The sequence below is a fragment of the Malania oleifera genome, chromosome 2 (genome assembly GCF_029873635.1).
Source record: "Malania oleifera isolate guangnan ecotype guangnan chromosome 2, ASM2987363v1, whole genome shotgun sequence".
Lineage (NCBI taxonomy): Eukaryota > Viridiplantae > Streptophyta > Magnoliopsida > Santalales > Ximeniaceae > Malania > Malania oleifera.
The window spans coordinates 18443993-18588171 of NC_080418.1; the positions used below are offsets into that span (position 1 = coordinate 18443993).

Here is a 144179-nt window from a genome sequence, read left to right on the forward strand (position 1 = left end):
CTCCAAATTGGATGTTCTTAGTATGAATAGAAAACTAAGAGAAAATATCACAACTTTCATGTTGAATAGTTTTTAAGATGATTATGGATTGATCAAGAAAATCGCTCATTTCTACTGTATGATCGACTAGGGCCTTTGAAATAATATAGTTTTGCCTTCATTTAAGTTCAAAAACCCCTTAAAAAACTTTTGGTAAGTTTGGCATTTTAAATAAAAGATTTTTAATATTTCTTGGAGGTCCCTAAGGTCAATCTATGGTCATTTTGAGCTTCAATTTTATTCATATGATATGGATGCACATACAACCCTAAATTACTATTACAACCCAAAAATAAATGAAGTCTTCAAGCTTGCTCTCCTGATTTCCCATGGAATACACCGATTAGTGTGAGCTTTAAGTCCTTTTACGACTTCCATTATGCATTCATCACTCGTCTTTCAGAAACATAAACCTGTTCACACTCTATGCACAAATGAGATGTTGTAATTTGTCATTATCAAAATAGGGATCAGATTCAAAAAGTCAACACTTCCATCTGGGTAGTGTTGGGGTTAGTAGCTCATTATGATATGCATTTGGGAAAAATGGATGTGAAGATGGCATTTCTCCATGGTGACTTGGAGGAACATATTCATATGGTACAGTTGGAGGGATTCAGTGAACCAGGGCAAGAACACTTAGTTTGCAAGTTAAGAAGTCTCTTTACGAGGTGAAACAGTCTCCAAGGCAATGGTACAAAAGATTTTATTTCTATATGATCAGAATAGGCTATAGAATATAAGAGTATGAGTGTTGTGTTTATGTTAAGAAGCTTGATGATGGTTCTTTTATTTTCTTATTATTGTATGTCGATGACATGTTACTAGTTGCGAAGGATTTAACTAAGGTAAATCAGTTAAAGGATTTGTTACATAAAGAGTTTGACATGAAAGATCTTGGTCCAGCCAAGAAGATACTTGGGATGGAGATTCACCGGGATAAAACTGCAGGGAAGTTGTGGTTATCTTAGGACGGTTATGAGGAGAAGGTGTTGGAAAGGTTCAATATGGCTGGTGCTAAACCGGTATGTACACCTCTAGCAAGTCACTTTAAATTGACTACTGCTGAATGCCTATATACGGCACCTAGTGCATTGCACGGATGATGGATCCCCTTGAGGACCTTACCGTTCGGTATTCTAGCGATAACCCGAACCATAGTTCTTCTTCTCCCACTTTCCCTATCGAGGCCTAGTCTGAGAACTAGAAGATACTGGCCTCTTCCTCTGTTCTTGTACCACCTCATCCCCCTGGAGGTCAGCCTTAACTATGGTGGCTTTATCCACTAGAACAAAGAACTCTCGAATCTGCAGCATTCCCACAAGCCTGCGAATGTCCTTCCTCAGACCCTTCTCGAACCTCCGAGTCTTCTTATACTCATTTGAGATCAAACACGTGCGCGAAATGAGATAGCTCAATATATTTAGCAACATATATCTACACTGTCAGGGTTCCCTGAGTCAAGCTAGAGAACTCATCGGCCTTCGCATCACGAGTGAAAGCCGGGAAGTATCTCTCCAGAAATACCTCCTTGAATCGGCTCCAAGTCACACCAGATGGACCAGATCTTTGCTTCTCAAGCAGACTCATAGCAGTCCACCATCTTTCAGCTTCTCCTGCCAGATGAAAGATCAGTGCAGTGCAGAACTTCTAATATCTTCTCAGTCTTCTGCACCTAGTTCTTTGCTACTATCGGATTGGGTCCTCCAGTAAACATCGGAGGGTGCATGCGAGTGAACCTCTCTATGGTACAACCCGTAGCAGTAGGAGAATGCTCCATCTCCTAACACTTCGCCCGATCTCCCGCATGATCCACCTTGTCAAACCCTGAGGCACAAAAGGAAACCCATCACTCACAGTCCCCTCGGAACCACTATCTAAGTTGTTATCCTTGGGCTCCATTTTAAAAGTAAGATAGGAATCGGTTAGAATTCCTATATCATACACAGTTAACACAATCATTGAAAGCTAATCATGTTAACTACAACTCTCACGGGTCCAGGTCTGTTCTACCACACCAACACAAAACCATCAATGGTTTGTCGTGGTTTTACTGAAATCGTCATTCTAAGAAAAACACAAAATATCATTAACTAATCCCTGTCTAGCTACAAGACAATCCTCGACCAACTTTACCCATTCACTACATTCCTATACTCTGGTATGTACACATATTCCCACCTAACCAAGTCTACAAAACCTAACAACCTGGTTTGCTCTGATACCATGTTGTCACGCCCCGAACCCGTAGATGGGCACCAGGGTGTGATTTAGTAACCTAACCTGAATATGTATCATTTAAAACATACATGATACCATACTGAATGAGGGTTCGTCCCCACGGGGTACACATACCCTATACACATTCACATACACATACATACACATCACATACGCAACAGAAATGTTCTTTCTAATACATACAACATACCATACCAGAGTCTATACATAACTAGAGTCCACGCTCCAAAATACAATACATACCCCTGGGTGTCTACAAAACTCAACAATGACAACCTGGTTACAAAATCTGTACTTACACAAGTACTATACACAGCTAATCGACAACCACGCTACGCTAGGATGCTAGTTTTGGCTACTCGAAGGACCTGAAACACATTTTTATATTTGGGGGTGAGACACCTCTCAGTAAGGAAGAAACAAATTATATTATTGTGTGGCATACAAGTATTATTTAGACATAAAACATAACACGATACAGTTCAAGTATTTTCACAATCCAGTTCTAGTACATACAATATAAAAATATACGGTCAGTGTCGTCACACTCTTCATCCAAAACCGGACACATTACATGGAGCACCCGATAACCTGGCATTAGCGGAAGCCCCACAGTGATATTGTTGCTAATACGAGCACTCGATAACCGGGCATTAGCCAAAACCCCACAACGATATCATTGCTATTATGGTGTTAACCCACACCCATCGGTGACCAACCAGAAAGAACATGTGATATTTCATACCCTCATATATAGAGTCGGACACTCTTACCCACGGTATTTAACCGAGACATGGCGTTTCAAAAAACTTGGAACAATTTGGAACTCATGTTCCTATACCTCTTAGCTTACGGTAATTAGTCGTCACAATTGTTTTCATAAAACCTAGAACATTTACATACAACAGTTCATTCCACACTTATTTGGTATACAACAAATCATATTGTTTTCAATTCGAGAATATAGTTTAATACAAATATAGGTACAGTCATCTCAATATCACGGTTTCACACAACATACAATTTTCCAACAAAAATAGAGATGATACCTAAAACCCTCAAATTTTTCCAAAACTGTAACCTGAAATTTCGGAGTTTCACCCGATAGATTTCCCCAAATAAGTAGACAAAACATACGTACAATCGTAAACTACAGGTTTACTGATCCCGATTTCAAAAATAATTGATATAAATAGAATCCCCTTACCTTTCCCTGAATACCAAAACACGAACCCTACAGCTCCAAAACTATGAACCGAGTTCCCAAAACCTAAACAACGAAGAACAATACTTCCTTACAATACTATTCTCTATAGGTTTACCGAAACAAAAAGGAAATCGAGCCCTTACCTCGATTTTTGGTTAAAGCCTGAAAATCCTAAAAACGAAGATTCAATCTGCTATCCTCAAAGAGATTCTTCTCCTGATCCATGTAGCAACTTCGGATCGTTGATTATGGCAACAGACGCCCCGAAATCCTAGAGAGATAAAGAGAGAGAGAGAGAGAGAGAGTGTTCGAGTTATAGAGAGAGAGAGAGAGAGAATTTTGGTTTCTTCTCAACTAAGCAAGCCAAAAGATATTTATTACCAGGTTGACCCGGCCAAACTCATCGACGAGATGGCGTCCTCATCGATGAGCCGCAGAAGGAAGTTCGTCGACGTCAAGGCAGACTCGTCGACGAGCTTGAGATTTCAGGATTTCCCAAAATCTCTTGGTATCTCCTCGTCGACGAACCACTGAAACTCTTCACCGATCTATACAAGAGACTTCGTCGACGAGAAAAGAAGCCTCATCGACGAGCCCTGCTGAATTTTACCTTTTCAATTTTCCTTCTCTTTTCTTATTTATTTAATACACCTATCTCGAGTCGGGTACTTACAATTTTCAAATTTTTCTAGGAGGTTTTTGGAATGATTTTGGGATAAAAGGGTGTAAAAATAAATTTTAGACCCCAAAGCATTTTTGGGATTTTTCTATGGCTTTTTTAGAATTTTTTTTGTGATTTTTTTAATGCAAAAACAATTTTCTTGGCGTCAAAAACATGTCTTGAATTTTTTTTTTTGTGATTGCTATATTTTTTTTTTTTCAGAATTTCAAATAACAAAAAGACAATTAAGGAAAATAACGAAAGTCAAGTCAAAAATATTTTTTTAGAATTTTTCCCTGAATTTTTGTGATCTTCCTAATGCAAAAACAATCCTCTTGGCCTCAAAAACATTTCTTGGATTTTTTGTAATTTTTTTGTGATCTTTATATTTTCCCGAATTTGAAATTAAAGAAAATAACAAGGAAAATGAGGAGGAACAAGCCAAAATATTTTATAATTTTCAAAAGATTTTTCTAGATTTGTTTTGTAATTTTTCCATATTTTCCAAGTTTTAGGATAATTAAATAACATGGTGCAAAAACTAATTTTAAGGAAAATAGAAAATTGGGTCAAAAACATTTTTTTGGAATTTTTATATTTTTTTTCTAAATTTTTGCTAATTTTTCCGGAATTTTTTAATGATTTTTCTGAATTTGTTGAATTATTAAATATTTAAATAACATAATATGTAAATAAAAAGGAAAATCGGTTTGAAACTAGTTCAGGGGGAAAACCGATCAAAGGTCAACCGGTCAAGGGTGGGGTAACAAGTTTAAGGCCGGGTCAGGGCCACGTGTCGCCTCTTGGATGGATGAAGCAAATGAATGGGATCAATGACATGGCTTCATCGCGTCCGTCCTCGGGAAGCAACGATCGGGTAGCTGTCTGGATGTTGCGTGGCACTTGGCATGTGGATGAGATCGGTATCATGACTTCGTCATAGCCGTCCTCGGGATGCGACGATCGAACGGATGGGAGGAAACCACATAGCCATCTGAACGATTGAACAAAAGCATGCCATGTGCTGGCCAACGGATGGAGGGATATACACGGACGAGGAACGATGATGTGGTGAGATCCCTATCGTCTCAAAGAAACACAAGGTAAATGGTTAGGATGTAGCCGCATATGGCTTTGAGTGGATGAAGGTGTTGGTTCCACGTGTCAATATCCTACGATTTTTGAGCTCGGGCATATATAAACCAAAATTTCTTGTTTTGCTCATTTTTGCCCTCCCCCATCTCTCGAAGCTCTCTCTCTCTTCTTCTCCTCTCGTCTTCCTTCTCTATGCAACCCTAAACAGACAAAACCCTAGGGTTTGCTAAAACTTCCCCTATCGTCCATCTTTCTTTCAAGCTCTCTCTTCTCTGTGTAGCTTCGAACCTCACCTACAACTCTCTTTTCTTTCTCCCTTCCTTTGAGCGGTGCCCTTCCACCTCCCTGAAACCTTCACTCCTTCTTATTTCTTTTCTCTAGTTTCTGAAACCCTAGGGTTTCAGATTGGAGCTCCTTTTTTCTCACTCTCTTTTTTTTCCTCAGGTTTCAGTCTCCTTCACTGCTATAGTGTTGCAAACTTGAGATCCGTGAGGTGGTTTTGCGATTCCTGAAACCTTAGGGTTTCAACTTGAAGTTCTATCCCAAGACCTCAGAGAGGTCTGATCGAGTTCGAAGGCAAAGGAATAAAGATAAATGTTTTTCCCCTCCCTGTTTTATTATTTTTCTTTTTAAATTTTGTGGGTGTGAAGACTGCATATTGTGATTCTGGGTTGTGATGATCTAAACGTCGTTGTCCTAGTTTTGTGATGATCAGATGGTTGAAGTCAAGGTCTTGGTCTTGGGCTTAGGGTTTCTAGGTCCTTTGGTTTGGGGTAGAAGATGGAAGACAAGTTGACTCATCTTCACCTGGTGAGTGGCACTAGGGTTGACTCGCACGAGTCTATCTGGTGAGTTGTTTATCCTCAAGCGAGCCCAAGTGGGCTAGGGATGTGTGTTTTTTTTTAATTGGTCCTAGGTTAATATTTTAGAAGCTAGGCTTGGGTTGATTTAAGAAATGGGCTCAAATTAGTTTAAAAATAGGCTTAGGGGTAAAAAAATTTTAAAACGGGCTTTGAGTTGTTTTCAAAACGGGCTAGGGTATTTTTTTTTTTTTTTTGAAAATGAACTTCAGGTTGATTTTCTTAAAATGGGCCCAAGGTCGGGGGTTTTAGGAAAAATGGGCCTTTGGTTAGTATTTTAAAAATGGGCCTCGGGTTTTTAAAAAAATAATGTGCTTTGAAATTTTTTTTAAAAACAAATGGCCTTTGGGGTTTTTAAAAACAAATGGACTTCAGGTTCGGGGAATTGGGTTAAAGGAGCTAAGCTTGGTTCAATGGGTATCGAGTTTGGGGGTTCTGGCTTAGGTCAAAAGGATCCGAATCCGAGTTCGGGTTTGGGGATGTTCTGAGTTCAGGTTCAAATATGAACCTGAATCTTGAGAGGAGGTACGTGCATTCAGAATTAAATGAAATTATGCATGAATCGTACAAATGATGAAAGGAGAGGATTATTAGTTTTTACCTTGGGTCTTTTCTCCTCCGATCTTCCTCATGTATCTGTCTGGTTGTATGATTGAGAGTTCCTGAATTGGTATCCAGTTCTGGTCAGTTCTGCTTCTAGGATCAGGGCAAGAGAACACCACAGGGTGTGTTTTCAATTTCTGCCTGTCAATGCTTATGATCGTTTGGATTTCTCTAGATTGCTCCGATTGCTTTCCTCACCTCTCTAATTGCTCTCACCTTTTCTCAATTTTCCAGACCTCTTTTCTATGCCCTCTAATTTTATTTTATTTTTGTAGAGTTTTTCTTTTTCCAATTCCTCTCCTCTCTATTTTCATAGAGTTCCTCTAATGCTCTCTAATTGCCTCTTTTTCTACGGTGCAAGCCTCCCTATTTATAAGGAGGCTAGGGGTCTGATTTGGCGCCCATTTCTCCCCTCCTAATAGAATTCCCCTCTTTATTCCCTAATGTTGACCGGAAATACTTTTTAACCAATTACATTCTGCGCATATGGGATTTCCTTTTTACATTTTATTTTTGAATTTCTGTTAACAAACTAATGTTGTGGCTCTTTTTGTGCACAGGTGACTTGGGAGTACCAAGCTAGCAATCGAGGATTGGCTGCTTCTCCTTTTCCCTGTATTTTATATTTATTTATTTTTTGCAATTTTTGTGAATGTATTCTATATGTATTGATGTACCCCTATCCCTTTTTATTGCAACTTTTCTTTGTAACATCTCCCTTTTTCCTTGTATTTTATTTTTTATCTCCCTGAACCTGTACTTTTCTTTTCTTTGCCACATCCCTTTGTACCTCACAAATTTTGGGCATGTGCCCCTCTTTTAATAAAATGTATGACCTCATGCATGTCTTAATTTTGACCAAAAATTCTGCATCAAAGTTGACCAATCTCACCCTAGGAATAACGGGTAAAACATGAACTTAGGGGTTACAAAATACCCAAAAATTAAAAATGCTCAATATAAAAACTCAATTGAAAGACTCAATTTTTAAAAATTCACAGATTCAAATTAAAGAATTGAAGAGTTCAACTTTCAACTTAACAGAACAACATGACTAAATTTGAAATTTAAGGAACTCAACTAGAACTTAGTTTTAAAATTGAAATCAAAAGGACCCGATTTTTTAAGACATGGGACTTAATCGACAATTAATTTTGAAATCAAGGGACATTTGACTAAAGTTAGAGAAATTCAATCTAAACTTAAAATTAACAATCGATGCTCAAAATACAATGGGACTTTATACAAACATATGCACATACCTGTGACTCAGATTAAAAATGCCGGAAAGCAAAAAGACTCAATTGAAACAAAAGGACTCTAGGGCTTAGTTAATTTTCTTTTTTTCAATTTCTAGGGTTTGAGATCAACTTTTATTACGTCAGGTTCTCTCAGGGCGATTTGATTAAAATCAGGGTGTTTATGATTAATTTTTAATTTTTAAAAATTAGGAATAATTTTTAAAAAAATCAAAAAATTATTTTAAAACTAGGGAAAAAAATAAATAAATATTATTTGAGTTATTTTGACTCAAATAAAAAAAATATTAAAATAAAAATAGAAAAAATGAAGGAAAAAGTATTTAAAAATCCCAAAAAATTGCAAAAAAAATGTTAGAAATTTTCATAAAATTCTAAAAAAAATTGATCAAATTTGAAATTATTTTAAAGACTATTTTTTATAAAATTTGATTAATTTATTATTTGTATATATATATATATATATATATATATTTTTTTTGTGCGCCCTAATGATTAAACAAAGGGTAAAAAGATATTTCAGACCTCATCTATATTAGTTTTGAGAGTGGTTTATCTAATAAGATCCCCTCGTTTGTAGGTCTTATTAAAAATTCCTAAATCGCACCATATTTTAACTTATATTAAAACTTTTAAAAGCTAAAAGTTAGTTTTTTTTTTTCAAAAAAATATTTTATTCCATGGGCATATTTACTTTGGGTGTAGGAGCTTGAATTTTAGAATTTATATTTGGATTTGAATTTAAAAACATAGTACAAAATTATCTTAATTTTTTTTTAAAAAAAAAAACACAAGCCCAAATCTAATGTCAAAATTCATGCTCTCAAGTACTACCTTAGTCTTTTTTGAGTATTACAAATTTGTCTATCCATTTTAGAAAATACATATCATTCATTTTAAACATTATCAAACACATTATAGGTTTTTTTTTTTTACTTTCAAGCACTCACCTCATAATTGGGAGCTTTGAGCCAAATCAAATGTATCTAAAATTGAAATCAATCTCATCTAACTTTGCACAAATTCGATGAAATTAAATACAACATTTTACTCAGTTTCACCTAAATTTGAATGAAAGTACCCATTTAGTTTGTGGAAAATGGTTTTCATTTTTCATTTGAATTTTTAAGAAATTATAAAAAAAAAGGATGATTTTTAATTTTAAAATTTTTATAGAAAAGAATAATAAAGAAAAGTTTTGCCATATTTGTTTTTGGAAATAATTTTATTTTTTATTTTATTTTTTCAAATAATTATAAAATGCCATCTTATTTTTTTTAATTTCTGTAAATTTAAGTAGAAACTTTAAAAATATTTTTTTTATTTTCTAGATTTCTAATTTCTTGCTCTGGGTCTAGGAGCACAGAGTTCAAATCTCAGGTTTCAATTTACATGGATTATGACAAAATATGGTATAAACTTATATTAAAATTCACATAAATTCAAATTGAAATCCTAAAATTTGTGATCTCAAATACTAATTTATATAATTTTTTTTTAAAAAATTTGTAATTATTTTGAAATTTATAGATAAAAAAAATTAAAAAGAAACCATTTTGGAACTTTAAACTAATTTTTTTCTACCTTTTTACTTCGAATTTTAAAATTTTAGAAATAAATTAAAAATTTTATAATTTTTTAGAAAATTAAGAATGCAAAATTAAAAGAAATGTATACAACTAAACGAACTGTAAATAATTTTTTAAAGGTTTAAATTCCTTTTTTTTCTTTTTCTTTTTTTATCATTTCATGTTTAAAGTTTCCTTGCAAAACCTACAGCCAAACAAATCCTAAATGAAGCATATCATACAGGATTACGAGTGAGGAAGCTAAAGTAACACAATTAGGAGCTCATCAAAGCGCGTGGCAAACACTTCCTAATTTTCACATGCATCATCCCAAGAAAACAAAAATAGTATAATTGAATAAATACAATCAATTGAAACGAACCCCACTCCTTGGGATTCACCAAGCGGCTGCCGCTCGGACTGGTGGAGGAGCAACACACGCGCCACCACGCGCGTGGTCCTGTTATTTCCGCCAATTGCATTATTGATCGCCTCTAATTTAGCCTCTGTTTTGCTGTTCTGAAATGTCCGTTGTGTTTTTTGCGTTATTGTTTTTACGTATTCCGACTTTCGATTCTCACATTCGCAGCTATTGTTGTCGTCATCCTCTTTACAAAAGGTTTTCTTTCTTTTATTGGGAGATTGGCTCTGTATGAGCTCTGCGTTGGATTCAGATTCATATAAAGTGCCCTTTGGTTGAGCGCATGTGCCCCTCCCCCCTCGCCTTCCCTTTCACGCCTCTACACCGCTAGATATATTTTCCCTCGCTTATTTTTCTGCTCCAAAAGGAAACGCAACCATAAAGTTTGATTTTTTCTTTTCTTTTCTTCTTTACATTTTCGAGAATCCATTGCGAGTGGTTCTGTGGAACCCATGATTCTGTAGTGGGTTCATCTCCGTCGCACGGGAGAGGGAATGGGGAGCTCTGTTCTTCTTACCCAGGTGAATTTCTCTTTTTGCTTTTCACTTTTTGATTCGTTACAAGCGTAATCTTCTTTGGAATCATGAAAATGAAAATAACTCCGTAAACCCATATTGATTATATGGTTTGTGTTGTGTATTCTTATGCGTCATTTCATGTTGGGAACCAGAGCTGTGTTTGTTGATTGTAATGGTGGAGGGTGGGTTTGTGGGAAGAACAATTTGGGCATTTGTTAAATGTTTGTATTCGGATTGTTGTTTCAACAGGCTATTGTTTTGGGATTCAGGGAATGCCCAGACCAAGCAGAATGAATAACAGTAACAGTCTCCAAAGTTTCATGCTCCTTGATGATCAGAATGATTCCTATTAATTTTCACAGGCTTCTTGGAGTCAATATGATTTCTGTGAATAAAAAATGCAATCATTGATCTGGATTTTTGAGGGGAAGAAGAAAAAACTATGTATGTTGATTAGAGTTAGCTGAAAGGGAGGGATTTTCTTCGATCAAGTCCGATGGAGGGACCGGTTTTGCCACCAAGCGTTCCCCGGAAGAAGATGACAAAACAGTTAACTGGCAAACGTGATGATAATCCACTGCATTCTGCGGCGAGAGCCGGAAATCTTGGTGTGGTGACAGAAATCCTCTCAGGAGCTGGGGATGCAGAATTGACGGAGTTAATGTCAAAGCAAAATCAATCTGGTGAAACTGCCCTTTATGTTGCAGCTGAATATGGATATGTTGATGTGGTAAAGGAGATGGTTAAGTACTATGATCTTGTCACAGCAAGCATCAAAGCAAGAAATGGATTTGATGCATTCCACATCGCTGCCAAACAAGGGGATTTGGGTATGTCCACTATTGAAATTCTCTATTTCTTCTCTCTAATATCAGTTTCTCTATTGAAGGCAGATTTGAGTTTTGATTGCTTGTGTTGTAGAGGTATTGATAGTCCTTATGGAGGCTCATCCGGATCTTTCAATGACTGCTGATGCTTCGAACACAACGGCTTTGCACACGGCTGCGACGCAAGGACATATTGAGATCGTGAATCTTTTGTTGGATGCCGGAAGCAGCCTGGCTGCTATTGCAAGAAGTAATGGGAAAACAGCCTTGCATTCTGCAGCAAGAAATGGCCATTTGGAGGTTGTGAGAACACTTCTAGGCAAGGAGCCTGGGATTGCAACACGAACTGACAAGAAGGGGCAGACGGCACTTCACATGGCTGTGAAGGGACAAAATCTTGAGGTAGTAGAAGAGCTAATTAAAGCAGCTCCTTTGTCAGTAAACATGGTTGATACCAAGGAAAATACGGCATTGCATATAGCAACACGAAAAGGCAGAGCTCAGGTAAATTGCTCTTTGCATTTCTTGGCTGAAGTAAAATTTTATTCATAGACTACCTCAAACGTATATAATGGTTGGCTTCTTTATCAATTAACCCAGGACCTTCATTGAATTAATCTTCGTGTTGATTGTGTTAATTGATTTGCAATGAGGAGAAGTCTTAACTCTTTGGTTTTTAATTGGTGAAAAAAAATTTATTTTAAGGGAGATATCAGTTAATCCACTGTTTGGGGTGGGATAAATAAATGAAATATATATATGATTTGAACTTGTAGCTATTGGGGAAACAGTTTGATGCAGCTAGTAACTTTCTGGGATGTATGCTGCCATACAGCCGCTGCTGTCTCATTTCATGCATGCTTTTTGTAGAAATGGCATCACAAAGTTGGGAGAGAGTTTGTTGAAAAGTTAGCATTATGTCCAAAAAACTAAAGCTGGTTCTGGAGGCCTTCAGTTAGTAGTAGTAGTACTGCTAATAATAATATTATTATTATTTTTAGAAAATTTTTAAGAAATTTCCCTAGTTTGTACTTGGCAGAGAGTTTAGAACTAAATCTCAATATTCTGCAACAATGTTTAATTAAGCTCAGTCTACTTCTAATTCTTTCACATGACAGTTTTTTTCATAAAGCTGTGAACTGGATTTCTGATTTTTTGTTCAAATTGCATATCAATGCTTTTGGGTTGCCTTTTTCTGTTATCAATCGTGATATTTGGGTCAGTATCAACATCTATCTAGAATGAGTACCCATCTTCATTGGAACTCTTAGCCTTCAGCTTTTTAGTTTATAACTCTTCATCAATGCTTCTGAATTTTGGTTCGAAGAACTATTGCTTGAAATCTATTCCAAACCTTGAAATGTCTGCTATCTTGCTCAGTATTGATTAAACTGCTGGATAATACAGTTCTGAAAAAGGTCAAATTTTAGAAATCTAAACTAATGAAAATCTTAAAATGGCTGAAGGTTGAAATTGAATCTTGAAATTTTCAAAAATGAGTCTCAGGATCAATAGAGTAAAATATTGTAAATTGAGGACATATTTGCTATCAAACAAGGCATGTACTCATGCTGTTATTATGATTTTGATATCAGTTTGAAGGGTGGATGCAATGTGGGGCTGCTGGGGGGCTATGACTCCCCCAGTAGCTTTTATGTTAGCTAGTAGCTTTCCCCCCTCCCCAGCCGAACCCAAAAAAAAAAAAGCGCCATATTCCAAGGACATGCATTATCTGAACTGAGTGAGATGCCAATTTCTGAAGCGACCCTGAGATAAAATAGAAAAAAAAGTTAATTCCTTCACCCCCAGAGATTAATTTAGTTTGCGTTTACTTTTCTTGTGCTAAGGTGGATGGTGTGATATGTACAAAAATTGGTGGATAGTGCTGAACTTTCTAAAATCTGTTTTGTTTGTGCAGATTGTTTTGATGCTACTTGGACACAGTGAAACTGACACAAAAGCTGTCAACAGAGCGGGCGAAACTGCACTTGACACTGCTGAGAAAACTGGGAACACCCAAGTCGCAGCCATCCTCCTGGAACATGGGGTTCAGAGTGCAAAGGCCCTCAAACCACAAGCAACAAGCACAGCCCGAGAGCTGAAACAAACTGTGAGTGACATCAAACATGAAGTCCACTACCAGCTGGAACACACCCGCCAAACTAGAAGACGTGTACAGGGCATTGCAAAACGCCTCCACAAAATGCACGCAGAAGGCCTTAATAATGCAATCAATTCCACCACAGTTGTTGCTGTTCTCATTGCCACTGTTGCCTTTGCAGCCATTTTCACTGTCCCAGGGCAATACGTTGACGACCCAACCGACATTCCTCCCGGGCTCTCTCTCGGAGAAGCTAATATTGCTCCAAAAGCCCCATTTCTGATTTTCTTCATCTTTGATTCCATTGCCCTCTTCATTTCTCTGGCTGTTGTGGTGGTGCAAACCTCTGTTGTGGTAATAGAGAGCAAGGCAAAGAAGCAAATGATGGCAATCATTAACAAGCTAATGTGGCTAGCGTGTGTGCTTGTTTCGGTGGCCTTCCTGGCACTATCTTTCATTGTGGTGGGTGAACGTGAGAAATGGCTGGCAATTGGAGTGACAATTATTGGAACAACAATAATGGCTACTACTTTGGGTACAATGTGCTATTGGGTAATTAGGCATCGGATTGAGGCCTCAAACATGAGGAGCATTCGGCGATCGTCATTGGGCAGCAGGTCGCGGTCCTGGTCAATGTCAGTAATGTCTGATTCCGAGATTCTAAACAAAATGTATGCTATTTAAAAACCCTCTACCCCAGATTACTTTTGTCTGCATTTGTCATACCAGATCTCTAATGCCCTTTAAATTGCCTCCCATATGTATATCACTTTCTCCGTTTTCATTTTCTATTAAAGATTTGGTCAGCACCAAACAGTTTAGTTCATGTTTATGATCACACGTAGAGGGAAACAGTGTAGTTCATGTTTATGATCATACATAGAGGGAAACCATTTCATGTATCCCTTTCCGAGTGCTTCATCCTCCTGTTTATAATTTTAATTTTTACTGTAAACCTTCGGTGCATTGCGTGCAAGGGATTGATTAGTGTTGATTAAGCTAGTACAGTTTACACCCATGTGAAAATGATGCAAATATTTAGAAAAATTGGGTGCTTCGTACTCTGTTGATGGATGGAGACAATTAGCAGATGAGTTTGGAGAACCCATCCTAAGCAGAAACGACAAGTAGGAAGTCTTGGTGTGTATGCATTATTGGCTGCTTCAGTTGACAATCAAGAAAAGGTGGATAACCATAACAAATGGAAAAGGTAAGGTGGAGTATCAATCTAGAGCTTGATGGTTATGTTTTGTGGAGAAGTGCAGAGCATCCTTTGGCCATGGATGGACTTTTGCAGCTTTGCTGGCAGCTGGGTGTAAAAAGGCAGTAGCAGCCCCATCCCCATGTTGGATGTGGGTTTTTTTCAAGCAGGGTTTCATTGTTTGCTGCCTCTTCATCCTCAAACAAATCCCAAACAAATTGAGAATGACAAAATTTGCTCTTTGACTTTTTACTTTCCCTCTCGAAAGTTGTTAATTAAGCTTTTGATTGATAAATGTCACTTCAATAACTTACGAAAATGACTACTAGTGTGACTTTTGACTTATATTTTCATAAAGCAAAGTTTGTTATAATTTGTAAAAACTTGACAAAAGTCACGAAAGTTTTTCTTCGTAATCAGTGTTTAGTATCTCATATAAAAATAAATTATGCCAAAGTCGTAATTTTTGACTTATTGGATTCAAGTAAAAATGGTACCTTACACACTTGTGGACTGTTCAACCAAATTATTTACTCTTTCTCTTGGGAGTTTGGAATTCGAAACTTAAATTTGTATTTATATTGATTTACATAAAGTAAAAATAAAAATATGATAAGTTTCCCTAGATTTACTCTACTCAAATTCATACACTCCAATAAAATTTTATTTATTTGTTTATTATTATTTTTTGGATACATAAATAGTCTCAAACTCCATACCCAAAATTTAAGTTCTATTACAGTCTTGGCATAATAAGACCATCCTTGATGATTTCAATTTATGATTTCAATGAAACTAGTTGGTCGGTAAAAGAAGAAAATCTCTAGATGGTTTAATTTTCCTCCCATTCTCTTTATGACAGAAAAAGGATGGCATGGTACAAGGTTGTTGTCCATGTGCCTATCCTGCAAGTGTAGAAAAGACTTTGCTGCCGTAGAAAATATGTTTAGCTGAATCATTTCGTTTTTAATGTTTTAAACATGTTAGTTATTCGGATTTATCTACAAAAAGAAAAAGGTCAATTCCATTTTTTATCCTTTTTGTCTTACTTGGTGCCAACGGGAATGCCTTTCTTACCCTTCATATATGACGTAAAACATTTGCCAAAGAAAGTTATGGTACACAAAGTGCTCATTTTAGTGATAGGAGCAAAGGTCTCGTCATAGTCAACCCTATACTCAGGACAACCAAACAAGCCTTATAGCGGTCCACAGACCTTTCATGCCGAAGTTTCACAAAAAAAATCCATTTGCACCCAATTAGCTTGATATGAGAAGGACAAGGGACCATGTCCTACTTGTTGGGTTTTTTCCTTCCATGTGGAGGAAAGCCCAAGTAGATTTTATTAAAAGCCCAAAATCCAGTCTTTTAGTGTAAAAATCTAAAGAAAGTTATAAAAAAAAAAAAAAAAGAGGGGAGAAGGGAGGGACCGGCACTTCTAAAAAGAAAGAGAGAAAATCGTGATTTTTCTCATGCTGCCCAGATTTCATCAAGACTCCGATCTCGCTTCGTCTGTGGTCCGATCGAGCTGAAATTTGGAGGAGAGGTTCACAACTCAATGAGCTACAATCTGAACGGTGGAAATTGAATTTTGAGCTCAGGAGTTGGGATTTTTGCTTGTGAACAGTAACCGAGAATTTGGTATATTCTCTCCATTCTCTTTGTATTTGCCAATATTGTAGATATCTTGATGAGATATATTTGTAACCTCTAATTGAAATTAGAGAAGACTTGGTGTACCCATTATTTGGTTAATAGTGGAGGTTTCAATTGAATTAGGTCTCGTGATTTTTCTTCCTCACACTGGGAAAATTTTCCATGTAAAAAATTGTTTGTGTTCTTGTGGTTTGGTGTGATTGATTATTTTTCTTACTATTTTTAGCATGCATACACTATATTTGCTTGCATATAGGGGGAAGAATTATTCCGCTGTGGTTGTTTGTTGATATCTCTCCTAACAAAGTGGTATCAAAGCCCGGTTGACAGATTGTCAGGTTGATAGTTTGAGTTATGGAAGCAAATACTAGTAGAATGATTAATCTCAATGGTTCAAATTATCACATATGGAAAGGAAAAATGGAAGATCTACTTTATGTGAAAGATTATTACCTACCGGTGTTTAGTGTTGAAAAATCAGAAAAAAAAAAAAAAAAAAGTCTAATGTGGAATGGATTTTGTTACATCGATAGGTGTGTGGGTATATCAGGCAGTGGGTAGATGATAATGTTTTGAACCATATTAGTGGAGAGACAAATGCACGTTTTATATGGAGTAAGCTTGAAGAGTTATATGCTAGAAAGACTGGAAATAATAAGTTGTTTCTAATTAAATAAATGATGGCTTTGAGGTATCAGGACGGGACTCATTTATCTGATTACCTGAATACATTCCAAAGAATTATTAATCAGTTGGATGTAATGGGTATTAAGTTTGATGATAAGATACAAGGGTTATGGTTGCTTGTTCATTACTGGACTCGTGGGAGACGCTCAGAACTTTATTGTCTAAACTCTGCTCTAGAATGTGCAATCATAATGGATATGGCCAAGAGTTATTTGCTAAATGAAGAGGCGAGAAAAAAAAACACAAGGATCCTCTTCACAGTCAGAGTACTTGGTTACAGAAAATAGGGGGAGAAGTAAGAGCAGAGGTCCGAAGAACAGAGATAATAGCAGAAGCAAGTCCAACAAGTTTGCAAATGTTGAGTGTCATCATTGCGGGAAAAAAGGGACACATCAAAAAATATTGCAGGCAATTGAAGAAAGAAAACAAGAATGAGAAAGGGAAGGGAACGAAGAATGAAGATGACAAAGATGGTGATGATAGAATTGCTACCACCACTCCTGCAGAATTCCTCATTGTTTATGATGATGAGATGATAAATGTTGCATACCATGAGACCAACTGGGTGATTGACAGTGGTGCCTCCATTCATGCTATATCTCACAAGGATTTCTTTACATCCTATAGATCTGGTGACTTTAGAACAGTAAAGATGGGAAATGATGGCTTGGTTAAAGTCATTAAAATTGGGGATGTGTATCTGAAGACAAATAATGGCATGAGTTTAGTTCTTAGAGATGTGAAGCATATTCATGACATTCATTTGAATTTGATTTCTGCAAGTAAACTTGATGACGAAGGGTACTACAACACTTTCAGTGATGGCTAGTGGAAGCTCACCAGGGGGGCTATGGTTGTGGCTCGAGGCATGAAGCACTCTGCATTGTACGTTCTGCAAGCAAAGATCTCCAACGATATAGTTAATGCAATGGAAGATAATGGTACAACAGAGTTATGGCACAAGAGACTGGCTCATATGAGTGAGAAAGGATTAACTCTGCTGGGGAAGACAAGTCTACTATGTGGACTAAAATATACACTTCTGAAAATGTGTCCTCATTGTTTGTCAAGGAAGCAGAACAGAGTTTCCTTCAAGAATTCCCCTCATTCGAGAAAGTCAGAGATACTGGATTTGGTACATTCGGATGTGTGTGGTCCTATGAAGATGATAACACTTGGTGGCTCTAGATACTTTGTGACCTTCATAGATGATCATTCAAGGAAGTTATGGGTGTATACCTTGAAGTCAAAAAACCAAGTGTTGGCTGAGTTCAAGCAATTTCAAGCCCTAGTTGAGAGACAGATTGGGAAGAAACTAAGGTGCATCCGGACTGATAATGGTGGAGAGTATTCTGGTCCATTTGATGATTATTGTAGACAACAAGGTAATCGGCATCAAAAGACTCCTCCGAAAACTCCTCAATTGAATGGCATAGTAGAAAGGACGAACTTAACACTGGTTGAGAGAGTGAGATGTTTGCTTTCACAAGCCCGGTTGCCAAAATCCTTTTGGGGGGAGGCTTTGAGCACTGTTGTTCATGTGTTAAATCTTACACCCTGTGTTCCTCTACAGTTTTAATGTGCCAGACCGACTTTGGACAGGTAAGGATGTTTCCTATAATCACTTGCGTGTTTTTGGGTGCAAAACATTTGTGCATATTCCAAAAGATGAAAGGTCCAAACTTGATAAGAAAACGCGATAGTGTATATTCCTTGGCTACGGTCAAGATGAGTTTGGATACAAGCTATATGATCTACTTGAGAAGAAAATTGTGAGAAGCAGAGATGTCATATTTGTAGAAGATCAAACAATTCAGGATATTGAGAAGGTACAGAAATCTGTGTCTCAGCAAGGTGATAGTTTGACTGATGTGGATCCAGCTCCTCTAAAGAATTTTCCATATCAGGTTGAGAATGATGTTCAGGATGACCACCAGGATAGAGGTGATGTGGATGTTCCCTTACAGGCTCCGAGACATGTTGAGACTAATGAGCAGTTGACAGTGCCTGAGATTTCACCAGAGATTCCATCTAGGAGGTCAGCCAAAGACCGACATCCTTCCACTCGGTATTCAGCAGAACAATATGTGTTATTGACTGACGGGGGAGAGCCCTAGTGTTTTGCAGAAGCCATGGAAGATGAACACAAGACAGAGTGGGTTGAGGCCATGCAAGATGAGATGCAATCATTGCATGATAACCACACCTTTGAGTTAGTGAAGTCACTTAAAGGAAAAAAAGTTATGGAGAACAAGTGGATTTACAAGAAGAAGTCAAATGAGTTCTCTTCACGACCACTGTACAAAGTTAGATTGGTTGTAAAAGGGTTTGGTCAGAGAAAAGGTTTTGACTTTGATGAAACCTTCTCTCCAATTGTAAAGATGTCATCGATCCGTATAGTACTTGGCTTAGCAGCTAGTCTTGACTTGGAAGTTGAGCAGATGAATGTGAAAACTACCTTCCTTTATGGTGATTTGGAGGAAGAGATTTATATGAAGCAGCCAGAAGGTTTCAGAGTGAAAGGGAAAGAGGATTATGTGTGCAAGCTAAAGAAAAGCCTATATGGTTTGAAACAAGCACCGAGACAGTGGTATAAGAAGTTTGAGTCTGTTATGGGGGAGCAAGGCTACAATAAGACAACTTCTGATTACTGTGTATTTGTTCAAAAATTCTCTGATGATGATTTTATTTTCTTACTACTTTATGTGGATGACATGTTGATTGTTGGGAGGAATGCTTCAAGGATTGACAAGTTGAAGAAGCAATTGAGTAAGTCATTTGCTATGAAGGATTTGGGGCTAGCAAAGAAAATTCTTGGCATAAGAATCAGTCATGACAGGAGTGCCAAGAAGTTATATTTGTCACAGGAGGAGTACATTGAGAAAGTGTTTCAGAGGTTCAATATGGACAAAGCTAAAGTGGTTAGCTCTCCTATTGCTACCCACTTCAGACTAAGTACAAAGAAATTTCCTTCTATAAATAAGGAAAAAGAAGACATGGAAAGATTTCCTTATGCCTCAGCAGTAGGAAGTTTGATGTATGCAATGGTTTGCACAAGACCAGATATAGCCTATGCAGTTTGTGTAGTTAGCCGATTCTTGTCAAATCAAGGAAGAGAGCACTGGAATGCAGTGAAGTGGACCATGAGGTATCTTCGAGGCACTTCCAGTTTGAGACTTGATTTGGGAAACGAACAACCATTGTTAGTTGGTTACACAGATGCAGATATGGCTGGGGATGTGGATACTCGTAAGTTTACTTCGGGCTATTTGATAACTTTTACAGGTGGAGCTATAGCTTGACAATCGAGACTTCTAAAGTGTATTGCTCTTTCTATGACAGAGGCATAGTTCATTGTAGCAACGAAAGCGACTAAAGAGTTGGTATGGGCAAAGAAGTTCTTGAGAGAACTTGGTTTCAAGCAGCAGAGGTATGTGTTGTTTTGTGATAATCAGAGTGCTATTCATCTTGCTAAGAATTTCAGTTTCCATGCAAGATCAAAACACATTTATATGCGATACCATTGGATTAGAGATGCGTTGAACGATAAGTTACTTGAACTTGAGAAGGTTCACACTGATGATAATGGTTCTGATATGTTAACAAAGAAACTACTAAGGGAGAAGCTTGAAGTTTGTTGTTCGATCGCCGGGATGATGATTCCCTTCACATAGTCAGAAAGGGGGAGATTTGTTGGGTTATTTCCTTCCATGTGGAGGAAAGCCCAAGTGGGCTTTATTAAAAGTCCAAAGTCCAGCCTTTTAGTGTGAAAACCTAAAGGAAGTTATAAAAAAGAGAGGGGAGAAGGGAGGAGCCGTCACTTCTAAAAAGAAAGAGAGAAAAATGTGATTTTTCTTATGCTGCTCAGATTTCATCAAGACTCCAATCCCACTTCTTCTGTGGTCCGATCGAGCTGAAATTTGGAGGAGAGGTTCATGACTCAAGGAGCTACAATCTGAACGGTGAAGATCGGATTTTGAGCTCAAGAGTTGGGATTTTTTCCCATGAATAGTAACCACAAATTTGGTATATTCTCTCCAATTATCTTTGTATTTGCCAAGATTGTTGATATATTGATAAGATATATTTGTAGCCTCTAATTGAGATTAAAGAAGACATGGTGTACCTATTATTTGGTTGATAGTGGAAGTTTCAACTGGACTAGGTCTTATGGTTTTTCTTCCTCACACTAGGGAAGTTTTCCACGTAAAAAATTGTTTGTATTCTTGTGATTTGGTGTATTTGATTATTTTTCTTACTATTTTCAGCATGCATAAAAGTAGAAATACATTATATTTGCTTGCATATAAGAAGAATTATTCCGCTGTGGTTGTTTGTTGATATCTCTCCCAACTAGGACTGTATACGGTTTGGTGCGATTCAATTTTGGCTAGAACCCAAAATCGAACCAAAATTTTTGGTTTTGGGATTTCCGAACCGAAACCGAAACCGAACCAAAATTATGCTTTAATTGAAAACCAAAAATGTGGCGGTTTGGTTGCGGTTTTTTCAAAAAAGATAACCTTTATTTTTCATAAAATTGTTGAAAATTTATTGAGAATTTTAATTTTTTATAGGAATTCATAATTTTAACAAAATAAAATATATTGGGCACTTTTAACAAAAATAACCTTTATTTTTCATAAAGTTCTTAAAAATTTATTGAGAATTTTTATTTTCTATAGTGGCTATATGGCTATATTGCATGCTATATTTTTACTAGCCATATTATATATATATATATAGGTTTTTTGGTTTTTTTCGGTTCGGTCTCAACATAAAACCGAAACCAAAACCAAAACCAAAACCAAACTTTTTTATTTTTGAAAACCGCAACCGAAACCAAAAACCGAAAAACCGAACCGTTTATGGTTTTGGTTCGGTTTCGGTTCGGTTTTTGGTTTTTACTCCCAACACCACTTACATTTTAAAGGTTCGTTTGGTTCAACGAAATAATTATTTTTTAAAATAAGACAAAATATAGTTTAAATTTTAAAAATCAAGGGAATATATAATCCTTGTATATATTCTTAATTACTCCACTCAACGTGGAATAAAAAAGAAATAAATATTCTCAACATAAAAATTAGGAATAACTATTCCTCATCTATTGCTTATTATGAACTTATAAAATATTTCGTATTTGTTTATTTTATAGTAATGCAACAATAACAAAATCAAACCTTAGTCCCATTAAGTGAGGTCGATTATATGAATCATTTTTCCCTAATTTATGCTTACTTTATAATAATAGTATAATTTTTTTTATATAAATAACTGTAACTAGTCTAGTAAAATTAATTTATTTATGAGAATAGGCATTCGACAAACCGAATGTAACCATACATTTTGCATTTTCCAAAACATTACTACAAAATGCTAAAAAAAATTGGCATATGCCACAGAAACTTTTCTGACTCCCATAAATATTCTTTCACAATATTTTGCAAAACACATTACTATTCTTCTCTAAATTTCAGTAATATTATATATTATTGAGCCCATCATGTTGGGCTCGATGATGTTGTAGCATCGCCCAAACAGCGGGTGAGTGGGCTAAGGTGATGAAGAAGGCTCAATTTACATGGGCCGAAACCCGAATGACTGAAAATCTAACATCCGACTACTGATTCGGGTCGAAACTTCGAACTATGAAGTTCGAAAAATCAACTGAAAAACCTTGTTCCTCTCTCTCTCGCTCGCTCTCTCTCGGGAGACTGAAATTTGATCATGGATGAAGAATTGCTGGAATTGCAGAGACAATTCGAATCCGCGCAGCAAGCGAAGTCGAGCGTCAGATTATCTGAAAGGAACGTCGTCGAATTGGTGCAAAAGCTTCAAGAGCTTCAAATCATCGACTTCGATCTTCTTCACACCGTTTCCGGCAAGGAATACATCACTCCTGTACTATTCTCTCTCTCTCGCTCTCTCTACCCTTCTCTCTGTTGCCACTCTTCCCATCTGCTCTGTTTGGTTGTTGAGAAATTGCAGTGAAAGAAAATGAACCAAAATTTCAATTCTTAGATTTTTCGCTGTATTCGAGTCTCAGCCGATTACGAACAATTGGAAAAGCTGAGTTGGGGACGAGAATGACCTGAATTCGAGATTCACCATTTCATATTTTTTCCATGTCTTCTTAGCATCCAAACGTGGTTTGGATTTTAATTTTACTTGGGGCACTTTTCGTCATTTATAAATGCATCCATCTAATTTTATCGTCGCTAGTTGTTCTTTTAATGCGATTATGTATGGGCAACAGGACCAACTGAGGCATGAAATGGTAATGGAGATTAAGAGAGTAGGGCGTGCTTCCTTGATTGACCTTGCGGACATAACTGGGGTTGATTTGTATCATGTTGAGAAGCAAGCCGGACGTGTAGTTTCTGACGATTCAGGACTTATGTTAGTTCAGGGAGAAATAATTTCCAATTCATATTGGGATACTGTAGCTGAAGAAATTAATGAAAGGCTTCAGGAATGCAGTCAGATTGCTTTAGCTGAACTTGCTGCACAGCTTCATGTGGGATCCGAGTTGGTTGCATCCATGCTGGAGCCACGCCTAGGGACTATGGTATTGTGTTTTCCTACTTCTTTGCGATTTTAAACATTGGTATAACTTTTTATATTGGTGGTGACAATGCTAGTTAGTACTGGTTAGATTCAAGTGGTTTTGATTGTCCCTAATTTTTTCACTTTATGTTTGCGAGGGGTTTTGAATTTGGATTTGTAAAGATTTGAAAAAGATGTAATACAAAATTGTATTGAATTTTTTTCAAATCCATCCAAAACCAAATCCAAGGCTCGAAATCTATGCTACCAAACACAGCATCAATATGCTTTGTTTGGATTTCTCTGAAATTTACAATTTGTCTATAATTAAAGCCATGGGCAAGAGCACGACTAATCTGGTTTATTTACAAATTCAGGTGAAAGGTAGACTTGAAGGAGGGCAGTTGTATACTCCTGCGTATGTTGCTCGGGTTAGTGCCATGGTTCGTGGTGCTGCAAGAGGTATCACAGTTCCAACAAATTTGTCATTGTTGTGGAGCTCCTTACAGCAACTGCTGCAAGAAATGGAGGGGGCAGGTGGTGTGGCTGTTGAGGGTGTTTTTTTTCAATCCATGTTTAATGGGATGATGAAGGAAGGCAGGATCTGTGGATCGCTTCGTGCAGGAGTTCATTGGACTCCAGCTGTATGAAACATAATCTGTGAAACTTCACATTTTGTTTAGTGTTTATTCTGTTATTCGCCTATTGCATTTAATATATTTTTTATTATTACTGTGGGTGGCATGTATGATGATATTTTTTTATTTTTTTTAGGTGCAAGTCCTAATGCAATAGTGAATTTTTTAAATTTCATTTCTTAAACTCCCCAGGTTGGGATAGGAACCTTTTCTTTTTTCTTTTTTATTTTTTCTTTTTTACACTTAACAGAGTTAAGACTGAGAGGGAGATGGTGAGTTGTTAAATGAGGGTTTGATTTTTTTTTTCTTTTTGTTTGTTTGTTTTTTTTTTTTTTTGGGGGGGGGGGGGGGGGATGATGTGCCAGAAATTACAATGATGCTGAGAGAAAACAGTGGGGGATATGTGAGGGAGTGATATTTGTATGGGAAGTTTTGAAAGGCAACTATTCACCCTATTTTTCCCCTCAAACTCTATTCCTGCCAAGCATGAAAATCAATAACATTTGTGGAACTGTTTACTTGTATTTTTATTTTTGGTGGTTGAAATGTCTGCCCTAGCTTTGATAAGGGTTATATTTTATTGTTGTTATACTTATTTTCACAGGGTATAAATATTTTTGCAGGTCTTTGCTGTTGCTCAGAAGGAATGTATAGATTCTTTCCTCTCTCAGGTTTGGAGTCCTAGTTTCTCAATTGTGTGAAATATTACGAACATCAGACCCCCACACACATGTACATTTTTATGTCTGTGAATAAATTCCATTTATTTATTTATTTTTGATTGCAAAAGAAGAGATCTCATTGGAAAAAGAAGAATTTACAAAGAGGAGAATAAGACATCTCCCAAAAAAAATTATGGAAAAATTTCTTCAATCTTGCTCAATTTCCAAAAAGCTCACTCCCTTAAAGCAACTAGAGGCAACGCACCATAAAGAAGCCAAATAATGAATCTTCTCTGAGTCAGCTCAATTTATCTCTGAAAAAATCTGTGTGCTTTGCTTCAACCATAAACCCCACAACACTGTGAAAATTCCACGTTTCCACAGAGCAGTCCTATCCTCTTCCGAAGCCCTCAAATGAGATAGCCAACATTCCATCCACCGTCGCTGGACAAACGCAGGTTTTTCCCAACATGCCAAATAAATTATCCCAGATGCTCAAGCAAAATCACAATGTGAGAACAAATGAGGAGCCGACTTAGAATCAAATAACAAAGGTCTTCTAATTTGCAACAGATTATTAGTATTGATTCTATTAAGCACAGTCAACCAAATGAAAGCCTTAATCTGTTGGGAAGCTTTTTAGCACTCCAAATATGTGAAAATAGGGGAAAACAAGAGTTGGAACAGGTACATAAACTCCGTTTATAACTACTTGATGCTGTGTGCTAGGGTGATATTTGTACTAGGTTGTGTGCTAACTCAATTTTCTGCAATATCTCATGATTTTTTTGCGCATGTCTGTACTGCTACCTTTGAGATTGGGATTGTAAACATTATGGAAACTAAACTGTAAGCGATATGTTGAGCTTTGTATCACTTTTATTTGATTTGAGATTGAAATACTTCATCAAGTGCAAACTGGAGGAAAAAGATTTATGTAGCCAACCCCACCTAGTGGGATTTAAGGCTTGGTTCTTGTTGTTTTGTTGTTGTAGACTGAAATAATTTTTTATAGCAAAAGAAATTTCATTACTAGGGAAAGAATTTACAAGGGGGGAGGAGAAGACATCTCCCAAAAAAATCTGGAACAAACCAGAAAAAACTAAAACGACAAAAAAAGTCAATCCAGCCAGTTTTTTCAATCCCTATTTAAATCCTGAAAGCTAGCTTCACAGAAAATTCCAAACCTGACACACCATAAAGAAGTGTAAACTGACTATTTTCCCACACCAAAAACGAATTCAACTTCTTCCTAGAAAAAAATCTGTGCATTATGTTCCAACCATTGACCCCATAAAATTGCATACTTGCTACACTTCCATAGAGCTGCCCTATCCTTCTTCCAAAGCCTGCAAAAGAAGCGATTAACAAATCTTCCACTGAATAAGGGCAAACCCAACTCTTTTCCATAAAATTGAGCAATTTTTTTCAAATCCTCCATGCAAAATCACAATGCAAAAAGCGATTAGAGGCTGTTTTGGACTTCCTATAATAGAGCATGCAAACATTCGGTGAGAGCGCCTTCAAAGGTCTCCTAATCTGCTGCAAGTTATCAGTATTAACTTTGCTAAGCACAACTAACCAAGTAAAGACTTTGATATTTGTGGGAATTTTAACCCTCCAAATAGCAGGATAAAGAGGTAAGGGAGAGTTTGAATAGGTCAAAACTCAAAGAATGATTTATAAGAAAACACCCTCGAATGACCCAAACACCAAGAACGAACATCCCTGCCCAAGGATAATTTGCAGTTGTTCAATGCGGCCAACAAGGAAGACAACCTCACCATCTCCCTATCATTTAGAGGTCTCTTGAAATGAAGACTCCAAGAGATCAGAAAGCCACTCCCATTATTCACAAAGAAAGAGATAACTTCATTTGGTTTGGAGCACAATCTAAGAAGATGAGGAAAAGTTGTAAAAAAAGAATCGTTCCTGATCCATGTGTCTTTCCAGAAATGAATCCAGGAACCTCCCGATACAAATTTTGTGTGAGAGGTGAAAATAGAGTAAATTTGGGAAATAGACCCCCATAAACTCCTCAAAGAACATCTCAAGCTAGCATTGGTATCCCCTCATTCTCATCCAACCCAAACTTACTACAAATAACTCTATGCCATAGGGAATTATCTTCTTAGGGAAGAGCCACAATCATTTAGCAAAAAGAGCGGTGTATTTTTTAGACACCAAGTTACTAAGACCCAACCCCCTTTCCTTTTTAGACTTACAAACCTCCGCCCAACTTACTAAATGGTCCCTATGACCCCCAGACCAGACCAGACCACAAAATCTCTCATAGTTCTCTTAAGCTTGCTAGCAACTTCAAAAATACAATGAAATGCTAGAGAGACAAGATTGGATAAGCGTAATTCTACCCCCAGAAGAGAAAATGGCACCCTTCCAACCGTCTAATCTCTTTGTATTCCTTTCCACTATTGGGGTCCAAAATTCCACCCTAGTGAAACCCCTAAATAAGTTAGGGACCAATTCAATAAACCACACTTCACATTTGCTGCCCAATCTCTAGTTCTCTCATCGGGTACATGTAGGGCTGTTAAATGACTTTTCCCATATTAATCTTAAGCCCAGAAACTCTCTCAAAACATTAAGTATACCCAAAATTCTTCTAAACAAAAGGTTATGATCATGAAGAAATAAAATAGTACCATTATAAAATTGAAGATAAGAAACCACCACCCCCTCATTCCCCATACCTAATCCTTTAACCAACCCTCTATCAACCGCCCTATCTATCATCCTACTTAAAACATCAGCTACAATTACACACAAAAAAGGCGGATAACGGGTCTCCTTGTCTAATGCCTCTCAAAGTAGTAAACCAAGATTTAGGTTCACCAACAATAATTGAAAACCACACATTAGACCAACAACCCCTCATTCACCTACACCAATGCTCTCCAAAACCCTTTTTCTCAGACCTTATCCAGGAAACTCCAGCTCACTCTGTTATAAGCTTTCTTGAAATCTACTTTGAAGTTTGAAAATGAACCCCCTCTTCTTATTCCTACAGATGCCCTCCACCACCTCATTAGCCCCCCAACACCCCCCCCGCCCCCACCCAAAAAAAAAAAAAAAAAACAAAAGCACTCTGGGCTCTAGAAATAATATCATTGAGCACTGCACTCAACCTATTAGTATTAGCTAAGACTTTAGTGATAATCTTATACACACTAGAGACAATATTAATAGATCTAATGTCCTCAACCTTGGGCATCTAGCTTTCTTAGGGGCCATTTGGTATCATCGTAAAAAATTTTAAAAACAAAAATTAGAAACGAAAACAAAAAATCATATACCGATACTAAAAACCAGAAATTAGCAACCTATTTTTAGTTAATATTTGTAAAGCAAAAATGAATTAAAATTTTAATTAAAAAATGCTCATTTTCGTATTTAAATAAGATAATATTTTTAAAATATGTGATTCAAATGATAAAAGTGCAAAATAATGCAAATTAAAAATACTATAATAAAAATAAATTATTATAATTATTTTACTTAATTGTTATATTTTCAAAATTCAATTTGCTATAAAAATCTTATTGTACATGACAGCTGAAAAGTTTTAAAAATATTTGTAATTGAATTTTATTATTTTTTGAAATTTATGGTTATATATATTATAATTTTATTTAAATTCATATGATCATTTTATTTTAAGTTTAATTAAAAAGTGTATATAAAATAAATGATTTAATTCAAAAAACCTATTTCAAGAAGTTAAAATTTTTTTGGTAATAGGTTGCCAAACAATTGAAAACCATAGAATCTGGTTTTCAAATTTTTTTACAAATAGTTGAGATCCAACAACAGAAATAGAGAATTGTCAAAATAAGCAGACGCATTTTTATAATATGTTTCTATATAGTGCAGAAATAGAAATAGAAATAGAAGTAGATACCAAACTGGCCCAAGACTATAAAGTTGGAGTTGATACTCTTGCTCAAAATCCCATCCCCAAAAAATCAGTGAAAAATTTCATCAAATTAGCCTTAACTATCTCCCAACAATCTTGAAAGAAAGCCATGTTAAATCCATCTGGACCTAGTGCCCTATCTCTATCCATCCCAAATACCACAGCCTTGCTTCCTCCTCATCAGATGGTCTCTTTAAGCAGTGTGGTTGATCAGCAGAGATAAGATCCCAATCTAAACCCTTGATCATAGGTCTATTATGACTATCCTCTGGATACAAATTGCGAAGGAAGCTAGTAATAATAGATGATATCAGTTGCTGATCATTAGGACTCTTCCCATCCCCCAAATCTAGCTCCCTAATCAAAATCTTCCTCTTGTTTCCATTGGCTAATCTATTGAAAAAAGAGGAACTATAATCGCCGCATTTCACCCACTTAAATTTAGTCTTTTGCCTCCAACGCCTTATTTTATAAAAAATCACCTCTTCCAACTCATTTTTAATAGAGAGTCTTCTAGCCTTCTAATTGTCCGACAACATTACCTCCACCTCCTTTCTATCCGAACCTGCCAACTCGCCTAAAAGACTAGATTTTATGAGTCTTAACATCACCAAACTCCCCCCGTATTCAAAAGTTTCAAATTTTCCTTCAGCCTTTTTTAATTTCTTCATGAATCTAAGACCATCCCAACCTCTCTCCACTTCCTCTTGCCATGAATCCCGAACCAAAGTCTTAAAAGTTGCATGGTTGTTGTATGAAATAATTCAATGGTTTATATAAATGATTGCAAGAGTCATGTATTATAAATCTCATATATTTAAAATCCTATGAACTTCTAAAATTGTTTTCACATTAGAATAACTGACATGTTAACTTAGGTCAAAGTTTGAAACGTAGCATTCTGATACTTGCTTGTTTGTTGTTTAAACTAGTGGGAATACATGCCATGCATTGTATACAATTATTGTCATAGTTGCATGCGCCGTCCATTTTAGCGCTGGCGATAAATGAGGCCTTTAAACATTGCCATAGAAAAGGGTTAGGAGGGCAGTTTTTTGGTAATTTTTTGTATCTTTTCTTTTGTTTCTTTGAAGGACAACTGTACGTGGTTCTTTTGTTTAAAAGATAAAATTCCATTGAAAAGTAGTACGCAAGAACAAAGTCAAATATGTTTACTCAAAATAAATTAAAAGTAAAATTTAAGCCAACTTAGAACCTAAGAAAGTAATCATTAGAGATATATAGTACTGCTCATTACCTGTCCTTTAATGGCCGTAGACATAGCATGTAAAATAAGAAAGTGGAGATCCCAATCCATGTGTGCCTTGTGTAGGTGCATGTTAGGGTTCAGGTTTGAGAGGAGAGGATTATGAATGAGAAGAATAACATCTGACCATAACTAGACCAATAGGTACCCTTTTCTTTTATCAGAAAAAATGTTAGATTATCACTTTTCCTAAAAGTTTAGGCTGTTATGTTATGGGCTAAAAGTGTATATCAAGCTTTAACACTCCCCCACATGTGCAGCTCGATAGCACATGGAGAGATAAATACATGATAACTAACACCCCCGATAGGGAATACAATCATTTTTTAAACACCACACAATAAACGCAGGAAACAAGACTAGAACCCAGGACCTCCAGGTAACTAGCTTTGGTACCATGTTAGATTACCACTTTACCTAAAAGCTTGAGCTATTAGGTTGTGGGCCAACAATGTATATCAAGCTTTACCGAATACCTTTATGCATCTGCCCCTGAATGGGTCAACACAACTTTGTCATTGAATGATTTTTAATCTGTTTAATGGGTTATACCTTTTAATTCTCATCGTAACTTGTCTAACCTTGGGGGTAATCATGGTTACCCATTCATGAAGCAACTCCAATTAGCAGAATCCAAACTCACCAGTTTAATGTTGATTTTTAGTTGTTTTCATAATAAATGCCTGTAAACTTAATGTTATGCTGAATCAAGAGGATGAGTCATAAAAATTACAAGAAATAACTTTGTTCACACAGATGGGTTTATGGCCATGGATGATTGTGACTATAGTGTAGAGAAACAGTACCCAAAAAAAAAGGGTAAAAGAAAATATTGGGATATTAAACAATACAATACTGGGATATAACATTTTACCCCAACACTATATTTGGCATTTCAAAATCCAAATGCTTGATAACTATTAACCAAGGCCTCCTCCTACAGTTAATCTAATCTACTTAGTCTATCTCGAAGTGTCAAAAGGTTTAACGGTTACCCAGAAACTCCCCCTTAACTCTACCATAACTTTAGAGTGGCCTCTTATCATCCTTGGTAATGGCTTAGCCTCATATTTATGGAGTATTTAGAATTAATGTGTAAGCGTATTTCTTGTGGAACAAGGGGAGAACACTTAATAGTTAACTTTCTCAGACACAATTCTGTTGTTTCCTTGTGGCTTATTGCCCCAGAAATTCCTAAAAAATGCAGTTTCAAAAACAACTCTATGACCATGATAAAACTTTATTAGGAATTTGAAACATGTCATAGCACTTGACATCTCCTTTTTATAAGAAAAGAAAATTTTATTGAAGAGAGAATAGACAAAGCATAGGACCAGAAGTCCATGGTCCATGCATCAAAGAAAAAACAAAATTGTAAGTGCACAACAAAAGTCATAACATAATCAATGCAACGAAGATTGCAAATCACTAAATGGAAAATTGAACTCTTGGACAAGAACCCACCCATCATGCCCATAGAAAGGTATAGGAAAACCACCCTCTCCCAATGAAAACACCCCAGTAGAATTTGACCCTGGAAAATTCTTGAATTCCTCTCTAACCAAATGCATGACACCATGGCCATTAAAGCACAACTCCACAAAATTCTAGCATCCTTTCTCCTGTCAAAACCTTGAAATCCAATATGAAACATCTCTTCCGAAGTGCTTAGCACTTGATATGTTAATCTTCTTACTGAATTTAACCCAATATTAATTCCAGCTATGTGATCTGGCTAATTGCATTTGCTAATTATATATATTTTTGTGGTAAATTAGGAGGCTTACTAGGCCTGAATTACACAATGGGTTAGTCTCTCATCCCAACCCCCCTTATTATCCCTTCCCTTTGTTTGAACCTGAGACATTTAACATAGATTCCCCATGCTCAAACCATTTGGTTGACCTTTGGGGCCCAGGTTTGCTTATTTATTGAACAGGGAACAAGTTGAATAACCACCGTGATGATATTTTCTGTTCATCTTAATCATGTTGTCTTGATTATAACCTGAACCAAGATTAAAGCAATACAAACCTGCCAATTACACATTGAGTTTTGAGTCATGTTGGTGGGCTATCGTGAGAGTTCCCACCCTAAATTGGACATACCGGTTTGGTGAACTCAACTCTGGAAATCACAATAAGGCATTACTGGGTCTGAGATGGGATGTTTGTATCTTGACCCATCCTGTTGAGAAATTCTACTCCAGAACCTGCTAGAACTCGAAGCATTAGGTCGCTTTTGGGTGGAGTGGGGCATCTTTGTAGAAAAATAAGAGCAGCAGCAGAAGAAAGGTCAAACGTATGGACAAAATTCTGGAAATTAAGTCCTGGGGATGGGATATGGGTTAGCTGTTATTGTATTAAGTTTTAAAACCCCTTTCATCCCCTCCCAAATTATATTGAAAATAGGAAGAAATAATGGGTTGTGTGTGTGCATTTGGAAGAGGGGGGGGGGGGGGGGGACTAAAAAACAATTTGAGTTAACTTGCGATCTATGAATGATGTGGTGCACAGGAAGAGGGCCAGCCTCTTTCAGAGAAGAAAAGATGTAGTCCTAGCAATATCCTATAGCTATTTATACACGAGGACACCAATGACAAAATCTATACTGACTGGCATATATGATATTTAATATATGCATATATAATCAAGGCTTGGTGCTCTTTAACCTTATGGACCCTAACTCAGATAGGGTTTTATGCATTCATCCCAGACCTCCCCCCCATGCCTATGCATCTCTTGCACACCCACTTTATTGGGTTCAGGACTGGCAATTTTACCTGAGTAACTGGTCCATTTTTATCCCTATTCAATCCCATTCAGTGCAAATTTTTTTCCAATGGCTTAAGGTTGGGCATATTGGCTTTGCTTTGAATTACCATGAATTTTTTATATTATTCTAATTCGAAAGAATTAACTTCAGAATCTGAGTTATCTTGCTTTTTAACTTGTTTGTTGGCCCTACTTGCCCTGCAGAATTCTTTTATCAACTATGAAGTACTGCACAAACTTGGAATTCCCCAGCCTGTCCAGCACTTGCAGGTATCTTATGGATTTTTGTTTTGTTGTTTTTCTGGGTTATTTAGGTCATGGAGTTCTATGAAGTGAATACATCTGTTAAGGATTGTTCTGTATTTGTTATCTAATCAAAATTGTGGTCATGCACTCCATTCTAGTCCAGGTATCCTGAGGGCATCCCTCTTGTTACTATATTTGTTCACCCTTCAATGATTGAGATGTTGGATTCTGCAGCAGAGGATGCTATTGAGCACAGTAGCTGGTAAGGGCCATAGTCTAATGTTTCTTTTTAGTTTTGCTGTCTAGGCATCTCTCACTGGTTTTGAAGTCTCTAGCTAAGAACTTTATTCTAGAACCTTGGAATGATCACAGCATCACTGCTCTTTCTGGGGGTCGTAAGCATAAAATACAATATTAAATTATGCTGTTATGCTCTTTGCTTCCATGAGAAGTAGGGCCAATTTTCCAAAAAACATCTTTTTGAGTCCTACTCTTCCCATTTTTAACAATTTTTGAGTGGGCTCGAACAATAGCTTTTCTTATATTCATAAGTTCTGTAATTAGGCGGAGAGCTTTGAGGCCTAGTTGGCGCAGTTGGCTTATGATTTTTAAAAGTCATCCCTTCTCCCAAAACTTGACTCTCTGGAATCCAGTTACATGTTGCTCACTGGATCTGTCAAAATTAACTTTAACAACGGCTCCTTTGAATTTCACAAATTCCCATTTTAGGGATCAATCTGAAAAACTTGACAATAATGATTTTTCTTTTTATTTAATCCACCTGATATTTTGTTCTTCCATATTAGCTTCAGCATTGTAATATACGATATTCAGGAAATGCTGTGCAGATTAGTTTAGATGGAAAAGCAGCTTTGACATGATATTGTTTTGTCTGGTCATTGTTGGGAAACTTGGGACTGCTTTAATAATTCAACGAGGTCCTTCTGTGGACTAGTTTTTGTTAAAGCTTGATATACATTGTTGGCCCACAACCTAATAGCTTAATCTTTTAGGTAAAGTAGTAATCTAACATGGTATTAAAGCTGTTTACCAAGACGTCTTGGATTCTAGTCTTATTGCCCGCGTTTATCATGTGGTGTTTAAAAATATTACTGTGTTCCCTATCATGGGTGTTATTTATTGTGTGTTTATCTCTCCTCGTTTTGTTGGCCTGCACATGCGGGGGAGTGTTCAAGCTTGATATGCATTGCTGGCCCCCAACCTAATAATAGCTTAAGCTTTTAGGTAAAATGTTAATATAACAATTCTGATGTAAATGTAGCTTTAACATCAAATATTATTATGTGAAGTGATTGTTGGGATAGCTTTATATTTTTGTTTTGGATGGGTAACTGCAGGATTGATTCTCTTTCTGTTTTACCTGCATCCTTTGGATCACAAGATGCATCTAAGGTTTTGTCACTTTGTCCTTCTGTTCAGTCGGCCCTCAAGGTGACATTCTGCTCTCTTATTGATGTGTGCCTTTGGTTTATCTGTTGACTAACTTGTTTGTTTATTGTTTTTCCCCCCAGTCAAATAGAGCACTTATTCTGGGGGAGTCCTATGTGTTTAGCAGTGGCTTTATAAAGGTAATAACGCCCTTGCATTGATAAGACAACAAAATCTACAAGGTTGTTGGTCAACTTAGTCTTAGCTCCTATTCCTCTTGTCCCCTCTGGTGATATTGTAAATCTCTTTTGTGGGATTATATATGAATATGTATCTACCCACCATCCTATTTAATAAATGGAAGATTAAATATCAAAATCAATTATGTTTGATGGATTCATTAGTTCTGCAAACCTGTTCTTGTCTAATCTATACACGTGGCAGTTGGAAAAAAGTTTAGGCTACATCAGCCCTATTGTCACAGGATCCAAGTTCGCTCAGCTTGACTTTGTGATGGCACCAAGTATCACTTGGTTAAGATAATGATACACAATTCAAATTCATCGGTTAATCCTGCAAGTGTGTAAAGAAAGTATGAAATACACAAGGCGACAGTATTACATGAGCAACACCTTCCAACCTTATTCTTATTCAAAGAGAAGGATTACACGTTCAAGACGTGTATGAACACCATGGATGAATTTCCTCTGATGTCCTATGCCACCCACATGTCATATCTATACATACAGTTGACTCCCCCAATTGTCTTGGGTCAGCAGTTGACTATCCCAACTGCCTAGGTTGTGCTGGACACAGCCAGCATTTTTCCAGTAAAGCATATAATCGACTATGTCTACAAAATATGTGGCTAGAAACATTGCCATATTTCAACCCATGAGTTACCTCTTCAAACAAGCATGCATCAGCCCTCAAAAGAAAACTGTCAAGTAACCACCTTATATGCTCAACATGTCAATATTGCAGTCTTTGTCATTGACACCGCACACAGCCTGCGGGTCAGCACCTTGTGTCAAGCACAATTTCTCTTTAACCATGACTAATCCCACATAAAAGCAAACACCATATGTCAATGAGGCACTTGACATATACCTGAGAAAACCATTTGACCATGCGAACCAAAACCAACCATTGTAGAAACTTTGTCAAAGATCATGACCCCAACCATGTCCATCTCTAACCACGTTGAGTAAGCAACTCAGCACCTATTTGCTCCCTCCTTAGCAGCATAGAGTGTCAATTCATTGAATGCCACAAGATAACCCATGACAGGCTATCTCCTGCTATTGCCTTGGCACATGTTGGCAACACCACGTGCCTTGGCAATGTCAAGGTAATCAAGGGTCTGACGCCTATCCTTAAGGCCGTTTTAGCCAAAGGGCTATAACATAAAGGAAATATGTTTCTTGCTTCCGTTAATATTTCCTGAATTTTGACATCCATGTGGACACTTGGGAGGGTTCTTTAGATGGATGTGAATACTTGTAGCCTTTGAGGCATCTTTCGTAGATCTTGTATCACCTTCTTTCCCCCTTCTCCCTCCCCAAGAAAAAGGAAGACCCAAGATTCTGATGCTCATCCCTTATTCTTTAACCTGTAAATGATTACCTGGGTGTGTTGCATGTATGTATATGCAGTCTAAAGTGTGAACTTGGTGCAAGAATTATAGAGTAGTGACTTTGGCCTTTGTGAATATGGAATTCTCCAGTGATATATGATCATTTTGGCTTTGGGAGGGTAAGCCTGGACCCAACTGTAAGGGTTTTACAGTCAATTGGTCAAGTCATGGAACATTCTTCCAGAAGTGGAGGTAAGTTCCCCAGACACCTGTTATGGTGTGGGTGCTTTGTGTACTAGGTGTTGTGTTTAAACAATGAAGTTCTTGAAGCCAGACAATTTTATTATTATTATTATTATTATTTTTTATTATTTTTTAAAGCTCTGATACTTGGCATTTTTTCGGTCACCTCATTGACTAGGATGTTTTTGATCGTGTGGAGAGAGAGATGGAAACACTTAATATTTCTGGATCTCCTGATAATTTACTGTATGATGATATGCACTTGACCATGGAAGCTAAAGTTGGACATGCTGCAAGTAAGTTTGCAGAATCAAATGAAACTGGTAATCAGAGTGGTGGTAATAAACAGGCATCAGAGAAAGGGTCAAAGAGGAAAAAGGGGAAAGCTGTGGGGAACACAAAAGCAGGCATTGCTGAAAGTGATCTTGATAACCAGGAACCTGTTCATAATAAATCTAAGAAAAACCAACGTAAAGCAAAGGATGCATCCTCCTTACAAGGGTCAGATTCAAAGACAGGTGCTAAGAAAGAATTGGATAAAACTAAAAAAGGTGACAGTTTTAGTATTCCTTCAGATCAATGGGTAACGGACAAGATTATGTTGCTGGTTCCTGACTTTGAAGAACAAGGTCTGCTGGGTCTAAACCTATAATTTTATCTATTCTAATTATTCGTCGATCAGTCATCTGTGTCATATCCAAGTTTGACATGGCTGTTTTGGCAGGTGTAGATGATCTCCAAACAATTCTTAGACCTTTAGCAAACCATTTGAGACCCATGCTGCTCAATTCATGGAAGGAGAAAAGAAAGGCGCTGTTCACAGAAAATGTAGAGAAAATGAAACGCTTGCTAGATCATTTGCAAAGGAAGCTTGATGAGGTTAGCATGGCTCAGCAGGCTGTTTAATTCACATTCAGGATTTTTGTTCCTCAGCTGTAAATTTATTTTCCTGCGCTGGGTATACTGCTATTCTCTTGTTGAATTTGAGAGCTGTTGTATACTAAACCATGTCTTCCTATACTTCTTTTCTGGTCCTCCTCCTTCTTCCTCCTTTTCCTCTTCTTCTCCCTCTTCTTTCTTTCCCTTTTTTTCCCCAGTCATTCTTAAATATGCAGCTTTATGAGAAAGCTTTGGATTTGTTTGAAGATGATCAATCAACTTCAGTAAGTTCTTCCTTGAGTGACAATTTTTCATCTTTCTTTTTTGTTCTTTGAGATTTGAGATTGCTATTTTTGATGAATGTAGGTAAAATCCTTCTTATTTATTACTCATCTTTGTTTTCCAAAAAAATTTTGGGCGTGGGGGGTGGGTTTGTTTGGTTCTATCATTGATTGGCAGGTCATTTTGCATAGACATCTGTTGAGAACAACGGCTACTTCTATTGTGGACATGCTCTTATTTAACTTGGTACGTCTTGCGTGCTGTGCTTTCTTAGTTGAACTTACCGAGGCTCTTAATTGGCTAGTTTTTGGATGAGTTGAAAAGAGGCTCAATATGGATTCACTTGATGCAGGACATACACAACAAGTTGAAGAATGGAATTCAAGTAGAAGAACCTCAGAATCTGGAGTCTGTTTCACTTAGTTCTGGAGATAAAATTGCTCTTGTATGATTCAACCTGTTGCTCAATGCGGCCTTATGACATTTGCAGCTTTGAATTTTAGAATTTTTGTAGTTGGAGTGGAAATTTGATCATTAATTATGTTCATCATCTGGGATGAACACCTAAATCAACTAGTCAAACTGCATTTTTTTGCTTTTGCAGGCGAAGAGTATGCCTGGATCTCTTTCAGCAAATGCCCTTGCAGTAGTTGAAGCTTTAGAAGGAAAGGTCAGTGCTTGTTTTTCTTAAGCACAGTCCTTTCATTGTTGAGGGTGGACTGATGGAGAAAAATTTCTTGATCACTTTTTTGAATTTAAGGTCAATTAGTCCTTTTCAATTTTTTTGGCACTTGTTATATTGTGTATTTACATTCTGTTTCATTAAATAATATTTTTTGGTTGCAAATGGCTGTAAATCTATAATCAATCCTGAATGTATGGGTTTAATTTAATTTTTTGGTTGCCATTGACTTGTTGAGCTCTTCTATTTCTTTCTTTTCTCACTTTCGTTTTATTTAAGTTTGTGCATTGTGTTGGAAAGTTTCAAATCTGTTTAGTCAACTTTCCTATTTTTTAAGAGAATCTCCGCTGTAAATGTGTGAATATCCTAGAATATTTAGTTTCCTTTGAAGTTGGCATCTTTGGTTCTTTCCTTCCATTCTTCTACTGTACATCTATTTATACATACTTGTATCTATGTTATTAATGAGAATTATTTCCACAAGAAGCTATCTCATTCTAGATGTTATCAGAGCTAGGTCCGGCTCTTGGCCTTGTGTAAACCCTAGTTTCCCTTGGCGGCTCCAATCTGACCCTAATTTCTATAGGGTTTTCTTCCTTGTTCAACTCTACCCTAATCTCTTCTGTTGTTGTAGCCATGGCTGAAACTTCAAACAAAGCTAAACCCGAAACCAAACCTGAAACCATACTTACCCGTTCTGAACCTTACTCTATCCAAATTACCAATATACGATTGAATGAGGCCAACTTCCTGCGGTGGTGACAATCTGTCAGGATGTATATTCGTGGAAGAGGGAAGATAGGGTACTTGACTGGTGAAGCTGAGGAGCTCGAGAAGATTGAACCATCTTATGCTATATGGGATGCTGAAAATTCCATGGTGATGGCATGGCTCGTGAATCCTATGGATGAAGAGATTAGTGCTAATTACATGTGCTATTCTATTGCAAAGGAACTCTGGGACTCAGATGTACTCTGACCTTGGGAATTACTCTCAGATTTATGAACTGCAGTAGAAAATCAACAATACTTATCAAGGAGACCGCAGTGTAACAAGGTATTTCAATGTTCTCAAGGGCCTATGACAAGATCTGGATTTATTCAATGATTATGAATGGAAAAATCCTTCTGATTGCAATCACAATAAGAAGATGGTGGAGAATGTAAGAATTTTTAAATTCTTTGCTGGACTTAATGATGAGTTTGATGAAGTAAGGGGAAGAATCCTAGGGAGATAGCCTCTACCCCCACTCGGGTAAGTATTTTCTAAAGTACAACGAGAGGATTGTCGAAGGAGTGCGATGATGAAGAAAAAGAAGGACGAGACTATGGAAAAAACTGCTCTACTTGTTGCCAATAATCCTGCTCCTCATGCTGTTGGTAACATAGATTTGGCTACTGCCAATATTTCTGCACATCAGCCCTAAACTAATCAAAGGAGGTTGGAAGATAAGCATTGAGTATGGTGTGACTATTGCAATAAGCCACGCCACACTCGATAAAATTGCTAGAAACTCCATGGAAAGCCAGCAAACTGGAAGAGCAACAAATCTGGACCCTCTGGCAGCAATCATGCAGTCCCTAAAGCCAATGAAGCTAAGTTCCTAAGTGCTAAGCAGGTGGATCATTTTCTTCAACTGCTGAAATCTACTTCTGCCTCTGATCTTCCTACTGGTTCATTGGCCCAAACAGGTGATAACTCTAATGCCTACCCTTGTTGCTTAAATCTTGCACCATGGATTATTGATTCTGGTGCATCTGATCACATAACCAGTACCTCACAATTGTTTCAATTTTATTCTCCTTGTTTTGGTAATAAAAAGATTAGAATTGCAGATGAAAGTTTTTCATCTATTGCTGGAACAAGTTTTGTCCAAATCTCTGAAAAAATAGAGCTCAAATCTGTCCTTCACGTCCCTAAACTTGCTTGTAACCTGCTGTCTGTTAGTAAACTCTCACGGGATTCTAATTATTGTGTCATTTTCTTTGATTCCCATTGTGAATTTCAGGGCCAATTCTCAGGGAGGATGATTGGCAGTGCTAGGATGATTGATGGACTCTACTACTTCGATGAGACTTTATTCAACAATAAACAAGCTTAGGGTTTGAGTAGTAGTACTAGTTTTGTTTCTGTACGTGAACAAAATAATGCTTTGGCACCTTAGACTAGGACATCTTTGTTTTCTCTATTTAAGACATTTGTTTCCTAGCTTATTTAAAAAACTGGATTGCAATTCTCTTCATTGTGATGTTTGCCACATATCCAAAAGTTATTCAAGCACCTATCAATCAAAAGCTTATCATTCTTCTAAACCTTTTCATTTAACTCATAGTGATGTTTGGGGTCCCTAAAAAATCACTACTACTTTTGGTAAGAAATGGTTTGTTACGTTTATTGATGATCATACCCGTTTGTGTTGGGTGTGCTTATTAAGTGACAAATCTGAGGTTGAAATTTTTTTCCCAGGATTTTTATAATATGGTTGAAACCCAGTTCCAAACAAAAATCAGTATCCTTAGAATTAATAATGGTACTGAATATTTTAACAAATGTTTAGGAAAGTTTCTTTCAACAAAGGGTATTCAACATCAATCTACTTGTCGTGACACCCCACAACAAAATGGCATTGTTGAGAGGAAAAATAGCCATTTGTTAGAGGTTGCACGGGCCCTAATGTTTTCAATGAAAATTCCTAAATATCTATGGGGGGATGCTATTTTAATTGTATATTATCTCATTAATAGGATGCCTACTCAAGTGCTAAAATACATCACTTTCTTAAATTGCCTAAAAAAACTGTTTCCTACATATCAAATAACATCAAACTTGCCATTAAAAGTGTTTGGATGCATTTTTTTTGTTCATATACCTACCAATCTTCGAACCAAGCTTGATCCTAGGGCATAAAAATGTGTTTTCCTTGGATATACTCCTAATAAAAAAGGGTACAAATGTTTTAACCCTCTGACCAGAAAAATTCATATCAGTATGGATGTTGTTTTTATTGAAAACCAGCCCTTTTTTGGCCATGACTATCTTCAGCAGGAGAAAAAGGAAACTGAAGATGAGTTCTAACAAACCTCTAAGCCTCTTCCAAATGTTTTCCTTGACATTGACATCCACTCTTTAAAGGGTCAGGAAACCGATACTTTAACTGGCGAAAATAATGGAAATCCTAGTCTACCTATACAAGGCATACCTGATTCACAAACAGGGGGAGAATTACTATCAAATATTCCCTCATCTGAGCTTGTGTTTATACCAGTAGAAGAAATCATCAGAATAATAGAGCTCTTTCTTCAAATCCAGAGCAAGGCCAACAATCATCACCTACACAAGTTGGTCCTCCTTCATATACTCTAGGTATTTTTTCTTCTCCAGATCCTTGTTTGGATAATTCTTTTGATCTTGACCTGCCCATTGCCCTTAGGAAAGGAGTTAGAACCTGTACCACACATCCTATTTCCAACCATTTATCCTATCATAGACTCTCCGATTCTAATAAGGCATTTACTTCAAATGTTTCTCATCTGTTTATTCCAAGAATCATTCAGGAAGCACTAGATCACCCGGAATGGAGATTGGCTGTTCAAGAAGAGATGGATGCACTAATTGCTAACGACACTTGGGAAATTGGTGACCTACTGAAGGGGAAGAAGACTGTTGACTGTAAATGGATATTTACAGTAAAATTCAAGGCTAATGGGAGTATAGGAAGGTACAAAGCAAGACTTGTCGCGAAGGGGTTCACTCAAACATATGGAATTGACTACCAGGAAACATTTGCTCCTGTAGCCAAGATGAACTCAATCCGTGTGTTGATCTCTCTAGCAACTCACTCTAATTGACCCTTACATCAACTAGATGTGAAGAATGTCTTCTTAAATGGAGACTTAAAGGAGGAAGTCTTTATGGATCTACTGCTAGGATTTGAAGGGAAAGGTGGCACAGGCAAGGTGTGCAGATTGAGGAAATCATTGTATGGACTCAAACAATCTCCTAGAGCTTGATTTGCATGCTTTAGGAAGGTAGTAAAGAGTCATGGCTATAGCCAAGGTCAAGCCGATCATACTATGTTCTATAGACACACAAGTGAGGGTAAAATGGCTATCCTTATTGTCTATGTAGATGATATAATTCTGAAAGGTGATGATAGCAATGAGCTGGAGAGGTTAAAGAAGATCCTTGCTTAGGAATTTGAGATGAAAGACTTAGGCAACTTGGAAGTATTTTCTTGGTATGGAATTGGCAAGGTCAAAGAAAGGAATTTTTGTTTCCCAACGCAAGTATGTGCTTGATTTGCTTGGAGAAATAGGTCTGCTAGGGTGCAAAGTAGCAGAAACACCTATAGAGCCGAACATAAAACTCCGACCAGCTAAGGCTGAAGAAGTGATCAACAGAAAGCATTACCAAAGATTGGTAGGGAAACTCCTTTATCTCTCTCATACACGTTCTGACATAGCCTTTGCAACAAGTGTGGTAAGTCAATTTATGCACTCACCAGGACCTGAGCATTTTGATGTTGTGTACACGATTCTAAGGTACTTAAAAGGGACTCCAGGGAAAGGTTTATGATTTGGAGGACATGGGAATTTATAGGTTGAAGTATACATTGATGCAGATTGGGCTGGAAGTATCACTGATAGAAGATCAACTTCTGGCTATTGCACCTTTGTTGGAGGAAACCTAGTAACATAGCGCAGCAAGAAACAAAATGTGGTGGCAAGGAGTAGTGCAGAGGCAGAATTTAGGGCTGTTGCTCATGGAATTTGTGAAGCACTATGGATCAAAAGGTTGCTGGAAGAATTAAAGATTACTAATTCACTACCGAGGAAACTGTATTGTGACAATAAAGCTGCAATAGCTATTGCTCACAATCCAATTCTTCATGATAGAACTAAACATGTGGAGGTAGACAAGCATTTTTTATTAAGGAGAAAATAGATGAGGGAGTAATCTGTCTGCCATATATCTTGACAATTGAGCAAGTAGCAGCCATACTGACAAAGGGACTGCCGAAGATACAGTCTGAAAACTTCATTAGCAAGCTGGCCTTGGAAGATATCTTTAAGTCAGCTTGAGGGGGAGTGTTGGAAAGTTTCAAATCTGTTTAGTCAACTTTCCTATTTTTCTAAGAGAATCTCGGCTGTAAATGTGTGAATATCCTAGAATATTTAGTTTCCTTAGAAGTTAGCGTCTTTGGTTCTTTCCTTCTATTCTTCTGCTGTACATCTATTTATACAGACCTGTACCTATGTTATGATTAATGAGAATTATTTCCACAAGAAGCTATCTCATTCTAGACATTGTATTTCTACTTATATACTGTATTAATTTGCACTATATCACAAGTTAAGCATTGGGCTGAAGTGCAGCTTCTAATTTGACATTTTTGTATGTTCTGTTATTTGGGTTGAATTTACTGCATTGACTTCAAAATTTGATTGTTACATGTGACAGCGGGTGGAAACTTTTGTCACTGCACTTGGAGCATTAGCAGAGGAAAGGTATCATATGCTTAATTATTTGTAAATTTGTGGCTTTCATGTAGATTGAACCATATGTTGTTAGGTGGATATTTTTGTTTTAATTTTGCAGTGGGTTACTCTTGAAAAAGCTTGATAAGAAATTGGAAAGAACACTTCTGCATTCATATCGCAAGGTATGCCTGCTTTTGTTGGAAAAAAAAGTCTGACTTGTTTCCCTTCATGAATCATGCATGACCTTGATTTGCAACTTACAGACACTCTTGCTCCCAAACATTGATGAAACTAGTTGTCACAGTACAGATAGGCTGAGGTCATGTTGGCGTTTCAATATACAATTTTTTAGGTTATAACTTACATAATACACCAACAAACACACACACATGCTAACGGAGCTAGGATTCCTACTCAAAACCCAACTTGGATCCTTTTGAGATTTCGAGAAGAGTTGCTCTTTGGGGAGCAAAGTATGATGAAAGTTTTAAGCTGTGTGGAGGTTGGTACTGTGTAGTATTGGCCTCTATGTTAGAATCAGTCAGGGACTGGAGAGGCAGTGGTTTACCCTCATGTCAGTGTTTTAATTCTGTTGATCTCAAACTCGTGAACTTAGTTCTTTGGGACAACTAGGATGTCATTTCCTGGTTCATCACTTTGGGAGTGGTGTTTTATTGGTAGTTGAAATGACAACATACAATGTTACATCAGATCGGGAATGATGATATGTTCCGCTATTGTCACGAATCATGATGTTGTGAATTTCTAAAATTGTGTTCTAATTGTTCAAATGGGTAAAGCTTGAGGTATAATTGAGACATTACAGGTATGCTTTTTCCTCCCCTTTTTGGGGATTGATGGATTGGTGTTTTAGAACAAGATTCTATTGTCTCAACAATTATATGAATACTTTTATTGTTTTCTCCCTGTCAGGATTTGACATCTCATGTTTCTGCTGAAACTGATCCAGTTTCACTTCTGCCAAAAGTTGTTTCTTTACTCTATCTGCAGGTCAGTTAAACAAGTTACCGTGTTGTGCTGCCTGTTAGCACATGCTCAAACACCTGTGCTCTTCTTTGTCTTTTTTGACATGTTATCTTGTTTGTAGGTTCACAATAAAGCTCTTCAAGCACCTGGAAGGGCCATTTCTGTTGCTGTTTCTAGATTGAAGGTAAGGATTGTACTTCATACTTATCTCAATAAAAGAAGGAATTATTTGTGCATAATATATTAGTATGACTTTTGGAGAAAATAAGTTTTGAATTATTTGTTTGGCCGTTATAGCCTACGGTGGATGGTGGTTTTATATAACCATGGTGAATATTAATATTTTTTTTCTATCCCCCTAAAAAAAATTCATAGGCAATATTTATTTATTAATTATTATTATTAGTATTAGTAGTAGTAATAGTCATAGTAAACTTGTAGTAGTAATAGTAGTAGTAGTAGTAGTAGTAGTGGTAGTTGTTGTAGTAGTAGTAGTAGTTACGTAGTAGTGAACTCAATAGCAGGGCAACAAGGGGGTGCCAACACAAGTGAAGAATACTGATGTCAAGAGTGTTAGCATACTAAAATGTTAAAATTAACCGTCTTTCATTGCCCAAGAGATTTCCTCTCCTTCAAAGTCTCCTTTACTTCTCTTCATGCAATCCAGAAAGTAGTGAGAGGGATTAGTTGGATAGGATTTAAAAAAAAAATAATAATTTAAAATTTTCCTTTCTTTATAAACTTTAATTCACTTCAAGCTCACAATTCTTGAGCAGTAGATCCTGCTGTCACCCAAGAGAGACACATGGTAGAATAAGCTGCCCTGGAAGTTGCTTATCACATTTACAGTGAAGCAGGAGGCGGTGGACAGATTCTGCATCATCTTTACAAAAAAAGCATCTCTTTACTCTTAACAAGTGCATTCCCTCTTTTCTTTAAATTATCAATACTGGCTATTGTTTTCTCTCGTTCCTTCAGAAGTCGGATAAAAAAAGCCACTTTTTTTGGTTCCCCAACTCTCCAAACAGCTTTCTGAGGAAAGTTGAACAGACTGTTTTCACTGTTCTCTTCTGTTATCTCCTAATAAAATGATTTCACTTGTTTATTTTATTTTTTTATTGTTTTGGTAACTTAAGGATTTCTCATTTTAGCATCCCTCTTTGTCAGTTTTCATTTTGCCTTTTTTGTTGGTCTTTTTCTTGTCATGTAATTGCTTTATTTCCCTGACAAGAGCCTATCTTCGAATATTAAGACTGTTTTTTCATCAGCCCAAGTTACATATTTGGTTACCTGATATTATGTTCTAGACACTAGAATGATTCGGTATCCCATTGTATTCCTTTTTTATATGTAAGTATTCTCTTTTTTGTATATATGCTTATTTTTTATTTTATTTTATTTTATTAGGACTGTTGGGTGTTTGGGAAATGTTCATTAATTCTCTCTTAACTTGGCAATTTAATTAAATTCTTTTTCTGTGTGTCGAACATTTATATCTATTTTACCATACAATTATTGTTAGCTGTTGGGCAAAATATGATCAAGTAATGAAATTTGTAATTTGTATAGTAGCATTTGTGATTTTAAAAGAAGACACAAAAGAAAGAGTTATATATATTTATGATCTAGTTAGGAAAGTGGTAATTAAAAATAGTTATAGGTTAGCTATGAGTGCATAATATACTTTTCTATATTGCATAATTGATTTTGCCATTCACCTATTATCTATAAAAGGGTATTTTAGGAAATTAAAATTGGATGCCAAATTGAGAATCCCTTTCATATATGTACAGATGAATAGAAAGTCTTATTAGCAATTGTTATATTTAGAATTGCAGATCAACTTTCTGATACAACCAATGGCCATTGTCTTAGCTGAATTGTTTCAACATAATTAACAGAAACCTCTATTTAACACTATTAGCGAAGCAGGATGGTGAGAGGTGAAGGCAAGTGAAAAGATTTTTGTTTCCTCTGCACAAATATAGTTTGTTTCTACTATATGTTTGGAGTTCTGTAATCCATGCGGACAGAATCTGTTTTAGTGTTTATTTTTTCCCCAGTTATACTGCATATTGCTGTATTTCTTAATTTAGCAAGAGGATTGGAGCTGGTTGAATGAATGCACTGAAAAAACTTGAAAACCCACATAGAAATATGCAAGACATGAGTAAAGCCAAAGCATCCTTATTATTCATATAATTTTTTGAAAAAACTAACTTCTCTTGAGGTAATTGCATGTTTTCTAGTTAAAGAACCCCAATGTTTATCAGTCTAGGACTTGAGCTTTTATTAAAATAACATAATTATTCTTCTCCTTCTTCTTGTTGTTGTTGTTGTTCTTATTCTTATTGTTATTATTTATTTATTTTTATTATGATTACTATTAAGGGATATTACTAAAGATTATTACAATCATTATTTTTTAAAATTATTATTTTTATTATTTTATTATTTTGAGTTGGATAGAGAGAAGGCCCCTAGAACGGATGGCTTTACTATGACCTTTTTATTTCTCAAGACTATTGAGATATTTTGAAGGGAGACCTTCTCAAAGTGTTTCTTGAATTCTTTGATAATGGATTGCTAGGAAAGAGTGTGAATTCTACTTTTATTACCCTAGTGCCGAAAAAAGATTGTGCAGTTAAAGTCAAGGATTTTAGACCAATTAGTTTAGTCACGATTGTTTATAAGAATTTAACTAAGGTGTTATCTAAGAGATTGGCTACAGTTCTAGAGGATAATGTATCTCTTAGCCAGAGTGCTTTATAGGTGATAGACAAATCCTAGATGCTGCCTTGATAGCAAATGAGGTGGTTGAAGATGTTGTTCGAAGGAATAAGAAAGGTCTAGTGCTGAAATAGGATTTTGAAATAGCTTATGATAGGGTGAACTAGAGTTTCTTGGACAAGGTGATGGCTAGAAAAGGTTTCCGTCAGAGGTGGAGGAAATGGATTAGAGGGTGCTTATCGTGTGTGGTCTTCTCTATCTTAGTTAAATGCCACGCTAGGTCTTGGTTTCGTGCATTTAGGGGTCTAAGATAGGGGGATCCTCTCTCACCTTTTCTCTTTACTATTGCGGTTGATGCATTGAATAAGGTGATTGAGAGAGGAATTTATAGAGGGCTGGTGGAGGGGATCAAAGTAGGGTATGATGATTGTTTCATTTTGCATCTTCTATTTGCAGATGATACTATTCTCTTTCTCACATATAACATGGGTTGCTTCTCTAATTTGCTAACTATTTTATTGGTGTTTGAGAAACCTTCCGGGTTGAAGATTAACTTTCTAAGTGTGGTATAGTGGGCTTTGGCATTGATGTGGACCAAGTTAGGGTTGTGGGTTGTGCTGTTTTGACTTGGCCGATTACATATTTAGGTGTTCCTTAAGGAGGCAATCCTAATGCTGACTCTTTTTGGGATCCTGTTTTTGATAGAGTGGCTAAGAGACTGGATGGTTGGAAAGGAGCTTTCTTCACCTTAAGGGATCATATTACTCTTATCCATGCGTGTCTATCCTCCACTCCTTTGTAGTATCTTTCTCTTTTTAGAATTCCTGTGTGAGTGGCAAGGAGGATTGAGAAATTAATGGACTTCTTGCGGTCGAGTGGGGGAGAGAGTCATAGAGATCACCTTGTAGGCTAGGAGATTGTGTATAGGTCTAAAAGGGTGGGAGGTTTGGGTCTTGGTAATTTGGTGTCCAAGATTGTGAGTGGCGAGAGGATTGAGAAATTAATGGACTTCTTGCGGTCGAGTGGGGGAGAGAGTCATAGAGATCATCTTGTAGGCTAGGAGATAGTGTATAGGTCTAAAAGGGAGGGAGGTTTGGGTCTTGGTAATTTGGTTTCCAAGATCCAAGAACATTTCTTTGGTGGAGAAATGGTTATGGTGCTTTCCTTTAGAGCCTAATTCTCTTTGGCATTAGGTAATGCAGTAAATTTGGCCTACTACAAAATGGGTGGGATTCTAAAGTTGTGGTTAATATTACTCATGCGAGTCCTTGGAAGTTCATGTCTTAGATTTAAGATTATTTCTTTCCAAAAGTCCAGTATATGGTGGGTAATGGGGAGCAAATTCGTTTTTGGGAGGATCTTTGGGTTGGGGAGATGCCTTTGGCTATTGCTTTCCCTCATCTTTATCGAGTCTCTATTCTTCATGATACTCGTATTTTTATTATATATATATATTCTTCAAGGATAGTTTCTATTGGAAGTTCCTTCCCCAGAGAAATCTGAACGACATAGAGGTTAATGAGTTGGCTCTTTTAACCAGTTTGGTTGATTCTTTTCATGCTCATTTGGGGATTGATAAAAGGGTCTGGAGTTTAGATACTTATTTGGGAGTTCTCTTGTAATTTTGTTTTCTCATACTTGACTAGTGATCCTAATGCAGATCCTTTTGGTTTTTATTCTTTGATCTGGAAAGCTAAAAAGATAAAAGCTTTTTCTTGGACTGTGGTTCTTGAAAGAATTAATACTAATGATTTGCTTCAGAAGAGAAGGCCTAATAAGGTCCTGTCTTCAGATACTTGTGTCCTTTGTTTGATGAGTGGTGAGACTTGTTCACATCTGTTTCTATATTGCCCTTTTACTTGGGTTGTTTGACAAAACTTATTGGTTTTTTTGGTGAAGATAGGGTTTGTCCCTCCACTTTAAAGGATTTTTGTGTGATCACATTTTGGGGGTAAAGGGAATGAATAGGAAAGCCTTGTCTTGATGTACTATTATGGCTATTATATGGTGTCTCTGGTTGGAGAGGAACACTATAATTTTCAAAGGGGTGGTTATTGCTAATAATTTTCTTTGGAGTAGAGTGGTTAGTGGTATATCTTGTGTTGCTGTGGTGTTGGCTAACAGATTATGTTTTGGAAGACTTGCAATGGGGCTGGTTGGCTCTGCTTCATTGAGTTAGCTTTTAGTTTATAATGAATTTTTGTTGTAATTTATTGTTATTGATGTAAAGGGAGGATTTTTTTATTCTCCTTGTTCTATTTTTCATTTTTTTTCTTTTCTATTTCTTTTTTCTGTTGTACATTCTTCTCTCTTCTAATAAATTCTTTATATATCAAAATTTTTTTTAAGTATCATTGTATACATATGTTCATTATTAGGATATAGTAATATTATTATCACTACATGCTATGTATACCCAAGGTCTTAAATTTCGATTTCGACTCAAATTTTGAAGCTCCAAAAGTACGAAAATTTCAACAGAAATTTCGATTTCGATTTGAAAAAATAACGGAAGTTAGTAATAAAGCATGAAATTCTTTGTGAAACTTTAGAAATGGTTAACAAACATAATAATAGTTTTAGGACTAATATATTACAAATTAAATACATCTATGTTTTGTAGGAGGTGGAAAACTTGTAAAATAGTATGTGTATCAAACATATTTGTAAGATGTACATTAAACATATTCAGTTAATACAAATAAAATTCATAAATCGTTTATATATTATTTAGTATACAAATAATGATAGTTTAGACATGAATGGTTAAATAAAATGTTACTATAAATTTATTTTTTCATATAATTTCAAAAGTACCTGTAATAATCTTTTGTTTCGATAAAATGAATAAAATAAATTAAGATAGAAATTTCACTTCACTCCTAAATTTCTCATTTGAATTTTGACGAAATTTCATCATATAGTTAAAATTACGACAAGTTTCACTAAAATTTTAGGATTTTGATAAATTTCGGATGATCCGTTGAGATTTCGACGGAAATTATGTAAGACGGAAATCGACTGTCATTTCGATTTTGAAGGTGATGGAAATAAAAAATTTCGACGGAAATTTCGACAATTTTGTGGAAATTTAAGACCATGTGTATACCTAATCTTATTTAAATAACATTAGAATGCCCATGTTATGCAAACACTTAAATCTTAGTGTGTGTCATATCATTTTTTTTTCCATATTTCTCATTTTTGAACAAATCAATTATGACAGTGAGTTGGTTTATGTTTGTTTTCTATTTCTGTTGTTGGTTTTCAGCTATTCTTGAAAAACTAAAAATAAAATCAGTAATTTTCAGTTGTTTTAGCAACCTATTGTCAGAATATTTTAAAATCTAAAATTAACCTTTCTAGATTAAATCATTCATTATATATGTAATTTTTAATTTAAAAAAAAACAAAATGAGCACATGAATTTAAAATGTAATTAAAATAAAAATATACATAAAATCTTAAAAAATTGGAAAAAATGAAAAATATATTTTTACTATTTTTGAATTGTCATGGACAATTAGATTTTTGCAAAGTGAGTTTTAGAACTAAATAATTAAGTAAAATAATTAGAATAATTTTTATTTTTATTAGAATATTTTTATTTTTCTTTTATTTTTATATTTTACTTGTATGTTTTTATTTTTTATTTTTTATTTTTTATTTTTTTTTATAGTTATTGAATTCAAGAACAAAAATGAGCAATTTTTCAATCAAATTTTTAATTTTGTTTTAGTTTTATAAATTTTAGCGGGTTGCTACTTTTTGGTTTTCTTTTTATAATTTTGGATAGTGATACGCAACAGCCCCTTATATTCCCAGAAATCCTTGAGTGAACCAATTGAAAATATTTCTATAAAATAGCAATTCTATTCCAAGACATGGGATGCCAAGGGAGTTGATTCCGTCAGTGCATTGAAGATAACCTGCTCCAAATGCTCCTTAAAGTGGAAAATTATTGCAGTAACTTTACGGGTAGAGAGTGAGAGCAGATTTTGGGATTTCATATTGTGAATTTGGGCATTGTTTTTTGTTATTGTTAAGAGTACCGCTTACCTAAAAGCTTATGTTTTTAGGTTGCGGGCCAATAACATATATCAAGCTTTAACATCCCCCCACATGTGCAGCCCAACAACACCCATAATAGGGAATACAATAATTTTACTAAAACACCTCACATAAATAGGGGCAACAAGACTAGAACCCATGACCTAATAACTAGGTCTGGTACCATGTTAGATAATCACTATGGCAAAAAGCTTAAGCTTTTAGGTTGTGGGCCAATAATGTATATCAAGTTCTAATGCTTATATTACAATTTAACTTATCATATTTAAATCAAAATGATGAAAATTTTTAGAATGAGCATGGTTATAAATAGCGGTTGATGGTAGCTTGATGTAATGGTAACATGTGTAGCATGACGTGGGAGTAGTGGATGTTACATAACGGGAAACAAGTGTAGTGGCTGTGATTTTTTTTTTTTCAAGAACACATAATCTTACGACTTTGAATGCAGTGGCACAGTTAGCCCGATGGCCAGTTGCAGATCCAAATGAGAGTTCTCGATGGAAGGTACTGGAACCTAAAAGTTTTGGGGGTACACGAGATGCAAAGGAGCTGGACAATTTCTTCTTTGATATGGAACACTACTTCACGTGCTCCCGAGTGGATTTAGAAGTGGACTGGGTCAATATAACAACGGTATACCTGGTTGGGGATGGAAAATTGTGGTGGAGAACTAAATGGAATGATATTCAACACAATAGATGTGTCCTTAACACATGGGAGGGGTTGAAACAGGCGTTGAAGGTCCAATTCTATCCAGAAAATGTGGAGTATATAGCAAAGTGCAAAGTAATGGAATTGCAATAGACGGGCTCATTAAGGAGTTATGTAAGGGAATACCAAGCCTTGATGTTGGACATTGTAGACATGAATGAATTGGATAAAGTGATTCATTTTCTTCGGGGTTTGAAGACGTGGCCAAGAAATGAAATACATCGGCAAGGTGTTGGTGATCTCTCTTCTGCCCTCGCTGCTGCTGAATGGTTGGATGACTTTTCAGATAATTCTGGGAAGCGAAATTTCCCTACATCCACCAATAATGATTTTCGTCCCAGCAAAGTGTATAAGCCCACAAATGGGGGAAGGGATAGGGAGACAAATAGTTCTTGGAAAGATTAAAGAGCGCCCATAAATAGGGAGTGGAGGGGCGGACGAACAGGGGGTGGAGAGCGTCGAGTGCTGATCTCATGTTTTTTTTGCATGGGTCCGCATCGAGTGGCAGAGTGCCCTGAACATAAGGCTTTGAATGCTATAAAGGCCCTTCAAGGGGAAACCGAAGCCCCGAAAATAGCCCTAGAAGAACAACAGAATATGGTGGAAACATTTATTTTTGGGGGCATTAGAGCGCCAAGTAGTTAACAACAAGTCTCGGGAGAAGGGATTAATGTATGTTGATATACTCTTGAATGGAAAAAAAATCAAGGCCATGATTGATACAGGGGCCACCCATAATTTCATTGCTGATTCTGAAGTTAAACGATTAGAAGTGCAAGTAGATAAGGAGGTGGGCAAGTTAAAAGCAGTGAATTCTCAAGCGTTAACCACGGTGGGGGTGGTACCAAAAGTGGCATGCCAAATGGGGTCATGGTCTGGAACAATTGATTTCACAGTGGCGCCCCTTGACGACTTTGATGTAGTATTGGGTATGAATTTTCTTAAAGTGACACGCACCGACAAAAATTAAGGAGATCAACAATTTCCAGAAGGCAGCCTGTCATCAAAGAAGTCCAGGAGATCATTGCAGATAGAGTCGTCAATCTAGAAGGTCGTCAACAACAACAATTTCTGGTTCAGTGGTTAGGACTGGGGGAAGAAGAGAATAGTTGGGAAACAGCAGACAACCTTCAGCATGCCATACAGAAGATTGAAGATTTCAGAAATTCGTAGTCAACGACATCTACTTCTACATCAGAAGAGTGAGAAGGCCTTCTACAACACATCGACGAGGACGTCGATAAAATGAGTGGGGGAGGATTTTAGGGTGTGACAATGTAATGGGGAAAAGGGGGAGTGAGATACTGCTATAATTGTATTCTTCAGGGATTTAGAATGAATATATGAATATCTGTATTATCGCTTGTATGGTGATTCTCTTGTAGATGAATAATACAAGTAGTTCTTTTCATTGTGGTGTTTTGTTGCCTTGGATTGTGATGTCTCTGATTGTTATAGTCTTTTTCGGTGTATAAGAATATATTGCTCATGTGAAATCCTATTGTTCCTTGTTTTCCTTGAGTATTGAGACTCATCTGGTGTTCGTGCTTGCAAGCTTGAACGTGTGAGAGTTGGTTGACTTGTCGAGGGAGAGCTCTCAACGAGTGGGACACGGCCCTTACTTGAGTCCCATTTTGGGGGTCTATGACAGTTGGTATCAGAGCATAGTGTGTGTGAGCACCATGTGTGGGATTATGAGAAATAAGTCAGGAAGAGTGAAGCGCATTGAGGTGCTTGAGACAAAACTTGTAACGCTGGAGACAACGTGCGGTGACCTCCAAGTGTTGGTGGCAACATTGATAAAAGAGAAAGGCGTGCCAACAGAGCTTGAGGCCGCCGAAGAAAACCCTAGAGAAAATCTCTATGGGGTATCACAAGTCGTAGAGAGACTTGAGGAACTTGAAAAATTCATTCCAAGTGTGAAATCCCTGGAGAAACGGCCAAGAAAGCTTGAGGCCTTCCAGAAGAGTATCGAGCAGTTGGAAGCCTTTGAGAGCAAGTTAGAACATATTGAGGGCATATTGCCATCTCTTTCGTCCCAACGGGGAGAGCCAATAGAGCTTGAGGCCTCCTTACGGGAGCTAACGGATAATCTTGATTTCCTTGCAGAAGATGTTAAAGTGTCCATTATTGCTTTGAAGGAAGATTTGAAGGAGATGGGTAATGTCCAAAGTGCGGTGGTCCAAGTCCAGAGGGATTTACAAGAGATCACTGCGAAAGTGAATGCAGTGGCACAGTTAGTCTGATGGCTAGTTGCAGATCCAAATGAGAGTTCTCGATGGAAGGAAGACCCCATTTGGCATGCCACTTTTGGTGCCACCGCCACCGTGGTTAACGATTGAGAATTCACTGCTTTTAACTTGCCCACCTCCTTATCTACTTGCACTTCTAATCATTTAGTTTCAGAATCAGCAATGAAATTATGGGTGACCCTTGTATCAATCATGGCCTTGATTTTTTTTCCATTCAAGAGTATATTAACATACATTAATCCCTTCTCCTGAGACTTGTTGTTAACTACTTGGCGCTTTAATGCCCCCAAAAAATCTCAATGCTCCCACCATATTCTGTTGTTCTTCTGGGGCTATTTTCGGGGCTTCGGTTTCCCCTCGAAGGGCTTTTATAGCATTCAAAGCCTTACATTCAGGGCACTCTGCCACTCGATGTGGACCCATGCAAAGAAAACATGAGATCGGCACTCGACGCTCTCCACCCCCGTTCGTCCGCCCCTCCACTCCCTATTCATGGGCGCTCTTTTATTTTTCCAAGAACTATTTGTCTTCCTATCCCTTTCCCCATTTGTGGGCTTATACACTTTGCTGGACGGGAATCATTATTGGCGGATGTAGGGAAATTTCGTTTCCCAAAATTATTTGAAAAGTCATCCAACCGTTCAGCAGCAGCGAGGGCAGAAGAGAGATCACCAGCACCTTGCCGACATATTTCATTTCTTGGTCATGTCTTCAAACCCTGAAGAAAATGAATCAGTATATCCGATTCAGTCATGTCTACAATGTCCAACATCAAGACTTGGTATTCCCTTGCATAACTCCTTAATGAGCCCGTCTGTTGCAATTCCATTACTTTGCACTTTGCTATATACTCTACATTTTCTGGATAGAATTGGGCCTTCAATGCCTGTTTCAACCTCTCCCATGTGTTAATGACACATCTACTGTGTTGAATATCATTTTATTTAGTTCTCCACCACAATTTTGCATCCCCAACCAGGTATACCGTTGCCATATTGACCCGGTCCACTTCTAAATCCACTCGGGAGCACGTGAAATAGTGTTCCATATCAAAGAAGAAATTGTCCAGCTCCTTTGCATCTCGTGTACCCCCAAAACTTTTAGGTTCCGGTACCTTCCATCGAGAACTCTTATTTGGATCTGGAACTGGCCAACGAGCTAATTGTGCCACTGCATTCACTTTCGCAGTGATCTCTTGTAAATCCCTCTGGACTTGAACCACCGCACTTTGGACATTGCCGATCTCCTTCAAATCTTCTTTCAAAGCAGTAATGGACACTTTAACATCTTTTGCAAGGAAATCAAGATTATCCGTTAGCTCCCATAAGGAGGCCTCAAGCTCTATTGGCTCTTCCCGTTGGGACGAAAGAGATGGCAATATGCCCTCAATATGTTCTAGCTTGCTCTCAAAGGCTTCAAACTGCTCGATACTCTTCTGGAAGGCCTCAAGCTCTCTTGGCCGTTTCTCCAGGGATTTCACACTTGGAATGAATTTTTCAAGTTCCTCAAGTCTCTCTACGACTTGTGATACCCCATAGAGATTTTCTCTAGGGTTTTCTTCGGCGGCCTCAAGCTCTGTTGGCACGCCTTTCTCTTTTATCAATGTTGCCACCAACCCTTGGAGGTCACCGCACGTTGTCTCCAGGGTTACAAGTTGTCTCAAGCACCTCAATGCGCTTCGCTCTTCCTGACTTATTTCTCATAATCCCACGCATGGTGCTCGCACACACTGTGCTCTGATACCAACTGTCATGGACCCCCAAAATGGGACTCAAGTAAGGGCTGTGTGGCACTCGTTGAGAGCTCTCCCTCGACAAGTCAGCCAACTCTCACACGTTCAAGCCTGCAAGCACGAGCACCAGGTGAGTCTCAATACTCAAGGAAAACAAGGAACAATAGGATTTCACATGAGCAATATATTCTTATACACCGAATAAGACTATAACATTCAGAGACATCACAATCCAAGGCAACAAAACACGACAATGAAAAGAACTACTTGTATTATTCATCTACAAGAGAATCACCGTACAAGCGATAACACAGATTAGCACAGGATCTCCTACAATCTTTTCCTTTAATTCCACGAATGCTGATTGACACTCTTTTGACCACCCCCATGGTACCCCCTTCCTTAGTAAATTTGTTAACAATACAACTCTTCTGGAGTACCCCTCTATAAACTTTCGATAGTAGTTAGCTAGGCCCAAGAAAGACCGCAGTTCTCTAACGGATGTAGGTGCTCGCCACTCCTTGATGGTTTTTACTTTAGCGGAATCCATCCATATCTGGCCCTCCTCAATGATATGCCCCAAGAATTTAATACGTTTTTGAGCGAGAGCACACTTCTTCCCTTTTACATATAACTGATTTTCTTTAAGTTTTTGAAAAACCTTCCGAAGATGATCTTTATGTTCTTCTAAGGATGCGCTGAAAACCATTATGTCATCAAGGTAAACAACCACAAACTGATCAAGGTAGTCCCAGAAAACTTGATTCATTAGAGAACAAAAGGTAGCGGGAGCATTTGTTAGCCCAAAAGGCATGACAAGGAATTCAAATGCTCCATACCGGGTGACACAAGTTGTCTTTGGTTCATCTCCCTCTACAATGCGCACTTGATGATATCCCGATCGCAAGTCCAGTTTAGTGAAATATCTAGTTGTCCTTAACTGGTTTAAAATATCAGCAATCAGTGGAATGGGATACTTGTTGTGAATCGTCACCTTATTAAGAGCACAATAATCTACACACAAGCGCAAACTACCATCTTGTTTCTTTTGGAATAACACTGGGGCCCCAAAAGGTGCTTTTGAAGGATGGATGAACCCTGCTGCAATTAGATCATTTAGTTGCCTTCTAAGTTCAGCTAATTCTGGCGGCGCCATTCGATAGGGGGCACATGCTGGTGGTTTTACCCCTAGTAAAAGCTCAATTTCGTGGTCAATTTGTTGTCGAGGTGGTAAAACCCTAAGTAGCTGTTCCGATTCACCTCCTTGAACTCTTCTAAAACTTCCTTAATCTCAACTGGATATTTCCCTATCTGCATCTTCTGAGACTATTGGTAGAACCACGAAGGAAGATTCTCTCCTTTTTACTCCCTTTTTGAATCGGAGGGCTGAAAGCAACTTTCTCTCATCGAAATTGTTGTAGGCTGCGGGGACCGCACAAGGTGTACTTCCCATTATCACAAGACAATCCGCAGCTGGAATCGGCATTGAGCGTGTTACTTTAAGAAAATCCATACCCAATACCACATCAAAGTTGTCAAGGGGCGCCACTGTGAAATCAATTGTTTCAGACCATGACCCCATTTGGCATGCCACTTTTGGTGCCACCCCCACCGTGGTTAACGCTTGAGAATTCACTGCTTTTAACTTGCCCACCTCCTAATCTACTTGCACTTCTAATCGTTTAGCTTCAGAATCAGCAATGAAATTATGGGTGACCCCTGTATCAATTATGGCCTTGATTTTCTTTACATTCAAGAGTATATCAACATACATTAATCCCTTCTCCTGAGACTTGTTGTTAACTATTTGGCGCTCTAATGCCCCCAAAAATCTCAATGCTCCCACCATATTCTGTTGTTCTTCTGGGGCTATTTTCGGGGCTTCGGTTTCCCCTCGAAGGACCTTTATAGCATTCAAAGCCTTATGTTCAGGGCACTCTGCCACTCGATGTGGACCCATGCAAAGAAAACATGAGATCGGCACTTGATGCTCTCCACCTCCCGTTCGTCTGCCCCTTCACTCCCTTTTCATGGGCGCTCTTTAATCTTTCCAAGAACTATTTGTCTCCCTATCCCTTCCCCCATTTGTGGGCTTATACACTTTGCTGGGACGGGAATCATTATTGGAGGATGTAGGGAAATTTCGCTTCCCAGAATTATCTGAAAAGTCATCCAACCGTTCAGCAGCAGCGAGGACAGAAGAGAGATCACTAGCACCTTGCCGACGTATTTCATTTCTTGGCCATGTCTTCAAACCCCGAAGAAAATGAATCAGTTTATCCGATTCAGTCATGTCTACAATGTCCAACATCAAGGCTTGGTATTCCCTTACATAACTCCTTAATGAGCCCGTCTGTTGCAATTCCATTACTTTGCACTTTGCTATATACTCCACATTTTCTGGATAGAATTAGGCCTTCAATGCCTGTTTCAACCCCTCCCATGTGTTAATGACACATCTATTGTGTTGAATATCATTCCATTTAGTTCTCCACCACAATTTTGCATCCCCAACTAGGTATACCGTTGCCATATTGACCCGGTCCACTTCTAAATCCACTCGGGAGCACGTGAAGTAGTGTTCCATATCAAAGAAGAAATTGTCCAACTCCTTTGCATCTTGTGTACCCCCAAAACTTTTAGGTTCCGGTACCTTCCATCGAGAACTCTTATTTGGATCTGGAACTGGCCAACGGGCTAATTGTGCCACTGCATTCACTTTCGCAGTGATCTCTTGTAAATCCCTCTGGACTTGGACCACCGCACTTTGGACATTGCCGATCTCCTTCAAATCTTCTTTCAAAGCAGTAATGAACACTTTAACATCTTTTGCAAGGAAATCAAGATTATCCGTTAGCTCTCGTAAGGAGGCCTCAAGCTCTATTGGCTCTCCCCGTTGGGACGAAAGAGATGGCAATATGCCTCAGTATATTCTAGCCTGCTCTCAAAGGCTTCCAACTGCTCGATACTCTTCTGGAAGGCCTCAAGCTCTCTTGGCCGTTTCTCCAGGGATTTCATACTTGGAATGAATTTTTCAAGTTCCTCAAGTCTCTCTACGACTTGTGATACCCCATAGAGATTTTCTCTAGGGTTTTCTTCGGCGGCCTCAAGCTCTGTTGGCACGCCTTTCTCTTTTATCAATGTTGTCACCAACCCTTGGAGGTCACCGCACGTTGTCTCCAGGGTTACAAGTTTTGTCTCAAGCGCCTCAATGCGCTTCACTCTTCCTGACTTATTTCTCATAATCCCACGCATGGTGCTCGCACACACTGTGCTCTGATACCAACTGTCATGGACCCCCAAAATGGGACTCAAGTAAGGGCCGTGTGGCACTCGTTGAGAGCTCTCCCTCGACAAGTCAGCCAACTCTCACACGTTCAAGCCTGCAAGCACGAGCACCAGGTGAGTCTCAATACTCTTATCTTAGCATGTTTTAAGCTTTTAGCTATTCTTAAAAAGAGTTTCATTTTATTTTGGATCTTTAAGTTCAACTTATTAACATTGTTTAAGAAGGGTAATGAGTTTTACATTTGTTTTAAACCACAATTCACTGAAAAATAATACATATGCTTTTTAACATTTTCATTAGTCGTATTTTTGATAAATTAATGAATAATACAAAATTCATTATACACTCCACTAATCTATTAGGCACATAATACGTACAAATAATACAATAAATGAAACAAGTTCTATTATTTTATTTGTTAAATTAATAAAAATATAGTAAATTTAGACTAACAAGTTATATTGTATAACTAAAACATAAGCTTTAAAACTATAATATATAATCATAAAATTTATCATTAAATAAATAAAGTACTAACAACTTGAATAAGCAAAAAACTAGAAAATAAGAAGAAAGGTGAACTTGAAAAATATAGAAAAGAAAAATAAAATTACCAATATCATGAAAAAAAAATTTTTGACAAAATAATTTTCATATTGAATTATTGATTATTGCATCTCTTATGAATATTGAAAATTTTGTATCATTATCATCCTCATTGTATCCCCCCCCCCCCCCCCTTTTCTTTTTTTTTTCACTGAGGTTATCAAGAATAATTTATGGAAGAGGGAAAAAAGAAAAAGGAGAATAAAAAGTTCAAAATAAAACATACTTTTTTAGCCGTAACAATCCTGTAGTGGTTGATGTAATGTAACAGTAGTGGTCTGTAACGGCTTGGCCACTATTTAAAACCATGAGAATGAGGTATCTTAAATAATGATTGATTCAAATGGTGAATGGCCTTTGTGAAATGAAATAAGATATACAAAAAATATCGCAAGAACACAGGATAAGGATTGCATGCATGTGTAAAGTCGTACCACTATTTTATTAAGTATGAACTTAACACAATACTACTGTTGAATTTCTTTAGTTGCCCTTTTCTGTATATTTTCTTGAATGAGTTTAAGATTGAATCCTGCATTCATAGGCAAGTGAAGGAAGATTTTTCTTTACTGCATTTTTAGCCCCTATAGAAACCACATGGGCTCCATAACCTGTAGACTGATTCTCAAAATGGTTACAAATGCATATTGTCCTTAAAATGGCATGGTTATAACCCTTGGTTTTTGAATGATTGCATCTGACTAAGATGTTGGCAAATGGTTGTGGTTCTTGGGTGTCGAATAAGTTAAAAATATTTTGCTGGGTTCGTCTCATTCTTCAAAAAATGGGAAAGTTTTAATTTAGCCATGGATTTGGGATGTCTGTATTACTAGAAAATGGCTGTATCTTTGGAACTTCACTTTTCTCTACCAACACTACCATATGAAATAGATATTTGGTATTAGTAAATATTGTGTGTGTACCTCAAATGCACTGCCATATGAGAGTATGTTTGCAACATGTTTGGTGAAGTATATGCTTAATTCTCTTCATTGTGCTGAAAAATTTTCAGGATAAACTAGATGGTTCAGCATACAAGATTTTGATGGAGTACCATGCTGCAACAGTGACCCTATTGGGACTATTATCTGCTGCAACTGATGATGTGAGTAATTTCTCTGATTTGCTTGATCTTGTTAGCTTCTTAATTGAGTATAGCTGGGTTTGCTTCATTTGAATTTGCCTCTATTTGAGCTTTAAGTAGGACATAAATGTTCAGTAATGTTCAAAAAAGGTAAAGTAAGTTTCTAGGGTAAATGTATTGGTTCTTTTCTCATTACTAAGTAGATTTGTGTTCTTACAATTATGTGGTACAAGTGATGCTTGAAAAAAATCCTTGGCTCTCTCGTCTTTGCTTTGAATGGAAGATCATTATGCTGGTCTTTGGCCTCCTTTTTTGGTCAGGTGGAAGACACTACTTCGGATAGAATTTTGAGTAAAAGGGAGCTTTTGGAGAGCCTAATGCCAGCACTGAAAGGCCTGGTTTTGAGCCCTCCGAAGAATACATGAAGACCCGAGTCGACAACCAAACAAGCTTGCCGTTGATTGGGCTCTATCCTCTGTTTTATCTTTGTCCAGCCCCCCACAATCAACCCAGAATATCTCTTGGTTCTTGGTGATCATCTTTGTGTGCTCCATTCAAACAAATGATAAAAGCTTATGTGATAATAGTTCATGGTTTTACCTATTGAAAAAGGCCATGGGAGACTTGATGCTCACCTTGAAGCCTACAGATAATCAGTGTCAACTTTTAACTGTCACCTGACGGGATCCATCATGCAGTTCCTCCTATGTTTTAAGCTCGTTGATGTACAATTTTGTTTTTCGCTTTGAAATCTGTACAGAAAAAACAGGATGCAACTAAGTGAGGCAGAACAACTTTGGCGTCAAGGTTGCTGCAATGGGGAACAGCAGTGGCATCTCTTACCAGACTAAGCTCATGAGTTGTGGTCAAGTTAAGATTGGATTGTTCTGAACTTCAAAACTATTTATACAGCCAAACATGCAGAGTAACAATACCCGTGAGGGAGATTTTAATCTGATACTGACTACGAAAGTTAAATTTTATGCCTAGGTGCATGCTCCTTGAAAATGCTTTGAAATTCTGTGTAAGTTACACTCAGATTCTTAGACTACTATTACACTCATGTTCTTAGAAAGACTATCCTGGACTCTGTATGGAAGTATGAATTTTAGGTATTAGATTTGGATTTACATGAATGTGAATAAAGTTCAATATGATTTTATTTTGTATTTTGTTTAAATTCATGTAAATTCAAATTTAAGATTCAAAATTGAAGACTCCAAACATTGAGTGAGAGAGCTTCAATTAAGAGTTTGATGAGCTGGTTAAGGGGATGTTTGGGATGGTTTACAAAAAAAATTACTTTACATTGCGATTCTATTCTTTGATTAAGAAATACAAGGAAATATTAGATATTTGAATCATGAGTAGCAGAAATTGTTTTTTTAAGTCATTTTGACAAGACCTGTTTCTAAAGAGCATTATATGTCTAGGACCAGTTTGTTTTCATTTTTATTTTCTATTTTTTTTTTTTAAATTTTTATATAGTGAAAAAAAAATTATGAAAATGTATTTATGTTGTTAGTGTTTTATTTTTTAATACAAGTTTTTAACTGTATTTTGAAAAAAAAAAAAAGAAAGAAAAAAAGTTAAAGGAATATCTAAGCATTCAACGTGAAAAATAATGAATGTAATCTTGAAGTATTGAGTTGGTCTATGATTTGAGTATTGATTTGATAACAAATCTCATAATTGTGAATATTTCCTTGTTTGACCTTCTAAAACTGACAAAATATAAATCGAAGGATGATACAAGAAATACCTCAAATATTTCACAAAAAAAAGCCAAATTAATTAGATAAATCAATAAATTGCTTAGAACTATCATAACAGTTCTCTTCCTTCTTCCTTCCTTCCTTCTTCTTCCTGTGTGTCCTACCCTTCATTGTTTGGAGAAAATACCATAGCTCCAACTAGAGCTCCAACTCACATTTATACCGTCTCTATAATTACTTTTGAATTTTTTTTTTTTTTTGAAAATTTGGAGTGAAATTGGCAAGTTGAGTGAGAGAGAATCAAAGATCTAAAACATAAGCTTGAAAAAGGCATTTGGTCTAGTATGAGATTTTGCTAGATCTATTACAAATTGATTGTTCAAAGAGATCATTTTCTTCTTCACCAATCGTCAACAACCTTTTTTTGTTCACCATTGATTGCCAATATATGCATTTATACGAGAGAGATGACAATGTGGGAGAGATGCATCTATTTATGAATGTGTGATTGGATAGATGAATTTGTTTTCTCTTTGTCAAGGAGGCAGGTCTGATCTCAAAAGACTGTTCATGATTGTTTTGTGGGAGTAGAGCAAGAGGGAGAGAACGGGAGGAAATTTTTTTTTGGGGTAAATTTGTTAAGAAGCCATTAAGTGAATGCTCCGACTGAACTAGAGTTGTGAGCAATGAAAAATCACCTACCAAACTAGAAGACACTCCCTAGAGGTGTAAACAAACACACCTAGTTCACTTATTTATGAACCGTTCAGTCTCCAAGACCTTTTGCTGGTTGGTCTCGCTCATGTGGTGAGCCCTAACTAATAAAAATGATAAAATAAATAAAATAAAAATAAAAAATGGAAGGAAATAGGATGTCTGGAAGTTGATCCTTATATGGGGCGTAAATGCTCGGTTGGGGTGTCAACCTTATTTTCAAGACTAATTTGTTAATTTCCGTTAAGTAGAGACATATTTTTCCAAGGCATGCATGGTTAACTTTGCAACTAGTTTGGTGCTTTGCCATGTTGGTAGAGAATAAAGTGTGAGTGTAAGTTCAAGAGAGAAAATTGTAAAATGGGTTCACCTTGAGTTCTTCCTATTACACAACTTTATTTTCTAGGGTTAGGAAAGAGTTATAGGTTTTTCATAATGGTGGGGAGAGAAGTGATGCTCCCTTGTTGTAATTTCTTTACTAGACAAACACGGTAAGTGGTTCGTAACCCACTTTTTAAAATTGGATTTGATTTTAATATAAATTAATAAACGGGTCGATTCAGACCCGACCTATTAATTAAACAAATTTGGCGGGTTCGGATCAAGTGACCCTTCGAGTGAACAGTTTAACTTATTATATATATAGACACATGCATTATACAATCGAACCCAGACCCTCACGATTCTGCCTCACTTTCAGCCTCGCCTTCACTGCCTCTATGCCTCAGCCACAGGATCCTCACGCACAGGGCACAGCCTCACTCACGGTCACAGGCGAGATTGCGATTTGCAAGAACGCTGAGAAGCCCCTGATCTCCAGACTCCCGATTCTCCATTTCTCCCTCGCTCTCAGCCTCACTGCCTCTGTGCCTCAAGACCCTCACGCAAGGGGCACGGCCTCCCGGGCGAGATTGCGAGAAGCCGCAGCCGACAGTCCTCCTAGGGTGGCAAAACGGGTTCAGGGTCCGGATTTGGGCGGGTTGAAAACGGGTTGGGTCATAAACGGGTCTGTTCATAAACGGATCACAACTATGTAAATTCTTGCCGGCCCGTTTATTAGTCGGTTATCGTTTAAAAAATAATTATATATTTTAATTTTTTTAAATTTTTTTTTTTTTAATAAAAAGTACCCCTTATTTTTATTTATTAAATCTTAAAAAAAACATAAAATGTTTAAAAAAAAAAAAATGCAGATCGAGTCATGGAGACGGACTGAGAGAGCCGTTAGTCATTGTGGACTGTGGAGAGTCGGAAGCATTGATGAAAGCACAGCATCAGAAGATCCACTGATTAGTTCAAGACCATGAAGAACTTGGGTGGAGGGTGGAGGCCATGAAGAACTTGGGAGATCTGAGGCCGGCCATTGGCGGGAGAGTAAAGGAAGTCAGCTTCTGAGATGGGAAGGTGGCTGGGTAGAGCTTCAGAGCCATTGTGTTTGTTCTCCCTCACTTTCTCTTTCTCTCTGCTAGCTCGTGGGTTCAGGAGACGCGGGCTATTTGCTGTTTTCGGGGGATTGGAGGCCCGAGACTGCGAGAGAGGGAGATTGAGATTTGAGATCTGAGTCTCTGAGAGTGAGCCGAGCCGGGAGAGGGAGATTGAGGTCTGAGAGTGACGGCGTGGGCGTGCTCGTGCTGGGCTGCCGTAAGAGGAACAAAGGAGGATCGGATATGAAATCTTGGCCTGGGGTGCGGCGGCGTGCAGTGATTGTGCTGGGCAGAGCTGCAGGGAGCAGGTGTGGGCAAGATTCGTAAGAAATTGGGTTTCCTGTGTAAACATAGGTAACCAACCCGTATCCTGATTAACCCGTTTATAAACGTGTGGATCACGGGTGGACTGTTAATAAACATATTGATTTCCATGAACCTAGACCCATTTTAACCGGGCGGGTCATGGGTGACCCTTCGGGTTTAGACCCGTTTTACTAGGCCTAGTCCTCACGGCCCTCACCCCCTGCCCGTGCTACAGAGTGTTTTTTTTTTTTTAATTGTCATTTATATGACATGTTAAAAAAATTTAAAATAAATAAATTATATTTTTAAACAGGTGACCTGTGTATCTGTTTATTAAATGGACAAAATTTGTATTTGCTTATTAGTCACCCGTTAATAAATGGGTCAATCCGAACCCATGTCCATTTAACTTCGACCCGTTTATGATTCGTACAGACCTGATCCGTTAACCTATTTTGTCACCCCTACTTGATAGTGGTAAACTTATCGGATTGCCTGTGGATGTAGGCCTAATACCGAATTATGTAAATTTCATGTGTTTCTTTTATTTCTGTGTTTTAATTGTATCTTTATAAATTGTGGTGGTGGTGTGTTTGGTCTTTGTGGTCCAACAAATTGGCAACAAAGTTGTTGTTTTCAATGATGCGATAACCACATTGTTGGCCAATGAGTTTTGAAGGATTGCAACCATAGAAAGCTTGAGTTTGAACCAAATGAAGCTTTTGTCACTAAAGATGATCCAGTGAACTAGGGACATCATTAAGGAGCCATTTAACGTTAGGACCGGAGAAGCTCATGGGTGGACTTGATACACATGGGTGAACACCAACTTGACCCAAAAGTTTAAGCCTATTGGGTCTTGGGCTCAACTATGTATATATAAGTACTCATCATCCACTCTAATTTTTCAATGTGGGACAAGCTCACAAGTGAAATTCTCAATAATCTCTCACTCACTTGTGAGTTCCATCTGCCCCTCTTGAACGGAAATCATTTCCCTTCTAAGAGTAAGCCTAATTCTCCAACAGTTACTCAAGTGGGCCTTACCACTTGCGCCTTACGTGCGTCGAATTGCATTCCACGTGCCTCCAAACCAATTCTACCTCTCACGTCTTGACCATATTCGGATCCATTCGCAGCCTAGATGATCCTTATTGGCCACAACCACACACTTGGTCCTCCAACTGTTAGCACGTCAGGGGAATTTAGCTTCACGTTTCGACTTTTTACGATGTTACTCACCTAGAGTTACGAACTGTAGACTCTGATACCACTTGTTAGGACTGGAGGAGCCCATGGGTGAGCTTGATACACATTGGTGAATACCAACTTGACCCAAAAGTTTAAGCCTATTGGGTTTTGGGTCCAACCATGTATATAAACACCCATCATCCACTCTAATTTTCCAATGTGGGACAAACTTACAAGTGGAATTCTCAATATTTAAAAACTTGAAATGGTAGACTTGTTTGTTGGTATTGTAAAAAGAAAGGACATGTAAAAAATGAATGTTACAATAGAAAGAATCAAGACAATAAAAATGGGGGGTGAAACAAATCAAGTAGAAGAATTCAATACCGTTAGTTATGGTGAAAATGTATGTTGCTAGTAAGGATTCTAATATTAATGAAAAATGGAATCTTGATAGTGGCGCAACTCACCATTTGTACTCATATAAATTATGTTTTCATTCTTATGATATATGTGAGAATACTTATGTGACAATGGGAAACAACTCATAATTTAAGCTGGTAGGAGTTGATTGTGTTCGGGTAAAAATATATGATGGTGTCATGAGAACTCTTGAAAGTGTTAGGCATGTATTAGACTTGAAAGAAAATTGATTTCACTCTTAAAATTAGATTCAAGATAATATAAGTTCACTAGTGAAGGTGGAAACATTCAAAAGGTGCACTTATGGTGGTGAAGGGATCCCAAGAAGGGACTTACACAAGTTAATCGATGTCATATTAATGAAAAATGTGGATGGTTCAAGAGCATAGAAAAAGAAATTTATTTCCAAGGAAGTGAAATGTGGCGGGGCTAACAAACCAATAGTTCACTTTGGGGAAAGGTGGTGACATTTCTAATAGAGAAGGGTAAGCCATATGGGTCTTCTTTATGTTTCAAGTCAAGGCAAATTTGAGTGGTTCAAGTGCATAGAAAAAGAAATTTTTTTCTAAGTGAAAGGTGGTGGGGCCAACAAATCAAAAATTCACTTTAGGGAAAGGTGATTACATTTTTAATAGAGAAGGGTAAGCCACATGGATCTTCTTTATGTTTTAAGCCAAGGTAAATTTGATGGTTTAGTAGTTGACAAGTGTAGATTTTACTAAGGTAGATGATTTGAATTTGATGATGGTATGACATATGCGTGAGGTGGAGATTTGTTGGATTGGTCCCACTTATATGGTGGGTCTCAAGTAATACAAATGATAAAATTAAATGAAATAAAAATAAAAATGGAAGGAAGTAGAATGTTTGGAAGTTGATCTTGCATGGGGCATAATTTAAGGCTAGTTTATTAGTTTTGTAAGTGGAGCCATATTTTTCTAATGCATGCATGGTTTAAACTTTGCAACCAGCTTGGTGCTTTCTTTCTTGAAGGCTTCTTGTTTGATGGGTATGACTTATCTTCCAAAACATATAAGTTTCAAATTCATATCTTGACTTTGGGAACAACTGTCTAGGCAATTGTAGCAAGATTATTTTTAGGTTATTGGATACTATATGCATGTAGGGTCTATATATAAGGAGTGGGGTCTCATTGCCCGTGGGTAGGGAGTAAAGTGTGAGTGTAACTTCAAGAGAAATTGAATTATAAAAAGGGTCCACCTTGGGTTCTTTCTATTACAAAACTTTATTTTATAGGGTTAGGAAACGGGTTTTAAAGAAATATAGGGAGAGGAGTGACACTCTCTTGTTATAATTTCTCACAATGGTAAACTTGTTGGATTTCCCATGGATGCAGGCTTAGTTCCAAGTCATGTAAATTTCTTTTGTGTGTGTGTGTGTGTGTGTGTTTTTTTTTTTTTTTTTTTTAAATTTTATTTCTTACAATTTTGTTGTATATTTACTAATTGTGATGGGGGTGGTCTTTGTGACTCAAAAGCAAACTAATTCATCGATGTCATATTAATAAAAAAAAAGTGGGTGGTTCGAGTGCATGGAAAAAAAAAATTTTCATTCCAAGGAAATATGGTGGGGCTAACAAACCAAAAGTTCACTTTGGGGAAAGGTGGTGACATTTCTAATAGAAAAGGATAAGTCATATAGGTCTTCTTTATGTTTCAAGCCAAAGCAAATTTGGGTGGTTCAAGTGCATAGAAAAATGTGGGTGGTTCAAGTGCATAGAAAAAGAAATTTCTTTCTAAGTGATTGATGGTGAGGCCAACAAACCAAAAAGTTCACTTTAGGAAAAGGGGACGACATTTTTAATAGAGAAGGGTTAGCCACATCGGTCTTCATTATGTTTCAAGCCAAGGTAAATTTGGTGGTTTAGTAGTTGATAAGTGTAGATTTTATTAAGGTAGATTATTTGAATTTGGTGATGGTATAACATATGTGCGAGGTGGAAATTTGTTGGGTTGGTCCCACTTATATGGTGGGTCTCAATTAATACAAATGATAAAATAAAATGAAATAAAAATAAAATGGAAGGAAGTAGAATGTTTGGAAGTTGATCTTGCATGGGACATAATTTAAGGCTAGTTTATTAGTTTTTGTAAGTGGAGGCATATTTTTCCAAGACAAGCATAGTTGACTTTGCAACTATCTTGGTGCTTTCGGTGCTTTCTTCCTTGAAGACTTCTTGTTTGATGTGCATGACTTATCTTCCCAAGCATATAAGTTTCAAAGTCATATCTTGACTTTGGGAACAACTGCCTAATCAATTGTAGTATGGTTATTTTTAGGTGACGGGAAATTATATGCATGTAGGGTCTATATATAAGGATTGGGTCTCATTGCCTATGGGTAGAGAGTAAAGTGTGAGTGTAAGTTCAAGAGAAAGTGAATTGTTAAAAAGGTTCACCTTGGATTCTTTCTCTTACACAACTTTATTTTCTAGGGTTAGGAAACGGTAGTTGGTTTTTCAGAATTATGAGGAGAGGAGTGATGCTCTCTTGTTATAATTTCTCTACACCTTGATAGTGGTAAACTTGTTGGATTGCCCATGGATGTAGGCTTAGTGTCGAATCATGTAAATTTCTTGTATTTTTTTTTTTATTTTTTTTAATTTCTTACAATTTTGTTGTACCTTTTCTAACTGCGATGTGGGTGATCTTCGTGACCCAACAAATTTAGAGGTTATTAACTACAAACAAATGATCCCTAAATCAAAGTGTATGGTCTCAATGGTCTTGGCAAAGTATTGCTAGAGGCCTAGAATACTTTAATATGCATAATTAGTTTTTAATTTATTTTATATACAAATATAAAAACTAAAATAAGGGCAAATGAAAAGAAACCCCCTCCCCGAGTGTTTGATAATTATGAAGGAATTCATTGACATTATAATCAATTTGACAAAATAAACCTTCTTAGTCATCTATTAGAAGTAGTCCATATCACTACTAAAATAATATTTTTATCCTTTCATTCAATTAACCTAATATATATTTAATTCCTATAATAAAATAAGATCCTGGTGCAATAATGACTATTCACTAAAAAATTTATATATATATATATATATATATTATTCATAAAACAATCTTTCCTTTTTAAAATATTTATTTAACTCATGAAACTATGTTCATATCTAATTATTTATAAATCCATCAACTAACAACCATGGGCTATCACTTGAAAAATATTTTAAAAATATGAAGATTAAGAAAAAAAATTATAAAAAATGTGCATATTCCATTATGATAAGAAATTAAAGCTCAAGTACAATGATGAATATTTATTAAAATATTATGAAAAAATATTACTCTTCAATAACTAGCATATTCCAATTAATTTTTTTTTTAAAAAAAAAATTAGAATTAAGAAAACCAAGATTCAAAACAATCCATTGCTAGCTGGGTGAAATATTAGGTATGAATTAATAAACAGCAAGCCAAATTAAAAAATTTATTACAAATGAAATATTAAAAAATTATTACTAGAGTAAGGAAAAAAAATGTACAAATAACAAAATGCTCTTGAAAATATAACATGCAATGTTGTCCTTCACACATGAAGGACAACAATAGGCATAAAAGTCGAACTAATTAAAAACATATTGTATGTTTTTTTGGATCTTTTAAGCTTACACTACCTGATTTCTATTAATAAGATGTTTCTCTAGGGTTTAGATGCTTCATTGGTTGTACTATTGTTGCAAAGGCAATCCAATAAGGGCTAAATTGGATATTATAAAAATTAAGTGTTTGGTTACCATTTTTTTTCAAAAAAAATTAAACAATACAAGAAAATCTACACAAATATGAAACTAAAGAGAGTAGAGAAGAGAGATGCAAGCTCTTTTACAGTAATACGACTATCCCAAGTTGTCATGGTCCCAAATTGAATGCGTACTAGGGAGATCTTTAACTTATAAAGAGAGTTTGGATTCGAAGTGAGGTGTCTTTTATAAGACAAACTGGTCAGACTAGTTGGTCAAAGCATTTAATACCTCACTGTAGCTGAACCCAAGACCATTACATTTGATATTAGAACTATCTTGGGGATACTATCATGTGAGTCGATCTACCCTGGGCTTACTGTCATGTGAGTGGATCTGCTATGCGAGTATTGTAATGTGAGTGGATCCTACACAGAAGCGTAAGCCACTTTAACGGGGACATCAGAGATTGGATGAGAAGGCCTACTACGATCTCATATCAAATGTGTACTAGAAAGATCACACTGACAAGGACGTCAGAAATTAGATGGAAGAATGTCAGTCTCACATTGAATGTGTACTAGGGAAATCATGCTAATAGTTGACAAGGACATTAGTGATTGGATGAGAGAGTCAGTCATGATCCCACATCGAATGTATACTAGGGAGATCTTGGGCTTATAAGGAGGGTTTGGGCTTCAACTAAGTGAGGTGTCTTCTATAGGACAAACTCATGAGACCAGTGGGTCAAAACAGACAATACCTCACCAAAGTTGTTGCTAAGACCGTTACACTAGTCTATGTCAACTCTTGAGAGCTCAACCGCCTTAAGGTTCCATTAATCCCAAGAAAAATTTTATAACCACTTAGTCTATGCTAAAATGACTGTGTACTATTTATGACACTTCACAAACAAAAGAAAGTTTGAAGGTAAAGTCACCCTAACTGAAGCAATTGTCAAGTTTATTCACATTCATATTTACATAACATTGTATGAGAAATTCCCCTTCCTTCTGGGATATGGAATCTAAGTTGGCTGGATTTTTTGTTGAAGATTAAGTCAGCAGATGGGTATTAGGTTGGCTAATTTTGGCAACTTGTCCTATGGTCTTGTTGCTTCTTTCAGTTGTCATGTCCCCTTGTTTGGCTTGGTGGCCCTTGGGTATGCTCAGGTTTGGTTGTATTTTGAATTTCCTTTCTGTTGTTCTTTTGATTGGTTTGAGGTAACCTTTGATTGAAACTTTGTTGTTTCTTACTTGGAAGCCTTGGCCTCCCATTCCTAGGTATGCCCAGTGTATTCTATACATATCCTTATGATCAATGAATTTACTTTTACAGATAAAAAAGAAAAAGAACATAAAATTACCAATTACATCTTTTGCTTTGACCGTGGCAATAACATCACATGCTTTGAATACAACTAGAGAAATTCCTCATAAGGATTCAAATACAACTTAAAAGATCAAATATGAATACAAAAACTTCAAGGCAAATATTAAGCTATGACACAAGTGTTTGTGTTTTTTTCTCTCTTTGAAGGTGGATGAGAAAAAATAAAGTATTTAAGAGAGATTGGCTAGCAATAGCATCTTCTCTTTTTCGTTGGGCTTAGATGATATAAATGTAGAGTTTAGTGTCAAATTATCCATTTTCTAACATTAGAATGTGTTTGGCAATCCAAATGATCGACCTATCCCTTACACCGTTTAACCTATCATTAGTCAATATATGGTTGTTTACACATTCTGCCCAACCTCTCACTTGGATCGGTTTGCCATTCAACCTTCATTATTTCTTTTATTTATACATAGTATAAAATCTTAACTACCAATAACTTGTTTTGTAGCATTTTTTTTTTTTTAAAATCTTGAGAATATGAAAGATTGAAGAGTAATTTTGTTAAACAATATTTTAGTAAATATGTATTATTGCACTTAAATTTAATTTATTATGTTAATAGAATATGCACATTTCATGTAAAGATGTCTTTAATTTTTTTTTTATTTTTAATATTATTGATTTTACATGATTAATAGTGAAACATGAACATTTTAGATAAGATAACATCTACCTTAAAAAACTATAACTAGCAGAAAGTGAATATATTATTTTAGGAGTACTTTCTTTAATATTTTAATACATATTCATTGTAATACTTGAATCTTAATTTATTATGAGAATTGAATATATATTTTGTTAATTGAATAAGAAGATAAAAAATAATTTTATTAACGATGCAAATTATTTTTTAAAAGTTGACTAACTGTTAACTAACAATCAATTAATGGAAAGTTGTTTGTCAATAAATTATAATGTCGGAAAATTCTTTGATAATTTTTAGAAATTTAGGAGTGTAGTGTCAATATATGTAAAAAAATTAGGAGTGTCTTTGGATTCTACCGTTAAAATAAAATGATCATATGAATTAAAAGTATAATAAAAAAAAATCCATAAAACTTTTAAAAAAAAATTTTAAAATAGAAGCCTTTCAAAAAAAATACTTTTTTAATTGTTTTTCACTTGTCAAGTGCAATAAAATTGTTCATGTAAAATGAATTCTAAAATATAAAAATTAAGTAAAATAATTATAATAATTTTTTAATAATATATTTAGCTCGTATAATTTTGTACTTTTTTTGTTTTAATTTTTTAATTGTTGCAAATAAATGTTTGTTCAATCAATTTTCTAAACTTTTTAATTTAAAAATATGAACCTAATAAATTTTTAATTTTCAATTTTTAATTTTTATATCAAACCTTTATTTTCATTTTTTTTTTTTTTTTTTTACAGTAATACCAAATGCCCCTTGTAAAATGAAGACAGAGCCAAGGGAAGTGTAATACCTGCTATTTTGTACGAGTTGGTTGGTATGTGTATGTCAAACTATAACTCAATTGAGTAACATCTCTAGATCCAATCAAATAGCAATTTGTCTTGTTCACGATTTCATATCCTTCAAAAAAATATGTGTGTTTTGCGAAAATATTTGTTTTTAGAAAAAAGAAGGAATAGAATATATGAAAATAAAATAAAATAATTATTTATTTGTTTATACTTTTAAATATTTGAGATCAAAGATGTCTTCTTGATAATAACTCTATTGTAATCTCTAGGGGTTAAGTTCTTATTGGGACCTTTGTAGAATATTGGCATAGTCTTAAAAATTTTTTGGACAAAAGATATTGGCCTACTCTTTGTTTTGACAAATAGACGTAGACCTCTTCTATTGTAAGTTCAATAAAAAAGACGTGAATCGCTCTTGAGATCTAAAAATTCAATAAATTTTGCTTAAGCTTTGAGTTTTGGGAAAGTCATATTCTCTCCTTAACCTTCCCCCTTACTGGTTCACATCTGCTGTTGTTGCCGAACTTCAAGGAAAACCCATGAATTTCTAAAACTTCAAGGAGGCCTATACATTTTTACTGAACTTCCGAGTTCAATGAAATTTTTAAAATTTCAAAGCAAATTTGTGTCTCTCCAACATTGTCCTACATATTAGTCTCCCTTAAATCGCACTATTTTTTTTTTATTTTTTTCATTCATTAAATTTAATGTTAATCTTTATTTCAAGTCAGTGTTTGGCAATCAAAGGCATACCTGCGCAATGTAGAGGGGTTGAGTATTTCAAGAGAACATCATCTTTGAGAAGTACAATAACTAATGTAACCTGTGAATTTTGAGTTACTTATTTACCGTTGCTTTTATTTGCTTATTTTAATATAATAAAAAAATCCAAAATATTGTAATTCGAATTTTGTTAGGTAAAATTCACTGTTTGGAATAATTTTATTGGACAGAGACCCTTATTTGGAGGAAATTTACTGTTCAAAACAATTTTATTGGACAAAAACCCTTACAAGTGTGTAGGGACTGCATACAAAGTCCAATAATTCCTTAGAAGGCGCAAATTCATTTTGTTCTTGACATGTTTTGTTTTTTTTATTGATTCGATATGAAATTTCTGCTCAAAAGTTCTTTAGTATCTTAACACAGCAACTTTTATTTTTGAAAAAAACTGATTTTATTGATGCTTGGTCTCGTTCTTCGGCTGCTTGTTTTTGTTTTATGGCTCCTTTTGCTCTTCTTGGGTGGCACCCCTTTTAATGGTTACTTAGGAATCTCTCTTTGAAAAAAATATTAAGAACAATCTGCTTTCATCTTTGCATTCTCCGTTCTTCCATTGCTCAACCTCTCTAACTGTTATTATTATTTTTCTTTAAAATCCTTTTTTCTCTCAACCTTTCATTCTATTTATCTTCTCATCTCAAACTCCAATTCTTACTCTTTCTCACGAGGTGAAACTTCACATTCATGATTCTTTTGCGCACAAGTCTCAGTTCTTGATTTAACGATAAATTCTTCGTCAAGCTATACGTATATGGGAACAAGACAGGCTGCAAATCCATGAGCTATCAAAGGTTTGCTCCATTTTCTCCTGCATTCTTCTGCACTTTAATAGATTTCAATCACATGTTAAAATCCCAAAAAAAAAAAAAACAAATCTATGGGCATAATTTGTGGATAAAACAAGCAGAGACATGCTGGATCATAAACACCTTTGCTTGATAGCAAGGTGAGTTGATTCTCCTCTAGTTCAGCCGATTCCAAGACAATCCAGTCTCCACTTTGGACTTGCACTGCAATAGACCAGCGCTATAGACTCGTAGTTACAAGGTCTATCTTCTCCTTAAAACAATCATGAGTCGGTCATTTTTATCATTCTATAGTTATGAAACAGGAGACTATATCAGCTAATCCCAGCACCACGGTTTTGCTAACAATACCTTTAAATTTCCAAACTCTAGGAACATAGATGCTAAAAACTAACCTACATTCTAATGAATGAGCTCCATAAACTGTGACTTTACATTGTGAACTAGAAATATTTGTTAATGTTGAGGTGAAGCCAATAAACCAGAAAAATGAGTCAATGTTGGGGTAAAGTCGGTCTTTTTTCCAACATCTCGTAATGTACTACAAAATTATCCTGCAATCAGATTATATGACACATTCAGGGAAATGGGATTGGACAAAAACCTCCAACACATCAGATAAAAATTGAACAAATGAATCAGACAGCAGTAGAACTTTACAAACCTTTCGAATTTTTTCCCATGTGTTCGGATCGAAACAGACAAATGATCCCCGCTCATATGTGTTCGTTTTAACAAGTGGCTCCATGTTTGTGACCTTGATAAACCACAGCCAATGCTCTCTGTGGTAGAACCAGCCTCTATTATAACTGCCAACAAATAGGTGAGTCCTTAGAAATGTCAAAAGCTCCTGTAACTTAATTGCAGCAGAACATATGAATTCCTTAGAAAAAAGGTATATTTCGGGGTAAATTCATTATAGCAGAAAGAGAGAGTGCGTAAGCAGTCATTTAGAAGAGAGAGCATACAGTTCATTGGCGGCATATAATTGTGCTTCATCTTTTGGCATACTGCATACAAATAAAAATTTGATATTAAAATTAGTTCGGGATATTAGTAGTCATGAAGAAAGATCAACTGGAATATGCAAAGGAGACGCACCTATAGAATATATAAAACAGTGTCTCCTCCGGGAACTTAGAGAAATAACCTTGCTGCAATCGCCAGATAGGGATTAGAGCAAGGAAATGGCTAATGTCAGGAGTAAACTTTGAAGTTTAAAGTGAAACAAAAAATAGCTCACGTGTAAAGCAGGTGGCTGTTTAGCATAATAACACTGTGGCAGACTGAACTCTGGATCACCTTTGGCAGGCCCATCAGACCATGGAGAGCCAAAAGTCTTGTGAAGATTTTCTGCTGAGTTCAAATTTAAACCAAGGGTAGTAAGATCAATTCCAAGTGCAAGGGATGTCAGGTCAGGATCGCTCATCCCTATCACACTTAAGAGACCAAGCAAACCAAAAGGATCAGGAGCAGCTTGTCCTGCCTGCATGGATTTCACACCCTGATCCCTATATGGCTGACTGACAGCAGACATTTGTTGCAGGCGGAACTGGGATTGGTTCTGCTGCTGTTGGTACTGCTGGATAAGCTGATCATAAGACCCTATGCCTGGAACTGTATTTGGAGAGTTCATAGGTCTTAATCCAATGCCAGACAGTCCACTAGTCTGAACCCAAGATCAAATGGGATAATTCAGTGTTAGGAATTCATTTCAAGGACAAAAAGTATTGATGTGCAAAATGTATGCCTACAGAGCCATTTTGTCAGTTCTGTTTCACGTTTCGATGAAAATTCCATAAAAATCAAATTTCTTGAAAATAATTTGCTTTAGGATCAGTACATTCCATGTGACAAATTTTCACATTCAATTGCCCAGAACAATAAAGGGGCGGGGAGGGGATGGGGAGTGGTCTCATTTCCTTGTGCTCAGAGAACCTCAAGATACTTTTGCAATAACAGTTGACCAACAAATAGTACACCACCTGTGAGTGATACGTTGAATGTGAAGATGGGAACATGTCAGAGCCATGTAAATGATGAAGATCCTGATTGTTTACTGGTGAAAAGGAGACGCCACCACTATTCAATGCTGGTGTTTGTTGCTGTTGTTGCTGTGGATGATGAGATGAGTATGTTCCCCCTAAATTGAATCCAGCAGATCTCCCCATCTGCACCACGATCAATGCACCTCTAGGGTAAACTCACAATTCATTTAAAAAAACTTCAAACAAAACAAAACAAAACAAAAAACGAAAAAAAAATAAAAAATCACAATACTAAAATAGATAATCAGAATTACAATCTTGCACAGCTTAAGGACATACAGAGAAGTGTTGAGATTGCATCATAGACACAGGACCATCATGAAGTTGTTCTTTCTGGTGCAAATCCATAGGATAATCAGCATTACCACCTGCACAATATCTAATAAGACAATAAATGAAAGAGTGCATTATGCAACCAGGTCAATTTTCATAGCAAAGATGGCCCAACTACAAATAATTAGTTTCGCAAAATATTAAAACACAAGCTATTAGAACTGGAGCTTGGAAAGGAATTTCCATCATGCAGCACAGTAATTATTAGGAGAAAATTAAAATTTTAAATTGGTACAAAATATTAAAAAACACCCCCTTATCATCAATTGGCCTGCTTGTGAGGTGCTTCAACATCAATAATCAATACTATCTTTTCCCAGACTATGGCTGACATAACATCATATTAGCAACAGTACGAAAATTAAATGTAAAATAGGAAATTCATTTCCTCAAAATCACTAGAAAAGATGAGCTCAATTTGATGGAGTTTGTTAAGGCTAGACTACATTGTTGGCCAACATCTTAATAGCTTTAGGGTACATTTGGTATAATTGCTGTTCCTCGCTTTCTGTTTTGATCATCTCAAGATGAAAATCAAGTTTAAAAATAAGTGGTTATGTTGTCCAGCTTTCTTGGGGAGTAGTTTTCTTTGTTTCATCAACAAGTGGAAACCATAAAAAGTGGTTTTCATCTATTTCCCTTTTTGTTTTCCTTCACATGAAACCTGAAGTAGGGCAGACACAAATCACAGCCTTTGTTGTCTTCCCCAACATGGACTCTGGACAAAAATGGTGTTTTCATTGTTAAATCTTTCTACAAGAAGCTCTCATTGTTGGGAACAAACTGCAACAATTCCCCTTGGGTTCACATTTGGAAGACAGCAGCCCCTTCAAAGGTTGCCTTCTTTGTTTGGGAGTCTGTCAATGGAAATATTAACCCTTACAATTTGCAGAAAAGAGGGCTTACAGTCACAAATAGGTGTTTTCTTTGTATGGCTGATGCAAAATCAGTCAACCACATTCTTCTCCACTGCCCCTGGACAAGGAACTTGTGGAATTTGGCTCTTTACATGACATCACAGCAGACGGTTACAGAGAACTCAGTTGGAGGGGAGATTTGGGCTTGGAAAGGCACCAGTGTCACCAAGGAGAAGAAGAAGAACCTCATCCCTCTCGCCATCTTTGGGTGTGCTAGGAAAGAAAGAAATAAGAGAGCCTTCAAAGATTCAACTACTTCGCTTCAGGCTTGCAAAGACCCAACAGATTGCTGCTGTCTCCAGCTGGCTTAGTGGGAAAATTGTTAATGATCATATGTAATCCTTGATGTTTGCAACACTCTATGCACCACCTTCGCAGCCAACATATCATCCAACTGCTCCTCCGTATCAATATCAATCGCAACAGATCTCTCAGAGTTACGCACCTCCAGGATTTCAATCTAATTTAGCTCCTGTTCCACCAAAGAAATCTCCTGATGATAGCATAGCGCAGATGGCGAATACTCTTCAGCAATTTATGCATATCAACACTCAGACCATAAATGAACTGCGAGACACTATTAATAAGATGAGTACACAATTGAATGACTTAGAAAAAGGGAAATTTCCGGCACAACCTCAGCCTAATCCTCAAATATATCGGCAACCATAGCAACAAGTACATAATGTCTCGAGGGATTCTTTTGAGACAACAGAAGTCATTAGTACTTTGAAATATGGAAAAGAAGTTTCCCAAATTGAGATACCCATCGATAGACAAACAGTTGTCCCGACACCTGAAATTACAACAGAGATAGATGAATCCCTATTTTAAGCCCAACCAGATACTCAAGTGCAGTCTACAATCGTGGAGCTGTCATCCCAACCAGATAATCAAGTGCAATCTGCAATCGTGGAGCCGCCATCCTCTACTAAAGTAAATGTTAGAGATTGCAATGTTGAAACAAATCTCTGTAGTCGTAAGGTGACTGGTACATCAAATAGGGAGGTTGAGCAGCATGGTAAAAATTTCACTTTTAAAGAACCAGGTAAAAATTTTGATGTTTATGTTTCTGAAGTACCAAAGGTAACTATTCCAACACTTGTTCCTCAAAGACTGGTTCTTAAATAAATGAATTTTCTGATTTACTTGATAAAGATCCTTTCTTGTTAAAACAAGAAAGACAATTTGCACAAGTTTTGTCTGGTACCTTGGAAAACATTGATTTATTTGAGATTAACTTTTGTGCAGGTAATAAGACTGATTCATTGTGGCGACTCAAATTTGGAGACCCGCCAGTTCAATTTATAAACTTGCACCCACCAGATGAAATTCCTCCCGAGCCTCTGCCAGACAGATTGTGATGTTTTTCTATCTTTTCCTTTCATTTTGTTTTATCCTGCTTTATTTTTAGGTACATTTTTCCTTAGTTTCAGTTTTTCTTTTCTCTTACTTCTCCACCCAGGTATGTTTTACTTCCCTCATTATCATCTTTTCCATTTCCCCTATGCTTTCACATTGAGGACAATGTTTCACTTTAGTTGGAGAGAGAAAGAGGGGGGGGGGGGGGTGAGAAAACACATTAAAAAAAATATTGAATATGGATGATTAGGCCATAATTAACACTGATTTACACCCTTTACATACTTGCATATAACCTAAGAGTTACACACTTAGGCCCATCACTAACATGATTTTGTATGCTCCCAGACATAGTGGGGTACTTATGTCTAGTTTCTCTTTATATGGCTAATCTAGGAATTGTAACTCTATGAAGGTTGACTAGTAGTTCATTCGTGTTAATCTGGCTATATAAACTCTTGTATTTACATGATATCTCATGAGGTTAAAAACACACATTCACGTGATTCATAGCACTTAGGGTTCCTTGTGAGCACTGAAAGAGCGCCCGTGGCGACTATGACACCTTGTGAGGTACTGTTGAGTCATTTATCGTTCTTTTGAGTTTCTGACATCAACTCGGAGTTCACAAAACTCAATTTTCCCTTTTCTTCTGGATATTCTTAGTACAGTACTAGTCTCTTTTTTTGACTTGCTACCTAGAGGTGACATCTAGTAGGGAGATAGAAACCTAAGTCTTGTAGCCTACTCAAGATATGAAAGTTGAGTCACCTCTAGAAATAGACTTATTTCATGGACTCCTGTTCGAGTTTAATTCACATGGGTGGTATGAAGACAATAAAAGAAGTATAATGATTGTCTAAACTGAACATGAAAAGAAAGAAATTGAAGAATGAGCAGAAGAAAGAAAAATAAAAATAAAAATAAAAATGCGCCAAAATGAGGTGAAAATTAATACCTGCTCCAAAAAAATACAACAAAAAGTCAGGAACACGACACATGTTCTCCACATATGAAGACTTTTCAACCGCCTAATACCTCAAATGTATTCATGTCTGGTTTGTTAATAAGTTGATCTATGGTGGTCTTGGTTGGATATGGTGAGTAGGTGAGAAGATGCTAGGGCGAAAGACTAGACACTTCACAAATAGGCTGGATCCTTTTCAGACTAGTCCACTCCGTACATTTAACGTTTGTTCCCTACAATATGTGGGATGTTTGATCATGATACTCCTCATATATGACGGGTGAGCCCATCCTTTTTGAGTATTTTTTAGGGTATACCAGTGAGACCGAGTCAAAACGACCGTTCGGTAGGTGTCCATGGTTATCCTGAGCATAACGAGTCATACACATTACACATGCCTCAAGATTTCGCCTATTTATACTCGAATTTATTCAGCTACATTAACTCTGAATTTTAATTGCTGGTTGAATCTATGTGAGTATACTGTTCTTAATGGCTATATAATGATAAAACTTGCATAAGTGACTTGCTTCGGAGTTGCGTGAATTGTGTATGAATGAACTAACGTGTAATCTGGTGATATTCTTGTATGTGAAATGGTGTATTTGTGTTGCACGTACATTCATTTAATATTCATTGGAATTAGTGTTTGTAGGTGTCGCCCTACAAACCCTCACGAGACTACAACTCATCCACTGGGATCGACCTAGGGGTTTAAAGCCTTGTTGCATTTGGTAAATGCAACCATGTTTCCCGTGAAAGAGGAGGTAGATAGGATTTGATAGTTTTCTTAGCTTTTTTTTTGTTTTTCTAGGGACTAGCAAAACGTTAGTTGGGGGGTGTGATTACGCGTCAAAGTTGCATAATTAGGCGTTTAAAATCATGCATTAAAGATTATAATTTAAATTAAATGCCTAATTATGTTCAATAATTTAACATTGAGTATGAATTACAATATTTGGATCTTTACTCGATAATTTACGAATTTTTGGTAATTTATTATTGCAAGATAATTTTTGGACATTAAAGTCGAAATTAAAAATATACATGCCTGTACGTGAGCTGTGCACGTAAGCTGGAGGCCAAATCAAGACCGTGAGCATGTAAAGAAGCCGTGTACAAGCATTTAATGTGGACTGCTAACCGTGCATGAGAAGGTCGTGAGTAAAATGAAGCATCCGGGCCATGTGTGAATGGCTTGGCGTGCAATGGGTTTCATGCATGCGTGAGCTTTGCATGTGAAGAAGCTAGAATGAAGGGTTGGGCCATGCACTTCTTTATTATGGCCCATACGCTGGAGTTGACTGGAGGCCGTGCGTGAGTGCTTGAAGAAGGGCCGTGCATGAGGGGCTGGTAGCTGGGCTTCAAAGCCTTGATGTGACCACAAGAAGACCCACGTAGCAGTGCATGCGCTGGGCTTCAATCGTGAATGGGCTGGCCATAAAGGGGGGAAACAAAAGGGACTTTTGAGGGCTGCTTTATGAGGGTTTTGTGGGAGTTGTAGCCGAATGAGAAGGAAGCAGGGCTAGCCACATAGGGGCTGTTTGTGAGTACGGTATTTATTGAGGAGTTGCTTTTGCTTTTTAGTAGGCTTATTTTAGGGTTTTAATTAGAGAGTTTTTTTTAGCTAGGTTTTTCTTGGAGGTCTTCTTTTCTTCCTTGGGAGCAGTGCCGCAGAGGAGGCAGCAGGCTCTCTCCATTCCTCATCAACTCCACATTCGGCCTGTTCTCTCTCTCTCTCTCTCTCTCTCTCTCTCTATGTTACTTTAATTTTTATTAGAGCATTGTTAATTTCAATTTGTTTCTTTTCTTTAAAGTAATTGTCGAATTTAAATTCTGTTTGGGTTATTTAAATTATTAAATTCAGTTATCTTTTTTTTTTTAAATTTAATATCATTATTAGAATTAATTTTGGTTTGGGTTATTTTTCATTGTTATTAGAGCATTGTTAATTTCAATTTGTTTCTTTTCTTTAAAGTAATTGTCGAATTTAAATTCTGTTTGGGTTATTTAAATTATTAAATTCAGTTATCTTTTTTATAATTTAATATCATAATTAGAATTAATTTTGCTTTGGGTTATTTTTCATTGTTAAAGTTCGATTTGCTCTCTTAAAAATCTTTCTTTAGGATTTGAATTTTGTTGGGTTCTATTTATCTTAAGATCAGCTTATTTAAAGTCCTAATTATTATCGTGTTTTAGTTATTATTTAAGTTGTTAAAGAGTCAAGTTCGTTTTTTTAGTGAATAGATTATTGGATTTAGTTTACTTTTTGTTTAAGTTCTTGATTGTACTAAGTTTAGTTTTTGAGTTAGTGCTTAATTGAGGTTTTTAGGGTTGAATGCTTAAGTTGAGTGATAAAGTTTTTGTCTTTGAGCTTTTGTTCGGAATTTAAAACGTAGGATTTATTTTCTTGTCTAAATGTTTAAACGTAGGGTTATTTTCCACATTTAATTTTGTCACTGTCTGGGTGAATCATTGCGTGAGAAATTTTGGTTGTGTTAATTTCTTGTCGATTGTTACTGTTTCCCGTTTCTTGTCGTTAATTTTATGCGTATTAGGTTCATAGTTTAGATTTCACATTGTTTTAATTTTGTCACAAAATCTCAAAAATCCCAGGAACCGAATTTGAACCGTGTTCAATGAAATCTTCTTTTCTTATTTTCTTTTGAGATTACATGAAGTTTAGAATTAAATTGCATTCCTTGAGAAGACGATCTAGCCTTTGGGCTAAATATTACATGATAGAATTCCTATACTTGGGATAGCCTTTGCGCTGCTCATTTTTAGAGTGAGTCGGACCTCATAATGCGAAAAACACAATCCTTCTAACATGTTCTTCTACCAGACAAGTTCAGAGGTAGTGTGAGCCATAGCTCTATATTCTGATTCAGCACTACCTTACCACCAACCAAGATACAGTACCCGATGGTGGGTCTCCGATTGGAAGGTGATCCAGCCCAATATACATCTGTATATCCATGGATATAAGTGTCACCCTGATCACGGCATAGAAGACCTCTTCCAGGTGACTTGTCCTCGGAGAGTCTAGAAATTGACTCACAACACTTGTTGCAAAATATATATCCGACCGAGTAACTATGACATAATTCAACTTTCCAACAAGTCTTCATTATTGCCTAGGATTAGGTAGCAAATCACCTATATCCGGCATTGACTAGCTGTTAAAATCCCCATCATTAACTTGTTAGGATCCATGGGTGTATCAACTGGTTTAGATCTCAACAAGCCACTTTCGTCCAACAGATCAAGAACATACTTCCTCTATGAGACAACAATTTCCGATACGAGATCTAGATACTTTTATACCCAAGAAGTATTTCAACGGTCCCAAATCTTTGGTCTGAAACTTAGTCCGTAGAAAACGTTCAACACTCTGAATACCTTTATCATCATCATTTGTAATAACAATATCATCTACATAAACAACAAGAAGGATCCTACTTGATAAAGTATGACAATAAAACACCAAATGATCCACAACACACCGTTGAAGACCAAACTCAAGTACTACAACACTGAAATGACCAAACCATGATCTGAGAGACTATTTTAAACCATATAAAGCCTTCTTGAGCCAACACACTAAGTCTAACTCCCCCTGAACGACAAACCCAGGCGGTTGCTTTATATAAACCTCCTGCTCAAGATCACCATGCAAAAAGGCATTTTTCACATCTAGCTGGTGCAAAGGCTAGTGGCAAGTAGTAACCAAGGAGATGAACAGACATACTGATGTAAGTTTGGCACCAGAGAAAAAGTATCAGATTAATCCAAACCATACACTTGAGTGTATCCCTTAGTAACAAGACGAGCCTTTAGACGAGCCATAGAACTATCAAGGTTGACTTTCACAATGTAAACCCAACAACAACCAACCACATACTTGTCAAGAGGAAGAGGTAACAAGTCCCAAGTACCATTGTCATGTAAAGCATTCATCATTTCAACTATAGCATCCCTCCACGCTGAATGGGCTATGGCTTCTTAAACAAATTTAGGAAGGGTAGTGGATGATAAAGCAGTGACAAAAAACTAATAGGACGGTGATAAGGAGTCATAAGAAACATAGTTGGAAATGGGGTTTTGAGTACATGTGCGTTTACCTTTGAGAACAGCAATAAGAGGACCAACATCATGGGAAGTATGATTATCAAACGAGGAAACCAAAGGCGTGGTGGTAAAAGCTAAAGGGGACTCTCTTCCTTGGAGCTGCCATTGTGAATACTCCTGCAAATTAGGATGATCAAGGCATAAAAAGGACTCGAACTACATGGAGACTCAGATGGTTGGTTGGGCAAGGACAACAACATAGAATTTGTAAGATTAGGCAAAAGAAGAAACTCATTGAGCTTAGAAGCGCTCAGTGATTGGGTGTAGTAAGGTGTAGATTCAAAGAAGGTAACGTCAGTAGAAACAAAGAAGCGATGCAGCACATGACTATAACAACGATATCCCTTTAGAGTACATGGGTAGCCTAGAAAGACACATTTTATAGCACAAGGATCCAATTATCCACCTCAGGAATTAGTTGATGAACAAAGGACACATGCCCAAACATACGAGGAAGAGAAAATAAAAGGTGAATTAGGAAAAAGAATGGAGTAGGGAATTTTATCACTAAGAACAGAGGATGGCACTTTTTTGATCAAATAACAAGCAATAAGTATAGCATCACTCCAAAACACTTTAGGTACATGCACTTGATAAAGTAAAGTGCGAGTGATTTCAAGAAGAGTCTGTTATTTTTGCTTTGCAACCCCATTTTGTTAAGGAGTGTGGGCACAGGATGATTGATGAACAATGCCAAACTGAGTCATATAAGTAGTGAGTTGTACACTGAAAAACTCTTTAGCATTATCACTTCGAAGTATTTGAACCAACAAACCAAATTGAGTCTTTATTTTAGAACAAAAGGCACAAAATACATGAAATAACTCAGAATGATATTTTATGAAATACAAGCAAGTTATTCTTGAATAATCATCCACAAACGTTACAAAATACTGGAAACCCAACTTGGACACAACCCAACTAGGACCCCAAACCTTTGAATGTCAATATAAGGGCTTGCAGCCCTTTTATTGACTTGGGAAGCGAAAGAAACACGATGGTGCTTTCCCAACTGACAAGACTGACAATCGAGACTAAACACAACTCAAACTAGGAACAAGATATTTTAACTTTTCCAATGAAGATGACTTAGGCGACAATGAATTTGAAAAGGTATGGTAGTAGTAATGCAACAAGTAGAAGGAGATAGCAGCTCAAAGTGATAGAGTCCACCAGCTTCACGCCCTTCGCCAATCGTCTTCCTCATCTTCAAATCTTGAATAACCACAAAATCTAGGAAGAATATCACTAAACAATTCATCGATTTAGTAATTTTGCTAACGGACATAAGATTGAAAGGACATTTGGGAATATATAAAATCGAAGGAAGAGAAATAAAAGAAGTGGTATTTCCAGTCCCAATTCACTTGACTGCAGTTGTGGATCCATCAGCAAAAGTTACATAAGGTACATTTGCAGGATATTGAAGAGTGGAGAAAAAGCGAGGTATGCCTGTGATATGATCAATTGCAGCAAAGTCTATAACCCAAGGACTAGGACGAGAAGTACTGGATGATAGGCATACTGTGTGATTACCAGTTTGGGTAAGAGATGCAATGGGAAGAGAAGCTTGTTGTGATGCTTGATACTACTGGAACTTGGAATACTCTTCCTTTGAAATAGAGACAGTACGTTGCTCCCCACTCAACCCCAAAGGTGAGGAGTCGGTGGTGGCTGCATTGGCTGCTCCCAAAGGTGTGAAGTCAGTGGTGGCTGCATTAGAAGATCCCAACACTGCTCAATAGTATGATTATTCCATCCACAATGAGTGCACTTGCGAGGAGTTCCTCTGCCTCGTCCATCTTTACCACTACAACATCTTGAACCATTGTGATAACTTTTGCGGTTGTTTGGTAGAGACTAGAATCACTCTGTGTAGCAAAGGTTGTCCTCTCAGAGCCATATGCAAGAGCAGGAGAATGCGTGCTAAAGGAAGCACGAGGGACATGAAAATAAACATCAGCAAATGATGGCAGCTTGGCACTATTGAGTACCTAGGACCAAACTGCCTCAAACTCATCTCTCAAGCATGCTAGAACATGAAGAACTATCATATGCTCTCTGTTTCTGCATCTCACGAACGTTGGCAGTTATAGGTTGCACGATGTAAAGCTCCTCATGAATACGCTTCATCTCTACGAAATAATCTGCAATGCTCCTATCTCCTTGTTGCAACTGAAAGTACTCCTGGGACAAATCATACATACGTGTAATGTTAGTGGAGTATTGAAGTCTGACATAATCCCAAATCTCCTTGCACATACCTAGATGCATACACATTCATGCAATTTGTGGCTCTATCAAATTCCATAAAAGGGAAACAATCAAGGCATCTTCCTGAACCCACACATCTTTCCTCGTCTCATCAGAAGAATTAGATTGGAGCAAGTGGTCAGATTTTCCCAATCTGGCTAAATAAATCCAAACAACTTTAGACCATTGAACATAGTTCTTTTCATCCAACTTATAAGCCATTATTTATGGCAGCGATATAAGAAACCAATTTACGGGATTCATAGATTCCATCCCCAAACTAACAAATCAATAATCACACCAAAAACAAGAAGATCAATCATAACTAATCAAGACAATCACAAACTATGTGAAGCACCGACACAGACAGACGAAGTGAACAACTCACCAATGGATATAGCGCAGCCACAGCACTCACAAATCAGCAACCACACCAAAAACAAGAACAATCAATAATCGAAACAATCACAAACCACGTGAAGCACTGACGCAACATGGATGAGGTCAACAATTCACCGACTGATGTAGCACTGCCACTGCCTCAAAACTGAATATATGAACGCAACTACGGCTCCAAAAAAATTCACAAGGAAGCCTTCACAAACCCTGAACAGAAATTAAGGAAATACTGCAAGTGCATGGTTGAAAAAGGTTGAATTTTATAGCAAAAAACTGGCCTAAGAGCTTGATAATATAGTCTAAAGAAGGAATCAAAACATGCCAGAAGAAAAAGAAAAAGAAAAAGTGGTCGGAACTTCACTCACACACCGGTGTGTGGGGTCAGCCCTGCTAGCATTTGCCCAGCGCGTGGAGTGCCCTCTGGTGATGGAATTTTGGGGGCTGGGTCTTTTTTTGGTGTTGGGGGGGTGCTGATCATGGGTATATGGTTGGTTCTGTGATTTAGTATGGGATAAAGGTCGATTTGGGAGGAACAGCTGCGGGAATGGTGTTTTCCGACGACAGCTAAGGGAAATAGGGTTTAGATAGGATCATGCTCTAATACCATGTTAAGATTTGATTAAAATGAATGACCTAACTTGAGGATAGGTCTCTCCTCTATTTATAATACAAATTAAATATATTCTAATGACAATAATACCCCTACTAACTCTCACTAATTAACATACTAACACACTCAATAATAATAATACTAAAAGACATATATAAACAATTATGTCATGAGAATTCGTTAGTGTGGGTTGAGGATTCAGCCACGCTCCTCCACCAATGTGATTCCGTGGGAGAGGATCTCTTTGCCACTGCATCTCCCTATAATTATCCCTAATCTGTAAGATTCTTATAAGAAAGATACAACAATGAATTTCCACCTCGCACGCTGCATCAAATTGGTATTAAAGCAGTTCCTTGGATTTGTTTGTATTTCCATCTTGCACGCTCCACGTCGCATCCTTGGTAATTACTTATTGCTACTAGAAGGAAGGCCTTGGTTGATAAAATGGGTTGCATGGCAGCGCCAACCTCCAAAGAAGAGCACAGGACAGACTGAAAATATTCAGATGAAGGATGACTGGCTGCATAAGGCTTTCTTTTAGCACAACATGCACAGCAAGCAGGAAGAAAGCTTGGTAAGGCTTGATATAAATTCTTGGCCCACAACCAAACAGCTGAAGCTTTTAGGTAAAGTGACAATCTAACATGGTATCAAAGCCAAGTTGCCAGAAGGTCATGGGTTCTAATCTTGTTGCCTGCGTTTATTGTTTGTTTGTCAAGAATTATCTTATTCCCTATGATGGGTGCTGTTTAACGTCTGTTTCTCTCTCTACATGCTGCTGGGCTACACATGAGGGGGGGTTAAGGCCTGATATACATTGTTGGCACACAACCTAACAGCTTAAACTTTTAAGTAAAGTGGTAAAAAATCTGCTTGCTGAAGTAGTGGTGAATGAATCTTGAAGTCGTGGAACACCCACAGCCTTATCGCATTATTTGGTCCAATAAAGAAAAATACGAATTCCTGACAACACAATCTGTGGTCAATTTTTTAGTTGGAATCTCTTACAAAGAGTCTGTTCAGCATGATGTAGCGCCAATGAACACGTCATATTGTCCTAGGCAAAATGATGGAAGTGTTGTATATGAGAGCATGCCAGTACTTGCTCTTTGTCAATAATGGTGACCAGAAGAAGAACCTAGTTTTCAAGCCTATGAAGGATGTTGATGTGATAAAAAAGGAGGAAACACAGCCCAGCAGATCTGAGAAAAGAAACCAACATGCCACTGAAAATGAGAAGGGCTTAATGAAGCTACCCGATGATTCCTAAAGTTCAAACCGATGAAGCTTTTGGTGCATTAATAACAGAAGCAAGTTGTGTCACTAATGTTGATCTGGTTCCTATGAATAGTTGCCACAAAAATAAGGTTTTTGACGATCAGCAACAAGAAATTGGCAAAGTTGTTGATGCTACCAGATACAAATCAAGAGTGAGACAGCAACAAAAACTAGTTTTGGAGGCGAAGAACACTGGAAATGTACACAATTTCCAATGAGCTCAAGGGAAATCAGCAGACGAATGCCAAAAAGAATCTGCTAATTAGCATTGCAAATTCAGAAAGGATCAAGTGGGAACCTGGGCAGTAAATTGCAGTAACAAAGATAAGTTCATAATAGGGAAAATCTTCAGAATGATTACCTACAACGAAGAACATGTGGCAAAAAGGTTGATGTTCAGGAAATTAAAGGAAAAAATGATCCTCATTTTCAATTTCTGGTCATGTGGAAAGGAAGCCTGACCGTGGTAACTCCTTGATAAGCAACATGAGCTTATGATGCCAAGATGTGTCAACCATTAAAAATGGCAACTCGAACTAAGGCGTGTTTCTTCTAACAAGGGGGAATGATGCAGTGCTGAGCCAGTGAAGCATTAGTCAATATTTCCTGGAAGACTGTCCACTCTTTGCCTTTTCAGTTGCAATAATAGTTGCTATAACTATTGTTCTCTAGATGCCATTATTATGGTCTAGTCAAAGCGTGTCATTTCATAAGTCTAGCTCATATATGTGTCTATTTTCTTCCAAGTGTATTTATCAGGTCTTTGAGTCTACAGACGTCAAAACAGTCATAGTCAAGAACAATCATTTTCCTAGGCACATTTAATGTATAAGCCTGTCATGTACTTATATTTTTGTTAGTTCAGATCAAGGTCTTAAATTTCGATTTCGACTCAAATTTCGAAGCTCCAAAAGTATGGAAATTTCGACGGAAATTTTGATTTCGATGTCAATTTCGATTTCAATTTGAAAAAATAACGGAAACTAGTAGTAAAGCATGAAATTATTTGTGAAACTTTAGAAATGGTTAACAAACATAATAATATAAGTTTTAAGACTAATATATTACAAATTAAATATATCTATGTTTTGTATGAAGTGGAAAAATCATAAAATAGTATGTGTATCAAACATGCTTGTAAGATAATGTACATTAAACATATTTAGTTAATGCAAATGAAATTCATAAATCATTTAAAAATTATTTATTATACAAATATTGATAATTTAGACATGAATGGTTAAATAAAATATTACTATAAATTTATTTTTTCATATAATTTCAAAAGCACTTGTGATAACCTTTTGTTTCAATAAAATAAATAAAATAAATTAAAAGAGAAATTTCACTTCAATCTTGAATCTCTCGTTTGAATTTCAACAAAATTTCTTTTCACAATTAAAATTTTGACAAATTTCGCTAAAATTTCGAGGTTTCGATAAATTTCGGATGATTCGTTGAGATTTCGACGGAAATTATGCAAGACGGAAATTGACTGCCATTTCGATTTCGAGGTGACGGAAATCGGAAATTTCGACAATTTCGTGGAAATTTAAAACCATGGTTCAGATAATGAAGAGGCAGTACATAATTTTTCCTTTCTGGTTTGGTTATCAGTTCTGATCTATTCTGAATTGTCTTGAGAACTTGGACGTGTGAGCCAATGATTCTAGGTTTGACTCCTTCCATAGCCTTCCTGCACAGGAGGATCACTCTTTGCCACTATATTTCCCTGTAATTATCCCTAATCTATTAGATCCTGCAGTTTATTTCCACCAAACAAGCGGCATGACAACATAATAGCTTAAACTTTTAGGTGAAGTGGTAATCTAATAGAGCTTAAGAACCACCCAATAACTCTGACAATTGGACCTACAAACCTGAATAGCATTCTGCAGAAAAATGCTTCAAATCAACTCCTAAAATTCCAACCAAAGCTCCCCTAGTTCAAGCATGTTCTATCTATTCATGGCCATTAAAATTTAGAAATAGTATATAATTATTAAAAAAAGCAACCAACTTATGATCAGTTCAGTCATATATAGGCAAAAAGGAGAGGAATGTCCACTCCACGTTAAAAAGTTGTTTTGTATCAGCTAGGAGGAGGTTCTTCTCTTCCTTGTCCGATTAGGAAAAAAAAACCACTCTGCACTCTTTTTCTCATGCTACATGATGGCTACATTGATTATTTGAGCCTAAATGATCAAAATCCATCATTGGGATTCCCAATGACAAATTGTTCTGGAGTTCCACCAAGTATCATGAAAGTCTTAAGAACCAATATGTTAAATACAGAGGTATACATACAGAAATATTTTTATTGCAACTAAAATACAGAGGTATACATACAGAAATACTTTTATTGAAATTAACAGAGTCGAAAGAATATGCAAGCACCTTTAAAACCTGGTAAAGCTGGAAAATCTTCATTTTGGATGCTAAACTCTTGGTTTTGTTGAAGAGAACCAACACCAAGACCCTGTTTTCGCATAGAACCTGAAATTTCAGTCTGAATTAGTTCTGATTGGAGAACTAAAAGTGTGAAGAGAAGCATAAAAAATGTGTAAGTTCTTGAATTACCGTATTGTCCTTGACGCCCTCCAGCAGAACTAGGGCGACTGTTCAACTGAGGAAAATCATTTATGTCAAAAGGGGAACTGTCATTGGAGTTCACATCATTCAAGATTCCCATAGAGCTTAGACTACTCATTGCTTGGACATGGTTTTGAGATAGCGGGCCTCCAGCAGAAGGATATGAATTTCCTAGCATAGAAATTACCTGTGGAGATGCTGAATCCAGAAAATGCCATTTACCGAAGCAAAACAACATTCCATAACTAGTAAATCAATACATGATCCATCTTCATCTCAACATGGAAATAAATGTACAAATAAATAAACAACAATGGCAATAGCATTTGCATGAGGTGTAATGCACGAAGTTATCCTATAAAAATCAGCAAAATAAACTAAACACTGAATTAACATCCACTAAAAAAGCTGCCAATGTTACCTAGAACGCAATACATCCAATTCATGGGACGAGAAAATTCATGGGACGAGAATAGGAACATAGTAGAAAACATGCTCTAATATATGATGCACTATGGTATTCTTATATCGATATGTAAGTGAAGAATGTGCGATGGCACTTGGATATTTAAGAGAGATCCTGAGGTGTTTTTTTTATTTAAAAGAGATTTTCATCCATAAAGTAGACTACCGATAAAAATTGTACAGTTCGTATGAAATATGTTCAATTAACTCTGGATCACCAAATTTAGTGTTCCAGAATGAAAATATATCTTGTTTTTTTCAGTGTACATACCAATTTACAGTTCGTATTTTCTTGTAACTATGAACAATTTTCCAAAGAAATCAGGGGAAGGAAATGAAAAAGTGGAGGGCAAAGGATTTGTTCACAAGCTAAACTAAAACTATGATTAATAATAAAATCCCCTAATTCAGATAAAGATGAAGGTAATTACAGTAGATTTGCCTAAATAGTATAGTTTGCCTTGATGACAAGAAATTGTTGAACTCTCTCATGAAACACGACAGAGAATTGACAGTGAAACTCCATATTACTTTGTGTATGCTCATGTGTGGAAAATATCAATATTATTTTCTGGTGCATTTATCTAGCCAGGACTGATAGCAAATGAATAAGTTGGACTCGGTACTTCAATAGAAAAAAAAAATCAACTCTATACAGGGTAAACTCTGAAAAGAAACAAAAATAATCTCTGCAGCCCTTAATGACTAGGTCTTCTCCCCATGAACATACAGGCAACACAAAAGAATTAGGCATAAAAGCGCCATTTTCCCATTAAAACCAGTTCTGAAAAAAGCGCACACAATTCCACCATCTCCCTATCATTAAAAGGTCTCCAAAAATGAAGACTCCAAGAGACTAGAAAACCCCTCCCATTATCCACAAAGAAAGAAATAACTCTATTTGACCCAGAGCACAATCTAAAAAGACGTAGAAAAGAAATGGAAAAAGAATCATTCCCAACCCATGGGTCTTTCCAAAAACGAATCCGGGATCGCCTCCCCCCCATAAATTTACTATGAGGGGTAAAAATAGAGTAAATCTAGGAAATAGACCTCCACAAACTCCTCGAAGACATCTCAAGCTAGCATTGGTATCCCATCCATTCTCATCCAACCCAAACTTACTTCCAATAACTCTATGCCATAGGGAATGTTAACATCAAGGATTTCCGCCCTATTAGCTTGGTGGGAAGCATTTATAAAATCTTTACCAAAGTCCTAGTTAAGAGGTTCAGAAAAGCAATACAGGAAGTCATTGACTAGTATCAGCATGCTTTTGTGGCTGGAAGGCAGATTATGATGCTGCCCTTATTGCTAATGAGGTGGTGGATACCTATCTGAAGGAGGGAAAAAGGGGAATAGTGTACAACCTAGATATGGAGAAAGCATTTTCTCATGTCAACTAGAACTTCCTTCTTTACCTCCTCAAGAAAATGGACTTTGAGGAGCTCTAGTGTAGTTGGATTGCACAATGCATCAAAACCCCAAGCCTCTCAGTGCTCATAAATGTTTGCCCTTCTGATTTCTTTCGCTGCTCAAGAGGCTTGAGTCAAGGAGATCCCTTGTACCCTTTCTGTTTATTTTGGTTATGGAGGTGCTTAGCCTCGTGCTGATGAAAGCTATTGAAGGAGGGATCTTTAGAGGTCTCAAGTTGGGAAAAAACAGAAGGCTTCCAGAAGTTTCTCATATCCTTTTTGCAGATGATACAATCATATTTTTGGGAAGATGACCTACTTCATATCCTCAACCTCCAATGCATTTTGTTAGGGTTTGGGACCATCTCAAGCCTAAAAGTGAACCTTGGTAAAAGTGAGCTTATTCCAATTCGAGAGAACAAGGGGGGACTTTCCTTGCTGGTCTTCTGGGTTGCAAGATGAGGTCCTTTCGCATTAACTACCTCAGTTTCCTCTTCGGAGCAAAACCAAACACAAAGGAGTCTAGGACTCTATTATTGGAAAGTTTGAAAGAAGATTGGCAGGATGGGAAAGAAATTTCTCATCAAAAGGAGGCAGACCCAACCTCATCAAGAGCACTTTGACAAATCTTCCAATTTATTTCATGTCCCTTACTGGTCTCAGTCACTAGGAGATTGGAGGGAATTCAGAGATGATTTCTTTGAGGATGCTTAGGGGAGGAGTTTAAATATGTTAAATAGGGAGTGGTTAAACAACCCATTTGTTTGGGAGGTTTGGGGTTGAAATCCCTAATTTTCAATAAACCCCTCCTGGGGAAGCGGTTATAGAGGTACATTAAGGATAAAGACCACTTTCGGTGGGATATTATTTTTTCTAAATACGGGCTTGAGCATAATGATTGCACAACACACAATAGAAGGAGACCCTATGGAGTGGGATTTTGGAAATTCATCATAAAAGGATGGGATTATTTTTTCCAATTTGTGACATTTCAAGTGGGGAAGGGGGCCAATGTTTAGTTTTGGCATGATGTGTGGCGTGAGAACAGTAATCTTAGAGCTGCCTTTCCTTCCATCTACAGCTTGACTTGTGACAAAAATACCCTTATCAGTCATCATCTCCAATTATTTGATCAGGGAATTTTTTGGAATATTCCTTTACTAGGAATGTGGTAGATTGGGACTTCATGCACTCTTTGACTTTTACAGAATTCTCTATAAATTCTGTTACCAAAACATCCCCAACGAACCAAAATGGACTTTGGAAAAAAATGGTATTTTCACTGTTAAATCTTTCTACAAGAAGCTCTTATCATTGGGAGCAAACTGCAACAACCCCCCTTGGATTCACATTTGGAGGACGGCAGCCCCATCAAAGGTTGCCTTTTTTGTTTGGAAGTCTGTACATGGAAATATTTTAACCCTTGACCATCTGCAGAAAAGAGGGCTTACAGTCACAAATGGGTGCTTTCTTTGTAAGGATGATGCAGAATCAGTCAAACCACATTCTTCTCCACTGCCACTTGACAAGGAACTTGTGGAATTTGGCTCTTTCCTGGACTGCACAGCAGTGGGTTACGGCAAACTCAGTTGGAGGGGAGATTTGGGCTTGGAAAGGCACCAGAGCCACCATGGAGAAGCAAAAGGCTTTGATCCTCGTCCCTCTCGCCATTTTTTATGTGCTTGGAATGAAAGAAATAAGAGAGCCTTCAAAGATTCAATTACTTCACTTCAGAATTGCAAAGACCAATGGATTGCTGCAGTCTCCAGCTGGCTTTGTGAGAAAATTGTTAATGATCATAATGTAATCCTTGATATTTGCAACACTCAATAGAGTGGTTGACGTTTTGTACCACAGGTTGGCATCCCTTTGATGCCTTGCTAATATAATTTTCTCTTTACTGATAAAAAATAAAAAGCTTAATCTCAACTGTCCAAGTTAAAGAAAATGACTAAAAATGGCATAAAAAGGCCTATAAAAAAATGGAAACAAATTTATCAAGCCACGACTCCTAACTCAAAAAGAGGGATGTTGTATAGACATATCATGTATGAGTCCATGACATGCTTCAAGCCATTTCAATCAGATAACAACAACAACAAAAAAACCAAACCTTAGTCCCACTAAGTGGAGTCGGTTATATGAATCCTTTTCCACCAATTTATGCGATTATGGACCATTTCTTTTGATAGATTCAAAGATATTAAATCCTTACTCACTATCTCCTCTCAAGTTATTTTAGGTCTACCCCTACCCCTTCTACTGCCCCCACAGTAACTAAGTCACTCTTCCTCACAGGTGCACTATAAGGCCTACGTTGCAAGTGTCCATACCATCTGAGTCGTCCCTCCCTTATCTTATCTTCTATAGGAGCTACACCTAACTTACCACGAATATGTTCATTCCTTAATTTATCTTTCAATGTTATACCACTCATCCATCTAAGCATCCTCATCTCGGCAACTTTTACTTTTTGGATATTATGTTTCTTCGTTGCCCAACATTCTGATCCATATAGCATAGCTGGTCTTATAGCTGTTCTATAAAACTTCCCTTTCAATTTTAAGGGTATTCCACGATCACATAGAACACTTGAAGCACTTCTCCATTTTACCCAACCTGCTTTAACTCTATGCATTACATCATCTTCAATTTCTCCTTCAGCTTGCATAATAGATCCAAGGTATCGAAATCTACAAGTGTTATTTATTTCTTCATCATCAAGTTTAACTTTGTCTCCAATATTCCTCCTATCATTACTAAAATTACATTTCATATATTCTGTTTTATTTCTACTTATCTTAAAGCCTCTAGATTCCAAAGCTTCTCTCCATAATTCTAACTCAGCCTCTACTCCATCCCTAGTTTCGTCAATTAATACAATATCATCTGCAAACAACATACACCATGGAACCTCCTTTTGAATACTCTTAGTCAATTGGTCCATCACTAAAGCAAAAAGATAAGGACTCAAAGCAGATCCTTGATGTACACCTATGGTAATTGGAAATTCTCTAATTTCTCCATCGATAGTCTTTACACTAGTCATTACTCCATCGTACATATCCTTAATGACATCGGTATACCTACAACATACGCCCTTTTTTTCTAAAACCCACCATAGAACTTCCCTAGGTATCCTATCATATGCTTTCTCAAGGTCAATAAATATCATATGCAAGTCCCTCTTCTTTTCCCTAAACTTTTCCATTAATCTTCTTAAAAGATAAATAGCTTCTGTAGTAGATCTCCCAGGCATAAAACCAAATTGATTTTCTGAGATCTTCGTTTCTAACCTTAATCTTTGTTCAACTACTCTTTCCCATAGTTTCATCATATGATTCATAAGTTTAATTCCACGATAGTTATTACAATTTTGAATATCTCCTTTATTTTTGTATATAGGTATTAAAGTGCTTTTTCTCCATTCATCTGGCATTTTCTTAGTTTTTATAATTGTATTAAATAAATTAGTTAACCATATAATTCAGTTATCACCCAAGCATTTCCAAACTTCAATTGGGATGTTATTTGGTCCCATAGCTTTCCCATTTTTCATTTTTTTAGTGCAAACTTAACTTCGTTAACTCTAATTTTGCGAATAAATCTTATATTTTTAGTTTTTTTCTCATTTGACAATTCTAAATTTAAGCCTTCTATTTGGTTTTCATTAAACAACTTACTAAAATAACTTCCCCATCTTTCTTTAATATCTTCGTCCTTAACCAAGACAATATCATCCTCACTTTTTATACATTTTACATTTCCTAAGTCCTTGTTCTTCCTTTCTCTAACTTTAGCAAGTTTAAATACATCTCTTTCCCCTTCTTTTGTACCTAATCTATCATACAAACTATTAAATGATCTATGTTTAGCTTCACTAACGGCCTTTTTTGCATCTTTTCTTGCCTCCTTATATTTTTCAAAGTTATCTCTGTTTCTACATTTTTTGCCACATTTTATACCAAATTCTTTTTGTCTTTATGATTTTTTGTACATCTTTATCCCACCACCAACTTTCTTTGCTATTTGAGAATCTTCCCCTTGATTCGCCTAAAATCTCTTTTGCTATCTTTTTAATAGAGCTAGCTAATCTATTCCAAAGAGTATTTGAATCTATCCCATCCTCTGAGGTCCAATCCCCATCTTTGATCATTTTATCTTTAAATTTTATTATATTTTCTCCTTTTAGGTGCCACCATCTAGTTCTCCTACACTGGTTTATTTTATCCCTTTTCTTCCATTTTTTAATGCATATATCTAACACTAAGACTCTATGTTGTGTGGTTAGACTTTCACCTGGAATAACTTTACAGTCCTTGCATGATAAACGATCTACCCTCCTAGTTAAAAAAAAAATCTATTTGACTTCTATTTTGTCCACTTTTAAAGGTTATTAAGTGTTCTTCTCTCTTCTTAAAGCAAGTATTCATTATACTAAAATCATATGACATAGCAAAGTCTAAGATCATCTCCCCAAACTCATTTTTGTCTCCATATCCATATCCTCTATGTATCCTTTCATAATTTTTATTATCTCTTCCAACGTGTCCATTCAGATCCCCTCCTATAAATATTTTCTCAGTCCCTGGTATGCCTTGTGTAATACTATCCATATCTTCCCAAAATTGTCTCTTAAGATTTTCTGCTAAGCCAACTTGAGGAGCATAAGCACTAATGATATTTATTATCTCTTGTCCTAATACCATTTTGATTTTTATAATTCTATCCCTTACTTTAGTTACATCCACAACGCTATCTTTTAAGTTTTTGTCTATAATAATGCCTACTCCATTCTTATGGTTTTCTTTTCCAGTGTACCAAAGTTTAAATCCTGATTTATCGATTTCTCTAGCTTTCTCCCCCACTCACTTTCAATCAAATAACAATGAAAAAAAAAAAAAATCTCTCAAACTACCATAACCAATGGCAAGGCAAAATGAGCTAGACAAATTTGTTGTACAGCCAATCATGGATATTTCAAGCCACTCAACACAAAATAAAACCAGGAAAAAGCTGGCATATTTTAAAACATAAATATGAATGCTGCACAAATTTCGTGGATCAAGTTCCTTAGAAAAAAAATGAGATCTGTCACAGGTCTAATCATTCAAGAGTGCTTTCTTTAAAACTCTTCAAGCTTGCCAATGTAATTCTAGACTAAAACTAGGAAGACAAGAGTCATATACTTTTCCAAGGAATTGCATACCAAACTCTGGCACATGCTATAGCTTATAAATTTAATGTACTGTATGAAGAAGTCCAGCTACTCAGAACAAAAATATTTTTGAAGACAGATTTTAAGTGATAACTGCACTTTTGCAACAAGTCGATGTGACAACATCCTTTTCTTAAGCTGCAAACATCAACAAAGTATCACCAGCTCAAGGGAACATACCTTGTTGAAGCACACCACCCATTAATCTATTAGAGCCTTGCACATTTAAATTTCCAGACCCACTGTTAGAAGTTAAATTTAGACGAGAAACAAGACCAGGGACGGATAATCCACCACCAGAGCTTATGTTTCTCCCAATATTGCTCCCACCAACTATGTTTCCCGCTGAGCTTGGCATTCGAGGAGCTGCATTTCCCAAAATTGGAGATACCCCGAGTCCTGGAACAGCATTCCGGTTACCAATTGCAGCAGAGGTAGGGAGAATTCCAGGAATGGCACCACCAGACCCATTTGTGCTACTACTGTATGCAGCGTTTCCTACAACACTAATACCTCCTCTATTTGTGACTGCTGAATGTCCATGCGAACCACCATGAGACATCTACAAATCAAAAGCAGACTGTAATAAGAACGTAGATGGAGAGCATTCTGCAGGCTTCGGTTTGAAACCCAATTTCAATTCCATCATAAATATTAATTCAAAAACAAAACAAAAGAACACAATGTAGTACTTGTAAAAAAATTATAAATAAAATGTGTGCAGGTAAAGGGGGGAAAATGCTACACTGCAGTTCATTAATTTTATTTAATCACAGTGACACCTCAATCTAACAGCTTAAACTTTTAGAGCAAGTTATGGCCTAAAAGTGTTCAAATTCTGGAACCAACCAAAAAGTTGGAAGACAGAAGATTTCAACATGTTGAGTGAGGGGCAAAGTTTTAAATTTCAGTTCAACTAAAATTTCGAGGCTTCTAAACTATGGAAATTTCAATGTTGATGTCAATTTCAAATCTTCAATTTTGATTTTAAAATTTAATAGAAATTGGTAAGGCAGGAAGTTTTTTATGAAACTTCAAAAATTTTTGATAGGCATAACAAAAAATATTTTAATGTAAAAATACATTAAAGACAAGTATGTGGTGTATAAGATGCAATGCCTATGATATTGTAATCATGTTAAACATATTTCCTAAATATAAAATTATAAATGAAATTAACAAGCTAGTTAAATATGAGCTATTATGCAAATATAGCTATTTTTGACATAAAAGGCCAAATAAAATGTTATGACCAATATATAAGTTAAATTTTGCATAAAATTTCAAAAGTCTCAAAGTTATCATTCATATCCTTCATTTTAAATTCTCTATTTTCAATAAAAATAGAAGATAAGAGAGAAATTTCAATTTCAGTTTTTGAATCTCAAATTTCAATTTCAAAGAAGTTTTGTTCCATAGTAAAATTCTGAACAAATTCAGTGAAATTTTGAGATTTCATTAATTCCAGAATGATTTGTGGAAATCTCAATGGAAATTTACCAAGACAAAAATTGACTGTCATTTCAATTTCAATAATAGTGGAAAGATTCAATTACGGCAGGAATTTCAACAATTTCATGGAAATTTAAGACCATGGGGAGGACTCAAAGAAGAGAGAGAGTATTAACCATTGCTAAACCTCAGTCTAACAGCTTAAGCCTTTAAATCAAATGGTAGTCCAACAATATACAATGCAGCAAGAGCAGAAGATATAGAACTACCTGAGAGAAAGCAACTGGAAGATTATTTGCTGCAAATCGTCCACTAGAAAGGCTTCCAGTAGGCTGTTGTACCCCGCCAGAAGGAGCATTATTTATTGTTGGGTTTCTTGAAGTAAGCATTCCTGGCATGTGGGGAACATTATAGCTCCCATATGTGTTATGCAGCCCCTGAATAGTACCTACAAGAAACGACTAGCAATCACACAAACATAACTATACAAATTTAAAGGAAAAGAGCTAGCTCTACTCTAGAATAATATACCAACCAGCATGTTGAAAAATAGGTGGGGGAGAACCAGACTGAGCAGAAAACGAAGTAGCAAAAGATCGCCCAGCGCTGTCTGGAAGATTTGAAGATGATCCGTTGAGAGCAGACTACAAATAAAAGCATGGTGCATTTTACCAAAAAAATAATATGTAACACACAATAGATTATCCAGATGACCACCAATTAAATCACCAAGAGAAAACAAGGTCACTTATGCAACGGTTAACCACCACAAAAATAGCTACTGGAATCAAACACTTCACACACAAAAAAAGTGCAGATACTACTGTCCATCAGTACACATCTGTGACAGCACACATATTCTGCCATTTCAAATGAGAAAAATCATAAAAGGAGAACTGATAATGCATGAACTGTTTGAAATAATTTCTGAAGTTTCTGGTTGCATTTTTTGTGGGCAGGGAAACATGAGGTATACTGATCACCTTCATATGTCAATCTACATAAATCCAATTGAAAAGGACAATATGACAAGTTAAGAGTAGAGCTGTTTGTAGCCTCATCTTTCCACGCTTCTTTCAGGAAAAGAACCTAAACACAGCCCCACAGCTTCCATTCAGATTGGATAATTCCCACATGTGGTTGCAAGATTCCATAAATCAAGTTTATTTTGACAAACTAAAGTTTGTACACCTCTGGTATCACCATTTTTTTATGCTTAAAAGTTTAACCCAAAAAAAAAACCCAGGCCCAACTCCCAAGTAGACAAAGTGTGCAAAGGCCAACCAAGCTGCAAACAACAATCCAAAAATGAGAAAAGCGACCAAATTTGGAAAACGAAAGGGAGGCCCAAAGGAATAAAAATCTTATATGTTAGAAAAGAATAGGTTATTTCAGCAATTAGGTTGTGGGAGTGGGGGTATTTTTGTCCTTATATTATATTAATATATAAGACGGCAGACCCGAAGCTGTACGTAACTCTCCAGGATACTGCTGCCTCCTCATTTCTCTTACTTTATTCTTCTTTTCTTCTTTTCTTCTTTCCTCCATCTCTAACTTTACAACATGGTATCAGAGCATTAATCACCTCTAAATCTGATTTACCACAGCTGTTTCTTTAGATACTCTGTTTTTTTGTTTTTTCTCTTATCTTCCCCTAATTAATTCTCAAATCTGATTTTTCCATTGGTTTGAGAATCACCAAGGGACCCTTTCTCACAGCATCCTTGATAGAATGCCGTCTGTTTGTGGTGGTTTGGTGATGTGAAGCAGTTATTCTCTGTTTTGGGTATACTGCCTGAGCTGTTCTTCTGTTCTGGCTGGTGTTGGCATGATGAAGATGTTTTAATCTTACATGTTCCTGATTGCTTGCTTGCTCGCTCGCAATCTTGTTTCAGTTGCGGGTGGTTTCGGTTGGTGTCCAATGACTTTGCCCTTTCTTCTAGTTGCTGCCAGCAACAATTCCTGCAGCTGCTGTGTTACCATGCAGTTTACTAAGTGCCTGTTGTGCGTGTGTATGCTGCCTGATTCTCCATAGTTTCTGCATTATTCATTCTTGATTCTGGTGTGCGCTGATTGTAGTGTATAGGGGGTGTTTCGATTGCCTCTCTAGCGAGAACTTCAGCTAGTATTGTTAAAGTACAGATCACAGCCATCAAATTGGTTGGGCCCTCCAACTACCTGTTGTTGTCTCAGGCAGTGCGCGTGTATATTAACGCAAAAGGGAAGTCCGAGTATTTGTTGCATTCTCCTCTATCTCCAGAATCCAAAGATTATGAAGATTGAATGAAAGAGAATGATATATTGCTTCTGTGGTTGTGAAATAGCATGGAGCCACAAATTGTTGTGAATGTGATGTTTCATAGAACAGCCAAGACTGTACAAGACAATTTTTTTGAAATCTTCTCTCAAGATAAAAATAAAACTCGTACTTTTGACCTATATGAAAAGTTTTTCAAATATGAACAAGAAGATAGGTCCATCAGTGAGTATTATAGAACTTTGAAGAGTATATGGGAGGAACTAAACATCTATCAACCAATTAGTTCCAACCATGGTCTTAAATTTCCACGAAATTGTCGAAATTTTGGGTCGAAATTTCCGATTTCCATCACCCTTGAAATCGAAATGGCAGTCGATTTTTGTCTTGCATAATTTCCATCGAAATCTCAACAAATCATCCGAAATTTATTGAAATCTTGAAAGTTTAGCGAAACTTTTCGAAATTTTAACTATATGAAGAAATTTCATCAAAATTCAAACAAGAAATTTAGGAGTGAAGTGAAATTTCTATCTTAATTTATTTTATTTATTTTATCGAAAAAAAAAAAGATTATTACAAGTGCTTTTGAAATTATATGAAAAAATAAACTTACAATAACATTTTATTTAACCATTCATGTCTAAATTATCATTATTTGTATAATAAATAATATTTAAATGATTTATGAATTTTATTTGTATTAACTGAATATGTTTAAAGTACATTATCGTACGAATATGTTTGATACACATATTATTTTACAACTTTTCCACCTCATACAAAACATAGATATATTTAATTTGTAATATATTAGTCCTAAAACTTATATTATTATGTTTGTTCACCATTTCTAAAGTTTCACAAAGAATTCCATGCTTTACAACTAATTTTCGTTATTTTTTCAAATTGAAATTGAAATTGACATCGAAATTTCCATACTTTTGGAGCTTCGAAATTTGAGTCAAAATCGAAATTTAAGACCTTGGTTCCAACATTGAGATGATTAAGAGCCAAAGGGTAGAATTTTTGTCTGCCAAGTGTTTGTCTAGGTTGAGTTCTGAGCTTCAACCCATCTGCGATCAAATTCTTGTTAGTGATTCCATACCATCCATAAATGATGCGCTAGAATCCAACAGATCACCAAAGTTGGCCCTCAATCTTACTCTTATTGATGGCTCAATGACATCGGTTTCCGATTGTGGCAATATACTCTCGTTTCCTTCTATGCCTCTTTCCTTTGTCTTATAAGTTCCTAAATTTCCCTTTAACCTATTATCAGTTAGTCAATTAACAAAATCTCATAACTTTTTTGTGAGCTTTCCTTCTGATTGTGTTATTTAGGATCTCTAGACGAAGAATAGGATTGGTGGAGGGCTCAGCTTGTACTATTTTGATGGTGGTGGTGGTCGATCCAATTCTTGTCATATCGCTTCTTCAATTTCTACTCATGATGCTTTTCTTGATTAGTGGCATGCCCATTTGGGTCATCCATCCCTTCAAAAACTACAAGAAGTTTTTCATATGTTCAAGTTTATTTCTCATTTTGAGTGTACTGCATGTCAGTTGGGCATCTAGAACTCAGTCTTGTAGTAAATCATTGTTTTCTCTTATTCATTCCGATATTTGGGATCCGTGTAGAGTCAAGAATTTGATTGTTCATCAATATTTTGTGTCCTTTGTGGATAATTTTTTGCGCATGACCTAGATTTTTTTTTTTTGTCAAAAGATAGGTCGGAATTTTGAATGTATTTACTCAATTCTACCAAAAAATAAAAACTCAGTTTGTTATTGGTATTCAAATTTTTTGATCTGATAATGCACTTGAATTTGTTCAAAATCAGCTTCAATATTTTTGCTTGGCCAAAGGAATTATTCATCAAACATCATGTATACATTGGCATTCGTATTTTTTTTATCTGATGATGCACTTGAATTTGTTCAAATCAACTTCAATCTTTTTGCTTGGCCAAAGGAATATTCATCAAGCATCATGTATACATACCCCTCAACAGAATGGAGTTGCTAAAAGAAAAAATAGACATTTACTTGACATAGCACAACCTCTCCTCCTTTATATGTATGTTCCTAAAACTTTATGGACTGATGCTCTTCTTACAGCTTGTTTTTTTTTGCTCAACAGGATGCCCTCCCATGCTCTAGGGGGGCAAATACCTTTCTCCATCATGTATCCAAAAACATCCATGCTCTCTATGGTGCCTCGTGTCTTTGGTTGCACATGTTTTGTTCATGCTCCACATATTGGATCAAACAAGCTCTCTCTTCGTGTTGTTAAAGGTGTCTTTGTGGGGTACTTTGGAACTCAAAAATGTCACAAATGTTATGATCCCTACACTCGCAGGAAAAATGTTAGTGCATATGTCACCTTTTTTTATGGGAAACCTTATTTCTCTAATACAAGGTCCTCCCCAGACGAATCTAGTTTGAGTCCATCAACGATTTTGATTCCCTCTCATGTGTTGATCCTCCAATTCCTTCGGTTATCCCTCCCCAAAAATCTTCAGTTCCTCATCCAAATCAATCAAATATAGACAAAGATAAACAATTGAAGTTTTATAATGATTCATGAACAGCGGAAAGCAAGCACAGACATCAATCACATCACTACCACCATGCAATCGCCTCTTCTACCCATCACTATTTCAACTTTTGATTATGGAGATCCATCCCTATGTGACTTGGATATGCCCATTGCTCACCGCAAAAGTACTCGAACATGTACACTGTCCTTAGTTACTTATCCAATTGCTCATTATGTTTTAATTCTTCACCTTCTTAGTCCTATGTGATCTTTTGCCTTGTTTATTTCTTCTGTTTTTTTTACTTCCTCGCACGTTGAAGCGCTTGCCAACCCTGGGTCAAAGGATGCAATGGATGTAGAAATGGATGCTTCGACCACTCGAGGGACATGGGACTCGGTAGATCTTCTTCCTGGTATGGAGTTGATTAGGCGTTGTTGGATCTACACTATTAAATATCTTCCCAACGACTCTATTGAATGGCTTAAGGCTCCATTGTTGCCAAGGAGTACACCCAAACATATAGTATTGATTATTTTAAGACCTACTCTCCTATTGCTCAACTAAACTTTGTATGTGTGTTGATCTAGTTGGCAATTAATTTTTTTGATTGGCCTTTATACCAGTTGGATGTGAAGAATGCCTTTTTATATGGAGATGTGTAGGAAGAGGTACACATGGAGCAACCTCCTGGATATGTTGCTCATGGGGAGGATGGCAAAGTATGTAGGTTGCAAAAGGCCATTCATGGTCTTAAGGAGTCTCCTCAAGCTTGGTTTGACAAATTTAGTGTGGTGGTCTCTATATTTAGCTTCATCCAATGCTATTCTAATCATTTGGTGTTTGTTCGCACAATGGAGGCAGGTGTGGTACATCTAGTAGTTTATGTTGATGATATCATCATCACTAGCAATGACCAGAGTGGGATTGCAGATGTTAAGGAATGGCTTCAAGATAAATTTCAAATCAAGGACTTGGGTACTCCATGTTAGTTTCTTGGTATTGAGATTGTACAGTGTAGGAAAGGGTTGAGTCTATCTTAGCGAAAATATATCTTGGACTTGCTAAGTGAGACTGATTTGTTAGGAGCTAAACCAACTTATACTCCTATGGATCCTAACATGAAGCTGTCTAGGGATGTCGGACTGGAATTTGAGGACAAGCGTCAATATTGACAATTGGTTGGCAAGTTGATCTACTTGACTATCACTAGACCTACCATATTTTTGCAACAGGGGGTGGTGAATCAATTTATGGAAAATCCCAAATAACCACATTGGAATGCTATTGTAGGATTTTGTAGTATCTCAAAGGCTCTCCTGACAACGGTTTGATATATAAATTCAATAAAAGTAGTTAGATCATGGGATATTCTAATGCATATTGGGCTGACTTTGTTGATGATCGAAGGCCTACTACTGGATAATGTACATTTGTGGGAGGTAATCTTGTTAGTTGGCATAGCAAGAAACAAACTACTATAGCTAGATCTAGTGCTAAAGCAGAATACCGAGCTATGGCTCATACTATGAGTGAGGTCATGTGGCTAAAAGAAAGCCAATGGATATGTTTCGTGATAATCAAGCTACCAATTATATCGCTAGCAATCTAGTATTCCATGAGAGGACAAAGCACATTGAAGTTGATTGTCAATCATGTAGTAACATAAATCAACACAAGAGGACTAGATGGTGGAACTCAAAAGGAAATAATATAGTAAAATTCAAAGATAAAATGATTAAAGAGTGTAATTGGATAGTAGGGGATAAGGTAGATGCAAATATTGTTTGGAATAAAATAGCTAATTCTATCATAAGGATAGCAAAATAGGTTTTAGGTGAGTCCAAAGGAAAATACTAGCAAAGAAAGTTGGTGATGGGATCAAGAAGTCCAAAAAGCCGTTAAGACAAAAAGAAATTGGTATAAAAGATGGCAAAATTGTAGAAATATATAAAATTTTGAAAAATATAAACCAAGAAAAAATGAAGAAAGGCTATTAGTGAAGCTAAACATAGAGCTTATGATACTTTATATGCTAAACCAGATACAAAAGAAGGAGAAAAAAACATTCATAAACTTGCTAGAGCTAGAGAAAGAAAATGCAAAGATTTAGGTGATGTAAAATGTATAAAAGACGAGAATGATAATTTCTTAATTAGAGAAGAAGACAAAAAAGAGAGGTGGCGAAGATACTTTGATAAGTTGTTTAATGAAAACGAAAACGAAATATTGAACTGGGAAGTGGCAAATAAGGAGAAGACAAAAAATAGGAGATTTATTCGCAAAATTCGAGTCCTTGAAGTTAAGATGGCATTAAAAAAGATGAAAAGTGGGAAATCTATAGGACTAGATAAAATACCAATTGAAGTTTGGAAATGTCTAGGGGATAAAGGAAATATTTGGTTAACTAATCTATTTAACACAATTATAAAATCCAAGAATATGCCTAAAGAATGGAGGAAAAGTACATTAGTACCTTCGTACAAAAACAAAGGCAATATTCAAAATTGTAATAACTATTGTAAAATTAAGATTATGAGTCATACAATGAAATTGTGGGAAAGAGTAATTGAACATAGAATAAGACTAGAAACAAAGATTTCGGAAAATCAATTTGGTTTTATGCCTGGGAGATCAACAATAGAAGCTATTTATTTTTTAAAAATGGAAAAATTTAAGGAAAAAAAAAAGGGACTTGCATATGGTTTTTATTGGCCTAGAGAAAGCATATGATAAGTACCTAGGGAAGTTCTTTGGAGGGTCTTAGAAAAGAAGGGGGTTTGTAGTAGATATACTGAGGTCATTAAGGATATGTATGATAGAGTAGCGACTAGCGTTAAGACTGTAGGAAGGGAATTTAGAGATTTTCCGATCACAATAGGAGTACATAAAGGTTCAACTTTGAGTGCTTATCTTTTTACTTTAGTAATTGATGAACTTACTAGGAATATCCAAAATAAGATCCCTTGGTGTATATTGTTTGCGAATAATATCATGTTAACGATGATAGTAGGAGCGGAGTAGAATCTAAGTTAGGACTTTGGAGAATCACATTAGAGTCTAAATGGTTTAGGATAAGTAGGAGTAGAACAAAATATATTAATGTAATTTCAGTAATGTAAGGAGTAGCAACAATGAGAAGATTAAACTTGATCATCAAGAAATTAGTAGCACTAATAGATTTAGATATCTTGGATCTATTATGCAAGTTGAAAGGGGAATTGAAGATGTAGTACATAGAATTAAAACAGGTTGGATAAAATAGACGAGTGCGCCAAGTGTGTTTTGTGATTGTAGAATACCCTTAGAATTAAAAGGAAAGTTTTATAGGACGGCTTTAAGGTCAGCTATGCTTTATGGTTCAAAATGTTGGGCAACTAAGAAACAACATGTACAAAAAGTAAAAGTTACTAAAATGAGAATGTTAAGGTGGATGAGTGGTTCAACATTAAAAGGCAAAGTAAGAATTGGGCATATACCAATAATTTAGGCATAGCACTGGTTGAAAACAAGATAAGAAAGTGGCGGCCTAGATGGTTTGGGCATTTGAAATGTAGGCCTAGTAGGGCAGCTATGAGGAGGAGTGAGTTAGTTATTATTTTTGGCATGAAAAAAAGGGTAGGGGTAGGTCTAAAAAAACTTGGAATGAGGTAGTGAGGAAGGATTCAATAGCCCTTAATCTAATAGAGGAAAACGCTCTCGATCGAGCAAATTGACAAAAAAGGATCCATGTAGCTGACCCTACTTAGTGGGACCCAAGGCTTCTTGTTGTTGTTTTTGTTGTTGTGTTTGTCTCCTTCCTCTTACAAACCCTAGCTTCCCCAAAGACTCCTAAACCTCGTTTGTCCCCTTTCTCTCACAAACCTTAGCTTCCCTTGAGCCTCCTCCTAAGCCACCAACCGCCACCGCTCCAAAACTTGTCCATTTATAACTTCCACAACTCTCACATTGCCATCCAAAGCCCTTCAAAAACTCTGAGTTACCGGAAAGAACATCCTTCCAACTCTAGTAACCTTAATTCCCCAAAGATTAAGCCTTGATTTTGCTCATCTCCCACCAACCATACGAGCTCTTGCAACCCTTGCAGAAATTTCCACCATCCTTCCATCCTTGTCACGATGAATCAAGATCGATCAACCCTTGCCATTTGATCGTAGATCCAAATCCAGAAAATAACTAAAATTATTAGATTTACTTGCCACTCGATACTTAATTTTTGTTGAAGTTCCTATAACATGTAACCTCCTCCAACTTCGATAACCGCAACGGCAAACACTCACCAAACCCATCTTATAAGTAATCCTTATCCACTAGCTGAGTAACTGAGATTTCTCCTCCAAACGAACGAAACCTCATGCTTGGAGCTTTCCATCAAAGTTGGCATTGATGATCTATCCTACCCCCACCAAGCACATGCAGGGCCATTATAAGTCCTATGCCAACCTTTTTCTTCCCGCCGAACATCAAGATAGGAAAAGAAATTTTCAATTTAATTGAACCAATTGAATAATAGCTCTACAACTCCCTCTCATACAAACCTAGGAAAATTGGTCATGATTCCAAGCCAGAGGCTCGTACCAGAGTAGGAATATTATTAGGAATATAAACAATATTTTGAGTCTTTGACTACTAGAAGGAACATTGGTGTCCACAGTTCCCCTTTTTTTTTCAAACCAATAATGTTTAATAGAGTGGAAATCTAGACCCAAGAGAAACAAACACTTCATCAAACTTAAGAGACGACTTGATATTGAAGAAACAATTAGAGAACAGAGAGAAGATATGTGAGATGTTAACTCATGGATTTGTTTCCGAGCTACCTGGTGAGCAATTGAATCAAACTAGTTCCTAATCACTGTTTTCTTTAATAAGTCAGGAAGTTCAATTGGATTAAAGATGATTGGGTTTGGTTGGGTAAGATGTGCTTAAATAACTTAACAATATCAAGTCCAGGTAAGGTAAGGGGCTTGGCATGGGTAAAGAAGAAAAACTAGTAAGACATATGGGCTCAAGCCAATATGAATGGGAAATGGACTTCATTTAGCCCCCATTTGGCAGCACTTTAATAAAAAAATCTTACGGCACTTATCACTTATGGGCTGAGTATGGTTATTGAGCTCTAGAAGAAATAGATGGGGTAATTAGTAGTTGTAAACATGGAATTCATGAAAAAGCATGTTAGGGTTTTGACCTTCAACAATGGAAGCTTATTAGTTAGGCAACAATGGCACCAAGATGACAACACAAAAGAAGATTGCTCCTAATCTAGCAAATCTGCCATAGGCTTCTATGAAGGTTAGATTTTGGCAACAAAGGAATTCTGACAACGATTCTTCTGGTTACTAACAAATTTGGGGACATGAAACTGATGGTGATTGTAGCATCACAAGAACACTGTAACAAATAGCATTGACGAAGGCAGCAGCATTCAGAACAGGGGACTGCAGTGGTCAGATGGTGGTAAGATTTTGGTGCTAAGTCAATCTATGGGTCTTGTTTCAATTGTGGAGATGAGATAGCACAAGAACTTAATTGAAGTAGTCAACCAAAAATAGACTGCCTCATTAGAGGTGGCGTAAGGCAATTTAAGTGAAAATCATGAAACCCAACAAATTTAAGTTGAACTCATGGACAAACCCATAAAACACGGACAGCAATAGAGACTTGACTTAAAATCACAAACCCTGCCAAAAATAACATTGGAAGTCATGGTGGATCAGTATCTACCCAATACCGTTTGATGCAAGACCAATGTCCAGTAAAAAATAATTGTAATTCAACTTGGAATAGAACTAGTACATAGGCGGCCATTACAAGCATACAATGTTTTGGAAATAAGAAAACTATTTTAAAGAAACCTATATAAACTAATATACTGATTTCTTAAAAATAACTTTGAAAATCATGGTGGATAAGAGTCTAGTCAAATCCATGTGATGAAAGACCAATACCCAACACAAAATAATTGCAATTCAATTTTGAATAGATGTGCACATAGAAAACCTTTTATAGGCTTACAATGTCCCGGAAATAAGAAAATTACTTTTTAAGAAACCTACATAAACTAAAATACTAATTAATTAATACAATCATAGAATCTTAAAGATGTAATCCCCAAAAAAAAAAAAAAAAACCCAAAATTTAAAAAAAAATTAAATTAAATTAATTTCCCTTGCCAACTGCAACCCACACCTCCTCAACCACAAAAATAAACAACTCCATGTAGCAAGATCCTTCAAAAACTGAACAAGTTAACCAACACCCACCCTGAACAATTCTTTGGAAAAGTTATTCAGCCCTTTGAAAATAGTTTTCCATAGAATATCTCCATAGCTTCCCACACCTCCTAAGATCACTAGTTCCCCACCATTTCAGTCCAAACTTGCAAACAACAACCCATCTCTGAAAACTATCCGCCCTATGAAAAACCTCGAAATCCAAAGACACAGTAAAGTAAAGTTCAGCTTTATTAAAGGCCATAATCCAAGTCCATCAACTTTCCTGGGCATCAAATAGATTCTCAGTGCACAAGATGATGGTTATAACTATCTGCAATCTTCACCCACCAAATTCTCATTGAAAATTTTCCAACTTTTGGGCCATAGAATTCAAGCAACATCCAGAGCACTTACCAACACATTTCTTGGAAGTTGAAGATCCCTAATCAATAGGAGATGTCACTGATGTACAGGAACACATCTTGAACTACTTCTATACCTATGAGGTTTGAGCTTGATCCATCATTAAACCTGTCATTATATGCATGATGCTAAAATAAACACTCAGTCTCTTAATGCTGGTAACTTTGGGTGTAAAAAGGTTCAACAAATCAACCAATTTTCAATGAGCGTATTTTGCTATCCATTAGGCAGTGTGACACAAAAGAAATTTTTTACTATAATTGCACACTCTTTTTCTCTTAAATCTTAATGGTATATTGCTTATATAGGAGAAAACTGAATAAGAGATTATATATTAGCACATACACATGCATGTCTAGTACTACGGCCCACGAAATTACATGTACTATGCATCCAACACATAAAAGAAATATCATTTCACATGCCTTTTATGTATTTATTGCGCAAATATAAAAAACCAAATCCATCCCCCAAAAATTTTCAGTAATTTCCAAATTATTCATACAATCAAAGTTCCAAGAACATACGGAACATTTCAGCAGCAACAATCTACATTTCTATCCAACATTCCCTATCAAATACCAAATTCCAGACCTTTTATTTATTTATTTATTTATTTATTTTTGATAGCCAAAGAAGAGATTTCATTAGAAAGAGAAGAATTCACAAAGAGGAGAATAAGACATCTCCCGTCAAAATTCACAAAAAAATCCCTAAAAAAATAAACCAAAAGACGAAAAAAAAGTACTTTGAAATATCAAAGCAAAAAATTTCTCCAATCACACTGAATTTCCGAAAAGCTCAATCCCTTAAAGCAACCAGAGTCAAAACACCATAAAGAAGACAAATAATGAATCTTCTCCCAAACTAGCTAGCTATTCAATTTTTTCTCCCTGAGAAAATTCATGCATTAAACTCCAACCATAAACCCCACAACACTGTAAATGTTCCGCATTACCACAGTGCACTCCTATCCTTTCTTCTACCAAAGCCCTCAAAAGAGATAGCCAACATCCATTCATCGTTGCTGGACAAAACCAAGCTTCTCCCACACGCCAAATAAATTATTCCAAATGCTCCAAGAAAAATCACAATGTAAGAATAAATTATGAGCCAACTCAGAATTCAAATAACAAAGCACACATACATCTAGAGATAAGGCCTTCAAAGGTCTCCTAATTTGCAACAGATTTTTAGTACTGATTCTATTAAGCATAGTCATCCAAATAAAAGCCTTATCTTTAGGGGAGCTTTGGTCTTCCAATTCTATCATATAGAGATCTTCTGAAATGAAAATTCCAAGAAACCAAAGGGCTGCCTATATCGCTTACAAAAATAAATAAATAAATCATACTATCTTGCCCTAAGCTCAATTGGAAGAGGCAAGGAAAAGATGTAGATAGAACATCATTCCCCAACCACAAATCTTTCCAAAAATGAACCTGAGAACCCTTCTCCGCAACAAAATTAATGTAAGGAGCGAATAAGGGATAAATTTGAGAAATAGATATCCATGGACTCTCTAAAGAACATTGCAAATTAACAATGGTATCCCACCCATTCACATACAACCCATGCTTACTTTTAATCACTTTATGCCAAAGTGAAGGATCTTTTAAGGGAAAATGACATAACCATTTAGCTAGGAGAGCGACATTTTTAGACACCAAATTTTCCTGACATAAGAAATTGCTCATTATTTTCTCAATCTTATTAGCAATCCCCATTGGAATTTTAAAAATTGACAAATAATATGAGGGAATGCTAGATAAGAAAGCCTAACTAAGGGTAATTCTGCCCCCAAGGGAAAAAAATGCCCCCTTCCAACCATCCAATTTCTTGGTCACTCTTTCCACCACCGGATTCCAAAAAATCCATGGATCTAGGATTGCCCCTAAAGGGACCCCTAAGTAAGCCAAATTCCATATCATTCTTTAGACCAAATAATTTTAAAATCCCATGTTTGCCATAATATAACATTACATGCACACCAATCATTGCAAATTCCATTGCCTACAAACCATGCTTATGCCAAAAAAAAAAAAAACAAAGAAGAAACTACAGTAAAAACCCCAAAATCACATCATGCATACAAATTTATTGAATAATTTGATAAATAATAAGCATTCATTTCATTCTGAAAAAACTATATATGTACTGCTGCATGCTTTACATTTCATTTGAATTAACAAACATAAAAATCCAACAATTAAAAGTGGCAAATATCAAATAACACTGCATGTTAAAGAGGCTATGAGAGCAAGGAAAATACATTAAGTAACCCCGACATTGCAAAATAGTCACAAGGTCAAGCACAAACTCATTCCTTTGCCAAGAAAGTAGGCCTTCTTTTGTACTAAGAGTGAAATGATACACGCATTCAGGTAATCTGGTTTCAAGAGGTTTCTGCAGTGTGTAGTTGACCTATAGCCTGTAAAAGACAAATGATAGTACGAGCTTAGCATATTTCCAAAATATGTAAACAAAAATAAATTTAAAAAGACAGTCACAAGTAAGAGAAAGGAGGCGGAGAGTAAGGACGAACCGCAAAAGGATCAATTACCAAAGTATGTGCATAATTTTGTACTACATATACCTGGACAGTAAACTTCCAACATGACATCAGATACTAAAAAAATTCACAATTAGTTTTTTGTTATCCTTTAAAAGAGTGACTGTCATTCCCTTCTCATCAATATACAGTTTTCATATATCATATATCATCTGTTCTTCAATAGGCCAACACTTCATATATGAAAAATTAATTACATGATTACATCAAATATAACAAGCTATAATTTTTATGAAAACACCAAAGTTTTAATCAATTTGAAGTACACTGCAGAAAGCTAGGCTTTCAAGACTTAAGTAGCAAGTGGGTGACGCATGCAGGTGAATAGTGGGACTCTTTTTGACAAAGAAGGTGCCACCAATTTGAAAAATTCCAATCTGCTTTGCTGGTTAAAATATTAGTCTTTGTTGAAGTTACATGTCCAAGCACATCATCTTCACATCAATTACTAACTTAAAAATGATCCATATCATATGAAACAACCAGTGTGGACATGAAATCTTTCCTTTAGCATGTGTTCCAATAAATAAAATGTCTATTCAACTTAAATAGACTTGAATTCAAAAAACTGACATCATCTACACAAGCCCTTTCCACATTTTCAGATTTCTTTGGGGTTATATCTTCTACTAAATCATCCAAAATCTTTTTTTTTTTCACACATTCTCAGTCCACATTATCTTAGGCCGCTGATCAAGTTTCTACAATCTACACTTAATTGCTGCTTCTTTAGAGATTGGATCCACACTGTTCGTTACCAAATATAAGATGACTTTCACACAAAATTTCCTCAATTTACCTTCACATGAATGCACATTTCTCACTTCACTTTTTTTCAGCATCTCCCCCAGCCATCTCAATATCCTCATTTTATCTCCACCAATTTTCACTAAATCATCCAAAATCATATATTCTCACACATTCTCAGTCCACATTATCTTAGGCCGCAGATCAAGTTTCTACAATCTACACTTAATTGCTGCTTCTTTAGAGTCTGGATCCACACCGTTCGTTATCAAATATAAGATGACTTTCACACAAAATTTCCTCAATTCACCTTCAGATGAATGCACATTTCTTAATTCACTTTTTTCAGCCTATCCCCTCAGCCATCTCAATATCCTCATTTTATCTCCACCAATATTTTCAGCATGTTCTATCAAGTGAAGCATAATGGTTGCTTCCAACAAAACCTAAAGGAAGCCTGAGTCCTTGTCTCACTGCATTGTGAACATAATAAGGCTTTGTTTCTCCCTCCATAATATAATCCCTTAAGGAACACCCTAAGGATTAATCATGCGAGTTCCATGCATCTCCCACGTTGGAGGTTTCAAGTGCAAATTTTCAGGAGTGGGGAAGAGTTTGAAAAGGAGGTTGAGCTGCTCCCCATTCTCTTTTCCCTACTTTTGGGAGTATGGAATTTAGATCTTGGATATGAATTTGAATGAATTTAGGTGAAATGTAGTACAAAATTGTATTGAGTTTCTTCCAAATCCACACAAATTCAAATCTAGGTCCCAAAATCCATACTTCCAAACAAAACCTAAAAGAATCGATTTGAAGGGAAGGAATTACATCCCAAAACCAATCTTGAAAAGATATTAAGATCTAAAAAGGTAAAAACCAGATCAATAAGATTTTTAAAATGGTAAAACAAAGTATAGCATCAAACACGTGATATAGTTTTTTTGTCACTATCTGCAGTTCTGATGCTGCGGTGCAACCAACATAGCGAGTGTCACAAGCTAAATGTCAGAAAATGTATAATGTAGCGGTAATATGCACCAAACAGCTGACCTGAAATCCCCAAATACTAACTCAAACAAAGACCTAAATGTAGACCCTCAATAATACGCAAACTAATTAACTAAACATGAATCTTTATAACGAGTAATTTTCACTGATATTCACACTCAAATCATCATAAACCCAAACTTATCTCAAAAACCATATCACAAGACCGAAAACCTTTAGTATCGAAAATAAGATGAATGACTAAGTAGAGATTGTCGTCACCAGTCAAGAAGCGCGAAACAGAACAGTAGAGATAAACTCCATGATGAGAGAGGGATCGAAAATGGTATGGATGCGAGAAAGAGAGAAGGATGAAAAGCAGATCACCGGGAAGGATCGTTGCTTGAGAGTCAAATGCAGGGCTTATGTCCAGTCGATCGATCGAGAGAGAGAGACGAGTATTTTCCAAAATATTGTTCTTTGTAAAAACGTTTTCAAACGCAATTTAAAGACGATTTCTTGAAGTGAAAAATTTTATACTTTTGTCTTTAAATTATTGGCTATGGCTTGTTCCATATTATTTCTATTTTTTAGCAATAAAAATATATATTTATACTGATAACTTTTTATTTTTGTTATTAATTTTTAAGGTTACTTTAAATAAAAAATTTTATTTGAGAAAAAAAAAATTACTAAGAAGAAAATTTACTTTTTTATTATATTTTCTCTTCATATTAAATATTATTAAAAATATTTTTTTAAATATAATTAAAAATTAAGAATCCTTAAATATTAAAGAAACATAAAATTAAATTTTTATTAATTGATTTGGTCATTTTTTTTTTCTTTCTTACATAACCAAACATTAAAAAGTAAAGTCATTTATATTTACTCTCTTTTTTCTAATATTTTTTTACAAGTTGTAAAGAACATAAATATTTTTGAAAAAACTAAAAACCAAATTTTATAAGTTTCCATTATTTTGACAACCTATTACTAAAATATTTTAATATACACAATTAATTTTTATTGATTAAACCATTTATTGTATACATAAGTTTAAATTAAAATTAAAATAAGATAGTCATATAACGTATGAAGTTAAAATGTAATTAAAATAAAATGCCCACAAAATTTTTAAAATTTTAAAATGACTAAAAATATTTAAATTTTCTTTATTTTTCAATTATCATGTACATTAAATTGCTAGTGCAAAGTGAATTATGAAATATAATAATTAAGTAAAATAATTACAACAATTTTTATTTTTATTATAACTTATTTAATTTGTATTATTTTGTACTTTTATTATGTTAATCACATTTTTTTAAATTATGACTTAATTAAAGGACACAAATGAAAATTTATTCAACTATGTTTTAAATTTCGTTTTTCATTTTTAGAAACAATAGCTAAAAAAGGTTGCAAGTTTTCAAATTTTTCTTTACATTTCTAGCTTTTAGTTTTCATTTCTCATACTAATGACAATAATACCAAATGACCCTTGTCGACACCAAATTTTGGTCTAGGAGGGTGCCGACAAATAGGAGTTGTATAGTGATCCCCCAAACAAAGGGATGGATAAGATTTGGAGAAAATACAAAGATTAAAAATGCAAAGTCACCACCTTTATTTTTATTTTATTTTTCTTAAGGGAAAGCAGAGGAAAAAGCCCTAAGAGATCTATGACACAAAGATCAAAGGTTCGAGAGTAAAATTATGTATTTGGAAGGTGGTAGACTAACCATTTTAAGGGGGATTAGTCAACTAACACCCTATCAACACCCGTTCTAAAAACAATTACTGTTATGTGTGTGCGCACGCGCGCACAAGTGTCCTAATTGAGAATAAAGAATGGAAAGGAAGGAAGGTTCCTTTTTTGTCATTCAGTGAAGTATAACTATCCAAGAGTCTAAACAATAAGGTTTGAAAGCCCTTACATGCTTTTATTAGAGAAGGGGAGTTGTTGACCTTATAGGTCACACCCAGTTTTGATAATAACAAATACTTGATGTATTTGATGCATGTTTGAGAATATGTGCAAGTATACAGTTGGTAAATCAAAATTATGACACAAAAAGTAAAAGTTGAAGGCCATGAAGATCCTATTTATGTTGTATTCAAAGTCTTTATTCATTATGGGTCTGTAATAGTAAATAGGTTCTTGGGTTGTAATAATTATATGCATCACTTGCATGGTATGATAGGTAAGCTCAAACGAAAAAGGCCTAGAATGACTCGAGGACACTCACACATGCATATATATATATGGTCATATGAATAGGGTGATTGCATAATTAAACAGAACTGAAATGCACTTAAGTTACATGTTCGGTTGACCATACTACTCAAGTACATTATCACCCGGTCAACCGAACCAATGTCGGGTCAATAGTTTGACCACTGCCCGGCCGACCGAGTCAAGTTAGTTCATTCTCACCCAGTCGATTGAACTCCCTCTAAAGTCAACATATTGACCTTACAGTCGATCGAGCCCAAATTCTAAGCCAACACCCTGGTTGACCGAGTTCCCACATATGAGAACTCAATGCCCCGGTCGACCGAATTACTCATTTCAAAAGCTCCTGGTCGACTTAATCGCGCTAAAAAGGAAAATCGTCTTTAGGACACTATGTCGAGTTGACCGAACTTCTAGTTCAATTAATTCCCGGTCGACCAAACTTACATAGCTCGGTCAACCAAACCTGCCTTCGGTTGACCGGTGCTCTCGGGTTGCCCCAATATTTTTACCATGGTTAAAATATTTAAACAGGGTTAATTGTATTAAAATATATTAAAACATTTATAATAATTTCGTATGTGTCCTAAACGGTTATATTTTTGGGAAAGTCTATATATACCCCCTCATTTGAAATAATTAGCATCGAATTAGCAATCTTAATTAAGAAAAATCCTTTGAAATTCAAAAATATATTATACTCATTTTTTAGCCTCCAACATTCATTCTTACCAGATTTTACTGCTCAAAACTCTTTGTAAGTGTAATTGAGTGTTCTTCTTATTAGGCTTAAGCTCTCTCTTATTCTTGTTGATTGAGGTTATTTTATCAGAAAGCTAAGCTTGAAGTTTACCTAGGAGACTTTGTTAATAAGTCTTCCCTAGGAATTCTTCATTGAGCTTTTGAGTTTTGCATGGTCATTACAATACTCAAGGAGTTCACTTTGGATTTTAATTGCTAAATATTTACAAATCGTTCTCAAAATATCTCTTGTGCTTATATTTGATAAATATATATTTTAAGATATTTGCTTAAGTGTCAAAAGATCTTTGTTACTATACCCTTGATTGAGATCATTATTTTAATACAAAGATCAAACAACTATTTTTACAAACCATTGTTAAATATCTCTTGTGAATTACTTTGATAAAAAACTTTAGTTGAGATATTTGGAGTATGCTTGTGATCTTTGCTAGTGCACTGTCATTGAGAACATTATTTTGACACAAAGATCCTATCACTTACACTCTCACGTACTGATTGCAATATTTGCACAAATCCATGAGAGTAGACACTAAGGTTACACTAAGCTTATCATATCTTATCATTTGGTAGTGCGTTGATTATATTGGTACATATCACTTTATGTAAGAAACATTTTAAATCTGTTGTATTCCAGGCACGGTCCTGAAGAGGGAGCTTGCCCTGTTGAATAGTCTCGGACTGGTTTAGACCCGGTTAGGAAAGTTATGTGTGCCATTTTGGTAAGGTGTGTTGGTTGAGGTCAGTCCCTTGAATTGACTTAATTGTAATCGGTGCCGCTCCACCCGTTAAGTGAGCCTTTAGTGAAATCCTCGGGCTTGCGAGCTAGAGGCGGGGACGTAGGCACAGTTGGCCGAACCCCGATAAAATATCGTGCGTGCATCTTATTCTTCCGTAATTTATTTATCGCACATGTATGTTATATTGTGAATGTCGCACAATATTTAATTTCCGAACATTATAATTATCTGGGCATATTGGAACTGTATAGACAGACCCTAGGTTGTGAATATACTGCTGTTAGATTAACTAAACCTAGGAATAAATTTTAAAATTTCAATTCACCCCCCCTCTTGGGAATACACCAAAACTAACAGGAGTTTGGCCTCAAATAACCTTAAATTTTGAAAACCAAAAAAAAAACCAAAAAACAAAAAAACAACAGGAAGTAAAAAGAATAAATAATGAAAATGGTTTTGATTGATTAGCATGAAAAAATTCAAAAATGACCCTTTCATTTGAAAATTAAGATTTTGAGAAAATTCAATATCAAAATATCTTCCTTCAATCAGGGGTAGGATGAGATATATATCATGGATTGAATTTTGAATTAATGGAGATTGTGATATCCATCCCATAATTGAAGTCAGAGAGTTTAATGTTAAGGAAGTTGAAAATCTCCTGATTGACATTAGATTTTAATGGAGGTTGAAGTCAACCAATTATTAATGAAATTTGAAAAGTCTCTTAATCGGAATGGGGGTTAAAATGTGGTTGAAGTCAATCATTGATGAAGGTTTGAAAACTCCTAATTGACAAATAGGGTTTTAATGGTCGATTGAATCAACTCTTTAGCAGGGTTTGAAAATCATTGTCGTTAATCAGGGTTTTTATTGTTGATTAAGTCAACCCCCTAAATAAGAGATTTGATAATCTCTTGACTACCAATCAAGGTTTTAATGGTTGGTTAAGTCAACTCCTTAATGATGGGGTTTGAAAATCATTGATTATCAATTGGGGTTTTAATAGTTGATTGAGTCTAACTCGTAAATAGGAGATTGAAAAAATTCCTAATTACCAATCAAGGTTTTGATGGTTAATTGAGTCAACTTTTTAATAGGGAGATTTGAAAATCATTGATTATCAATCAGGGTTTTAATGATTGATTGAATCAACCCTTAAATGGGAGATTTAAAAATCTCCTAATTCCTAATCAAGGTTTTCTTTAATGGGATTTGAAATACATTGATTGTCAATCAGGATTTTAATAACCGATAAGAGTCAATCCTTTAATATGAGATTTGAAAATTCCTAATTGCCAATTAGCGTTTTAATTGGCGAATTGAGTCTCTCTAATTGGGTAATCAATATTTATAAAAAAGAGATTCGACATCTTGAAAATAGAGAGTGTTTCCTTTTGAGTAGAAATACTTGATTAAATTGGGAAGATTTTTGAAAAAAAACTTTCTATACTCATCATCGACCATTAAAAGAAACAATTTGAATGGTCTTTTGAAAAAAAAATGAGTATTTTGAGGATAATAATTTCATATTTTCCCTCAAGGTCTCACTCTTGTGGTGTAAACACCAGCTCCCATTCACTTATACGGGCTTAAAGGAAAGCACTTATCCCTGCGTAGGGTTAAGAGAAGAGAGGTCATCATACGGTGAGATCTCCCCAATCATCCCATCATTAGTCAGGTTAAGAAACCATGAACTAATTTTGGAGACACACTAGAATGTAATATTAGGGAATATGAACAATTTGAGCATTGTTAACAAGCATGCATAAGCAATCTAAGCATCTTTAACAATCATACCTTCAAATTTACTCTAAACCATATATATCATTGATAATGCATACTTTGATTGCATTCAATCTTTAATGATACCCTTTAATAAGATATTCAACATAAAAAAAAAAACCTTCAATAAATCATTATATCTACGTATGCTAAGGCATATAACAAAAAAGATGATTCTTTCATGGCTCATCCTCATTTCCCATTATTCCTTATTGATGCCTTTTTTATGCATCCATGTGAAATTTAAAAGAGCACTTATTTGGACAAAACATAAGAAGATAAAAGGGGCTTGTTAAACAAATGATAAAACATTAAGAAATCAAAACCAAGTTAAGAATCCAATCCTTTTTCATACATTCATTCAAGACCATAAGATAATTTGACTTAATATTCAAGCAACCAAGAGATTAAGGGAGTGTTAAAGGAATAAAAACAACATATAGTACTAGCAAGAAAGATAAAGAATTGGTTTGGGGAGGGGTTTGCATGGGCCAGTAAAAGCCCTTTTGTTATCTCCTTTGCGTTAGGGTTTCATGTGAAACCCTAGCCATTGCTAGTGGCTGAAACCATGGGCTAGAATGCAGCTACTATTGCTGTAAACATCAGAGATGGTAGCCCCTTTACTGCACTTCCTGAGCTCCAAACACCGCATTAACCTTGCAAACATCACAACCTTCCCCCGTTATTCCCTATCATAGCTTGCTGCCATTACAATCAAATCCAGGCCGACAACAACTCTTACCTTTATATTGTAGTTAATTCTAACACCCTGACTGTAACGACCCTAATTTCCTTTAACATAAAATGTAACATAATAGATAAAATGGTCAACCCGAACCTGTGGGTAACGGGGACACCTGTCATTCACAGCGGAAACCTAAACAACAGTAAAATAAAAATCTCAATCATCTGTCTAAAAGCATAATACCAGAGTTATTTACATTCCCAAAATACTGTATTTATTTACACTCTTCCAAAAAGTCAAAATAACACTAGAATCATACAACAAAAATCTCCTAATCCTAGTTCAATGCTTACCTTTCTAGTAAGGAAGCTCTAATCACTCAACGGCGGTCCCGGCCTGCCGGTCTCTCTGGATTTCCTGAAAATCATTTAATGTTCGGGGTTGAGACACTTATCAGTAAGGGAAAATAAACCAAATACAGCTGTTGGCAACATGAATATTTAATGTAATTATACATATACAATACATTTCATATATCTGTAGACATTTAACATAACATACTGAATAATCATATGATTTCATAATAGCTGGTAAATAGTATCGCATGTAAACATCTGCTATACTGATAATACTGGAACTATACCCAGGATGAATAGTTAGCTGGTGTCATGTATTACCCCCCATAATAGGTTGTGCAGCATGAAGGCGGGACCCGACAATGGCTGGCCGACCACTGCCGAGTCAAATATGTCTGTAAGTATGATGGGTTAGCCACTCCCTGGTCTAGACTGCCAGGTAGACGTCCACACTCTATTGAAAGTCACATCGACTATCTATCTCCCACCCCCTCGTGGGGTGGTTAGCACTAATCTGATCATAAACATCTAATCTATAAGCTACGATACCGAGCCCTTGAACTGAATTAAACTAACATCTTGGTTGTGATAACATATAATACATGATCATATATAACATCATTATGGCCTCGTACCGAACATATCATAATTATGGCATCGTGCCGAATATATCATAATTACGGCCTCGTGCCGAATATATCATAATTACGGCCTCATGCCAAACATATCATAATTACGATCTCGTGCCAAATATATCATACATATCATTCTAAAAATAATCAGTTTATCATGCATTTCAACATCATAAAGTACTATATACTTCGATAATTTCTCAAATCATACTGCATTTATATCATTATCATATCATAATATTTCTTCACATAAAATAATATTTATGCCACACATTTGCTGTATAAAACCATATATTGTATTCTAAAAAATCATGATTTCTGACATCTCATACATATATACACGCTTCAACATAATAGCAGTATTTTTCCCAAACGTGCATTTATTTCATAATATTCAAATATCATAAATATTTTCAAGAAATCATTTTGCTCATAAATAATATTAATTTGTGTAAAAAGTAACTGCTTTAGTTTATTCCCTTGCCTGACTACTGAGAAAGCCCTTAAAATATCCTAGCCTGACCCCCGTAGGATTTCCTGATCAACACCCTGAAACTGAAAATTCCCATTATTTAACCTCAGTATTTTCATGTGTATATCGTTTCCTATAACTATCGTGAGACCAAATTTGGCTTAAAAAGCCTTACCTCAACTTAGGGATGATTTCCAACTTCGTTTCTCCAATGATTCACTCCGGAAAACTCGTAGAGAACTTCGCTAGGAGCGTCATAGTAGCCTCAAATCTTCGATCCGGCGACAGGCGAGGCCAAAATCAAAGAGAGAAGTGAGAGAGAGACATAGGAGAGAAAGAGAGAGGAGAGAGAAAGGAGCATTAAAAGTGAATTAAAATTGAATTTTTAGCTATTTATAGGGCCAGATTCGTCGACGAGACACGTCACCTCGTCTACGAGTCCTTCATTAAATTTGTTGACGAGTCCCTATATTTGTCAACGAAATTCAGAGCAGCAAAAAACCTTGCTCGGTATTTTCTCGTCGACGAATCCCTGTATTCATCAACGAATTTTCTTCTGCACTCGTCGACGAACCCCTGTATTTGTCGATGAATACAGGCAATCTCTTAAAATTATTTTTATCCCCCAAATGCAATGTTGTCGACGAACACGTACTCCTTCTGTTTTTGTCTCTATTTCTCTCCCTCTTAATTATTCACATTCCATTTTTATTTGGGTTGTCACATTAACAACCCTTTTTCTTCTTCGTTATCTGAACCCTAATCATCCCCTAGCCTCACGAGCATAGCTAGGGTTGGAAATCTTTTCCATAACTCTAGATTGCGGCCTACCCACTTGATTCCTCACCTAAATCGAACACAACAACCATGGTTTGCAACTGCTATTGCTGCGTATTGCACAACTACAACCCCTTCTTCTCCTTCCACTCACACACATTCACAATTAGGGTTTCTTTGGAAACCTTAGCAACCTATTATAACTTATTTTCATTTTTTTCTACCCCTTTTTTGGCCATGAACAAGCCTAAAAATATTCGAATACAATAACTACAATTTGCAACTACTGCCATTGTTGCTTGCTATCTCTACCAAGCCTCCTACCCTTAATCCCATGGCTATGGTTTCCTTGGAAACCTGGGTGACCTTACATCATCTCCCAACCCCAATACAACCTTTTTTTTTTTAGAACAAAACCTAATCCAAACGATTATAGTAGCTGCAAATCTACAATTGCTATTGCTACTGCTATTGTTGTTATAAATAACTCAAACCCGAAAGCTCCCCCCTCAAGATAACTAAATATTTCATCGCAATGTAGAAAAATAAAATAGCAAAGAAAAGAACCTAAAATGATAAATGGAGAGATTTATATGAGTTCATACCTGCCTTGACGTAACAAGAACATAAAGAATAACACTTCAGCTCCAATCCCCTTTGATCTTCCTCACTCTCCTTTCTTTCCCGACTCTTTCTCTTGTTTTTTTCTCCTTTGGCCATGAACTCTCCTTCCTAGGGTTTTTTTTCCCTCTTTTTCCTCATATCCTCCTCCTTTGTTTGTAAGTAGTTGTACCAACCCTCTCCCTCATCTCTCTCTTTTGTGCATATTTTCTTCTTTCCTCTCTAAGGTTTATGTGAGGTCCTCTCTCTTTCTTTTCTCACTCTCTTGTTTTTTTTTTTCTTTTTTTTTTCTTTACGTTAGCTTTTTCCCTTCTCCCTTATTGTGCTTGTGTTTTACGTGAACTTTCTCTCTCCTTGTGCTAGTGTTATCTCTCTCCATGTATTCTTATGTGTTACATAAACTCTCTTCTTGTGAACCCCTTTCTCCCCTAGCTTCCTTTCTTATTTATAGGCAAGAGGGAGTTAGAGCTCCTTTTAAAATTTTGTAAATGCCCAGAGTGTCCCTAAGGGGCAAAGATAATTAGTTCCTTGTCCCTCAAAGCTATTAGGAATGCTTTTGGGGCTCCGTAGGGCCAATAAGAGCCCAATTAACTGGAATGAAGGCCCTTATGATCCCCTAGGCCAATGAGGCTCTGAGAAGTCCCGAGACACAATTAAAGTCTTAAGAGGCCCTGAATCGCAGTTAAAGCCCTAGATGGGCTTAAACCTCTTTTAAGCTCATCAATTATTGTTAAAAGTCCTTTTGGTCAAAATTAGACATCAACAACCCTCACATATCACAAAGGGTAGTCCGGTGTACAAAGCTTTTGCATATGTGGGGTTTGGGGAAAGAATAGACCGTGATGGGTCGATGATAAGTAAGCTTACCTTGCATTTTTGCAAGAGGTTGTTTCAACGCCTTAAATTTGTGGCCTCCAAGTCACGCAACGATAACTTTATCGTTTTGCCTAGACTCCTCTTTTGACACTTAAATTTCACACAATTCCAAAATTTAGAAACAAGTTTGGAGCTTAGTCAATAGTGTGGGATTATTATAAAATAGTTGTAATTCCATATAAAATCCCTAATTGAAAGTAACGATGGGATTAGTGTCACATCCAAACTCTATAATCAACGAAAAGTCATTTTTACGCCCTATAAATGATGTCTTTTATTTTATTTTATAAGATCTAAATGTTTACAATTATTCATTCATAATCATAAAATTATGGGAAAATAATAATTTATGGTTCACCTTAAATTATGACTCGTAATGAAACTCTTTGATGTTCTAAAATTGTTTATGAAATTTACTAAAGATATGGATATAAATATTGAAATTTAAAAAATAAAGAATTAAATTATCCCCCCAATCTTATTTATTTGAACTTATAACCCATGTTGAGTGGAGGATAAAATTCCCAAAACCCTACTGTTATAAGTAGGGGTGTTCATGGTTCAATTACTCAAGCTAAACCTCTAAAAACCAAACTAAATTGAAGACTACTGTTGATTCTATGAGTCCGACTCCATTTTGATAATGACAAATCACGTTATTTCTTACCTATGCACTGAGTTTATGAATAAAGTTAATTCTTAGCATGCCCGGACGGTAATGACACAAGGAAGTCATAAGGACCACAAAGATTACATCTCGTGTCGGTTTTTGAAGAGCAAAAAGAAGGCCATTTATTTCTCCAATGTATTTGCATTCAATTTTTGTTTTGGGTCTGTAATATTATAGTATGTAATAATTACGTCTCATGTATGATAGGATTTAACTGCTCAAAAGGCCATAGAATGACCATAATAACCAATATCCTTAAAATAAAATGCCATAAGCTTGTAAACACAGGGTTGAACAGGTTCAAAGTCAAAAATAGGGCAAAATAATAATTTTTTAAGAGCCCTAGTTGATCGACCTTTGAAGGCTTAAATAGCCTTGGTCGACCAACCCTATTTCTTGAATATTTTTGTGGCTTGGTTGACCGACCCAATATGTATACACCTTCCTTGGTCGACCGTCCATCAAACTTGAACTTTTCCAGCTTCCTCAGTTGACCAGCCAATCAGTTCAAAAACATCCTAGTCGACCGAACCTCACGAATGGTCAACCGGCCTCTTGCCATGGTCGATCGAACCCACGAAGGGTTCAGGATCGCCTTTCTCTTGGTCGACCAACTTGCTCCTTGGTCAACTGAGCTTAGCCTGTGAACTTAGCTATTTGGCTTGCATGGTAAACCAGCTAAGTCCTTGGTCAACCGAACCTCTCGAGTTCAACAAGTTTAACTGCTGTAATTAGGGTTAAAATTTTAATTAAACTTTTTCAAAATTCCAAATGTCTCCCCAACGGTTATATTTCGAAGGATGTCTTTATATACCCTTTCATTTGCTTTGATTAGCAATTTAATTAACCTTTTCTTAGCAAAAAAAATTCTCTGAAAATTCCTTGAGCTATTTTATATACACTTGCAAGCAAATACTCCTCTTTTTCGTATTCTATTGTGAAAATCTTTTTAAAGAGGGCTTTGATTCTCAATCTCTATTTACATTGTATTACACTTAGGAGATTGATTGAGCTTTATTGTGTGCTTCAAATTCTTGTTTACAAAATCCTTACTCTCACATTTTCATTATTTTAAAATCCTTTTTGAGAGTATTATATTAAATTTTTTCCCATATTTTTGATTGATACATATATTTCTCTTGGGAAAAACTTTCCATAGCTTGGGTGTCTTAGCATTTTCATTGCAAGACTCTAAGGCTTCATTTATGATTATTGAAAAATTATTTTGAAGCTAATCTCTATTGGTATCTATACTCCATTGAAGAAATATATTTGTGGTAGATATAATATCGTGCCTTGATAAATATTTGAAGTCCATTATACTTTTGAATCAAGGATCATTCACATTAGCATCTCTCACATCATGATATATTTTATTTGATTGAGAGATATACTTGATATACTCACTTGAGCATTAAATCTATATCATATTTGAGTGCATTGATAGTATTGTATTTATTAGCACATATTTGCTTAGTTAAGAAGCATCTATATTGTACGCAAAATTCATATTTTCTGTTGTATTCTAGGCGTGACTTGAGGTGAGTATTCTCCACCCCTTGAAGGAGAGGCTGTAAAGGTTGGGGTCAGCCCTGTGAATGTGACCTGGGGTATTTCCTTGCCCAGTAAGGAGAGGATAATGTAATTGGTGCCGCTTCACCCATAAGTGGGTAAGGTTTAGTGGAATCCTCATAACTGGTGTAGCTTGAGGTGGGGACGTAGGCATGGTTGTCGAACCCCGATAACATATCTGGTGTTATCTCTTACTTTATCTGCTTTACTTTCGGGCATTTGCTTGGTGAGATTTATGTGCTAAATTTATTGCATTAAACTGTTAAATATTTATTTGTGATTGTTTAGAAATACTGGAAGCATGCACTTGTGCAAATCAACTGCTTCTTCATCTAACTATAAATTCAATACTTGTTATAGACAAACTCTAGGTTGTGATATATTGATTGCGAAGTATTTGACCTAGAATCTTTAAATCTCTAATTCACCCTCCCTTGGGTTTACATCAAAGTCAACAACTATAGTTTGATATTTTTGTGAACCGAAATAGATCTAAAACCTTTGGTTAACCGATAGTCCAGTTAACCAATGGTTCGGTTCAATTATTCGATCAAAACCAATTTTCAAACCATTATAAAATAAAATATTTTACGTGGATTTTGATTTAGTATGTGCATCTACACTTTATTTATAAATTAATCACCCAAAAAAAATTTGTACCTACTATTTTGTAACTCTAAGATATATTATACATTATTATATTATATAGAATATAAATAATACATATTGTAAATAAATGCAAATATCGATTCAATTCAAGTTACCATCGACTCATGAATAGAGAAATCGAAAACGAACCGACAACCAAAAATTGTAAAAAAATGAACCGAAATCAAATCGAGCAAATCGATTAACCAAAATTTTGGTTCAATTTGGATCAAATTTTCATATTGGATTAGATTTTCGAATCATATCAATTTTCAAATATTTTTTAATAGTCCTAGCTATAAGTCTATTATTAGTGCTTTTCTATAAATGAGGCTATAGCCCACACTCACATATTCATCCACGAAATGAACGAAACCACTTTTGAATTGATGATAAGACATACTAATGTTTAGCAATGTGAATAAAACATGGATGGAAATTACTAGTATAATTTATTCATGAAGAAACTCTTCTTACTGTGATTGTTCAAGTTAATTATCCAATGTCCTCCTCACCATCTGAAAACAACATTTAAAATATGAATTATTTAAGTAATTTAATTTATTCACTATAACTTTCCCCCGTCACTCACTTAACTTCCCTTGTCATATAATTTCCTCTTAACACATTACATACTAAAATAGACTATAATTTTTAAATAGAAGTGATTTTACAAGAAACTAAAAATTATTAATTATAGTTATTTGAAGCAAATAAAACTTAAAAGAGAAAATCATATGCAAAGCTCATAGTTATTTATCAAAAAACCAATTGTTTAAAGATTGAACCATGAAATGAATTATACATTTAACCGGTTTCTATTATTCTGATCAATTAGATTAATGGCAGACTTATATATATGAGTGGTGTAGGTGCTTCATTGAAATTTTGAAAATAAAAAGATGCTTTAGGTAAATTAAGGAGGTGTCCCCACTAAAAATACTCATTTGTTCTTATTTTCAAAGAAAATAAATATGAAAGACCAAGCTAAGATTTTTTGGCAAATGGTGTTATTTAAAAGAACTATTACAAAATTAAATGTGAATGTATGTGACAATATGAATATAATCTATTTTTTATCATATATATTTTTTTCCATTAAAGAAAAATTATGGGCCCTCCACTAAATTGGATAACATTAGCATGACAACATAAATCTATTATTATTTTAAAGTTTTAAACAACATGAAAAAAGAAAAAATAAAAATAAAATTATGAATAAAATAAAAAAACCTAGATAATTTAACACTGCAAAGTACTTATTATACAATTCTTATACAAAATAAATAGTTACATGCATCCTGAAATAAGTAAAACATGGTTCACTATTTTTATATTTAAATATTGTGTCAAACCAAATAGGGTTAGATGTAAATTAAAATTCTAAAGTTCATCCTTCATAAATTAAACTAGTAAAGTTAAATTCAAACCAATTTTATGCCTAAATGTAAAATTCTTGATAAAAAAAAAATAAAACAACTAAATTTATCAAGTTATCATACTATAAAATAAAATATTTGGCTCAACTTGCAAAAGCAAGTTGGTTTGGGACTTGATTGGTTTTTCAAAGCACTGTCAAAACTTTTGGAGTAACTAAACTACTCCCAATCATTCCACTTGCAAAGGCATGGAGAATTTTCTAAAGTTGAAATTGATACTTTACATACATGGAGAATTTTCTAAAGTTGAAATTGATACTTTACATACTTAGAAGAGGATGACAAGAAAAAAAATAAAAAAAGGGCATAAGAAAAAAAAAAGGTGTTTTTAGAGCGTAGTTTTGCGAGGGTAAGAGGGAGGATTGTCATAGTGTATACAACCTTATTCCTACATTACAATAAAAGTTGTTTTCTTGAACTCGAATCTGTGGCCAATTAATAAAAGGAGAATTCTTACTATTCATCCAAACCCGCCCTTATGCATAAGCATAATATACAAGAAAATTGTGTTAAATATTTACAAATAAAATGCTTAACTTTCAACATTTTAAGTAGTAACAACAATTATGATATAATTTCATTACATGATTTATTTTAAATTTTTTGGACCAATACTTTATAGGCATATACCTATGACTAATGGCCGACTTAGGTTCATGGTTGTGTGATAAGCACTTCTATTAGAATTTTTTTTTAAAAAAAAAAAGAAGCAAAATTACAGTTGGCAACATAAACCTCAAACTTCACATTTATAATATTTGTATAGGCTTAGTCGAAGGTAATACTACTTATTTTATATTTTGAAATGTAGATGCATCACTAATCAATATATAAAATAATTAAAGTGAGGCTTAATGTAATGTGCAAGGAAAAATTGTGTATGTATTTACACAAGAAATTGCTTGTGATTTAACAAGATAAATGTAGTGACCTGGGGAATTATGGTATTTAAATAATGGATGAAGGAGAAAAGGAAATTGTATTTAAGCAGGGCCTCATCGACGAACACAGGAAGTTCGTCGACGAGTACACATGAGGGGCTCGTCGACGGGGACGTGTCTCGTCGACGAGAAGACACCGAGAGACTAATTGTCCATTTCTGAATTTCATCAACGAGAATAAACGTTCGTCGATGAACGACCTTCTTGACCTCGTCGATGAGGTGACGTGACTTGTCGACGAAGGCTAGTATATAAATATGCCTAAACTTCATTTTTGGCCGAAAATTTATGCACATATTTTCCTTTTTCTCTCCTCTTTGGTTCCCTACCCTTCTCTCTTAATTTTTAGGTTTGTTCTTTACTGGATTGACGATCCTAAGCCACCACGACACTCCTATGGAAGTTCTTTACAAATCTGCTGGAGTGGATTGATGGTGGGGCTAGTTTAGATTTCATCCCAAATTTAAGGTAAGGGTTTTTATTCAGTATTTGACTTTCCTGCAGTTGTATAAAATGTAGTAGTCAAAGAAACACTAAATTTCTGTTCTGGGAGATGTTGATTTCAGGGTGTTGAACAGGGAACCCTGCGGGTGCAAGACTGATATACTTTAGGGGCTCTTTAAGAATCAGGTAAGGGGATAAACTAAGTTAGTTGTTTTATGAAAATATATGCATAGCTTTATAGCATTTAATTTTAGGGAAATAAATAAATATATAAATATATATAAATTATGTTGGGAAAATACTACTGCAAATGATGATATGTTTTAAATATGCGTAATACCCATTTTGTGTGGCATGAGTGGAATTTATTATGAATTACTGTTTTTTGGGAAAATGTTAAATGGTACAAAGTTGTATACATACCGGCATATGGCCCGAGAGTTTTTAAATGAAATACCGGCATATGGGCCGAGATTTTTATATGATATACCGACGTATGGGCCGAGGATGTTCTCATATGATATGTCGTCGTACGGGCTGAGCCTTTTACATTATATGTCGGTATACAGGCCGAGCCATTTATATGATATGCCGGCGTATGGACCGAGCCTCTTATTTGATATGTGATATGGCATACGGGTCGTGATTGATAAAATACAAAATGTTGGCGTAAGGACCGATGATTTTCACGTTATATATGAAATGTGATATGATGATGTTGAATTGAAAATTATTATTATGGAATAGCAACGTATCACAATTTGAAAATATGTTATATATTATCAGAACCTGATTGGCTTGGTTTAGGCTTGCACGAGCATGATATCGTAGCTATGTGTTCATGATCATCATGATATTGTGTTATCGTTGTCGTACGGGGCAGCATAAGGATGGATAGTCGATGTGGTTTATTGAAGTGTTGGCGCCTCTGGTGTATGGACCAGGTCTGGCAGACCCATCGTACTTACAGACATATGCTTTGACTTGGTAGTGGTCGGTCAACCATTGTCAGGTCTCGCCTTTAGGCCACACAACCCAATAATGTAGGGTAAAACATGACACCGGCCAACTAACCTTTCTGGTTTGTTTTTGTATTATTATCATATGAGATGAATTATGTTTATGAAAATCTAGTATGTTCTGCCATGCTATGATTATATACGTTTTTCCCAGATATGATACAGATAGTTTTATTAAATATGCTTATGCTTATGTATGCTTTTATGTATAATACGGAAATACTTATGTTGCCACACGCTGGTATTAGTTTATTTTCCCTTACTGAGAGGTGTCTCACTCCAAATTACATGAACATTTCAGGAGCCCTAAGTAGGATAGCGGACAAAGCTCCGCAACATTAGAGTTCAGTCATTTTACCCTATCTGAAGGGTAAGTCTTCCGCTAGGGTCAGATGGATTTTTGGGTGACTATCCTAGGGCTGGTTTTGATTATTTTGGGATATATTCAATGGATGTAGTAAACTCTGGTATTGTGTTGAATGGTGGTATGATATATATATATATATATATATATATATATATATATATATAATTTTATGTTTCCTGCTGTTTAGGCTTTTGTGTTGTATTTCTGATGTATCCGTGGAACCCACGAGTTCAGGTTGATTATGATCTGTTAGATTGATTATATCGGGTTTTATTTATCATGGGAAAAAAATATGGTAAAATAAGCAGGTCGTTACAATAAACCTTTGAAAGAAATTCTTCCATATCAATTAGGGCATATTAGGTCAAAGTTCGAAGAGTTGATCAATAAGAATGGAGAAACCAAATTCAAAACATTTTTTTAGTTAGCAGTTTATGTGATATCCTATGGAAGAAAGACTTAAAAGGATTAGATGTTACTACCCATATCAACAAGGTGTACATTCCTTTTCCGGAGCCTTCCCATAAGAGCTCTATAGTTAAGCGTGCTTGATTTGGAGTAATCTTGGGATGGGTGAGTGAGGACAGATTATAGTTAAGCGTGCTTAATGTGTTTTACCTGTACAGAATATAGTATATGAGTTTTATTCAAATAATGTGGCATGAGAAATATGAGATATAGTACAAAGGTTTAATACAAAATTCAATACAACTTTTATAGAATTATGATATTATAGCTTTTTTAGAACCATGATTTTACCGCTTTTACAGAACCATGAAATACATATATTACAGAATCATGGTATTACAAATATTATAGAATCATGATATTTCAGCTTATATAGAATCATGGTTATTTCAGTTATACATAATCATGGTAAAACAGTAATATAAAGACATAGTATTATATAGTATCAGATCCCTGATGGACTAGAACATATTATAGAGTACAATATCGTAGCTAATATAGTATAGATAGTGCAATCACACATCTCAAATAGAGTGTGGTGTTGACAGTCGATTGTGCCTCAGAGGAGAGTAGAGGAGCTCCCTAGTAGTCTAGATCAGGTTGAGCAGACCAATCATACTATAGACATATTATAGTTTGACTTAACCTGGTTGGCCAGCCATGGTTAAATCCAGCCCACAGGCCGCACAACCCGATCATGCGAGGTTAATTCATGATTACAGTTATCCATCCAGGGAAGTTTTCACAAATATATATATATATATATATATATATATATATATATATGTAGATTTATAGCAAACATGAACTATCTATTATAGCTAAAAGTATGTTCAAATAGAAAGCTTGTATTTTAATTGGTATAGGTGTGAGTTATGGTATATTATCACATTTAATTGCTATCTCAGTTACAGTATAAATTAATAGTATGTTATTTACATAAAACTCACTTGCCACACATTGGTAATAACTTATTCCATCTTATTGAGAGGTGTCTTACCCTAGAAATTCAAACACTTCAGGTAACCCAGATAGGAGAGCGGAGCAAGCTCTGAGGTAGAAGGGGTGGTGGTGTCACCCTAGAATTAAAGTATGTGTAGGGTTGGAAAGTGGGTTTTGTGTATACCCTGGAAGATCGTTTTTGGACTTTGGGGATTGTATGCATATATTTATGGTACAGTTAAACTCCGGTATTGTATATATGGCTTGGGGATTTTATGTCTGCTTAGATAGCATGTGTTGATGGACAAGTATCCTTGGTGCCCACTTGGGGTCCGAGATGTTAATGCAAATATTATTATAGGTATTAAGGTAACTATTTATTGTTGTAAAAAAAATGGAAGTAATTTGGGGTTGTTACAACCACAGTGGTTGCAAACCAAGCATATATATATATATATATCGGTAATCGTACATAACCAAGTTGTTTTCAAAATAACAGTATACAAAACAAATACAATCAGAACACAATAAGTTTTCATCCTAAAAATTAACACTCTCTCATCTAATCCTCATCAATAGGATCTCCACTAGATGATCTCTCATCCTCCTCATCATCTTCGATGTCCTCTTCTTCATCCTCTTCACTTGAGCTTGCTTGCATAGGTTCTTTCCCTTTAGACGATGGAGCGCCACTCATGTTTTCAAGCCTTTCGAGTCTTTGGTGGAAGGATTGAAAGTTGGAGTGGATATCTAGTTGCATTGTGTCGAACTGGAAATCCATATGTCGAAGAAGATCATTGAGAGTTGCTTGGAGGGAGGCATAATCAAGAGGAGCAGTGGTTGTACTAGCAGAAGCAGGTGGCTCCTCATGAAATGGATCGTCCCTTTGTGCATATTCATGTTCCTTCTCCATGCGCACATTCACATCATCATGTAGAGGTTGACAGTTTTTAGGGATCCAACCAAGTACACGAGCCAACTCATAACCCATTTTTAACAGTGGTAGATGAGAATTTATTAGATGTTTTTCACCTAACAAATAAGGTAGAAGGACGAGCAACATCAAGATGTTCAAAAACAAGAGTTAGAATCCCTTCTAAGGGAGAATGACTCTTTGAGATTCTTCCTTAACAATCATCCATTTTATGATGAGAGAGGGAAGATCAAGACGTCTTCTGGTATATATACACCACATCACAAAGCAGTCTAGATAAGACACGTGATCTCTAAACCTAGTTCTAGGAAGGATATTATATGTAATAAGCAAATGAATAAATTTGGCCTCAAGGGTTAAATTTTTGTACGAGGGGGGATGCCCAAAATTATTGATTTGTTCAGTTAAAACAAAAGGAAGAAAGGCTTGGGGGGTAAAATTATGTTCCATTATCCAAGAAGGTCTAATTCTAGGACACTCAAAATCTCCACAGTCAAGGTTGAACCATGCAGAAATGTTGCTGGGAGTGAGCGTAAAATTTTTGGACATGATTTAAGTAGTATATTGTTCACCTTCCTTTTTTAAGTTAGAATAGAAGAGACATACTAGGTTTGGGTATACCTGTTGTGTTGATAAGACAAAAACCTATCCCAACCTAAGTCTGAAAACCTACGAAGAATGTTTGGAAAATGTTCTTGCATAAATGGAATGTTAAGAATCTTATCAAGAATAGGTTCTAAAGATCGAAGGTGCTTGCTATAGAGCTTTTTCCTAACCGGTGTCATGAGCCATCGATGAATAAACTGAGTGTCATCTTGACCTAAGGTAGGAGTTTTTTGTGCAACACTCTTTCTTCTAGACATGGTTTTGGAGTTCTAATGCAAAGAAATCATGAATTTGAAGATGAAATATGAGATTATGAAGTGAAATCGAAGCTTAGATAAGAGTTTAGGAAGAGAAATTGAAGTATAGAGAGTTTGAATATGGAGAGACGCACGTTCGGGTGAGAGAGGAATGTCGTTCGGGGAACTGACTAGGCAAAAAGTTAGGGTTTTCGCGAGTTTAAGATTTTAAATATTCACGATTTAGTCAACTGAAGGTGGGGTTCGGTCGCCTGAATCGCCCGACACACCAAATTAATAAGGTCAATGCAAGTTCGGTCGACTGGACAAGTCATTTGGTCGTTGAAGCATTTGGTTGACTATCCATAGTATGTTCTGTCGCCTGAAACACTTAATCCTCTCAGCAACCAGGTTAATATGGGTTTGGTCGACTGAACTCTCTGAAAACTCAAAATCACTTAAGATAAGTGTATTTGGTCAATTGGGCTATAATATTTAGTCACCTAAGTGTCATGAATTTTGCCAATTTCTTAGATTTAGCTTGGAATAATTTAAGTAATGAACTAATTCTCCTAAAACAACTTCTGTTGACTTTGGTGCAATCCCAAGAGGAGGGTGAATTGGAGATTAAAAAATTTCCTCCTAGGTTCAACTAATCCAACAGCAGTATTACACAACCTAGGGGCAATCTAAGTATGTATGAAATTGTTGGATATGATATATTAAACAATTTTCAGTACATGTACCACAATTTTAGTATTTCTCAATTAGATACAATACTGAGTCAATCAGATATACAATATATTCAGCAGGGAAATTAAATTAAGCACAAAGTAGAATATAATGCAGGAAATGTAAAAGTGACACCGAATATGATATCGAGGTTCGACCAATACTGCCTACGTCCCTGCCTTGGCTCATAAGCACAAGGATTCCACTAAGGGCTCATTTCACGGATGGAGCAACACCGAATACAACACCTTACTAGGATGGTACACGTAACTTTCCTAATCAGGTCAAAGCCAATCCGAGACTTTTCACAAGGCAAATCTCCCTCTTCAAGACCATGCCTGAAATACAACCAAATCACAATACAAGATGTGTAAAAAATATATGCCTCTCAACTAAGAAGATTTGTACCAATATCAATCAATGCACATCAACAAGATAGGGACTATAAGTTCAGTGCTATGCATGTGCAACAACACTTAAAATACTATCTATATTCAATCAAGCACAAGAGTGTATCAACAAGCTAATCTTTGAAACTATGTAAAGATGTAAATCTCAATCACAGTTTAGGGTCTCAAAGATTTCTACCAAGAGTATTCTAAATATCTCTAAAAAATATTTTCTCAATATTCAAGCACGAGAGATATTTGAAAAATGAGCCTGTGAAAAGATTTTTACACACTCAAAAATACAAGCTTGATGAGTCTTGCAACAATGATGCAAAGACTCACTAGCTATAAAGGTTTTCCCACACAAATATTTATTAGTTCAATCGGGGGAAAAACCTTGGCTAAAACTCTCAATGAAAACAACAACGCAATCAACACAAAGAGAGTTTAATGCAAGTTGGATCAAAGTAGGATTACTCAAGAACACTCTTTAGAAACTTGATTTCTCAAGGGAATAGCAAAGGAAGAGTATATTTGGCTTTGTATGAAAAAATATGCTCTCAAAAATTCAGAGGATTTTTGTGCTAATCCAAATTGCTAATCACCCTCAATCTATGCAAATGAACTTGTATTTATAGGCTTGGCAAATTTTATAACCGTTGGGGATACATAGGGAATTATTAAATTTGTTTAAAAAGAGTTTAAGAAAATTAACCATGTTTAACCCCATTTAACCGTGATAAAATTTAAGCCAATCTAAGAGTTTCGGTTGATCGAGCCATAGGTTTGATCGCCTGAATAGACACAGTAGAAAAAGTAAATTTTAAAGTTCAGGTGCCTTAATTAGGGTTCGGTTTACTGACCAAGGCGATTTTCCAATTTGTCCGAGGTTTGGTCACCTAAAACGAAGTTCAGCCTACCGAACTGCCAAGTTCGATTGTTTGAGGTGAAAATGAACTACAAGTTTGGGCGCCCGAGGACGTTGGAAAAAGTGAGGGTATGAGTTCGGTCGACCGTGGACACTCAAGTCATTTGAGTTTGGTCGCCCGGAGTCAGGTCAACTATTTGAGCATTCATCAGTTTGGTCGACCGAGGCAATCTGACTTGCCGGGTTCAGTCGCCTGAAGCCTCATAGTTTTAGGACCTAAGTAAACAATGTTTCCCCTTCAAATTGGAATCGCTTTCCCAAGAGGGGGGGTGAATTAGGATTTAAAAATTTTATTCCTCCTTTTCAATACCTTTTGTGTTATAACAATAATTAATGCTCAAATATAATCAAAATTAATTCAAAGTAATCACAATCAAAGTAAAATTATTAGCCACTCAATTCTTGTAATAATAGCCTTATATCAATGTGAAAATTTGCTGAACTTGTAGAAGCCCTGTATCACAATTACACTTCTTCCCAATGTTTAGCTTTTAAATAAACTTTCAGTATAATAAGTTAAGGAAGATCAACCAATGTAGTCCCTTTCGATTTTCGCAATCAATGGTGATTAAACCAAAACAAATACCTTCTAGTCTATTTAAAAATCGAACACTCAGAATTTATTAATTTTAAAGCAACCACATAGATTGTAACTTTTGCTAAAAATAAAGAGTAGGGAAGAGAAAGAAGAACACAGGGTTTTACGAGGTTCGACTTCAACATAGCCTACTTCCTCGCCCTTGGCAAGACCACCAAAGGATTCACTATCACCTTTCCTTTACCAGGCGGAACAATACTAGTTACAACACTCCTTGGGTAAGGCTAGAGCCCGCATTCTCCAAACAATTTCCCCTTGTTTGGTCCAACGATTCAGCACTCGAACCGTTAGTCTATCTGTTACAAAGATTCAAAACAAGGCGTACAAGAGCTTGTTCCTTAAAAAGCTAATTAGTACAAATTAAAAAACTACGTACTCCAGTAAATTCATAATATGAAATTCAATATGAAACTCTAAAGATTTATCATCGTAACTATTTTCAATAAATGAAAGAATCAACAATCGATGCACAAACACAGTGAGAAACTCAGCAAGACTTCAGAGATTTTCGTGAGTGATGAGAGCAATAGAAAGCTTTCAGAATTTCAGTAAGCTTTGAGAGAGTATGATAACTGAATTGATTTCTTAATGTCTAAATTAATGAAACTTGAGGGTATTTATAGATGTAGAAAGGCTTCTTGCTTGTTCCCCAAGTTTACTTGGAGTAGGGTCCAAGTTGTAAATTAGTTTAGGCTTCAAATAATTTAAATTTCAAAAATATGCCCATTGGAAATTTTAAAATTTGCCGTGAGCCAAACGACTGTGTAGTCACTGGCAGTCGTTTGTCCATGTATATCATACATAATTTTTTCAAACAGAAAGGTGGTAGTCGGTTGTCCTCATGGTGGCAGTCGTCTATCACTAAACAAATTAGTTTTTCAAAACACACAGAATGATGGCAGTCGGCTGACAAAACACATACAGGCGTCTCACTTGACACTGACAGTTGTCTGTCAGTTGGTTGATAGTTGTCTGTCAGGCTTCTGTTCTTCTTAGTTTAGGTTGTTTAACTTGCCAATTGTCTGTCCTTATACAGACAGTCATCTATCCTTATATAGACAGTTGTCTGTCAGCTGGCTATTTCTCTTTTCAAGTCATTTTTGGTTTCTCTCTCATTTTTGCTTAGATATTCTTGGAGTATAAACTTGTTTAACTTTGAAAAACATGTTCCAAGATTTTAAAACTTCAAATTTCTAAGTGTGTCTTTGCCTAATGAGCTTAAAAATGAAAATTCATATTTGAATCAATTTTGAAGTACTTACAAAACTTGTTCTATAAACACATTTGACACTTCTTTGCTTTGAGTCCTTTTGATGCTGCTTCTTTAATCTTTCAGACTTCTATGAGCTTTCATTATGGATCTCTAGTATTCATGTGTGACTTTCCTTGTTCCTTGATCCTTGTAAGCTTTCATGTCAGGGTATGTGAAATTTGAGCAATTCTTCTTTGCCTAAAATAATATCACTCAGAAACACATTAGATAACTTTACTTTGTTATCATCAAAACCAAGAGTTTGTAAGCCCAATTAGGCCAACAATCTCCCCTTTTTTGATGACGACAAAGAAAGAGCAAAGATATAAAATTAATGCTCCCCCTGTTAGTAAGCATAAACTTAAAATAGTCTCATTAAGACACAATTTCAGAAGGGTGAAAGTTTTAGATTGAAAGTTCATATTGAAAGTTTCAGATTTATCATTAAAGCATATACATACATACAACTCATAATTCATAGAACTCACAGTACATGCATAAACTCATAGACTTTGCTTACACACATAAACTCGTAGACTTTGCTCACATAAACTCATAGACTTTGCTCACACACATAAACTCATATACTTTGCTCACACACATACTCCCCCTTTTGACATCAACAAAAAGGCATAATACATCCAGAAATTAAGCATGTGTAGCATACAAAATATCAAAAGTTTAAACATCAAAAGTCTATAGTCAAGTATCAGAGGCTGTGTCACTATCTTTAGCAATTCCTTTTCCTTTGGATTGCTATGAGCCATTTTTTCTTCTTCTTTTTCTTCTTCAGCTTCAGCAGTGTCTTCTCCTAATTTTTCCTGAGAGTCTTCATCAACATTCTCATTACTTTCTTTATCTGAATTAGTGTCATTTTGTGTGACATGTTGCTTTATGTTTTCAAGACGTTTATCTAGTAAAGTATATTCATCATCAATATTTGTGATCTTGTCTTGACGAGAAGCAAAATTATCCCTCATTTCAGAACTGGAGCTAGAATAGTGCTAATAAAAAGGGAGAAACCAAGGAGGCATATCAGCTTCTTCAGGAGCTGGATTCCTTTCTTATGGTGCTGGTCATGCTAGTCTATTGCCCCTAAACATCCATCCTTCGGTGTACTTTTTTGTAACTTATCTTCTTTAAGGTAGTGGAGGAGAATAAGTTGTAATGGGTTTGCTTCACCAGCTTCGAAGATGGAGTGATGACTTGAAAATGAGCAAATACTAAGGAAAGAATGCCACCATACGGAAGCCCAATTCTAGGAGATTCGAGCTTCATAACCATCCATTTGAGTACAAGGCTGGCTAAATCCAATTTCTTTCCTTTTAATATGCACCACATAACGAAACAATAGAAGAAAGAGATGTGATCAAAAGATCTTGATCTTGGAATTATATTATAAGCAATGATCTTGTGGAGAATTTGCGCTTGCAGATTTAGCTGTTTGTATTGTGGAGGATTGCCAAAATAAACGGGTTGATCATTCATCAAAAGAGGCAAAAATTCTTGTGGTGAAAAACTCTGCTCCATAGTCCACTGCTTTTCTATTGGTTTGCACTCAAAATCCCCATGCTTGATACAAAGTATTTTCCGTAATGAGTGTGGAGTAAGTGTTATCTTTTGGCCAAAAACTTCAGTATCAAATCCAACATCTTTATTTACCAAGTTTGAGTAGAAAAGTTTAATTTGGTCAGGATAGTATCCCTTAACTTGGTGAAGAATGAACTTATCCCATCCTAAATTTTTGAACAACTCAAGAATTTCAGTGAAGTTTTCTTCAAAGAAATTAACATCTAATACCTTACAAAACATTAGATCGATCGTATAGATGTGATTTTGATACAACGCTTTTGCATGAGATGAGACTAGCCATTTCTCTATGTCGTTGTTGCTTACAGCCTTTGAAGAAGAAGAGGATGCTTTCTCCTTTTTCCCAACTGTTTTGGTACATGGCATATTGATAAAGCTGAAATTCGTGAAACCCTAGGTGTGAAGGAATTAGGGTTGTGAAGGATTGACATTGGGAGGAGGTTTGGAGAGGAGAAACTGAGAGGAGAAATGAAGAGGAGCTTGAACAGTGAAGGGGATATGAATGGACAGGCATTTGGGGGTTTTAAAAAGAGTATTTTTATGTTAAAAGAACATAAACCACCGCGAGACAGTCGTTTGTTACCAAGTTGACAGTCATCTGTCCATTGTCTTTCTAGATAGACAGTAGCCTGTTAAGCACTTGCCTAGTGTCTGGCAGTCGTCTGTCTTGAAGAAAAATTCGATTCTCTCCTAGTTAACCTCTCTTACATGTAACATTCCTAATTCCCGTCGAATAAATACAAATTGATCTTTAGTTAATGGTTTTGTAAATATATCATCTAATTGATCGTGAGTGTTAACAAATTCAAGTACTATTTCTTTCTTATCTACATTATCTCTTAAGAAATGATGACTTATATCAATATGTTTGGTTCTTGACTGTGATACCAAATTCTTTGAAATATTTATAGCACTTGTATTGTCACACTTTATGGGGATTGTTTGGTATTGTATTTTGAAGTCCCTTAATTATTGTTTCATATACAAGGTTTGAGCACAACAGCTCCCAACTGCTATGTATTTTGCTTCAGTTGTAGATAATGCTACGGAATTTTGTTTCTTTGAGAACCAAGAAACTAGTGAGTGTCTTAGAAAGTGACAAGTCCCACTAGTGCTCTTTCTATCTATTTTTCACCCTGCATAATCCGCATTTGAATAACTTATCATTTCGAAGTCAGTTCCCTTTGGATACCATAAACCTAGATCAAGTGTGCCTAGTAAATATCTAAGGATTCGTTTAATTGCGATTTGATGTGATTCCTTAGGAGCCGATTGAAACCTAACACACATACAAACACTAAACATGATATCGGGTCTACTTGCTATTAAAAAAAGTAAGCTTCCTATCATTCCTCGGTAATGTTTGGTATCTACTTGCTTTCCTTTTTCATCCTTGTCAAGACTTGTTGAGGTGCTCATAGGAGTTCCTATGAGTTTGCTTTCCTCCATATCAAAATTTTTTAACATGTCTTTGATATATTTAATTTGATTTATGAATGTTCCATTTTTAGCTTGTTTGATTTGTAACTCTAGGAAGTAATTTAATTATCCCATCATGCTCATTTCAAACTCTCTTTGCATAGTTGTAGCAAATTCGTTACATAAATCTTCATGAGTTGCTCCAAATATGATGTCATCAACATAAATTTATGCTATAAACATATTATTATTTTTGATTTTTATAAATAAAGTGCTATCTATCTTTCCTCTTGAAAAATTGTTTTGGAGTAGGAACTTGCTTAGTCTTTCATACCAAGCTTTAGGAGCTTGTTTCAATCCATATAAGGCTTTACTTAGCTTGAATACATGATTTGGGTTTTTAGAGTCTTCAAAACCTGGAGGTTGTTTAACGTAAACTTCTTCATTTATATAACCATTTAGGAACGCACTTTTTACGTCCATTTGGTATAGTTTGAAGTCTTTATTGGCTGCATAGGCAAGAAGCATTCTTATAGCTTCCATTCTTGCTACGGGAGCAAAGGTCTCTTCATAATTTATGCCTTCTTCTTGATTATAGTCTTGTGCTACTAGCCTAGTTTTATTTCTTATAACTACCCCATTTTCATCCTTTTTATTTCTAAACACCCATTTGGTTCCTACGATTGATTTATCTTTGGGTTTAGGTATAAGTTCCCATACTTAACTCCTTTGAAATTTATTTAGTTCCTCCTGCATAGTTATGATCCACGAATCATCTTTTAAGGCTTCTTCTGTAATGACCTGAAGAATAATAGTATTTTAATAATAAAGAGGGAGGAAAATGGAAACAAGAACGGAAGGAGACAGTAGACTTCGTCGATGAATGCGGAGCGACATCGCACTTTTGGGAATAAT

General features: G+C 36.0%; 3 protein-coding genes and 1 non-coding gene across 8 annotated transcripts; 3 read left to right on the forward strand and 1 right to left on the reverse strand.

Moving 5' to 3' along the window:
* The first annotated feature begins 10059 nt into the window (after nt 1–10059).
* On the forward strand, nt 10060–14302 carry LOC131148484 (ankyrin repeat-containing protein At5g02620-like). Of its 3 annotated transcripts, none has more exons than XM_058098189.1 (4): nt 10060–10475; nt 10722–11302; nt 11394–11803; nt 13218–14302. In XM_058098189.1, the coding sequence occupies exons 2-4, from the start codon at nt 10969–10971 to the stop codon at nt 14082–14084; spliced, it is 1611 nt and encodes a 536-aa protein (XP_057954172.1). In that variant the 5' UTR covers nt 10060–10475; nt 10722–10968; the 3' UTR covers nt 14085–14302. The 3 variants fall into 3 exon arrangements, with proteins under 3 accessions (XP_057954172.1, XP_057954174.1, XP_057954173.1); XM_058098191.1 differs by having other exon boundaries at nt 10061–10475; nt 10625–11302; XM_058098190.1 differs by having other exon boundaries at nt 10068–10475; nt 10742–11302.
* Nucleotides 14303–22577: 8275 nt separating this feature from the next.
* On the forward strand, nt 22578–62177 carry LOC131148917 (E3 UFM1-protein ligase 1 homolog). Its single transcript, XM_058098881.1, has 20 exons — nt 22578–22848; nt 23204–23515; nt 23871–24137; nt 24755–24802; nt 32973–33038; nt 33173–33276; nt 34373–34466; nt 34547–34603; nt 36401–36851; nt 36947–37101; nt 37320–37385; nt 37561–37629; nt 37736–37828; nt 37988–38053; nt 43526–43572; nt 43664–43727; nt 44479–44556; nt 44654–44716; nt 60939–61031; nt 61331–62177. Exons 1-20 carry the CDS (start codon nt 22675–22677, stop codon nt 61433–61435), a joined length of 2472 nt encoding a protein of 823 aa, XP_057954864.1. The 5' UTR covers nt 22578–22674; the 3' UTR covers nt 61436–62177.
* A 12867-nt stretch (nt 62178–75044) lies between these two features.
* LOC131149421 (probable NOT transcription complex subunit VIP2) lies at nt 75045–116646 on the reverse strand. Of its 3 annotated transcripts, none has more exons than XM_058099847.1 (14): nt 116408–116646; nt 114092–114250; nt 100917–101025; nt 100651–100829; nt 99110–99491; nt 91820–92029; nt 91637–91735; nt 77263–77351; nt 76921–77106; nt 76179–76604; nt 76037–76089; nt 75904–75945; nt 75600–75744; nt 75045–75489 (listed from the first exon to the last, which is right to left on the reverse strand). In XM_058099847.1, the coding sequence occupies exons 2-14, from the start codon at nt 114107–114109 to the stop codon at nt 75430–75432; spliced, it is 1998 nt and encodes a 665-aa protein (XP_057955830.1). In that variant the 5' UTR covers nt 114110–114250; nt 116408–116646; the 3' UTR covers nt 75045–75429. The 3 variants fall into 3 exon arrangements, with proteins under 3 accessions (XP_057955830.1, XP_057955831.1, XP_057955829.1); XM_058099848.1 differs by having other exon boundaries at nt 91820–92002; nt 116408–116630; XM_058099846.1 differs by having other exon boundaries at nt 114365–116630.
* On the forward strand, nt 100917–100997 carry LOC131150057 (small nucleolar RNA snoR35). Its single transcript, XR_009135442.1, has one exon. It is a non-coding gene; the product is annotated as a small nucleolar RNA snoR35 (small nucleolar RNA).
* Nucleotides 116647–144179: the final 27533 nt, after the last annotated feature.

What these genes read in the sequence shown, in the direction of transcription:
- LOC131148917 (XM_058098881.1), top strand. Translation starts at nt 22,675, where the DNA reads ATGGATGAAGAATTGCTGGAATTGCAGAGACAATTCGAATCCGCGCAG. An exon ending in AGCCTGTCCAGCACTTGCAG is followed by an intron (nt 33,039 to 33,172) that starts GTATCTTATGGA and finishes ACTCCATTCTAG; the next exon opens with TCCAGGTATCCTGAGGGCAT. An exon ending in TCCTGACTTTGAAGAACAAG is followed by an intron (nt 36,852 to 36,946) that starts GTCTGCTGGGTC and finishes CTGTTTTGGCAG; the next exon opens with GTGTAGATGATCTCCAAACA.
- LOC131148484 (XM_058098189.1), top strand. Translation starts at nt 10,969, where the DNA reads ATGGAGGGACCGGTTTTGCCACCAAGCGTTCCCCGGAAGAAGATGACA. An exon ending in TGCCAAACAAGGGGATTTGG is followed by an intron (nt 11,303 to 11,393) that starts GTATGTCCACTA and finishes CTTGTGTTGTAG; the next exon opens with AGGTATTGATAGTCCTTATG. An exon ending in CACGAAAAGGCAGAGCTCAG is followed by an intron (nt 11,804 to 13,217) that starts GTAAATTGCTCT and finishes TTGTTTGTGCAG; the next exon opens with ATTGTTTTGATGCTACTTGG.
- LOC131149421 (XM_058099847.1), bottom strand. An exon ending in AGCTTTACCAGGTTTTAAAG is followed by an intron (nt 77,352 to 91,636) that starts GTGCTTGCATAT and finishes GATATTGTGCAG; the next exon opens with GTGGTAATGCTGATTATCCT. An exon ending in CATGGGAAAAAATTCGAAAG is followed by an intron (nt 75,490 to 75,599) that starts GTTTGTAAAGTT and finishes ATCTGATTGCAG; the next exon opens with GATAATTTTGTAGTACATTA.